We start from the raw sequence: 144,179 nt of genomic DNA on the forward strand, positions 1-144,179 counted from the left end.
AAATAACAAAAATGTAATCAATAAGAGATAAAAAATGTTTTGCAAAAATAATGAATCAATATAGGAACAAGGAATATAGGAAGTCAAATTAGTTTTAAATTCAAATTGGCAATAGTGAGATCAATAAACCGGATGTTTATTATATTAATTTTATTTTCAGAGAAAAGTGACTCCATTATCGACGTTCCCGAAAATGAAATAATACGTAAGTTTTATAATGATTTTTTTTATTAAATTCTTACCAAGAGTAAAAATAATGTACCCGTCAGTAAAATAGTTTACAAAAATAAAAATTGAAAGCCTGCTACCCTTACGAATCCGTTTTAAAGGCCTTGTGGCGTCTTTTCAGATCCGCACATTGTAAAAACAAATTTTTAACTTTGATGATCGTATAATAATCGAAGATAAGATGAATTGAATGTCCTTATATAGTTATACAATAATTTATGCACACGCTTGCACGATGGGTTATTAATAGATGAATCATTTTACAATTGCATTTATATTTTTAGAAGTTCTTAAAAATATAAATATTGTATAAAAATACATTTATGTTTGTACAAATTTCTTCATCATGTATTAAAATATAATTTCCATAATAATTATCTAAAGATATAAAACCATAAAGCTTCATTAATTATTTTACAATTCATACATGTATGACATGTATGTCAATAAATACTTACTTTGTTATAAATGTTTCCGAAATAAATATAATATAAATAAATAAATATCTTCATTCCCCATTACCTATTATAAACACTCAGCTTCGCCCTTTACTCAATAGTTAAAACCAATGTTTTTCCCACAATTATGATAAATGTACATGCTATACTTAATAAGACTTTTTTACTTAAGTACCTTAAATTGTATAACCATATAAGGACATTCAATAAGGTATTATCACTCGGGAGAAATATCGGATTTAACCTACTCTACAAATAAAAGATTTTTTAAGGATTCTCTTAGTGTTTATATTAACCCTTATAATGAATATTTTCACTCATTATTTTCGTTTCGAAAGTAAAGTCTTTCGAAAACGATCGTTTTTCAAGTTGGTATTAAATTTTGTCACAGAAGTTCACGAGTAATGCATTTATTTTAATGTTGGTAATGCCACAGGCCACAGATAGAAATATAAGGAGATTTTTCTATGCATATTATCTTAAGCCCCCCCCCTTATCCACTCCACACTCCAGTTCCAGGCCCTGACAGATGAAAGTGAAAACGGATTACATCTTACATCTCGAATTTCTTTTATTATTTTATGGTTTTCAACTTCTTCTAAATATTAATTTATTATGATAATGATAAATTAAATTCCCAATTTATCATGAAATTATAAATCACAACTCGTAGCGTTTGATAAGTGACAGGACGCCGAAAATGTAAACAAACGACACATAGAAAAAGCAAGCTATCTACAATACCCTATAAAATCCATAGACATTGATGAAAACAATCTGATGACGTCACAAAACATCCGAAGACGTCATACTTGATGACGTCACGAATTGTTGTTTTTGGCACCATTCAAATTACTAGAATTTTATCCTTTATATCTCCCTTATTTCTTAACAGATTTTAATAAGAATAGTACCGATTGGCTTGTAATTTTTTGGATTAATTTATTAGCTAATTAAAAAATCTATGATAATTGCCCATTCATCTAATCTTCACATTTGTGATCGTTTGAAAATGCCCTAACAAGGCGAAACAATTGCCAAGACATTTTGCTTTTTATATTTGTAAAATAAAATAAAGTGTTAAGTCTACAGTCTACTCTAATCAGTGTTTAATTTCTTATATTATAATGTTAAATAAATAAATAACTGTAAATGCGACCGGTTTATTAATTTTTTGGTAATTTCGTTTCAGGAGACATTTGTTTTATCTGGAGAGCAAAGCAGTTTCCATTTTGGGCTTCAAAGCAATATCGAACGCACCTAAAAGCTCGCGGAAGACAATTTTTATTCAATAACGGCACCAAGTTATCAACCAAAGACATTGACCAAAAGTGTAGAATATATCCCAATGTATTATTGAATCCAGATGAAAACACGATACACTGTAAGTCACCGTTACATATATTTTTGGTTGGAACAATTTCAGTTTTACTGGAGCTGATTATCAAATCAATATTTTGAAGGTCCATCTATAAAATCTCTTTTGATAAGATATTTATTACCAAAAGAAGTTGTAATGCAGTTTGCATGTAAGAAGAATATATAAATGACAAGATGATTTTTAGTATTTTGGATAATTTATTTAACAATTGTTTTGCTTCTAAGATGTTGCGGTTTGTAATACATAATTCTAAACATTTTGCAGAATTGACTACCATCAAACGTTTGTATACAACTTTAGAGCGTACCATTTTGGAAAGTGGTAGGGTGGTATGCAGGCCTGAAAAAGCCATTTACTAATAGTGGAGAGAATACAGAAGATATTTCATCGTTACCTGTACATGAATACTACACATTGCAGTATCCATCATTGTTATTTTTAGGTATGCTTGGTATAATAAGTTCGCAGGCCAGAAGGAGCACTGCATTGCTAATGATGGCCTTTAAACTTCTGAATGGATTAATGTATAATTCTAACATTTTGGCTCCCATAAAATTGTATGTACCAAGCAACTACTAAAGAGTTAGGGAACATGGACCATTTGTTTTTCCTGGCAATACATGAAACACTTATGGTTGATTATGCCTATGGGGAGGATGATTGGTTTGTTGAACAGCCTACCGAGAGAGGTAGATTTTTCGCATGTTGGGATTACGAGTTTGAGAATCTTCCTCTCTAACTATGTATCATAATGCATATTAGTGACTGAGTTGTCATTATTTACTATTGTTTTCATAGACTAAAAGTTGTACCTCAATAATCTTGTAGTTTTTGTAACTACCAAGTAATATAATATGTACATTGAAATCGGTAGTTGTATTGTGAATTTTAATAAAGACCGAAAAAATATTGAAAGGAGGGTGAGTGCCGGGAACAGGGTGAACGGTGCACTGAAATCTACTTTGGCAAACAAATGTTTATCGCAGGAGGCTAAACTATTAGTTCACAATGGAGTTCTAGTGCCAACTCTAATGTATGGAAGCAAAGCGTGGAATTAGAAAAATGATGATGAAAGTAGGCTGAATGCTGTTGAAGTGCGATAAATCAGGCGAATGTGTGGTAAATCGATGTATGATAGGTGCACAGATGTCGAGATCCGTGAACTGTGTAAGGCTGAGACATGCATTATCGACAGAATCAAGAAAGGGGTGCTACGTTGATTTGGACATGTAGAGCGAATGAACAGCGAAAGAACGGCTAAAAGGATCTACGATGCGAATGTTGATGGATGCAGAAAACGGGGAAGACTGAAAAAGACATGGCACAATCAAGTCCATCAAATACTTGAAGATGGACATGTCAAGAGTAGGAATAATCGGCATGCGTGCATGAGAAGATGAATAATGTAGAGGAAGCGAGGTCCGTATGCAATGATAGAGTGATATGGCGTTCCATCTTCTCTGCCTATCCCTACGGGCAAGGCGTGATAGTTTGTTTGTAATAAAAATAGTTTTATTTTTTAATAAATGATAAGCTAAATTCGCGTTAAAACTGTGTTCAAATTTTTACTGTCTTTATAATGGTCACGCCTTATTTTTTCAGTCGAAGTGTGTTTCTACGCCAAATTTGGTTTTTGGCATACAAGATGTATCGACGAAAGTGAAGCAGACGAAAGAATCAGGCTAATGAAGAAATACGTGACAGCGCGGGAAAAAAGAATATCGCAACGACACATTAAAGTTTTGTGTATAAACTATGAAGACATGATTTGTCCAATTTGTCCTATCAAAAAAGGTATATTGTAATTATTTCATCAAATTTTATTATTTTAGGAACAATCCTCAATGAAATAAACATATTTTAATAGTTGGTTAGGGAAATGTGCGGCATACATCATCGAGCCTTTTATAATTTCACTGAAATTATTGCTAAAGATCATATTACGATGCCCTCCACCAAATTTGCCAGAACAGTTGTTCCATTGCATCAACTGCTGGATGAGACTATTTTACCTGGAAGAAGAATTAACACAATTCTGTTAGAAAATAAAGAGAAGTCTCAGCAAATTTTTTGTCCGAGATTCTCCAAAGATAAAGACAAAACCCACATGACCTTTGCTCAGAAGCATTTCTCCTTTATCGCACCGAGGGTATTTCATATTTTGAAAGAGTGTATTATAATAATAATAATATTTGGCTGATTTATATAGCGCCAATTTTGTAAAAAATCACCTCAAGGGCGCTTTACTATTGTATACCTAAACTTACATTCTAACTAAACTTAAGTGATATATTATATTTCTAGATTTAAAATTGAGGGTATGATATTCTGAAAAAGTGGGATTTTAGTTGGGATCTGAACTGACTGGGACTGTCGATAATTCGTAAGTTTGAAGGCAATTGGTTCCGGGCAGAGGGGCCGGCGGCGGCAAAAGCACGATCTCCAAATCTAGTGTTTGGGGAGCGCCGGATTTCAACAAGTTTTCCTCTTCCTGAATCAAATGCTGACCTAAGAGTAGATTTTCTTTGACATGTATTTTCCCAAATACAAAGGTCCGATAGGTATTTTGGAGCCATTTCATGAAGGGATTTGAATACTGTCCAGCACAGCTGTATTTTATTCTCTCTGGGCTTTTTAACCAGTGCAAATCTCGAAGATGTTGTGAGATGTGAGAATATTTTTTTACTCCCGTAATAAGCCTTGATGCTGCATTGAAAACAGATTGAAGTTTAATAGTTTGATATTTTGGGAGATTTGCGTATATTCCATTACAGTAATCTAGACGCGAAAATTAAGCTCTTTAAGACAAGCCAATTTTGAATAAAGGGATTAAGAATTGAATTCTCTTTGGGGTACTTGAGTTGGTTGTTTTTCGTAAATAAATTGTTGGTGTTTTGTTGATATGCTATTTTATGTTGATATGCTATGTGATATTTTCAAATGATGCTCTTGTTTCGCATAATATTATTTTGTTTCTTACCTTGTAACCTTTGTATATTATTTGTCCCAACTTAGCACATGACTTCAGTCCTATGGAGTTGGGACTTATGGCTCAACAAGGTTAATATAATTCAAATGATTCGTGAATAAATAATTGATTACTCTTTCAGATGAAATGTGCTTCTTTGCTGTAAATGGGTTCTGGAAAAACGGTGTACCAAAAAAGAGTTTACAAGCCAAATTTTTCTTTACCGGAAGGCATATGATATATTGGAAAGAAATTTGGAATAAATGTTATCATCATTTTGAAAACGAAATATTTTCTAACAGACGAGTTCATTATCCTAACTGGGAAGATATTTCGGTTGTTTATTCCGAAAATCAGAACTCAGATTTGCAAACTAATAACCCCTTGACTGTTAAGCCATCAACTGTTGTAACTGTAACACCATCGTACAACGTTTCATCAATTTTTGGTGTTGCAAACATAACGCTTCGTGATTCATCATCTACTGCTTTTTCCACTGAGTATCCAAGTTCATTTCTTAGTATATCAACCAGGAGAGTATTAGCTGAATCTGAAATTAAGCCTCCCAGAAATTATTCCGCTATTCAGTCTGAATTTTCAAGAACCGCTGCCAAAAACACGAAATCTCAAAACATTTACAACACGGATCATTTAAAGATTACTAAACATCGTTCAACTGTGAAACCTACAGTTTCTACATTATTAGTACCAACTACTGCAGATGTCTCAAAATCAAATGATTTGTTTATTTCGTCAAATAGAACTGGTTTTGTTCCATCATCATCCAACGTATCTTTGTTAGATGTAGGAAACTTGACAATACTCAAGAACGATGGAAAATTTAGTCAATGTAGTAATATAACCATACACAACCATTTTTATATTAATGTTGGTGATAATTATGCAAAATTGAAAGAGTTCTTCCTTTCTCTGTTAAAAGGTGATAAAAGTGATTCAAGTAATATCCCTGATGGCGAATAAATTTTGTATCGTATTTTTGTTGATTTTATAAATCCGATAAGCAAATTGTAATTTTATTTCCTTTTTTTTGGTAAAGAAGAAACTGACAATATTATAATACAATAATGTACAAATTTTCACCCCTTGGCTCGATGTTTATGTTAACAGGGATGAATAACGTTTTTAAGAACGGAACCTTTATCTTAGTTGAAGGTATTTTCTATTTAAATTTATTTCAACAGTGAAGAAAAACATTTTTGAAAAGGGAATATGAAAGTCTAGGCTTATGACTTGTCATTGGCTGGTTTAAGTGACCACTTTACACACTGTGTAACACTCACCATTCTGCCCATGTTTGAACATCCACATTTTCTCAACTCTTCCATCTGTTGACTTTTGTGAAGTAAAATAGCTGTGTAAAATAGTGAACACATTTATTATTTTCTTTTTTGGTTTACTTATTTATTTCCTACTCGCGGGTGGAAATTTTGCTCAAATAAATCGAGTAGACATTAGTTGGCCTCGTGGTGTACTGTTTCGTGTGCTGACTTGCCTATTTATAAATGAAATAGTTAAAAAAATAAATATTAATAAATCCGCCCTACGTTATTTTATGGTGCCGTGCTATGTTGAACGATCGACTTAATTAACGGATAGGAATTTGATCTCTTTCCTTAAGGTAAATCAAACTCATTTTCAAAGCTTATTCGGTATAGCACCGTCTAAACTTTGTGTATTATTTTTATTACTATGGCTAACTTATACAGCGCCATTTTTGTAATAAAATACCTCAAAGGCGCTTTACAAAGTGATTATATAAAGATATAAATTTAATTTTAACTTTTTAATTTAAGGAAAATAATGTACTTTGTCACCACATGGATTTATTCAAATGATTTAAAGAACAAGTGGGTTTTAAGTTTCTTCCAAACCATCACTTTACTATCACAGTTTCGGACCTCTGCTGAAAGAGCCTTACCGAAAATAATGAATTCTGCTCGATATAATCAACGAGCCTATGTGAAACTATTTTTCTAATATTTTTGATACGATGGGAAGATTTGAAATAGGGCAAAAATTGGAAACATCTTCCAGATCTAATTGTGATTTTTTTTAAAGTGGAGTTACATTCGCTTCCTTTATGGTTCTTGGAAAAATGCTGTGCTCTTTGTAAGTATTGAATAAGTCTGTTTAAAATAGAGCTAATGCGTTAATGCATTTTTTCAATAGCCATGTTGGAATCGGATCTAATATACATTCTTTGTTGGGTAATGCCGCAACAAACCTTTTTACCTCATTTATAGATGTTGGTTCAAATTTACTTAATTTTTGGGAGACGTTAGCTGAAAAAACCGGTTTTTTCCATGAAATGCCATTCTGATTTTTTCGAAATTATTTGTAAAAAAGTTGGCAAAATTAGTAGCAGTAGCGCCTGTATTCGGTGTCTCAGTTATGCAGTCACCACGGACAGATTGAAGGCTTCGTCTGAGTTGTTTTGGAGACTTTCTCTGTTCAGTGATTTTCGTGCACTCTGGTGCACGAAAATCGTTTAAAAAAATGGTGGCGTTTCTGAACTTGATTTTATTTCTTTTATAAATGTCCTGTTAGAGGCTTGCATTTCTAACCATATCGATCGGTTTGAAGTTGACAGTGTATTTCTGTATTTACGTTAAAGACGTCTTAAATCTTTTTTTTTTCGTCGACAATTTTCGTCAAACTTCGCGACTTCTGGTTTCATTACAATATTTGAGTTTGACAAAAGACTGGATTAAACCCACTCGGTAGTCAAACCAACTGGTCCAAGAAGAAGTTTAAAAATTTGAAAATTGTTTTATAGCGTTGCCTAGTATGTGAAGTAATTCAGTCAGATGAATCTCTTCACAACAATAAAGGTTTCAGCTCTTTAACTTCACTAAAATCAACAAATGAAAGAATTGAAGAATTATGGATGTTCAAACATAGGTAAAATGGTGAATGTTACACAGTAAGTGGCCACTTAAACAAGCCAATGACAGGTCATAAGCCCTGTTAATGCCTTGACTTCCATATTCCCTTATTTAAGGTATTTTCCATCCCTGATGTAATTTGTTAATCTTAATGACCCCCGAGGGGGTAAAATCCAGTCTTTATTCTACTAACATTTGGACAAACTCAAATATCAAATTATTAGTAAAAAGTTAGTGTAAATACCGCTTTTTCGCTATTTTGATCAAATGTATTTGATGTTCAAACGTGTAATCTTGGTAAATATTAGTCTAAAAAATATATAGTAAATATAACTTTTTTTATTAAAAAAAGTGAAAAAGTACATATTGAATGACCTTGAACGTCCCATACTTATAATAAATTTCGACAACTACCCGATTGATCTAAACCTGGTTTTCGCAATCATGTCAAGTGTTCTAAAACAAAGCTACTCGTATTTGTAATATCTTTGAAAAATAAAAATTGATACGTCGAATTCGTTTCTTACCGAAAAATACAGTATTTTACCAAAATCTGGTGAAATTCCTGTAAATACCGCAGTAATTTTACCGCCTTGCATCTCTAGTTTTTATGAAGTACCACCGATCTGATGTCGCATAGGTCGTCGCCCAAATTTCTACATCGCGCCTCTAGCTTTTGCGTTATAGGAGACTGTTGGGTCCTTAGAATATATACAGCAGCTTGTTCATATACCGCACACCGAATCTGAGGACATAAGTCTTCTTGGCGGTGCCCACATACACGGAAAATTTGCTCATTGTCAAACGAGAAAAGCTGCCCGAAGAAGCTCTCTGAAATCTGGTGGCCTTAGCATCTTTGTGCTGAAAGAAGGTAATCCAGACGTACATAATATGTACTTCATTGGATTGAGAAAAGAGCTAAGTGAAATTTTTACTGACTGCGATTAAATTGACTGGAGATGATCAATTCGCCGAAATGAATACAAAACTTTTTAAAAGCCTAGGAATTATTTTTGGAAGCCACCAGATCTGTATATCCGACAGGATCTATAACAGGGCCACGGACAGTAGCAAGAAGCTCCATTCGGTAAACATAGAGAAGGAGAAAGGGACAAGACCACAGGATGTGTTCAGAACATTGGTTAGGAAATCCGCAGCAGCACGAAGGGGAGTCAACAATAGTAAAAACAAATATTTTTTGATTAAATTTACCATGACCTGATAAAAACTTTGTAGTCCAGTGATCGGGGTTAACCCAAGAAGATTCTAAGCGCTGACGGATTGAAGGAAGAAAAATAACTGAAGGGGAAGATTCCCATCGCGATTGCCAAGCATCAAGAAGAGCATTTAAAGTCATTTTTTTATATTCGATTGAGACATTGAGATTCGATTGAGATTGATTTATTTTATTACAGTTAAGTGTGTTTATATATTCTAATACTGTTTTATATTGGGGAAAATAAAACACGAGTGATACTTTAATCCACCAATTTGGAATATCCAGTGACCGGTTTCATCGCTTTCGCGACATCTTCGAGACTGGTCTTTTTATTGAGGAATTAGATGTTATATACAAAACAGAGGTAAGGATAGAAAATTCAAAATTATATGAGAGTAAAATAAATGAAATTATTTTTGTCTTAAGGATCATTTACATAGTGTTTCAGGCTAACTAATGATTTGATGTAATGATATTTCTAATGAGTTTAAGTATTGTATAAATATTATTTTTAATTGTCCCATCCTTCGTGAGTATGATTTCTGTCAATTATGATTTCTTCGTTATTATGATACTATTTTCCTTAGTTATTATGGTACTATTATGATACTGAGCATAGAATTAAGAATAGTCCAGAAGGAGCGTAGAATCATATTTGAATACATGAGACTGTCTCCAAATATTCCTCCCCTTAGACACACTTTCGCCGCGCGCATACTTGAAGTAACCGGGTAATATTGCCAGATCGCGAAGAATATAACCATAACACAAATGTAAGGTAAAAAAAAAACAATCTGTTAATTTCTCTAAAATTTTATTGTGCGCGTAATTGCGAGTAATTGAATTAATGAACTTACAAACTTAAAATATAAAACAAATTTTATTTGACATGAAACGGATATTTTTATATCATGTCAAATAATATTTGATGTTTTGAAGATAATGTCGGTAAAACGTCCACCACAGAGATGTTTAATTCGAGATTCAACAACAACAACAACAAACCATCACGCCGTTTCCCCGTAATGTGTCTTCTTTTTCCATGTCTTTCTCGGTCTTCCTCTATTTCTGCATCCATCAACATTCGCGTTGTAAATATTCTTAGCCGTTCTCTCGCTGTCCATTCGTTCTACATGTCCAAACCAGCGCAGAGCTCCTTTCTTGATTTTGTCGATAATTCGAGATTCAATTTTCAATAATTCTCTCATTAGATGAGCAAATAAGGGTAAACAAATTTACTACCCTGGCAACATTGTTTTTTAGACAATCTGACAGATGGAAGAATAATTTAATTTTTACGTAATGCATTTATTATTTACACATTCATTTGCTAATTACACATGAAATGTGATTGCATCCGGTTTCTTTAAGATCCTAGCAGTATTTTTTCACTTAAAAAGAACACAACACGGAATAGTTGAATTCAAATAAGGAGTTGCGTACGGAGCGACGTCAACAAAGAAACTAATGGGTCAAAACGTAAACCTACTCATTCATGAGTAGTTGAGTCACCTTCTGTTTGATGTGCGTATGCGGTTTCCGGACTATTCTTAATTCTATGATACTGTGTTTGAAACATTCGATCTCGGAGGTATGTACATAGTATATCAGACTAAAGTTTAGTGATGTAGGTTTAATTTTGTTATTTTACTCTTTCAATATTTTTACACTTCTTTCACATGTTTTAGGTACACAAGTTGTGATGCCATAGCATGACACAACAAAAATAAACAGGTTTCATCAAAAAAATATTTATTACACATTACAAAATACAAAAAATACAATTCACATTTATTTGGTTTAACAATTTAATTTCCTATTTATATAAATATTTTAATCCATAAATAATAAGTACTCATATACGTATATTATATAATATAAATAGTTCCCGCCACGAATGTACCGTCAAAAATGGCAACTTTGCCACCATAAGAGGTCACATTGACACCATAAGAGGTCACATTGACACCATAAGAGGTCACATTGACACCATAAGAGGTCACATTGACACCATAAGAGGTCACATTGACACCATAAGAGGTCACATTGACACCATAAGAGGTCACATTGACATGGTTGATTTTTTGTACAGAAGAACGTTAAATTAAAATTTACTCAGAATTTAACAGATTATTTATACATATTATTTACAGATTTAACAGATTAAAGTTGATTTAATAATAAATGAGTAACTAATCGTTTTTTATCTAGGGATAATATTATATCAATATGTTTATATTAACTATGTTTAACATATCACAACAGAGATGAAAAACATTTTAGAGACGGTAATATAGAAGTCTAGGCATCTACAGGGCTTATGACCTGTCATTGGCTGCTTTAAGTGGCCACTTTCCATACTGTGTAACATTTACCTTCTGCCCATATTTGAACATCTATATTCCTTCAATTCTTTTATCTGTTGATGTTTGTGAAGTTAAATAGCTAAAACCTTTATTTACGCGGGTGAGATTCATCTAATTGAATTATTTCACCTACATACTAGGCAACGGTGTATGTACGTGTGTCTGTATGAACATGTGTATATAAGTGTGTATATATATATAATATATATGTGTAAATATGAGTATCTGTGTATGTATATGTATCAAAATGTGTATACGAGTAAGTTTGTATTATATTAGTCTGTGCTCTCTATTAATTTGTTAACTGTTATCATATATAAGAATGTAATTGCCTAGCTTGGAACGGAGTATGTACCCTTGTTAGCTGGGCAAAGTGAACGTCAAATTGTATTTTTGATAAAAGGTGTAAATAAATACAAAAAAAAAAATAATATAAAAAAAACGCTTGAAAATTGTAATTTTTTAATTTTTATACTTCTTCATGGTAAACCACCAATAAACCAGCCAATGACAGGTCATAAGCCCTGTAGATGCCTAGACTCCAATTATTATCTTCCCTAGAATGTTCTTCATCTCTGTTGTAATATATATTAGGTGTCTTTTCACCACCTTGGTGGATGAATGAAAAGAATGTCTTGACATTTAAAAAGTTTTACACCATCTTAAAAGAAAATCAACAGCAGCCTTATTCTTAAGAAAAAAACGCTTAAAAAATATTCCAGATCTGTAAATAAGATTTTTCGAAGACAACCTCTTAACATCTTAATATTGTGGCACTGACGTATTATAAATAGACCCGTTATTTCTATACTAGCCATATCTCAAACTTATAATATTCTAAATGATTACTATGAGTGTCACCTGCACGAGATGTATCAATTAAATCCCAGCAAAACAATAACATATTTTGATCCTACCTAAGTATAAGCAATCCATTTTAATAATTCATAGTTTATTTTAGTAACATGAAAAGTTCATGATAATTGTTAGCTTTCTTTTAACAGAGTTTAATTTCATGTCATAAAATTATATTAGTTAAGTTAAACTCAACTTTATAATTTAGTATACAGTCCAAATGCCTTCATAATTATTTTTTTTTAATATTAAAAATAAGTATATAACCTCAATTTTATTTATAAAAAAATATTAGTTTAACATGGAATATAATATATTAAAGGCACATAAAATTACATAAATAAATTGCTACAAAAGTGCAAATTTTTCCATTAAAAATACGACCTTTTGTATTTAATTTGTTAGTTAACATAGTTATAATTTTGATAGCTAAATCAGTCATCATTTTTAGTAAATATAATTAATTAATACTAATGGTAAATAATAACAATTGATATTTTATGTTACAGCACTTTTTACAGATTAAGTATGAGTGGCCACTTCAGAATAAATCCATAAAATTAAATAAATTTTATTATATTTTCAATTATCAGTTATCTGTTGATACAAACAGATTCAATGTATTTTGGATCCATTTCATCCATTTCTCTTCCCTTCGTTTCTGGGACAAAAACAACCACAAAACACAGACCACAAATGGAAACACCACTATACAGCCAGAATGCTCCGTAAAGACCCAAGGCTTCTTGAAAGTCGACGAAGGTTTTAACACTCACAAATGCACAGAGATAACTAAAAGTGGTAGCTAAAGCACTCCCAAGACTTCTGAATTCAAGCGGAAACAACTCTCCAATCAAGAGCCAAGATATTGGACTAATACCTAGACTAAATGCGATCGTAAAAACGAGAACGCATGTTAAAGGTACCCAATCGTATTCCCCGTGCAAGCTTGACGTGGCGGTTATCAAAGTATGTCTATAAACTTCTTCGTAATATATGTAAGACCCGAAGCACGCCAGAGCTAACGACATAAGCACACCACTTGAAATCAATAATGGTAACCGACCGACCGTGTCTATCAATAGCCCAGAAACGCAAGAAGCCAAAATCTGGACGGCACTCATAGCGATTGCTCCCGAATGGGGACTTATTCCTCCGAATGTTCTTCTGAAGACAGACACGGCGTAGAAACTAAATGCGTGAGCGCCGCTGAATCTTTGAAAAAGCATCAATCCGCAAGTTATCAGCACAGGGCCAGTTAACCTCGATGAGAACATGCTCTTACTAAAATACTGTCTTGTGTCTGATATTCTCTTGCTCGCTAAGATATTTGTCCTTATTGTAGCTAGTTCTTGTCTCACGTCTGCTTGTGGTCCTCGCAACCACTGAAGGGACTTTGCAGCATCTTCGTCTTTCCCCCTCAGCAGCAGAAAGCTGGGCGTTTCTGGCAGATAGATGATGGAGAGGAATAGAGCGATCGGAGCGCAAGCCACCACCAAGGCCAATTGTTGCCAGTCTAGATATGCCCCAGCGGTAAAGCTTATCATAATACCGATCTGGTTAAGGATCTTCAAAAGGGATGACAGGCAACCTCTGACGTCAGGGCCAGCTATTTCGCTGATATAAACCTGAAACAAAGAGATTGAACAATGATAACGTGGGACTATTCATACGGTGCCATTTTCATTATGAAACTTTCAAGATAGCCTTACAATTGGTAATTGTAATTATTATAAGATGTAACATAATTTCTAAATAGTAGATTAAGATATTACATGCATAATATAAATCGAATTGTTTAGTTCTTATTTATTGTGTATGCAGACAATTGGTAGAATTCCATATTTAATTTGGTAATGTATCCAAAATTAAACAAGTTTATTGGATTATAATTCTACTTTATTTTTTATAAGATATACAAAGGGTATATTGTGACGCGTTTCGTCTTGTTAGGACATTTTCAAACAAACTAACTTAAATATTTACAAAGTTTCCTTATATACTAAAAATAATTGCTATTTTATGTTTGTGGATTTCTAAACTTGTTTTATTTTGGATATATTACCAAATTGTTTAGTTCTTTGTCATAATATATCATCCCCTATCAAATCTTAAGGGTACATAGCGTACTAAACTGGTAAATTAATTGAAGGGAACACCCTTCAATTCAATTGGAAACATCGATCGTTTACTAGATTATTATCTGCATAAAATATTTAAATGAATAATTATAGTATTAATAATATTTAAAACATTAATTTTGTGGTCAAACATTAAGAATAATTATAGGTTTATGCTTTTTAGCCACCAATATTTTCTTCTCTGAAATATATCAATTCAAAAATATTTTGAGTATAACCAAACGTCTGTAGACAGGTTGGATTTCCTCTCTAGAAAGTTATTTCGATCTAAATTTGATCCACTTGAACCTACCTATGATAGATCATACTACTACTACCATAACGCCATTTCTCTGTAGGGGTAGGCAGAGAGAATGGACCGCCACACACGTCCATCCTGGCATACATTCCTAGCTTATTCCACATTCATTCATCTTGTCATACATGCCCTTCGGTTCTGTCTGCTTTTGACATGACCAGACTTAAGATTTTGGTTCATCTGATCATGCCACGTCTTCCTTGGTCGTTCTCGTCTCACGTTACCGTTCATTTTCGCCATATATACTTGTTTTACCATTCGTTCGTCGTCCATTCGTTTTACGAGACCAAACCATCTCAGAGACCCTTTTTTAATCTTATCAATTATACTGGACTCAGATTTACACTCTCGCCTGATTTCATCATAAGCCCGGTAAATGCTTAGACTTCCATATACCCATCTCGAAAATGCTTCGAAAATGTTGAAAATTTACATCAATTCATGTCGAAATTTACTGCTACTACATTAATATCACCTTGAAATAAATACCTTGACTTCAGTATTATAAAGTGCTTTATCTCTATTGAATAAAAAAACATTACTTGATGTTAATCCCGTCGGGGAGAGGTTTAGACAAACCCCAAATTGTTAGTGTAGTTAGATAGCGTCGCAGTTGGTTTGAATGGTACAAATCTGTAGTGGGGTATACCTGTGACACCATGGACAAAATGGCACATAAGAAGCCAGCTACCAGCGACGTGGCAAACAGCATCTTCACGGAGTCAGCGCACATCGTCAGAAGCCAGCACATGGACAGGGGAAGGGAGATGACCAGCAGCGCCCTACGTCGGCCGTGGCGCATGGCCGCCCCCCCCAAAGCACCACCAAACAGAGCCCCTGGAAGTATACAACAATAAATATTAGGTTCAGTTCCTCTACTGGGACCTGATTCGTACGAATTGTTGATTCATTTGTGAGTGAATAAGAAAAAAAATAGGAGGGATTTTTGTGGGACGGGTGAGATTCATATGATTTAATTATTTCACCCACATGCTGGGAAACGCCTGGAAATATTTTTCAATGTTTGTACTTTTTCTTGGACCAGGTGGATTTATCAACAACATATTTTCAGGCGTTGCCTAGTATGTGGGATCATATGATTCTCACCCGCAACAATAAAGGTTTCATCTCTTTGACTTTGCAAACGTCAACAAATGTAAGAAACAAAGGGATATAGATGTTCAAATGAAGGAAGAATGTTGAATGTTGCACTGTTTGTAAAGTGGCCACTTAAACCAGCGAATGACAGGCCATAGGCCCGGTGGATGCCTAGACTTCTACTAGATAAATACGTTTGTAGTGTCTAGAGTCGATTATTGTAATGGTATCTATGCAGGTCTACCAATAAACAAAACTCGCCTACAGTCTGTATTGAATGCTGCAGCGAGACTTGTTTTCGGAATCTCTAATTTCACATATCACTTCACTACTTCGGGAATTACACTGGCTACGTTTTCCACAGAGGGTCAAATACAAACTCTGTTGGTTTATGTATAAATCCCCGCACAACTCTGCTCCGGAATATCTAAGGGAACTATGCATTCCAGATGAACTAGCTGACAGGCGTATTACGCTTAGATCAGCCACTTCTACGGCGAGAGAAAAACTTATTTTACCTCTACGCAAACAGCGCACTACATTCAGTGAACGCCCATTTGCGGTCGCATGCCCTATGGCATGGAATGCTCTTCCAGAAGAGGTGCGAGGCTGTGAAAGTGAAGTGATGTTTTGGAAAAAACTTAAAGCCCACTTATTCTCTAAATTATTTGAATAAATCCGTAGCATATGACAACAAAATAAAAAAAATAAAAATATTTATATATATAAAAAGCTTCAATTTAATTCATTTATCTATAGAATCTCTATGTTAAGCACCCTTGAGGTATTATATTACAAAAATTGCGCTATATAAGTTATCCATAATAATAATAATAATTCCCTTCCCTAAAATCTTCTTCATCTCTGTTGTAATTATTTGCAATAGTTAAATAAATAATGTCAAAAGCTTTTGATTTCTAAATTGCTTATGTTTAGCTGTTTGACTGCCTTTCCTATCGGCATAACCAGAGGCTGGTTGGATATGGAACCCGGGAGGTAAAACAGTATATCGACGTTGTCGGAGATATCCATTAGAAACATAAAAATGATACTCTCCAAAATGGCCGATTTCTCGACATCACCTCTTCTCGGCCTGAAATAAAGGGCCTACCGTGAATGTTAAATCCCTTAAAAATATATATGCTCGGGTACTTGGATTGATTGTCTGAACTGGACTCTTGTCAGTCTTTGTTGTTGTTGTCTGAATGTTCTGTCTGTTGAAAACTTACGAAACTAAATAGCAGACTAACTCAAAGAGGACCGCATGCTGACTTTGCTCTAGGACCCGCTCCGTCTGCTTAAAGCTCTAGGAGGTTTCCAGAGACAAATGGTGTCAGACCGGTTAAGATTTTTACACAATATTGCAACTACTAAATTAGGGCCATCGGTTTGTACAGACAACGTTTTAATGACGTCATTCACCGCCATATGACGGTGCCTTGATGACAGCACCACTCTCTTAAGCTAGGGTTTCCTAGGACAGCGGTGCCCGTATCTTAACGGCCGTAGTGAACGGTGATGCGGTGGACAGCCGTCGTAGTGGTGACTAGAAAGTGGTTTTATTTTTTAACGGTGTTATCAACACCATTTTTATAGGAAACCACTCTCTAGTCACCGTTACGACGGCTGTCAACCGCATTAATGTTCACTACGGCCGTTAAAATACGGGCACCGCTGTCCTAGGAAACCCGAGCTTTATGAAAACATATTCATATTCATATGGCCGTGGCACAGTTGGTTAGACATCTAAACTGGCGTCGCGGGTTCGATTCCCGCCAGTTGCAAGAAAAAACCCAAGAAATATTTTTTTCTCAATTGGTCGGGATGTTGTGGTGTGGAAAAATTATGTGACCTCACTGGGATTTCACGTGCCAAAGACACTTAAAAATATACTTTTCAACAATATTTTTACAAATAATATTTTTACAAATTACAACAGGGATTAAGATTTCCATATTCCCTTATTTAAGGTATTCTCCATCCCTGTTGTAATTTGTTAATCTTAATGACTCCCGAGGGGGTGAAATCCAGTCTTTTGTCTACGAACATTTAGACAAACTCAAATATTGTAATATTTTTAAATTTGAGAATAAACAAAGAAGACTAACTCAATAAACAGAGATAATTAACAGAATGTTCAGACATTTTTAAACATAACGTATTTATGTTTATAATTCATTTATGTACATCTATATTATTTATATTAGAAAACGAACAATGAAAGAACAAAAACCTAACATAAGCTATACACTTGAGGAGCAGTTGATTCAATATTGGTTTGAGCGAATGAAACAATCCATTTTACTTCTATCTAACTCCACTATCCATTTTATTATAGCCCTTTTTAATATTTTCTGGTTACTAATTGTTTTAATAGACAGTGGAGGTACGTTATAGATTTTAATTGAATAATACTCATAATCTCATTGTCCATATATAGTTGGATAATTTATGTAGCGCCATTTTTGTGAAAATCACCTCAAGGGCGCTGTACAATTAATAAATATCCCAGTACGTCTTGCAGCTACAGAGCGCATGGACGGTTGGGATTCTAGTTCCTCGTTTTCAATTAAGATCAATAAAAAATTATAACAGATAGGAGCTAGATTACAGGACGTCTTGCAGCTACAGAGCGCATAGACAGTTAGAAATTTAGCCCCCATTTACACATTTTAAAAATTGACAAATAAATTTAGTATATTAATGATACTAAAAAAAATAAAAAATAATATGAATATGAATAATAAAAATGAGTAAGATTACAAAACGTCTTGCAGCTACTGAGCGCATAGACGATTGGAATTCTAGACCCCATTTATAAAATTTAGGTATTTTTAAGTTGGTATATGAAAGCTAGATAACCAATCATCGTGCAGCTACAAAGCGCATGGACGAGTGGAATTTTAGCAAAGTTAGAATGATATCAATAAATTTATAAAAAATAGAGCATAGTAGTAAGTTTGTCAAGTGTTCATGCCAAGAACTAAGCAATAAAAAACTAATAACATAGCTGTAGAGAATAAAGAAAAGTAGCTTCTTCACGGTTAAAAAGCTTATGCCATACTCCATATTTTATTACATTAAGTCTAAAACAGAAATAAGACATTTCCGTATCACATTTCGGTTCCATCAGTAAAAGTGAAGTATGTTTGTTAATTTAGGCACTAAAGATTATTAATATATTTAACTATCGGTCGGGTAGCCATTAATTTCTCGTGTCTGCTGTAAGATTAGGTGCCTATTTTAGACTTTAGTGATGCTTACATTGAGTTACGAATGATAACCGAAAAATAAAAAATATAATGAAAATATATTTTACAAATAAAAGACGAGTGATACTTTAATCCACAAATTTTGAATATCCACTGACCGGTTTTATCGCTTTTGCGACATCTTCGAGACTGGTATCTTTATTAACTCTTGTGTGGCTGTGATGTCACACTAGTTGACATAGGACACAAGACTTGATAAATCTCTCTTATCTTTTAAAATGATGAATTCGTATTTTTTGAAATCTTCAAATGGACATTTTTACACCCAATTTGGAAAGTAAAATTTTTATAACTTTGCAAAATGTTGATACGAAAAATAATTATCCTTGCTACGCGAAGAATAAATGTCCGCTAATTCAGCGACACATCTATACAGATACCCTATACAAAAGAGAGCACTAAGATATAAGTCAAAACAAGGAAGACAAAGACGCTGTTCTGCTGCGGGTGTCGTCTAAAACACATTTAGTCTTCAGTCAGTTGATGACAATGATTGGGGACGCACGCGCTTAACATAAGCGGCGTATTAGTGATTTTTGATTTATTTTGCTATAACAGGGTCAAATTATATGTTTATTTGCATAAATTATGGAAAAGGAATTATTAAGCAGTATGTCTCCATGTTTTTAATTTTTTTTAATGTCTGAATTTATGAATATTGCGTCTTTTACTAGTGGTAACACGACGTTACATCACCGCGCGCAAAGGGATTATTTACCACAGTCTTTTAAGAGTTAAGGAGTTCAATGTATTTATACAAAACAGAGAAAAATTCTTAATTTTGATTACAAACTAAACAATAATGTACTAATGAGAAAGCACGAAATTAAAGATCTTGGGATTGTTTTAGACTCAAAACTACTTTTTGAATCGCATATCAATAAAATTACCTCTAAAGCATTGAGCATGTTAGGTTTCATAATTCGAATGAGTAAACACTTTGATAATCCAAAGGCCCTTATTTCATTATATTATACATTTTTCAGAAGCCATTTGGAATACGCCTCTCAGATATGGAATCCCCAGTATGCCATATATATAAGTAGAATAGAAAATATTCAACACAAATTTATAAAGTACCTTAAATACAAAACCGGTATTTCTTATGTATCTACTCTCACTGCCTCCACCTTCCATGGAATCATTTCTCTACCATACCGCAGAGTGTGTGCGGACCAACTACTGCTTTACAAAATTACGACAGGGATGGTTGACTGTACAGAGCTGCTTGGTTTAATAACAATACATGTGCCAGCCAGGATTTGTAGACAGTACCACCTGTTTCATGTACCAATAAGTAAAACATCGTATGTTAAAAATGTTTTTTTTCGTAGGACTTTTTCAATGTACAATACAAAATTTAAAAATATAGATTACACAAACATCACTCTGTCAGATTTAAAATTTACACTAAAAATGTATTATGTAACTTAGTAGACATTATAATAATAAATATGTACATCTCCCCTCCCCTCCTTATCCTCTCTTCAAGCATGTTTGTCCTTATCCCGTCCAATTTACAGTAACTTAATATTCTTAAAATAAATATTTAAAAAATCTTTGATTATTGAGTACATAAAAATAACATTTTTATATGTATAAATTGTATGTATTTATTTGATATGTAATATACTTTCTTTACTAACTTTGTATACTATGTGGAAATCTGTTATTAGTTCTGAGTTTATACACTATATCTGTTTGTTTACTAAAAATATGTATGTAGAACTGTTGATTTCCCAATAAAATAAAATATCTAATATCTAGAGGTAAGAATAGATAATTCAAAGTTATTTGAAAGTAAATTAAATAAAGTTACTTTTATCTTACGGATCATTATCAAAATTTTCATTATCAAAATCATCATTATAAAAAGTATCACTCGTCTTTTATTTATATAATAAATTACAGAGAACATCCATCAAGAATTTTCACTTACAAACTTAAATGTTTTAGAATCAAAATACAAAAAAAAACATATTTAAAAAAATTATTGATCATAATGTTCATATTTTTGTAGAAAAACTATGCAGAAGGGGTAAAGTGGGTTTTGCATATTGGTTTCATGTTGGTTTAGTGTCCTGATGAAGAAACGGTAGACAAAGAAAAGTCGTTAAGTGAAGTAAAATATTTAATAACATTTAGTTAAAATTCTAACGATTTTTTGTTATCATCATCATTTCCCTTTACGCACCTAATGGTGCATAGGGCGCTGCATCGGTACACCAACCGTAGCGTATATTGATCATTTTTGTTACATGAAGGTAAGATGATCAGTCTTACGCTCCAGGTACCAGTCCTAGGACTATGAAATATTCTAGTGGGAACACTTTACAAATTTATTGATAATTTTAAGTTGCTAGAATTTCACTCGTCCGTGCACTTTGTAGCTGCAAGACGATAAGTAATCTTGATTCAATAGTTAAATGTTATCAACTGTCAAATATTTAAACTTAGTAAAAGGGGTCTTGAATTCCAACCGTCCATGCGCTCAGCAGCTGCAAGACTTGTTGTAATCTTACATTAATTTTTATAAATTTGTTTTTATTTTGTTTTTTAAAATATCACATAAACTCTTAACATCATTGTCAAATAAAATAAAATAAAAATATATAAATAGGGGCTAGATTTCGTATTGTCCATGTGCTTTGTAGCTATAAGACGTGCTGTAATCTAGCTCCTATATATCATAATTCTATTATACTTTAATTGGAGACGAGGTACTAGAATCCCAACCGTAAATGCGCTCTGTAGCCGCAAGACGTGGTGGGATATTTATTTATTGTACAGCGCCCTTGAGGTGATTTTCACAAAAAAAAAATTTAAATAAATATTTTAATTTTATTATAATATATTATAATAAATATATTTTATCATAATTTGAATTTTTCTGCTTTTGTAAATAATATTATTGTTTAAAATATAAAAACGTCTTTAAATAAATATTGTTATCTGTATGTCCCTAAATGAGTTTTTTTTAAAACTCCTTGGGAATATTGTATATAATTATGTATAATATGTTTTCAATTTAATAAAAAAAAAATTAAAAATATCAACCATGTCGGGAATCGAGCCCGAGACCTTTTACGTGGTAGGCTTTTTTGCTTTTTATTTCGTTTTTAAAATATCACTTAAACTCTAAACTTTATTCAATTGAAAATAAAAATATAAATAGGGGCTAGATTTCTAAATGTCGCTGCAAGACGTTTTGTTATCTACCTCATATATATCATAATTATAATATATCATAATTGGAGACGAGGAACTAGAATCCCAACCGTCCATGCGCTCTGTAGCAGCAAGACGTGTTGGGATATTTATTTATTGTACAGCGCCCTTGAGGTGATTTTCACAAAAATGGCGCTATATAAATTATCCAAACATTATTATTATTATTAGGCAAACGCTCTGATCATAACACCACGAGGCCGACGTTTTGTTAAACCTGTAAATAATCGAATATATGGTTTGGAACGGTTATTGCTTATTCTGGTAAAAGTGCGTCACTACTGTAGAATCTTAAGTGGTAGTAACGCTAGTACCTACTGTTATGGGTCGAGTGGGACCAATCATATTCTGAGAAAGTTCCATTGATGTGCGCGTGTTCAAATCATCTTAGTCATGCGCAGAACGTTTGCGCACTAACCAGAACTACAGAAGAGTAGATAAAACGAAAGATTCCATTATATTTGGATATTTGGATAATTTATCTGGCGCCGTTTTTGTTAAGCTTTTTTCAATTCTTCAATTCAATTATTATTCAACTTTCCAAAACAGACTGGACCATTTTCAATACCTAAGGATAATACAGAATTATCTTTTTGTCACATTTATGACATAATTTTTAAATAAACAGATAAACTTGTAATAATAATAATAATGTTTGGATAATTTATAAAGCGCCATTTCTGTGAAAATCACCTCAAAGGAGCTGTACAATAAATAAATATCCCACCACGTCTTGCGGCTAGAGCGCATGTACGGCTGGGATTCTTGTTCCACGTCTCCAATTATGATATATAGGAGCTAGATTACAGCACGTCTTGCAGCTACAGAGCGCATAGACAATAAGAAATCTAGCCCCTATTTACATTTTTTATTTGACAATAAAGTTTAGAGACTTAGTGATATTTAAAAAAAATTAATAAAAAACAAATTTATAAATAAGTTAGATAACAACAACCCTTGCAGCTACTGAGCGCATGGACGGTTGGAATTCTAGACCTGATTGACTAAATTTGGATATTTCATCGTTGATAACATTTACCTATTGAAGCTAGATTACTAATTGTCTTGCAGCTACAAAATGCATGGACGAGTGAAATTCTGGCTACTTAAAATTATCAATAAATTTACTAAAACAAACATTGAGCTTAATAATAAATTTGTAAAGTGTTCGTGCTAAAAAGTAAACAGATAAAGCACTTCAACACTATGGATAACATAACAGATAACAATATCCGAAGGGTAGCTTTCGTAGTCACTAGTCACTGTCGCAGTATCGCACATGTGCAAACACATGTTTTTGCTAAATTTCTAGATGGTTCGGTCCACGTGTAGTTGCCGGAGGGGGAAAGAAGCCAAGAAGAAGAAAGATTATTATGGATAACTTATATAGCGCCATTTTCGTAATATAATACCCCAAGGGGGCTTTACATCGTGATTTTATGAATAAATATATTTAATTGAAGCTTTTAAATTTGTAATTTAATTAAAACAATTTATTTTGTAGTCACACGCTACGGATTTACAGAACATGTGTGTTTTTTAAGTTTTTTCCGAAAAATCACTTCACTTTCACAGCCTCGCACCTCTGCTGGGAGAGTATTCCATGCCATAGGGCCTGCGACCGCAAATGCGCGTTCATTTTATTTAGTGCGCTGTTTGCGTAGAGGCATAATAACTTTTCCTCTCGCCGTAGACGTAGCTGATCTAAGCGTGAGACGCCTGTCAGCTGTTCATCTGGAATGCATAGTTCCCTTAGATATTCCGGAGCAGAGTTTGTATTCGACATAAGCCAACAGAGTTTGTATTCGACCCCCTGTGGAAAACGTAGCCAGTGTAGTTCCCGAAGTAGTGGAGTGATATGACTGAACTTAGAGATTCCGAAAATAAGTCTCGCTGCGGCATTCAATACAGATTGTAGGCGAGTCATTTTGTTCATTGGGATGTACAAAACTATAAAATAACTAACGCGAACTTATGAATACAATCCTCTTTTTTTCGTTTCTTGTTTTTGACATATAATTGTTATAGACCTCTCGGACTGATTCGTCTTGTAATTCCATTCGATTGTAGGTAGTACGCATGTTATGAATGGCCGGCACCATGCCGACTGGGTTCAGATTTTGGGCCACATCACATGCGCAGCTAAATAACGTCTGTTTACTTTTAAGATAGGTCTTATAAATAAACGAACGAACGCATTTGTAATTTGTATGATTTAACAAAGTTTGGTTTCCATGCGGCTTACCCATCACATATGGGATAACATAGATACTATCCAAGGACAGAATCTCACTAGCCCTTATACTAATAATGAAGAACTTCAGCCCTACGGGAAATTGTATACAAAAATGTTTTCTTACGCCCGGTAAAACTTAGAGCAATAAATTTTACAACTAAGTTTCTTGTCTGCCTTGTGGTGTAGTGGTCAGCGCGTTTACCTACCATCCAAGAGATCTCGGGTTCGATTCCCGTCATGGTTGACATGAAATATTTATTTAAACAGGCGTTTTTTCACTTGAATATTTCATAGTCCCTGGACTGGCACCTGAGGCGTAAGAGTGATTATCAAAATGATCAAGATTCGCTGCGGTTGGAGTCCCAAAGCAGTGCCCTATGCACCATGCGGAAAGGGAATGATGATGATGATAAAGTTTCTTGAAAATGTACAAAAAAAAAATTCAAAAATATTTAGATAAAAACGAAGTACTTTGAACAATGTCACTTGTTCATATGAATCAACCAATGATAAGAGGGTTGTTGAAGATTTCCTGTTTACTAACCGACAATGAAGTTTTGTAATTTTTAATTACTCCGCGCGTGACGTCACTAGTTTTCTTCGTGAGTTAATAATAATACTAATAATATTTGACTGATTTATATACCGTCATTTTTTCAAAAAATCACCTCAAGGGCGCTTTCCAATTGTATACGTAAACTTACATTTTAATTAAGTAAAAGTGACACGGTTTATTTTCTGATTTGAATTTGAGGGTATGATAGTCTAGAGAAGTGAGATTTTGTTTGGGATCTGAACTGACTGGGACTGTCGATGATTCGCAAGTTTGAAGGTAATTGGTTCCAGGCAGAGGGGCCGACACTGGCAAAAGCACGATGTCAGAATCTAGTGTTTGGGGAGCCAAGTAATCACTGAAATAAAAATTAATCCAAACCTTAACTCATAATAAGAAATTTGATCAGGAAATGAAGGTGTGTTAGAGCCCTTGTGTCTGTACAACACTTACTACTACACGTATAAAGTTTTCGTAGTAATAAATTCCCATTTACATCATGTATACACATAATATAGTTTATCTACATATATAATATACCAAATAATTACACGCAAACAACGTTTTTGTAAATTTCTATAGACTGCTAATTAGATAGTACAAGCGTAATTTCTAGTGAAAACGACACGTGTAAAACTGGGTGCGTGCCGTCATTATTTATTTAACAATTTGTTCGTAGCGTGACAGCTTTTGTATGTCATAATGTAATCAACACATTTTGATCCAATCCGAAATCTAACGGCAAAACAACCAATCAAAAAACTGTGCCAGGTGAAAGATCGCACATGCATTTTTTTTTTAATTGATTTATTAACCCTTACGGATTATTACATTCATTTTACAAAAATAATATTTCACTTTTTATTTATACTCTGTCGATAATTATTTTTTTTACGCCTTTTGAAAAGTTTGTAAAGATGAACTAGCTGACAGACGTCTTACGCTTAGATCAGCTATATCTACGTCGAAAGGAAAAGTTATTATACCTCTACGCAAATTCGGCGAATGTGCATTTGCGGTCGCAGGCTCTACGGCATGGAATGCTCTCCCAGCAGAAATCGGAAACTGTGAGAGTGAAGTGATGTTTGGGAAGAAACTTAAAACCCACTTGTTCTCTCAATCATTTGAATAAATTCTTAGCATGTGGTGGAAAAGTAGTATGAAAAAGTACATTATTTTTCTTAAATTAAAAAGTTAAAAGTTAAAATTAAATTTAAATCTTTATTGAATCACTCTGTAAAGCGCCCTTGAGTTATTATATTACGAAAATGCCGCTATATAGGTTATCCATAGTTATTATTATTATTATTTTTATTTGTCCTAAGTCTTTTGTTTAGTTTTGTCTGGTAGTTTATTGTATAATTTTAGTCCCTGATTCATTAATCTCGATTGTCCTTGTCTTGTTTTGGAATGTTGTATGTGGTATTGTTCTAATATTCTTGTATGATGACCATGTTCATAACAATTTTTTTCAAATTTTATTTCTTTTTCTACAATAATATCAGTGGCTAACTTTTAATTAAATTTTAAAGATTCTAGTGGAAAAAGTTGTTTTACATTTAATTGTTTAGTTTTTTTAAAGATTATTTACGCATTTCTTTAGTTGGTGTTAGATAAAAGAGGTCATATATTAGCTTCAATATTTTATTTTGCTGTGGTTGTAGTCTTAAAGTATTTGTTGGATTTTGTCTTGGATTTTTGACGAGTAACATTTTAAATCGGATGTTTTAGGCTAATTCAATGGGCCTTACTTATTAACTTGGTATGAAGATACGCCTTGACAAACAAAACAAACAAACAAAACATCACGCCGTTTTTCAGCAGGGTAGATAGAGAGGATAGAACGTAACATCACTATATCTTTGCATACAGATCTCGCATCCTCTACATTCGTACATCTTCTTATGCTCGCGCGCCAATTATTTCAACTTTTGACATGTCCATCTTAAAGTATTTGTTGGATTTTGTCATGCTATGTTTTTCTCGGTATTCATCTATTTCTGCGTCCATCAACATTCGCATTGTATTTTTTTTTAGCTGTCCATCCGCTCTACATGTCCAAACCAACGTAGAGCTCCTTTCTTGATTTTGTCGATAGTGCTTACCTCAGCCTTACATAATGTACAGATCTCAACATTTGTGCATCTATCGTACATAGTAGTAAATTTAGTAAATATGTTCTAGAATTTCAACCGTCTATGCGCTTAGTAGCTGCAAGACTTGTTGTTATCTAACTTCTATTTTTATAAATTTTCTTTTTATTTCGTTTTTTAAAATATCACTTAAACTCTAAACTTCATTGTCAAATATTCTTTTTAAAAATAAAAATGTAAATAGGGGCTAGATTTATTTTTGTCCATAAGCTTTGTAGCTGCAAGACGTGCTGTTATTTAGCTCCTATATATTATTATTATTATTATGGATAACTTATAAAGCGCCATATTCGTAATAAAATACCTCAAGGGCGCTTTACATAGTGATTCTATTGTTAAATTAATTTAATTGAAGCTTTTTCATAATCATAATTGTTATATATCATAATTGGAGACGAGGAACTAGAATCCTAACCGTCCATGCGCTCTGTAGCTGCAAGACGTGCTGGGATATTTATTTATTGTATAGCGCCCTTGAGGTGATTTTCACAAAAATGGCGCTATATAAATTATCCAAACATTATTATAGTTTTACCACACATTCGCCTGATAGATCGTATTTCGACAGCATTCCGCCTACTTTCATCCCTGTTTTTCCAAGTCCATACATACGCCTAGGCAGGTGGTAAAATAAGGATGGGTATACCATCCTTATTCTACCACTATGCAAAGGCGTAACTTTATACCAGGTTTATAAGTAAGGTCCAACGTAAAATACCAAAAGTTTTGTGGAATCAGGGGGATCTAGAATGCTTAAACGAGAAAAAAACCGGAACAAATATATGTATAATGTCTTCAAATATTTATATGTAAAAGATCCGTATATTATGTAAGGCTGAGGTAAGCACTATCGACAAAATCAAGAAAGGAGCTCTAAGTTAGTTTGGACATGTAGAGCGAATGGACAGCTAAAAAAATGACAATGCGAATGTTGATGGATGCAGAAATAGACGAAGACCGAGAAAAACATAGCATAACAAAATCCAACAAATACTTTAAGATGGACATGTCAAAAGTTGAAATAATTAGCGCGCGTGCATAATATGTACGAATGTAGAGGATGCGAGATCTGTATGCAAAGATTTGGCGTTCTATCCTCTCTATCTACCCTGCTGAAAGACGGCGTGATGTTTTGTTTGTTTGTTTTGTTTGTCAAGGCGTATCTTTATACCAAGTTAATAAGTAAGGCCCATTGAATTAGCCTTAAACATCCGATATAAAATGTTACGTCTAATTGTATCCCCTTATATGGGATGCGTGTGTGTTACATAGCCCATTGAATTCTACACAATCTCGTAATAATGTGACTAACGATGGCTTTCAACCACCCGACATTTAATACGGTGTCGGAAACCATCGGAAGACGTATCTATGCATGTTCCTAATAGTCAACGAATGGCCTTAATAAAGTTACGCCTTGGCATAGGGTAGAATATCGATGCAAATACCATCTATGTTATAGTGGTAGAATAAGGATGGTATACCCTTATTTTACCACTGTGCCTAGACGTAACTTTATATCAAATTTATAAGTAAGGCCCATTGAATTAGCATAAAACATCTGATTTAAAATGTTACGTCTTATTGTATACCACTTATTTATTTATTTTTTGAATTTATTTATTTAATTTTACACTACGCCCAAAGGGCATTTACAAAAAATATACAGGTAAGTACAAACATAGTAAGTAATAATTTTTAAAATATACAACGCTTTTTTTGTATACATGTAGAAACAATAAAAAGCATACTGCTGTGCAAAATAAAAAGTAAAACTTTACATTTTAAAAAAGAAAAAAATATGGATATAAGAAAAGTGATTGAATTAAAAAACAAATTGTAAATAACTTGTAAAGAATTTTACCAAAAAAAATAAAATATACATGTATATATATATATATATATATATATATATACGTATAAAAAAATGGTATTAACAAATGAATGTTAAAAACAAATAATAAAAATTAGTTTTCAGAAAGTATATTTAAAATAATAATATAATATATGGTACACAAAAATATTTGATACATTAATTTCAGAAAAAGATAGGATAATAAAAATACACATCAAAAACAGAGAAAAAATTGGATGAAAAAGAAAGTTTAATTACGACATTAATAATTCATTTTAAACAGTGCATATGTGGGATTAGAGTAGTGAAAATACCGTAGTCTACCGAATCGCTCAGTAGAATACCGGTAGTCTACCGTTTCCTACCGTAGTTTTGGTAGTATTTATTATGGATAACTTATATAGCGCCATTTTCGTAATAAAATATTCTACCGTTTCCTATCGTAGATTTGGTAGTTTATTTTTTTGGTAAAGAATATGAAATATTTTGATACTATTTTATTATTATTGTTTTATTTTGAGCCTTTTGCCGTCTGTTAAGTAGTTTAACGATAAATAATTTCATGTTTCGTGACAGTTCGGCTTCTTTACGGAAAACTTACGTGAAAAAGGCGAAAAAAAATAACTAAATGAGTGCCCTATGGACTTAAATAAGGCAGTGTGCTATGGACGAAAATAATGAAAAACATACCATATATATTATATATACTTATTTGGATAATTTATATAGCGCCGTTTTTGTGAAAATCACCTCAAGGGCGCTGTACAGTAAATAAATATCCCAGCACGTCTCAGCTACAGAGCGCATGGACGGTTGGGATTATAGTTCCTCGTCTCCAATTATGATATATAGGAGTTAGATTACAGCACCTCTTGAAGCTACAGAGCGCATAGACAATAATAAATCTAGCCCCTATTAACATTTTTTGTTTTTTTATTTGATAATGAAGTTTAGAATTTCAGTGATATTTTAAAAAATTCAATAAAAAGACAAATTTATAAAAATAGAATCTAGATTACAAGTCTTGCAGTTACTGAGCGCATGGACGGTTGGAATTCTAGACTCCATTTACTTAATTTGGAAATTTAATAGTTAATAACATTTATCTATTGAAGCTAGATTACTGTTCGTCTTGCAGCTACAAAGTGCATGGACGAGTAAATTCTAGCAACTTAAATTTAAACCAATAATTATACAATCAATTTACATAAATAAACATTGAGCATAATAGTTAATTTGTTAAGTGTCATTCTTAAAAAAATAAGGCACCGTTTTGACACTTTTACTAATCAAGTGATTACTACTACTACTACCATCACGCCATTTCCCCGTAGGGGTAGGCAGAGAGAATGGACTGCCACATACGTCTATCCTGGCATACATTCCTAGCTTCTTCCACATTCATGCATCTTGTCATACATGCCCTTCGGTTTTGTCTGCTTTTGACATGACCAGACTTAAGTAATTGAACGGCCATTTAAAAAATAAAATGTTTTCTATGAAAACTACAGAAAAATACCGTATTCTAAAATATTATGCGGTTTCTTACATAGATAAAGTTTCTTACAATAAAATATCAATGGGATAATACAGGCCTTATAATCAAATATTACTAATCAAGTGATTATACAGACATTTTATTAAGAAAAACGTTTTCTACGAAAACTACCGATTTATTTTTTTATATATTTTTTTACGATAATATACATAAGAGGTAAAACAGAGTTTTTTTTAAAAAAAGGATAATTACATAGCAATGAAATACATATGAACAGTAAAAAAAGTAAACGAAAAAATCCCACAAAGGCATTTAAAATTGATTTGTTTTTTTTATTTTTCACCACAACAAGCCAGGAGGCCTAGTTACAGTGGTAAATTACATCACAGAACACCCAGGCTTAAAAAAAATCAACATTAAACCAACACGCCGTTTCTTCGTAAGGGTAGGCAGAGAGGATAGAACGCCACATCACTCTATCTTTGCATACAGATCTCGCTTCCTCTACATTCATACATCTTCTCATGCACATTTTAATTTTTGTGTTCCCGCCGGGAATCGGACCCGGAACCTTCCGTGTGTGAGTCAAGCGTCATGACCACTACGCCACGGAGGCATGGCCTGTTCGTGGGTATACAAGAAATGTTTATGGATTTTTGTCCTATAATAAACAGACAGGAATCATGCTTTTCTTTTTTCCTCAATGTTCACGTTTCCACTCCATACAATGCGATTGAGAAAACTGGATACCTAAATAAGGCAGGGACCCTTCGAGTTTGAGTGGCGTGTATCATCGTGTTAACCTTAATTATAAGTTAAGGAATGCTATCTTTGATTAGTTTTTTATCGTTTACTTTTTGTGCTGTTACATGTTCACTTAATTGCCATACTTACTAGTTCTTTGCTCAATGTATTATTATTGTGTTGTTAATTTTTTAAAATCATTCTTATGTTGTTGAAATTCCACTTGTTAATGCGTTTTGAAGATACAAGACTTTGTGATGTCAGCTATCATATTATATTTACTACATTTTGTAAGTGTTATCAACTATCAAATATCTAAATTTAGTAAATGGGGTCTAGAATTTCAACCGTCCATGCGCTCAGTAGCTGCAAGACTTGTTGTTATCTTACTTCTATAATTATAAATTTGCTTTTTATTTCGTTTTTAAAATATCAAAATGCTTTACAAAATTATGACAGGAATGGTTGACTGTACAGAGCTGCTTGGTTTAATAACAATACATGTGCCAGCCAGGATTTGTAGACGGTACCACCTGTTTCATGTACCAATAAGTAAAACATCGTATGTTAAAAATGCTTTTTTTTTGTAGGACTTTTTCAATGTACAATACAAAATTTAAAAATATAGATTACACAAACATCACTCTGTCAGATTTAAAATTTACACTAAAAATGTATTATGTAACTGAGTAGACATTATAATAATAAATATGTACATCTCCCCTCCCCTCCTTATCCTCTCTTCAAGCATTCTTGTCTAAGGACAATTCCCGCAAATCCCGCCCAATTTACAGTAACTTAATGTTCTTAAAATAAATATTTAAAAAATCTTTGATTATTGAGTACATGAAAATAACATTTTTATATGTATAAATTGTATGTATTTATTTGATATGTAATATATTTTCTTTACTAACTTTGTATACTATGTGGAAATTTGTTATTAGTTCTGAGTTTATACACTATACCTGTTTGTTGACTAAAAATATGTATGTAGAACTGTTGATTTCCCAAATAAAATAAAATATCAATATGTTTGTCAATGCTTCTTTTTTTTAAATGTTTTAAACTATTATTTTATTGCAATATTTAAACCTAATAAATTGTATACACGGACAATGTCCGTTAATAAATAAATAAATATCACTTAAACCTTAAACTTCTGTGTTAAAAAAAATTAATAATAATAACAATGTATATAGGGGCTAGATTATTGTCCATGCGCTCTGTAGCTGCAAGACGTGTTGTTATCTTGCTCCTATATATCATAATTGTTATATATCATAATTAGAGACGAGGAACTAGAATCCCAACCGTGCATGCGCTCTGTAGCTGCAAGACGTGCTGGGATATTTATTTACTGTACAGCGCCCCTGAGGTGATTTTCACAAAATGGCGCTCTATAAATTATCCAAACATATATACATAATGAATAAAAGGTGGTTGATCTCTGGAGTACTGGGTGCGCCAGGTCGGCAGGTGCCTCTGATTGCTTTCACTAGGCGCGAGTACTACATACCGGTCCAAAACCATAACCCGTGCCTAGTTACCGGGAACCAGCAACCAGAAACCACCCAGTACGCGGAACACATTTTATCTATAGACCGGTCCATTACACACATATCCTCGAAATCCACACGGCTCGGTAGGATTGGGGTGTATTGACATTTATTAAAACATTCTTCATTTATTATAAATTTATTTAGCTGACTCACAGGTGAAAATTCTGCAGAAAGGAAATCGTGTGAAGAAACACAACAGAAAAACCATCACGCAAAGAGAATATAACGCGGTAAATAAATTCTTACGGTATATAAATTTTAAACTTAGAATCAGTCATGAATTTTTAAATTACGATTTTTTACTAAAAACATTAAATTTGTCAAAACTTAACGATAGAAGAAAAATTAAAGACCTTTTTATTCAAAATTCAATATGTGATTGCCCTGAACTATTATCTCCCATCAACTTTAGGGTGCCTGAAAGAATGACCAGACAGGTGCCACCGTTTTGTAGCAACAATTCACGGACAGTGTATACTTGTAATGCCGTATTAAACAGATTTCATGAACTCGGCAATAGTTATTCCCACGTATCCGATATATTCAGTGTAGGGTTTTGTTCCTATAGAACAAACCTTTTGAACTTTTTCAAAGATGGTGAATGTGAATTATATTTATTTATTCATGCATTTCATAATAAACACAGTTTATTGTTCACTTTGCCCAGCTGTATGAAAGAGTACTTTTTTTTATTATTTTATTTATTTTTCAAAAATATTTACAAAATAGTCTTAAATTAAAGTCCTGCTGAGTTGCATACATACAACTCGTCAACAGGTTCTTATAAATTACAAAGATTATTTACACTTAACCTACATTAACAATAATTTTACTTGAAAAACAATTACAGATTACATTATGAAAAATTAAAAACTATCACTAATACGAAAAACTTTTTTCTAATAACCACAATTTGAGCAAACGTCGCACTCCTGTATTTAACTCAGTATTTTTAATATTGTTTGGTAACATGTTAAATATTTTAGGTATACTGTATTGCAGTGTCCTTTTGCCATATTTATTGCATCTAGGAACAGCTAGCCCTTCCATACTAGTAAACCTGGTGTTGTAATCATGTACCAACTTGAGTTTATACTCGGAGTGCGATGCATGCTGACAAATTAATTTGTACCAAAGTAGAGCCCTAACAGATTATGATTTTCTTGTTGTATTACTGTAGAATGTTTTTTTATTTAAACTTTCTACTGTATAATATTGGTACTTTTTAAACTTAAAAAAAAAAAAAGGTTATTATGTTTTGAAACATAACAGAATCGGTGGACATAGGATTCTTAATAAAATCTAAGGTTTGTGACCTTGAACGACACCGCTCATGCCGCGATTTTGAAAAAATGGTGCCTAAAATTATTTTTTTGTGTATACGAGTAATTACGTCCCTGTAGATTTTAAAGAAAAAAAATATACAGTCTGAGAAAATAAAACTTACTGAAAAATCTTAATAATTTTTTGTTCTTTGGACCAATATTTTCCAAGATACACGTTTGAACTGTATTTATTTACGAGGAAAATAACAAATAAACCAAACGTTGACTGAGAAATTACACACGCGTTGACTTATGACTGCAATAACTTAAGCATGTTCAATATTGTTCATTGTGATCGCTCAAATGCTTAGCATGTTTTTAAGCACGTCAGTAGTCATTTGTGATTGCGCTGTTAGGGTATTTCAGGCTTGGAAACAGTATTTTATATATAGAACTGTATTTTTCATTTAGTCCGGATGAGGAAATTACGATGATTCCTTTGATTGAAAAAGTGACTTTTATTATGTCAAAATATGACACATTGCGCTTGTTTCTAATTGAATTAGTCCATTTTCTTTCGAGGCCAGCGCAGACCAAACAGATTCGTTTCATTGGGCGATAAAATATCATCATTTGACACGCGAATTGTTCTGTGTGACAGGCAGACATATAATTAGGTCATCGGACCCGCATTGCTATCGGCCCGCTTACCGACACTTGGCTCCTGAATTAATAGTCCCAGTCCCAGAGGCAGAAACGACAGGAGGCAGGGTCCAGGGTCCTTCACTCCGACCGTTATTGAAATTTAAGTGAGTCTCGAAACAGCATGGCGATAATTATTATGGGGAATAACGGAATATTTCAATACTGTCTCTTTTCATAATGCCAATTGTTTAGAAGGGCATTAAACCTTTATCAGACACATATAACAAAGTGGTACTGGTAATATAGGGTGAATAGAAACAAAATTTACATTTAAATGTCTATTTTTTTTGTTTTGTAAAACAATATCACATCGAAATCTTAGGACCGATTTGGTTTGAAGTTACCATTCACCATGTCGCTCTCACATGAGTCTTTCTTAAGGCTGTAGTCTGGTAAAACAAACACGAAATTAGGAAATCATAGGATTTTGCCATTTTAAAACGAATGTTTTTTTTTAATCGCGCAATAATAAAAAAAAACATAAATTAGATGAAAAAAATATTTTTTAAAGGTTTTTCTGTTAAAAAATATACTCAAAAGCTTTATGTTACTAAAATATAATTACTTTTAGACCGGCATATTACGCCATTTCAAATTTAGACTGAACTTAGGTATCTGGGATTTCAAAAAATACTGAGTATTGAAGTAATTTTTGTTATTATCATTTAAAAGTAATAAATTGTACATGAAAGTGGCTGGAGCCATATTTATTCTTTTTTGATTTAAAAAAAAAATACAAGCATTTTAAATCACATACGTTTTTGTGACATTTTCCTTTATTTCTACATAAAATTATGCGTTCGGTAATACTTAAAAAATATGTAATTTGTTGAAATATTTTAGTTAAAACCTTACTTTATAGAATTGTATTTTCTTTTTTTTTTAAAGAAGATATATCTGGTTGTAATATTTAATTTAAAACAACATCTTATTTACGTTTTTATGACCAACATACAGGCCCTTACCGAAAACGGAAAAGGCGGGTTTTTCTTATTTAATTAATAATCTAAAAAGTATAAAATAATATAAAAAATTAAAATAAAATGGGAGTTCTATTGTTAACGCGGAAATTTATAATTTTAAAGTAAATGAGGATCTTCAGCCCTACGGGAAATTGGATACAGTAAATATTTTCTCGCTCGCGGTAAAAATTAAAGCATTTCATTGTAATGCAAAATTTCTTGAAAATTTTCAATTATTTTAATAAAAACGAATTACTTTAAGCGACGTCACTGGTTCATATAAATCAACCAATGATAAGAGAGCTGTGAAAGATATCCGGTTTGCTTACCGTAAACAGACTAATTGGCAGAACTGACAGAGAATAGGCGGAAGAGAACCTATGACGTCACACGCGGAGTTTTTTCAGAAAATCAAAATTTTTAAAATTATAGCGCTAATCATCCGGTAAATACAAATTGATAAAAGAAAATTGGCTTAGTTTAAGTCTATTTCCTACTTCCTTAGTGAAGATAACTCTCTTACCTTCCCATTGTAATACGGCTCATGTTTTGTAATTTTTATACAAGTTAATAACTAAGTAGTAGTTTGAAAATAAAGAAACATAAACACTCTATACCTACTAGGGGCGAATCAACCAAATAAGGGATTATGCACAGCTTACCATTATATTTGACATTCAATAATATTTTTTTATAGTTACTATGTTTATGGAAAAATTGTTGTTTATAATATATCACCACCACCGTTTATAAATATATATATATAACACTATCACCATGTAAAGCGCCCTTGAGGTATTTTATTACGAAAATGGCGCTTTATAAGTTATCCATAATTAATTAATTATATCTTCCTACAAAAAAATATTAAGTGTGCCCAGCGCCCAGTATATTTCAATAAACTTTTGTACAAGTATTGTATTAAAATAGTGTAAAATAAAGCTACGCATATCGCATATCGCATTGTTGATAATAATTGTTGTTTGAGTTGATTTTCACATAACCACAGAAAAAACAGTCATTTATAATTATATTTTTATATTTATAATTTCTCTGTACGTGTGATGTCATCGAACTCCTTCTCAACGGCTTAACCGATTTACGTGCGGTTTTCAGAGAAATAAAGACCTTTGCGCTGTGCGTGTTCGTAGATATTAAAATCTTTAATTGAATATGTAAAAAAGAAGTTAGGAGCATAAATGTTTTATTCATTGATCCACCAGGGTTGCATTCGAGAAGAATGCATTAGCAAAAAAATGGAAAGACGTTGTTTTTTTGTGTATAAAAAAAGATTGTTTTTTAATGTTTACAAACAACGTTTGTATTTTGCCGATTTTAATTATATTATTTCCTTAAATTCCTAATAATTTCTACCCGTTCATTTCTTTTTACTGTATTTTTGGTAATACTAAAATAATATTAAATTCAATTCATTTTTTAGCACGAAGTTTGACGTTTGCAAAAATAATGCATATGAGAAAAAATATTTTATGTTTTGGAAGTCAACCATTAACAAGTACCTAGGTACCTACTTAAATTCAATATTTGAATATTAACAGTTTTTAGTTTTGAAATGTAATCAGAAACATGTACTTAGGTACCTACTTATCAATAAAAAGTCGGTTGCCAACGTTCGGGCCGGACAACGTCTGTCGAATCCGCTAGTTATGTATCAAATTACGCAGTTATTAAAAAATGTTGCAAAAATGCAAATAAAATAGTTGAATTTAAATACAAAAAAAGCTGAAAATCGGACTCAATCCAGTTCCTTGAGCAAAGCAGTGTTTGTGTTATTGCATAATTAATGCCTATTAAATTAATGTCGCATGTTGCAAGTCGCTATAGCATACATACGTTTTAGTTTGCGAGCAGTAAGCATCAGACGGTACCAAACAGAGCATTTGACCCACTAGGTCAACGCATCGGGTCGCGGGACTTGAATTTATAATAATAAGAGTCAACTGACTGCTGACAAGCGCTCCATTACTCCGATGCGCATTACTCATCCATCAATGTGTATAAACAAGAACGCGAACAGCTGTAGGATTGATGCAATAAAGGAGATTGCCATCATAGCGGATATTTAACTTGGAATTTGGACAGAATATAATGTTAGGTTTCCCAGAGATATGTACGATAGAGTTGGCCGATGATGTATGAGGTTTTTTTTATTTTTTTAGACATCAAAGTGAAAGGGGTCTAAAAAGTTGCATTTTAAATCACATTGAACGTAAAAATTATTTAAAAAAATATTCCATACTTCTTTTGACCCTCAACCGAGGTTTGAAGTTTATCACTGTCTGAACATTTTGTTAATTATCTATTTTGATAAAATTATTTTGTGTCAGTAAATAAATAACTTAATTATATTACAAATTCGAACACGCTTTAAAACTACCGAAATGCAAAAAGTTTACACTCCGCGGAACTGATTCCGTCGAGCGCCTGACTAATTGACGAAAACAATGGCCCATTAAAACAATGCTACCCATTTATTACGAAACCAAGTGCAACTCACGCCCTAAGATGCTTATTTAATAAGATTTAATGCACATTATAAAATTTAATTGGACTGATTTACTTACTCAAATTCGAAATGACAGCCGGCTTAGAGCAAAAAATCGACTTTTTCGAAAACTTCAAGCTCTGGTTGAGGGCCAAAAGTAGTATCAAATATTTAAAAAAATATTTTTTGCATTCTGAGTAATCTAAAAGTCATCTTTTTAGACCCCTTTCATTTCTAAATTCGAAAAAAAATCATTATCGGCCCACCCTAATGTACAATTACAGAAATCGATCAACGATAGGTTAAAATAAATTCAAATCTAGTGCAGATATAATAAAAAAGACGAAGTGACGATATGTAACATGGTTTCTAAGATGTATTAGCTATTTTAAATGAATAATTGATTGTGCCAGTTTGCTAGCTGAAATCAATTAAAATATTCCCCTTTGTCGCACTAGACACATTACGTTACTGAACAACAACGAATGTAGCACCAGAGAAGCTCAGAATTCTCTATTAGGATTAGAAATTAGTAATTTTTCAAAATTTGTGAGGATGAACTATCTTGACTTATTTAACGACTTAGCTCTGTTTCACCGCAAACGGAAGCTGAGTCTTATTTATAACAATAATATTTAGCCTCTTTTAGTAATATTTAACCTCTTATAGAAAAAAAATGATATAAAATAAACAACACATTTTACACAAATCACTTCGTGAACCATACTCCTTATTCAAAACTTTGGAGATACCGACACAAATGGAACCACGTGTTATGCATATTCTCGTTACATTTTGTTGTCCTGTTCAGAAAATGTAATATATATTGTGTTGTGTACGTAATTTTTGCTGTTAGGTTTATGTATTTTAAGTAATAATATTACTTTATTTTACCAATATAGCACTGTGTGCACAACTTTAAACTTAAATGAATAATGAATTGATGTACGTGAATGGAAACGTAGGTAGAAAGTAATAAAAAAAGACGAGGCATAATTATTATCATTGCTAACTTACACATAGAGCGTATAAAGCAGTAGCAAGCCGTGATTTATTTTATAGGTAATCTACAAAAAATGTTCATGAATTTGTACTTACATATAAGTACATAATATATAAGTAACTAGCTGACCTAACAGACGTTGTCCTGCCCGAACATTAGCTTGCCTGCTATTAGCTTGGAAAAAGTATTTTTTTTATAAGTAGGTACCTAGGTACTTGTTTGTGATTAAATTCCAAAACTAAAAACTGTTAATATTGAATTTTAGTAGGTACCTAGGTACTTGTTTATGGTTGAATTCCAAAACATAAAATAAATATTTTTTCAAATATGGCATTCTTTTTGCAAACGTCAAACTTCGGTCTTCTCACCAACAGAGTGGTGTACTTATGTAGGAATACGATTTTAAAAAATGTATTGTATTTAATATTATTTTAGTATTACCAAACATCCTGTAAAAATAAATAAATTCGAAGAAATTATAAGGAATTTAAGAAAAAAATCTGATTGGAATCCATAAAAAGCAAATTTTGTTTATAAACATTTAAAAACAAACTTTTTTATACACAAAAAAACAACGTCTTTCCATTTTTTTGCTAATGCATTCTCCTCGAATGCAACCCTGGTAGATCAATGAATAAATGCTCCTAACTTCTTTTTTACATATTCGATTAAAGATTTTAATATTTACGAATGCGCACAGCGCAAAGATCTATATTTATCTGAAAACCGCACGTAAATCGGTTAAGCCGTTGAGAAGGAGTTCGGTGACATCACACGTACAGAGAAATTATACATATGTATAAAAATGTAATTATAAATGACTGTTTTTTCTGTGGTTATGTGAAAATCAACTCAAACAACAATTATTATCAACAATGCGATATGCGTAGCTTTATTTTACACTATTTTAACACAATACTTGTACAAAAGTTTATTGAAAAATACTGGGCGCTGGGCACACTTAATATTTTTTTTGTAGGAAGATATAAACGCTGGTGGTGATATATTATAAGCAACAATTTTTCCATAAACATAGTAACTATAGAAAAATATTATTGAATGTCAAATATAATGGCAAGCTGTGCATAATCCCTTATTTGGTTGATTCGCCCCTAGTAGGTATAGAGCTATATTTGAAATGTAATTTGACCTGAAATAAAAAAGTAAAACATTTTGGTGAAACAGAGTATTTTGTCATCACATGCTACGGATTTAATCAAATGACACCTTTTGGGAAAGTATTCCATACCATAAGACATGCGACCACAATGCGCACACCGGAGTGGTGCGCTGGTTAGGTACTGGTATTATGACTTTATCTTTTGCTGTAGATGTAGCTGATCTAAACGAAATAAATCTGTCAGCTAGTCATCTGGAATGTATAATTCTTTAAGATACTTTTATTATTCTTGCCGATGAGGCTCAGTGCTAAATAAGCTCCTGACGTTCCTGCGACCGGTGTAGATCTAATGTGATGGGTCGCCGTAAATTAATTCTAGCCTTAGACTTGAATAGCTGAAGAGCGCTCTCACATCCTCAGGTCAAATGATCCCTCAGTGATTCTCGCGAACCATCGGATCAAAAATGCGGCTTCTTTTGTGATGAAAATCATGAAATTTACATAAAATTAATGTAGTTATGAAACGTGAAACTGAGATAATAGCACATTTGTGAAAAAGGTGAATAATCGAATCTACACAACAGTTGGAATGTTTTTGACTTTAACAAACTATAAACGATGAATACACTTGTTGTTTTTAATTACAAATAAGAATTTAATTATGTATTTGACCAGTTTTAATGATTTTTAAAAGACCGTAAGATTTTCTAGTTCTGTGGGTGTTTTCTGCAAATTGAGAAATGCATTTTTTGTGATCGACACCATTTTCAGAAGGTGATTAATACAGTTTTTCGTACGACGGCGGTCTGGCTGTTTTTAGCAGAACATAGAATTGACCCAACTGCACCCATAACATCAATATCCCATTTTTTTAAATTATGGACTGGCAGCTTTCTGCATAACTACGTTCAAATGTGCATAGTTTTATCATCCGCACTGCAGAACCTACATCTAGATGTTTCAGAGAGATTCATTCAGCAAGGTGTTTATTCAAGTCAACCCTTGTTTTCCAAATCTTTCGAGCGCTTTCATATACACTTCTACGGAGAAGCTTTGGCATATAATTAAAAAATAAAATGATCTTTAGTCGTTATTTATACCTTTCCTTTATTGAAAAAAATCAATATTTTACGCTGTTTTTTTTATATTTTTAAACATCCTGTATTTGCCGGTCGTTTGAATTTTCTATTATGTCTCGGAATATTTTTTCGCCATTTTTCATAATCAGTACTGGCGCATAAAAGTTCGGAGATTGGGAAAGGCAATTTCCCCTTCGCGTTTCAATTTCCCCGCCCCATTGTTGCCAGCCATTGAAATGTTGCCACGTCATACGTGCTATAACGTGAACAAATATACGGCCCGATTTTCGGTTGATTTTTGGACAAAAGACTAATTCCGCGAATTTGCAGCCTGAAATTATACGGATTGTTTGAAATTGAAGGCAAATGAACCGAATTTAATACGTTTTCAAAACCATTTGGAATATTCGTAAGTTTTCATCCGGCGCAAAATTAAGGCGCGCGAAGGAAATAAATATTTTTCATAATAAACAGGATGTTCTTTAAGCCCTGTCACCAGTGGCGGCTGAAGGGACTAAAAATGGAGGGGGGGGGGGGTAATTTTTTTGACTAAATAGGTACATGTATATTTCACAATAAAAATACAGGTACATTAATATGGAGGCAGTCACAATATGATACACAAATGCACAAAATATTAATTTTTATTTATAATTTTGAAAAACCCGTTAGGGTTAAATAAGAAACATTATAAGATCTAGTTCCACTCGTCCATGGGCTTTGTAGCTGCACGATGATTGGTTATCTAGCTTTCATATACCAACTTTAAAATACCTAAATTTTATAAATGGGGTCTAGAATTCCAATCGTCTATGCGCTTAGTAGCTGCAAGACGTGTTGTAATCTTACTCCTTTTTATTATTCATATATTTTATTTTTTTTTTGTATCATTAATACACTAAATTTATTTGTCAATTTTTAAAATGTGTAAATGGGGGCTAAATTTCTAACTGTCTATGCGCTCTGTAGCTGCAAGACGTCCTGTAATCTAGCTCCTATCTGTTATATTTTTTTATTGATCTTAATTGAAAACGAGGAACTAGAATCCCAACCGTCCATGCACTCTGTAGCTGCAAGACGTACTGGGATATTTATTAATTGTACAGCGCCCTTGAGGTGATTTTCACAAAAATGGCGCTATATAAATTATCCAACTATATATATATATATAGTCATATTTTTACTCGTCTGGTTAGTGTATTTATTTAACGGAAATTGACATTTGATTATAAAGCTTTTCTAAGCTAAAGGGATAAAAAATGAGGAATTTATACGATTTAGCCATTTAAAAACACTTTTTCTTTTAAATCTTGCTCTTAATATAAATTAAATAAACATTGGACAAAAACAATTATTTTTTACAGTATGTTTGGTAAAAAATATACTAAATAATTTTACGTATTTCCAATATCGACCAGCAGATTACGCCGATTAGTATTTGTATTTATTACCAAATATACCGTACAAATTTTATTTTTATTTTCACTGTTTTGTATTAGATACTCACTATTTTGCAAATGCCATATATTGTATTATTTTTTTATAGTAAACACCAATTTTTCGCCGATGAACTGTATTTATTTACGAGGAAAACGAAAAACAAACCGACAAGAGCGTTGACTTAGAGATTACGTACGCGTTGACTGCGATAACTTAACCATGTTCATTATTGTTCATTGTGATCGCTCAAATGGTTAGCATGTTTTTAAGCACGTCGATAGTTATTTGTGATTGAGCTATAGAAGAAACCGATTGAAGATTAGTCGACCTTATTTCGCTGGCGTGTTTCATCATCATCGTTGGTTCTACAGTCCGCTGAAGGCCTTGCCCTCACCCAACATTCCTCGCCATCATTTATAATAGGATTCAACCACGTGTCTTCTAAAATATAAATAGTAAAGACGTTTTTTGAAAATTATATTTGATTGTCAAAATTCCTACCTAGGAGACTCAAGCTGGCCACCCACGAGGCCTGCTGGTCCGTGATGGTGAGCTGCGCCCCCCTGGCTGACAGGGCCCCGTTGGTCGTATTGCCCTGAAGGGAGTCCATGGCGGGGGACATGTAGCCCTTGCCGAGCCCCGCGGCGAAGGGGCCCAGAGAGACCGCCAAGGCTGCGAGCACCTGGAACAGAAGTAATATTAAAATATCAGTTAGTAAAAAACGTGCGTGCTAAACGCATGCACGCAGAAGATGTATGAATCTAGAGGAAGCTAGATCTGTATGCAAAGATAGTGATTTAAACAAAAAATATACATATTCTGAAAACATACAGTCAAACATAACAAGTATTTAAAAGCAACGATTTTCTAACATAAAAAGACCAACAACAACAAACCATCACGCCGTTTTCCCGTAGGGGTAGGCAGAGAGGATAGAACGCCATAACACTCTATCTTGGCATACAGACCTCGCTTCCTCTACATTCATACATCTTCTCATGCACGCACGCCGATTATTCCTACTTTTGACATGTCCATCTTCAAGTATTTGATCGACTTGATCGTGCCATGTCTTTCTCGGTCTTCCTCGTTTTCTGCATCCATCAACATTTGCATCGTAGATCCTTTTAGCCGTTCTTTCGCTGTCCATTCGCTCTACATGTCCAAACCAACGCAGCACACCTTTCTTGATTCTGTCAATAATGCATGTCTCAGCCTTACACACTTCACGGATCTCGACATTTGTGCACCTATCATACATCGTTTTATCACACATTCGCCTGAGGGATCGCATTTCGACAGCATTCAACCTACTTTCATCATTATTTTTCCAATTCCAAAAGACCAATTAAGTTTTTATAAATTATGCAAAAGATTTAAACACTAAATGTTACAAAAAAATCAAATTAATAAGAAACTTAAGTAAGAAAAGAATGATTGTTACCATTTGCGTTTTCCATGGAGGTTGTCATAGGTAATAAAAAAAATACCGAATGCACACCCCGAGCTATCCACGCACACACTCATGAACGCACATATAAAACATACATAAACATACATTACATGTGGCACATATACATAACACAAACCACTCAAGATGTACATTCAGCAACTATCCTCAACTCCATGAAGAAATTTTATGTACAAATGCAACGTGCAGTTAAAAATGCCTACATCAATACTGAGTCCATTATTATTTCTACAGGTACGTCTAATGAATGAATTTGTGATATAACTGTTTTTACAAGTTGCCATATAAAAAAGGGAATTTAATCTGGTATAGCGAAGAGGACAAAGGAAACCAATATTTTGTAAGAGGTATGACGAATCAACCATATTAATAAGAATTTTGAAAATAAAAATTAAATCACATGTTAGACGCCTTTTTTGTAGTGATTCTATATTAAAATTAATCAAAGATGCGCTGTAATCATTTTCAATGTTACCAAAACGATATTCCAGGCTCCTTATAAATTTATTTTGAACGTTCTCGATTTGATTAATATATACATTTTACTGAGGGGACCATACTAATGAAGCGAATTCGAGTTGACTACGCACATAAGTATAGTAAAGAAGTTTGAGTGTATCTGGTGATGAGAATATCTTGGAGATTCGTAAGATAAACCCCAGAAGTCCAGACGCCTTATTCAGTGATGTGGCGTTCTATCCTCTCTGGCTTCCCTTACTGGGAAACTATACAGTATTTCATAGACCCTCATTAATTTAAAATTGAAAAAAAAAGTGATATTTCAATATTTTCCCTTTTAAAAGTTATCTGTAGAATCCACCCTGTTCCATCCACTATCAAAGATCTACTGTATATCTGTTTGAATTACGCCCGAAGAAGCATCTCCTTCCTCTTCCTTAATCTCTCCTATTTTCCTATCTCTATTCCTTTTTCCAATTGAGGACTAGTATAGATCTTAATCAATTTATCTATTTTATTTTTTATAGCATACGTTCCGAAAGTATAGTTACATAAATAATCATTATCATGGTTTATTAACAAAAAATACAATTTCTATATCTAATACATACATACTTAGGTAATAGATTTCTCTGGATGATGTCTAGTCTGCTTAACTAGGTACAACCTGTTTTAAGGTAGACATTTTTATGCAAACATAAACAATCACGTCACTACCTACCTACAAGTAAATTTATTATTTATTTATTTATACTTTTACATTGTTTGTATTCTTTTTTTATACATATTAATGTTCCCTCGCTGGGGTGTCCCGTGCCGAGGCAAACATTTTACAAAATGTGAAACATGCCTAAGATTAACTATTTAACAAAGTTAACATACATAATAATAACAATAAAAAAACGTAATTCATCGAATTAACCTAATTATCATTAACATAATAAACAATAAAAAACTAAAATAATCTAAAATAAAACTAAAATAATAAGAACTTACTAATTGTCCTTATGGATAATAGTAGATTGTACACTTTAACCGAGTAGTTGGCCAATCCTCTTTGACCGAAGGTTGTATTTATTTTTATATTTTTTTGCAGCATCAGAGTGGAGTATCTAGTAACTCTTTGTATTTTAAACAGAAGGTAGAGAATAATGTCTACGTGCGTATAGTAACAAAGCTTTGACATAAAGTTGTTTTATAGATTTTACATTAAGATTTTCAAATATACCGAGGGAGCTAGTTCTGATTGGGACTCTTAAGATAATTTTTATTTAAGCTTTTTGTGCAATTATTATTTGCTTGATCAGTGTGTTATTTGCACATCCCCATCCAATTATCCCATATTCCAAAACTGATTGAGTTATTGCGTAATGTACTTTTACTGGTTCTTTTAAGCTTATTATATTTCTTATAGTTTTAAAAAAGTGAATTTGCTTTTTTCAATTTGATTAGTCCATCTTAAATTCCCATCTATATAAATTGCCAAAAATTTAATTGAATCTACTCTGTCCAACAATTTAAAAATACATTTAATATTCGGAATTCGGTTATTATAATTACAGCTGTGAATAGTTAAGGAAAGATTTAGATTAAATATAGTTTTATTATTAATTTTAAATGTTATGTATTTTGTTTTCGAGTGATTTAGTGTTACATAATTTGAGTCTAACCATTTTTTTATTAATTTTAAGTCATTTTCAGCTTTTCCACATACAATATCCCATGAGCGTCCTTGAGATAATAGCACAGTATCATCAGCAAAGATAATTATAGAGTCTTTTAAATATAAATAAGAAACAAAATTAGTCCAAGTATGCTTCCTTCAGGGACGCCAAATGAAATTTCCGTTACGTCGCTATATTTATTAATAATCTTTACTATTTGCTTTCTGTTTATCATGTAACTTTGGAACAGTTCCAATTCCTGATTGAGGATTCCTATATTCCTAAGTTTTTCAAAAAGTGTCATGTTTAATAGTATTATAGAGTTAAACAGTATTAAAATATACCATTTATAATTTTAGAATGTTTTTGAGTAAGTTTTCCGATAGAATAAATTCTTTTATTTTATGTTTGGAAGATGTTGACATTTAAAATTGAAATATTTATTTATTTATTTATTCACACTCTTTATCAAAATACAATTCCATATTCACTTTGCCCAGCTTACAAGGGTACGTACCCCGTTCCAAGCTAGGCAATTACATTTTTATATATTATAATAGTTAACAAATTAATATAGAGCACAGACAAACAAAATATAAACTTATTCGGATACACATTTTGATTCATATACATACAGACATACACATATATACACACATGTATATATAAATATACACATGTACATACACACACACGTACATACACCCATGCGCATACACATACATACATTCATAAAAACATAGACAATTTATTTATGCGAAACTTCATGGTTGTCATCTATAAATATATATTTTTTTAATTATTCCTTATTTTTTATTTTTGACATCCAGTAAGGTTCTCCAATCCGTGGCATGCATCAACTTTTCTGACTCCCTACGACCGATGTCATGAAAGAGCGAGGTCAACACCTTCCGTAACTTGACAACACTCCCGTCTTTCCACGATTCTGGCAAAAGGTTATGGACCTTTTTGCCTACGTTATAGTGTTGTCTCGATGCCAGAACAGTGTTGACCCCTTCACTTAGTATCAGATCCCTATTAGAGTATCTTGTATTATGGTTGTGGTTGACGCTTGGGTAAATGTCTCTCTTTATGTGTGTAACCACTACCGTTCTCAATATATACTGTTGAATAATATTCAGTACTCTGAATATATAATTATGTAGGTATCTGCGATTTATATGTAAAAGATTTTTATTCATAATAATTACTTGTTCATACATAATCAAAAACCATTATACCACAAAATATCTCTCTAAATTATGTGCAGTAAACAAATTCCTTCACCCCACGAATTGAGCAATAAATTATTTTAACGGCACATTCCTGTGTTTCGCAATTTGTGAAAATTAGCCGACGTCGACGTTTCTAAACTGAGTAAAATGTATCACTTGTAAACAAAATACCATGTGCGCATTGCCACAAGCGTCCAAAGTGTCGTTTGCACTCTACATACGTTTCGGATCGCATTTAGAGATGCAAGGCCGGTAGTATACCATTGGTAGTTTATTGTAAGAAACGTATTCTACCGTATAATACGGTATAGTACGGTATAATATGGTAGTTTTGGTAGAAAACGTTTTTCTTAATAAAATGGCTGTATAATAACATGATTATTTATTTATTTATGCTTTATTAAGTGAGTTCATAACATCTTAAGAACTAATATAAAATATAAATAACTATCTTCTATCACTTCTTCACAATATTTTAATTAATCCTACTTCGCCTGTTTATCTGAGAGAGCTCATCCAACCTCTTTCACAACACGGACTATCTCTTCGTTCTAGTAACGAGAGAGCCCTTTTAATACCCTGTCATCGCTCTAATTGTCTTGCCTCCTCTTTCACAGTAGTAGCCGCTCGATTGTGGAATAATCTACCCACTAATATTAGAGACGCCCCTTCTTTATTTACATTTAAGTCAAGATTGAAATGTCACTATCTAAATATTTAAATTGTTTCTTTATCCTTCTTTTTTCCTTCCCACCCCCTCTCCTCTCTTCATAGTATAGTGTTATTTTTTTTTATAAATATATTTATTTTTGTTAATCTTTGCTTTTAATTTTTGTATAAAATTGTAAGATTCAATATGTCCATGTATTTATAATTTTCTCAAACTGAACGGTTTGGGTAGGTAGGAAGAAATTGCCTTAAAGCAATATGCCCGCCCTTGTATGTATATTTATATAAAGTGTCAAATAAATAAATGAATGAATAAATAAATAAATAACATTTTTTTATAAAAATTTCCTAATAACATATTTTTTTAAATTAATTTGAAATATTTCGATCTTTTCTATCTCCATTATTTCTTTGGGTAACTCATTGTACAGCTTCAATCTTTTGTACAATGAGTTGAGATTCTGTTTTTCTCCTCATTGGTAATTTTTTTTTTTACCCCTTGTTTCATATGTATGACATTGTTGGTTAAATTTTATTTTTGTTTTTATTTTATTCATCCCCTTAATTATTTTATGTAAAAAAATGCCACATTATATTTAATTTGCTGCTTCACTGTGAGCAAGCCAATTTCTTTGTGCATTCTTTCTACGTTAGAATAGATATTTCTTTAAGGTATAATCCACATCGCCTTATTTTGAAGAATTTGTTTATTTTTAATTATTTAATACATAAAAAAAAAATGGAAGAACAGTTATTTATGTGTGGACATATTATTGTTTTATATATGAGAATACTACTTTTTAAATCTATTACATTTCGTAATCTTCCCATAAATGAAATTTTTTTTGTAACCTATTGGAGTATGTTTTTTAAAATTTACAATTTACATATGTCCATTTTACAAGACTTTTTTTTCTCTTTTTTATTAAATAAATCTCATATTAATATTTTCTAATGTGTTGAGAATTAATTGGATACTCTGTAATGTTCTCAATGTAACTAAAAATAAATACATATATTAAATGAAAATGAAATTGTATCATTCTGATAAGAGGTTATATTGAGAACTCGGTTATTTTGATGATCCGGATGGATGTCTTCGGCAGCGTCAGCACAGACCTTTTCAGGCAGGTTTCCAGAACCAACCTGCCTCTGGTCATGTCTGGTCTTGGTCATGATAGGAAGAGCAGTCAGGCAGCTGAACATGATCATTTTAAAGATCATCTTTCACATCAGTGAAACTGTACTGCTTTTGAAGAGTATTGTGCCTTTATAATTTCGGGCCATTTCACAATGGTTTTTGGCATGAAAATATGTTATTATAAAAATGAAACACTACTACAGTTTTGGGAGAGCACTCCTCCCATCGATGGGGTGATATAAAACAAATACCTAAAGTTAACAAAGAATATTATTCACAAGGTCATAGAATTTAAACAAATAATAAACTAATTATTCAGTGAATCTAAAAGCAAGGGGGTTATTTTCCACTTATCTAAGGTGTTAGCCCGAGGCGGCTTCTTAGTATGTGCATAAGTGCAGTGCACTGCCAAGTAAAAGTTTGTGTAAATAAATTAGTAAATTTATTGATAGTAAAAATATGTTATTGGTAGGTACAAAGAAACAGGGATTCGTTGCAATATTATACTCGTAAACATCATAATATTCAATACTAGCGCCAAAAGATCTAGCGAAATCGACTCTAGCGGACGATTTTCTCATCTTGTCCGCGCATGCGCAATCGTTCCAGTGCATATTCTGTTTTGCACAATCCTTTGCCCTGAATTTGTATAAAATATACCACATATCTCCTAAAATCGTCATTTGAGAGAGACAGACAATGCTTCATACCGATGAATTGTGCGTCAGAGGGAGAAGATAATATACATATTTCGGGCATTGCCAATGCATTCGCAGATTCGAAATTCGTTTGTAATATCACTCTGAACATGCATAATGACATGATATTAGTACGAATTTAGTTACCTATAACGTTTGTAAAATGTTGGGCGTTTCTGGTTCCGATGCGCGGGCTGTCATACTATTGCTCGTTTATCGCGTCAGACCTATCATATTATTATAATATTATAAAACCTAATATACAAGTTGACAAAATGTAAGGAATGCTATCTTTGTTTGGTTTTTTATATTTTACTTTTTATGCTGTTACATGTTCATTTAATTGCCATACTTACTAGTTCTTTGCTAAATGTATTATTATTGTGTTTTTTATGATTATTTTTTATTGTTAACTTTTCAAAATCATTCTTATGTTGTTGAAATTCCATTCGTCGATGCGTTCTGTAGCTGCAAGACTTTTTATGATGTTAACTATCGCATTATATTTATCATATTATGTAAATGTTATCAACTATCAAATATCTAAATTTAGTTAATGGTGTATAGAATTTCAACCTTCTATGCGCTCAGTAGCTGCAAGACTTGTTGTTATCGAACTTCTATTTTTATAAATTTGCTTTTTATCTCGTTTTTTGAAATGTCACTTAAACTCTAAACTTCATTGTCAAATAAAAATTTTAAAAATAAAAATGTAAATAGGGGCTAGATTTCTTATTGTCAATGCGCTCTGTAGCTGCAAGACGTGGCGGCCTCCGTGGTGTAGTGGTCAAGACGCTTGACTCACGCACGGAAGGTTCCGGGTTCGATTCCCGGTGAGAACACAAAAATTAAAATGTGATTTTTCTCAAGCCTGGGTGCTCTGTGATGTAATTCACCACTGTAATTAGGCCTCCTGGCCTGTTGTGGTGCAAAAAAAAAAAATGTTAATGTTAAAATGTTAAATGTTAAATGTAATCTAGCTCCTATATATCATAATTGTAGACGAGGAACTAGAATCACAACCGTCCATGCGTTCTGTAGCTGCATGTCGTGCTGGGATATTTATTTATTTTACAGCGCTCTTGAGGTGATTTTCACAAAAATAGCGCTATACAAATTATCCAAACATTGTTATTATTAGGTCTAAAAAAAAAGATTTTCTAGTACTTACTTGAGTTCCATACCGCTTATGCGGTTCCAGCGAAGTTGTCGTTTCACCCTGCGCCATTTTAACTATTTTTACACCCTTTGGGGTTAAAGTATTATCACTTTAAGCACAATTCACACTGTAAACATGTTTCACTTCACATTCAATTAAGTTTTATCGTTTCGAGTCTGTATCGTTTTTAGGGTCATCACTGTTTATATAATAGCCACTTTAGGAACTGTCAAATGTTCTAGAAATTTCGTTTCTGTCCATAGTGAGATACGCAGATCGCATGTCGAGGAATTTCTGAAACAAAAAAATAACAGGTCATAAAATTAGTAACATAAATAGAGGGAAAGTAAATATGCAGAAGTTTTTAGTATGTTTGTGTTGATTAAATTAGAGTTTTATATGCATTAGTTTTGTTTGGTTTATCTTCAAGGAAATGAGGTCTTTAGAATCGAATTCCTGATTGTTGAGTAAGTTGAGTAATTGTAGTTTATTTGATTTAATAGCATAATTATACATTTTTACAATTTAAAAAAATTTCACTTGTTATATTTTTACTAAAACTAAAATCCCACCAAGCCACTTTTTGTAGCTTGTTGGTGAAGATTATATTTATACTGACTTAATAATATTATTTACATTTATACTGACTTAATAATATTATTTACATTTATAAAAACAATGAATAACATATCAAAATTAACAGCCGGAAAGATCAGAATAAACATGTTTATACAAATAATAATATATACATTAATTTTTTAAATACAAGAATATATATATGAAAAAATAAAATATTTACACCTAAGCTACTATTCATATATAAACTCTTGATCGAGTAGCCACTCTCTTATTTTGCTCTTGTTACAATGTGAGTTAAATTTAAGTTCTTTTGGTAATAAATTAAAAATTCTATTGGGTAAAGTGTTGAGACTGTTGAGTGACATTTAGAGATATTATATGTAGGCATCATAATAATAATATAACTATAACTAATATGAAAATATAACTAAATGTGAGATCAGCGTGAACGGAGATATTCTGAATCAGGTGGAAGAATTCGTGTACCTGGGAAGTATGTTTACTAGGGACGGAAAGGCCGATAAAGATATTGAAAGGAGGGTGAGTGCCGGGAACAGGGTGAACGGTGCACTAAAATCTACTTTGGCAAACAAATGTTTATCGCAGGAGGCTAAACTAGCAGTCCACAACGGAGTTCTAGTTCCAACTCTAATGTATGGGAGAGAAGTATGGAATTGGAAAAATAATTATGAAAGTAGGTTGAATGCTGTCGAAATGCGGTCCCTCAGGCGAATGTGTGGTAAAACGATGATAGGTGCACAAATGTCGAGATCCGTGAAGTGTGTAAGGCTGAGACATGCATTATTGCCAGAATCAAGAAAGGGGTGCTGCGTTGGTTTGGACATGTAGAGCGAATGGACAGCGAAAGAACGGCTAAAAGGATCTACGATGCAAATGTTGATGGATGCAGAAAACGAGAAAGACCGAGAAAGACATGGCACGATCAAATACTTGAAGATGGACATGTCAAAAGTAGGAATAATCGGCGTGCGTGCATGAGAAGATGTATGAATGTAGAGGAAGCAAGGTCTGTATGCCAAGTTAGTGTTATGGCGTTCTATCCTCTCTGCCTACCCCTACGGGGAAACGGCGTGATGGTTTGTTTTTGTTTTTGTTATATATCCGGGCAGACAAATAAAAAATTTATTTATTCAATACGTTTATCTACATACTAAATATGTATTTCAAGGTATACGTAACACGAAAAAAAATCTTGAAATAAAAATACAATACTAAACGGTCTTTCATTAAAATTGACACAATTTAATAATTAAAAAAAAACACTTAAATAATTCAGTGAAACACAATTTTTTTATTTTGTTTGAAAGGTTACATTATGCCATTAAGAATGAAAAATAATATTTAATTATTTTTGCACCACAACAGGCCAGGAGGCCCAATTACAGTGGTGAATTACATCACAGAAAACCCAGGCTTGAGAAAAATCTTTTTTTTTTTTTTTTTTTCATCTTAAAGGAATAACCCGCTAAGCCTCTATTTTGAGGGTTGTCAGCAGGTGGGATAGAGGGAATATGGGAGGAGGTATTAAAAAATACACCACAACACCCAGACCAATTGAGAGAAAAATCTTTCTTGGATTATTTTCTTGCAACTGGCGGGAATTGAACCCGCGACGCCAGTTTCACAGTTGGCCGTCTTACCAACTGCGCCACGACGCCTGTTCTCACCGGGAATCGAACACGGAACCTTTCGCGTGTGAGTCAAGCGTCTTGACCACTACACCACGGAGGCCGCCGTTCATGTGAGTACCACGACTTTTCTGTACATACCGCATTCTGTCAACCCAATTTCCCATCACTCTTTCACGTAAATTTGGTGTTATTTCACCAATAACACGTTTCTCCGAATTCTACAAATTCTAAAATTCTGTTTGCTTAAATAACCGTTTAACCAAAAATGAGCTTCATCACTTAACATCAATGCATTGATTTGTGCTTAAGCAAAATCAGCAAATAAACGACGTTGGTGGTGGTCTGCTGGCTTTAATTTTTGAACCAATTGAATTTTGTAAGGGTGTAAACTCAAATCTTTTCCTAAAATTCTCCATGTTGTTGTTTGAGAAAGATTTAATTCTTGGGAACGACGTTCAATTGATAAATTTTGATTATCTCTTACACTTGCTGCTACTGCATCAATATTCTCTTGTGTACGTGCATTTTTTTGTCGTACTGGTATCGTACTTGCATCGTGTCAAAAAAAAATCATTTTCAAATTTGTCTGCAATACGATGAAAAGTGGGTCGATTAACTGAATAATGTCGTCCATGAATTATTTTTAAATTTCTTTCAGTATTCACACATGAACACTGATTTTGATAAAACAATTTAATAACTTCGAAACTTTGTTGAAGCGTGAAGGAATGATAAAAAAAATAAGTGTTGAGATTATACCCATTTAAAATTGTATCATCCCTATTGGAAGACTCTTTATTATTTATATCTATTTGAGAAGTTTATATATATTTGATATGTTTTTTATTTATTTATTTATTTTATTATATTAATATACTCGTTCACGGCCTCGTTGTGTAGTTATTCGGATATATTCCTTGGTACCTACACTCTACACTACGCACACAGATGCGTTTCTACTTTCATCTCCCAGGGAACAGCCAAATGTAAGCCGAGTGTTTTTACAGTTATTTACTAGGAAAAAGACAATAGATCATGTTTACTGCATACCAAAATAAAATAGGGACGAGTTTGAGTTTGGGTATCGTCTATTGTCTTGTTAACCTTAATAATAAGTTAAGGAATGCTATCTTTAAAAGTAGTTAGTTTATTATATTTTACTTTTTGTGCTGTTACATGTTCACTTAATTGCCATACTTACTAGTTCTTTGCTTAATGTATATATTATAAATATATATATTATTTTTTATCATTAACTTTTTAAAATCATTCTTATGTTGTTGAAATTCCATTTGTCGGTGCGTTTTGAAGCTGCAAGACTTTTTATGATGTTAGCTATCATGTTAGGTAAATGTTATCAACTATCAAATATCTAAATTTAGTAAATGGGTTCTAGAATTTCAACCGTCCATGCGCTCAGTAGCTGCAAGACTCGTTGTTATCTAAATTCTAATTTTATAAATTTACTTTTTATTTCGTTTTTAAAATATCACTTAAACTCTAAGCTTCGTTGTCAAATAAAAAAATAAAAAATAAAAATGTGAATAGGGGCTAGATTTCTTATCGTCCATGCGCTCTGTAGCTGCAAGACGTTCTGTTATCTAGCTCATATATATCATAATTGAATTATATCATAATTGGAGACGAGGAACTAGAATCCCAACCATCCATGCGCTTTGTAGCTGCAAGAGGTGTTGGGATATTTATTTATTGTACAGCGCCCTTGAGGTGATTTTCACGAAAATGGCGCTATATAAATTATCCATACATTATTATTATTATTCTTAGCGCGTTTGCCTACCATGCAAGAGGTATAGGGTTTGATTCCCGGCACGGTTGATATTAAATATTTAGTTTAAAATGTGCTATTACACTACAGAATCAAGAAAGGGGTCCTGCGTTGGTTTGGACATGTGGAGCGAATGGACGACGAAAGAACGGCTAAAAGGATTTACGATGCGAATGTTGATGGATGCAGAAAACGAGGAAAAGACATGACACGAGCAAGTCCATCAAATACTTGAAGATGGACATGTCAAAAGTAAGAATAATCGGCGTGCGTGCATAAGAAGATGTGTGAATGTAGAGGAAGCGAGGTTTTAATTAGTATGAGTGTTTACATAGCGAAATTAAAGGTACCGTCCACCATCTTTGAAATGATTATACAAAGTTGATTTATGTGAACTTAGTGTTGAAAAAAAAAAAGAATTTGAGATGAATAAGTCAGTCAGATACCAACATAATATAAAGATTCTTAAATTTCACACAAGTCATGGTCAAAATTGCTTTGTCTACAAAGGTGTAAAAAATTATAATAATCTTCCCAATGAACTTAAAACCATTAAAAATAATACACCAATAAATAAATTTAAAGTAAATCTAAAGAAATTTTTTGAACACGTGTAAAAACTACATTAAATTTTAATTAGTATGAATGTTTTATTGTTTTGTTTTTTCTTTCTATATCCTTGGTTTTTTTTTTCTTATGTACTCGTTTTTATAATTATATGAATTCTTGTAATAAACAATAAACAAATACTACAGTGTAAGTCACTCTCCAAGCACAAGAGTTACTCGTAGTCTCTTTTTTGGAGAGTTACAGTAATAACATTTACTAGATGTGTAAAAGTAGAAATGTATAGAATTTAAAAAAAAACATGTGCCTTTTGTGAAATTTATTAATAAAAAAAATAATAAAAAATACTTTTTTTTTTAAATGTCCGTTTCCTTATTATTTCATTTACAATTTAAATTCCTTTACACCTGAAGATAAGTATGATGAATGACTTGAGTAGTTATTGGGCTTACTAATAACTAAAGCTCGTAAGGTAAGCTATTTCAAAAGTTCAAGTTTCATAGGAACTTTCAACGCGTGGGAGGTTGCCTTGAAACCCAATCGTATAAAGGAGTTATTCATTATGTAATGAATCGAGACAGGTGTAATTTATTATTATTATTGATAACTTACATCATTCTACTCGTCCATGTGCTTTGTAGCTGCAAGACGTTTGGTAATGAAGTTTCCAAAATGTTTTCTGTGTACGGGCGGATTAAGAATACAGTTCTGTGTAGAACCAGAATTCTGGACGAGAGTTTTTGACTCTATGATAGTAATAATAATGTTTGGATAATTTATATAGCGCCATTTTTGTGAAAATCACCTCAAGGGCGCTGTACAATAAATAAAAATCCCAACACGTCTTGCAGCTACAGAGCGCATGGATAGTTGGGATTCTAGTTCCTCGTCTCCAATTATGATATATTACAAATATGATATATATGAGCTAGATAACAGAACGTCTTGCAGCTACAGAGCGCATGGACAATAAGAAATTTAGCCCCTATTAACATTTTTATTTTAAATTTTTTTATTTGACATGGCTGCTCTCAGATAAAAATTTTGTGTAAGGAAATTGAGCGTAAATAAGTCCACCTCGTAGTGTCGTGGTTTGCGCGTTCGTTTACCGTGCTTGAGGTCCCGGGTTCGATTCTAGGGAAGATCGACACGATACCCTAGTTCTATAGGGAAATAACTAAAAATAGCTCATTATGAGTCCTGCACATATTTTTTTGTATTTTATTTATTTGTTATTTACAATTATTTTTTTTATATGAATGACAGTGTTCCATAGTCAAATTTGACGGATCTTTTTTACTGAAATATGGAAAAGGAGTGTTTCTTTACCATCTAGCATCATTAACTCAAAATACGATTTTGAGTAATTTTCCTATAGAACTGGGAAGTATCAAAATATTGATTAAAATGGTTCTACATTGCAATATTTCATCTTCCTGGATTAGCACTTAGGGATGATCACCTTACCTTCATTTATGTTTTTTTTATTTATGACAAAATACAAGGTTTTTAAACTTTACATATTACATTACTTTATTTGTACGAAATATTCCCAATCAGCAAAAGTGCTGGTATGAGGGGATATTATATATAATAATAAAATATTTTAAATAAAAAGTCGATAAAATAACATCACATATCACTCGTCACACGGGCTGTAAGAACCGTTTTATTTAGGTTTTTTTTATCTGGAACGCATGGTTTCCTTAGATATTCCAGAGCAGAGTTGTACAATGACTTATATAATATATAAGCCAACAAAGTTTGTAGAAACAAGTGTGATTCCTTATAACACTTGTCTATAAACATTTGGACAAACTTATAAGATATCGATGGCCTTATTTATAAACTTGGTATAAAGTCATGCCTATACGTATGTATTTCTTAGAATTGCACGCATGTAATATATTTTTCTTAGTAACATTAAAGTAGGATTCTAAAATAATGCATGATCCGTTGAAGTAATGTGAAGTTATGACTCGTTAGTCTGTACATTTAGCACTCAGTACTTGGTACTCAAAAGTGTCAAATCCCATGAAACAAGCCATAAACTTCGTGTTAATCGTTCTACGAACAGATCAAACGATAATATTATTCGTTACTAAAATAATGCGAATGTATGGGTGTATTTTATATTTGTACCTTTTTGCTATTTTTCCACATTCGCACCTAAGTGAAGCATCAGGGTTGAGATTAAGAAGATACACTAACGAACCCTCCCTCACCCTTCAAGTTTAGGTACATCGATATGTAACAAGGGGACGCGTACGCAACGATAGAATATTAATTCTCCTGAGCTTTTATTTTTTATTTATTTTATACATTTATTGCTTAAAATTAGTATACATATTTAATAACAGGGAATCTTTATAAAACTAATGAATAGAAAATAAAAACGGAGTGTTCTCTGTTTATGATAGTCTCCATCTAACATGGCTCAGCCTGTTCTAAGATCGAGGGTTTTTTATCTTTTAGATTATAAGTAGTCATATACTAATATAACAACAAAAAAACTAAAACTGCTTAATTATAAATGCCTAGCTAATAAAATGTAGGAAATTAAAAATCGTTATTATACAAATATAAAGTATATATGTATATGTGACTAGTATACATGTTACTTAAACATATACAATAAAAACAAATATAAAGTAATGAAATACATAAAAATATAAAAATATAAATAATATGTGTACCAATTATATAAAGTACTACGTTTTTTGATCTACAAATATTTTTCAAAAAAATCTCTCGCTAAACTATTTATATGTGCAGTTATTTTTATTTTACATTTTGAGTCTTTTATATTTGGCAATAAATCATTAAATATTTTTAGAGCTTATATTATTGTTATCAAAAACATTTTTCACTTTCTTTCATACAATATTTTATGATATAAATAGCAACGCGTGTAATTATAAGTTAGTTAAACCCCTGACGATGAGGTAGTAACCTCGAAACTGGTCAAAGTGTAATTGAAAAAAGTGGTTTATACAAATTTATAAACAAATAAGTGCAATTACATTATATTGCTTTTTACCAAAGGCGGTTGATACCAATGGGACAATACAGTCAATTTGTGTTGCTGAACGAGTGTTTATATTTTGTTGGCTTCTTTTGACCTCACTTGATTTAACATAAAATTTAAGTAAACAAACAATTGTCTTACATCCAATATCTTTAACTCAGAGAATAGATCTTCCGTTGGATACCTCGAGGGTTTTTTAGAATGATCTTCATGATCCATTTTTGTGCTATTTTCACTGATTCAAGGATTGAACGAGAGCAATCTCCCCAAGCTAAATTACAATACGATAGTTTGCTTTGGAAAAAAGCAAAGTAAATTTATCTCATATGTTGAGCATTCTAGATATTTCTTAGGCTTTTATAAATGTATGCTGATTTCCGTATTTGCTTGGATATTTCTATAATTTGATCTTTCCAGCTTAGTTTAGAATCTATTATGACCCTTAAATATTTTATTGAATTTATTTCTTGTAAATTTTCACATTTGCATAAAGTATTAGGTATGCACGAATGGATCTTAAGTGAAAAAATTTCAGGTTCTGTTTTTTTGTGATATTACGAAGATACACTACCGACCCACATTAAAATCATAAAATATTAGTACTGTCCCTATGAATTTGGCAACCCACTGTATGTGTTGGAACCACGTTGGAACGAAGATGATTCTTGGTCTATCATAAACATTAAATAATCTTTAAATATATTACATTTATACATTTCCAGTTGAAACAGTACGTAAGCGTAAACATCATAAAATTGTCTGTCCACCACAAATTACAAGACTTTCTCGGAAAACGAATTAAACTGCCCTCAGATGTATTTATTTACAAACGTAACAGAATAAACAGAAATAGAATCCGTGTCGCTGTGAATACGGGAATAAGTAAGCTAGAACGGCCCTTCGGGTCAATTTCCTGGCCTTTCAAGCCAACTTGTTTTTTTTATTTTTTTTATTTATTTCTTAAGTTAGCTTATATTAAAACTAATATAAACTATTATGTACATTTACATCATCTATATATATTTACATTTCCTTACAGTAACTTATACATTTATTTTTAAATTCTTTCAGACACTTTTCATTTTTCATACATTCAGGCATCTCATCATACATTTTTAAACCCTTATACATCAAACAATTTTGCGACTCAGCTCTTTTCAATAATGGTAGTCTTATTTTATCCTTTTGTCTAGAGGCATATTCATGACAATTTTTGTTTAAGACAACTTTATCCAACAATTCGTCCATACAGTGAAATCATTCCTTCTGCATACTCTAAAACCGTTTTACAGACTGTGGTATTTATAAATAATATAATACAAAGAACAATTCAAATGAAGGACCCTTTACAGGATATTCACCTGAAAGTTTTTTTTTTTATTTTTAATAAAAGAGTTGCCTATTTTTTGCCTTGCTTATTATGTACAAGGCTTATTTTAATTGCAAAAGGTATGTTCCTTCTAACTTTTCTGACTATAGTGTGAGGATCTGGTGATGAAAACTCATACAGGAGATGCCGGACTATTGACAGGCGTCAACAGACCTTCCGTTCCACGTTCAGAGCGTTCGGCATTTTGTGTCCTATTTTTATTTATTTCAGCAATCACATTAACTATTTTTACCATGTATGATACCTCATGCGATAAGTCCTTTTGACTTATTACTGCTACGATATATTATAGATCCTCATTCAGACTTCTACATAGCGCCTCTAGCTGCATTCGCTCTAAGCTGAAAATGGGACAATGCATAAACAAACGAGGGACATCTTGGGGTGTCTCGTCATCACATGGACAGCTTTTGATTTCTGAGAGCTTAAAACGGTGAAGATAGCTCATAAAACCTCCGTGGCCTGTGAGGATTTGAGTCAGTTTTCACCTGAAAGTTGCCATGAAATTAAAAACAGTCGTCAAGCGTTGTGATTTTGTTTTACACACAGAACTTTTTACTTATTCGCCTGGACACGGACAAAATTCATCCACCAACATTTATATCGTAAATTTATGAACCGTTTGTCTGCAGTCAATTCTCTTTGTATATAAAGTACAAACCATCATAGCACTTACATTATGGAATATCAGTCTCGTAAGTATGGTGATTTAGTTTAACGTGTTGTAATGGACACTCCAATGCATTTCGACCATATGCGCTGCACATTTTAATTCAATTTATGTTTGATTGAAATTGATAGCATTCGATGCGATGGCACATACGACGTACATATCCAAATAATTCCCACAATATTTCATATGTACTGTACGTACATTATTTTTTTCCGAATTTCGAAATGAAAGGGGTCTAAAAAGTTGCCTTTTGGATTACTTTGAATGCAAAAATTTCAAAAAAAATATTCGATACTACTTTTGACCCTCAACCAGAGCTTGAAGTTTTCGAAAAAGGCGTATTTTTGCGCTAAACCGGCTGTCATTTCGTATTTGGGTAACAAAATCGGTACAATTCAATTTTATAATGTGCATTAAAACTTATTAAATAAGCATCTAAGGGCGTGAGTTGCACTTTGTTTTGTGATAAATGGGTAGCATTGTTTTAATGAGCCATTGTTTTCGTCTATATTAGACAGGCGCTCAACGGAATTAGTTCCGTGGAGTGTAAACTTTTTGCATTTCGGTAGTTGTAAAACGTGTTTTTGTAATGAGATTAAGTTATATCTTTACTAACAAAAAAATTATTTTATCAATATAGATAAATTACAAAATGTTCAGACACTGATAAACTTCAAACCTCGGTTGAGGGCCAAAAGAAGTATGAAATATTTTTTTAAATAATTTTTACGTTCAATGTGATTCAAAATGCAACTTTTTAAACCCCTTTCTCTTTCGTGTCTAAAAAAATAAAAAACTTCATACATCATCAGCCCACTCTAACGTACATACATTAGAAGTGCTTTTAAGTACATATTCATATTTTTATTTATTTATGCATACATTCTTACAATTTACCCAAATATTTGATTTCAAGGGCTATTTACAATGAGTTGTAAATAACTCACTATTAGAAAATGGGAATCAAGTTAGGGTAGAGTGGGATTTAAACCATGGACCTTTGAGTCGTGAGTCCGAAACACTAGCCACGGGACCACAACCCGATTCGATTTACAATTTCAAACTAACAAACCATCACGCCGTTTCCCCGTAAGGGCAGGCAGAGACGATAGAACAACACATCACTCTATCTTTGCATACAGATCGCGCTTGCTCTACATTCATACATCTTCTAATGCACGCGCGCCGATTATTCCGATATTTAACATGTCCTTCAAATATTTGTTGGATTTGGTCATGCCATGTATTTCTCGGTCTTTTTCTATTTCTGCATCCATCAACATTCGCAACATTAATATTTTAGCCGTTCTTTCGCTGTCCATTCGCTCTACATGTCCAAACTAACGCAGAGCTTCTTGAGCTTTTCTTGATTTTGTCGATACATAATGTACGGATCTCATTTTACAATCTGCTTTTCAATTTTTCTTATTTACTTTATATACCCACTGTTCAAAAAAATAATATTTTCAACACAAATTTTTATACCTATTAATGTTACATTAAATCAATATTTTTATTTTTTTACTACTCAAAGTTTTACTTTAGATTTTGCATTGCAGTTTTCTTAAAAAGGGTTGTTGTTTATTTTTTTAATTATAACTATGTTTGTACTTACCTGTATTATTTTTGTTAATGCCCTTGGGGATATTGTAGAATTAAATAAGTTAGCCAGAGTATTAAAATAATTAAATAAAAACGTTAATTATTGTAAAAAAAACACAAATTAATATTTTCACAGCGGATGATGTTAGTTATGAATTAATTACGGTCTAATACATACCCAGAAATAAAATACAATAAATTGAAAATCAAGGAATTGCTAATAAACAATATTTAAAAATACGTTTACATGTAATAAATATATATATATTTTTTTTAAAGTTATCAAAAATGTAAAAAGTACAAAACGTAATAATAAACATATTTACTGGCATACATAAATATGTTTAGTAGAGATGAAAAGACTGAGAAAGATATTTAAAAGAGGGTGAGTGCCGGGAACAGGGAACAGTATGTTTACTAGGGACAGAAAGGCCGAGAAAGATTTTGAAAGGAGGGTGAGTGCCGGGATCAGGGCGAACGGTGCACTGAAATCTACTTTGACAAACAAATGTTTATCGTAGGAGGCAAAACTAGCAGTTCACAGTGGAGTTCTAGTGCCAACTCTAATGTATGGGAGCGAAGCGTAGAATAAAAAAAATAATTATGAAAGTTAGTTAAATGCTGTCGAAATGCGATGCGTTTTTCGCGGGAATTCAAAATTACAAATTTAAAAATATTTTTTGTACTACTAAGTAACAAAAAAAAAATATTTTATTGGACAGTATTTCATAGACCTTTATAACTTTAAAAATATTTTTAAAAAAGGTGATATTTTACTTTTGGTCTAGTTATCTGCTACACGTTTGCACATTTAGTTAATTTTCGTTTTACTGTGTATGTAATAAATAAAGCAAACGTTTATGATGATCTCAATAATTCTTAGAATTGCTAAAATAATATTGACACATTTTGCTTTGAACCACTGTAAAACAGTCCACGCTCTGAATCATACGAATTTGGAAGCATTATATCACATTCATATTTCACACACGTGGCTGTATAATGCAAATGAATACAATTTGAATAAGAAAATACCTATACTATTTATATTTGAATCATTAACCTTGTGGTCTAACATTTTACTAAATGTTCATTAAATATTTGCATATAACCACTAACCGATTTTTCTATATCTACCGGTTTCGAAACGTACCCGTCTCTTCTTCAGAACACCAATTAAACCAACATGCAAAACCCACTATTCACCTTCTTCGTAGTTGTTGCACATAAATATAAAACCAACACGATATGGCATAAGTAATAAGTTGTCTTTGTCCGCGTCCTCCTCTCCGTTGCTCTCTATCCCTGAACAAATATTAGTTTTATAGTGAGAAGATCTTTTAATATAATTATGTATCCCCGTACTGCGGGCCAACTGTTTGTGACACCTGATTTTTATAATCCGAATCATTTCTATTAAACTTATATGTTATTCTTATTTTTATATTATGTAGGTGCATATAATATGCATTTGTGTGTTCGTTTTGAATCAACGTTCGCGTATTGTCAAACCTTATTTTATTGTTGTCATTATTTCGTATTTACTGCATTTTGTGGTTACCTACTGTATTGTATAGGACTCGTCGCACATTATTCATTCGATGTGTATCAGTTGTAAAATGCTTTTTTTTTCAGAATTTTCAGAATTTTCAGATTTTTTTTTCAGAATGTTCAGGTTTTGAAATTTAACATACTTAAAAAAAAAAAAAAACAATTTATATCATTTCGTCATTTGAATTTTAACAAAAAGGTTTCTAACTTTTTACTAAGCTCTTTATTGTACCATTTTTAATACAATTTACAAGTTTTAAGCAAATATATTATTTTCATACTTCGGCACCCACACACACGCACCCTCTCACTCATTCATTCCCACACGCACATGTATCCTCTCCCTCATTCGTTCACGCATACACACATTCACATACACATAAATACAAACGTCACACAAATACAATTACTAAACTTCTTTTCTTATATATTATGTGTCATTATATTTACAGTGAATTTTTTTAATTGGCTTTAGTATTGTTAAGATTTTTCTAGTTATTTTGTTTATGTAATAGCTGTAAAAATCCCAAATAAAATAAAATAAATAAATAAATATGCATTTTGATAAGCAACCCTTGCATGCACTGATTAGCTTAAGAAAATATTTTATGCTGTGGGAGAAATAGTTGAAAAAAAGATGGAAGGGATGAAAGGAGAGGCGTGAGTTTAATTTGTAAAGGGTGACCATTACAATGGAAAATCGTAAAATGGGCTATATTATAAGGTTGATTTATGATTGATCATTATTTTTTGCTTTCCTAATTTGATAAATATTTTTATTTTATTTACTTTAAGCCCTTTATTATTTTATGTAAGATTTAAACTCCTGTATCTTTATTAAAGACATGATTGAACTTGATTTGCGAATTCAGAGAAATCGTTATTGTGACAACACCCTAAAATGTTCTTTAACACGAATATCTTAATTTTTTTATGTTCTTCCAACGTAAACTAAAGGACAATAATAGTATTTTATTTTTCATTGTAATGGTCACCCCATGACTATTAAGCTCACGCTCCTCCCTTTTTTAAAACTATTTCTCCCACAGCATAAAATATTTTCATAACCTAATCAGTGTATGTAAGGGTTGCTTATCAAAATGCATGTCGTGTTGGTTTTATATTTTGGTGCGACAAGGTGGAGGTGTAAAGTGTATAGTGGGTTTTGCATGTTGGTTAAATTGGTGTCCTGACAAAGAGACTGGTCTCGAAACTCGATAATATACTGTTTGATACAAAAATCCTCTATAAACACAAACAGAGTTTGTGCATGTAAAAAACAATATTTATTTATTCCTTAATATTAATATTTATTATTATAAGGAAATCATACAGTCTTTTTATGAATACAAGGTACAAAAGAATAATTCAAAAAAGTAAGACCAATCACAGATTTCATAATATTTTTTTATGTTTGCAGGAGAAGAGGGGAAATAATAATTTAATTCTTAAAGAAATATTTAAAAATATAAAAATTGATTAAAAATAACATAACAGGGAGAAGACATTGTATTGCTCCAACTCTACTTTCCTCCCCTCTCTCTCTGCTTTCATGAACATTTATATTTCTTATTAAAAATTCACAACCAACAATAATTAATTAGATGCAGGTAGTAGATGTACATATGAAAAAGTAAAAATAAGTTGATATTAAAAGTTGAAATTAAAGGTTACGCATGAAGCCGATCATAAATCCGCGCCTAATATCAGCAAGATAGTAACTGTCATAATTATTTAGCTACAATTGTTTTGTAGCTGGGGACAAAATTCGCATACACTTGACAAAATAGGTCAAGGTACAGCGTAGTGCAAAAATAGGGTACCTACCGTCAAATTGATTTCAATTATTTATTTTTATTAAACTTATGGGTTTTTATATTAAGACAAAATCCTCTGTTTTACACAGACAATGCGTCCACAAACTATCTACAATACCTAGAATATGCGAGCAATAATATAATCACTAGATCTTCAACACAAAGACAACTTAAACAAATACAAACTAATACCACTTTCGGACAAAGGGATTTTAAGTATTATTTAATTAAAAGCTATAACCTACTTCCACTATCTGTTAAAACAATTAGTAACGAGAAAATGTTTAAAAAGGCTAAAAAAATGGATAGTGATGTTAGGTTTTTGTTATTTTCATTGTGCGTTTTGTAATATAAACAATATAGATGTACTTATACACCTAGTTTTTAAAACTGTGAATATTTTGTTAATTATTTCTGTTTATTAAGTAAGTCTTCTTTGTTTATTCTCAAATGTAAAAACATTTCAAAAAAGTATATTGTTAAGTGTCTTCGGCACGGGTATCCTCAGTGAGGTCAAATTATTTTTATTATTAATTATAGTTTGTAAGAGAAAAATATGAATAAATAAATAAATAGAACAATAGATTTCCCGAGGATGATATTTTTTGTGACAGTGTAAAAAATCATTGAAATATTGAGAAAAGCAGATTTATAATTATTTTTATAATTATATATATATTTTTTCATTTCTTATCTTTTAAATTTGTTATTTTTAACATAATTTCACTTATTGTCTTAAGTGTACACAATTTTTTATCAAGTCTTAAAATAGTATAAACAAAATATATGAATATCCCAATATTAACGTCTATCTAATTATTACTGAAATATATACGAATTATTAACATTTCTAAAGTATATTACATTTCACTGTTTGGTCCGCGCGCTTCTCTTTGCTTTTTCGACTAAATGTTAGGCACGCCTTTTTGAATTGACAAAAGAGTTTCGCTATTTTCGCAGTGAAAGTTATTAAAACTTCGCCTAAACTCGCACAACGCCGCAAACATTTCATCCCCCATCGCCGTTCACCATCATTCGCCAACTCCAGACAAAATTTTTGTGCCTGCAGTAAATTCCCCTAATTGCCTGAGCTGATTGCCAAGAAGAAGGAAGCCTCAACACCAGGTTAGTCAGTGTTATTACATGTTGATTTTCTCTGGTCCGAGTATATCTTCAGTAAATTGTTGGCTGCATAATCCACTAGATTACAATGCAAGCTTGAAGAAATTTATTTAATTGTCAGCTATCATAAATATATTTTTTTTAAATGCAAAGGTGAATTTATTTACACGATGCATGAGTGTCCCACACTAATATATAAAGAAATTATGAATATTTCTGTACACACTGTTTATTTACCCAATAAAACAAATAAATATATTTAAAAAAAGAAAAAAAAGAGTTGGTTTAAACTTGAAAACTGCAAGGTAATAAACTATAAAGAAAACTTTAGACATCTATGTTTTTTTTAACATTTTACAACAGAGATGAAGAACATTCAAGAGAAGGTAATATAGAAGTCTAGGCATCTACAGGGCTTATGACCTGTCAATGGCTGGTTTAAGTGGCCACTTTACACGCTGTGTAACATTCACCATTCTGCCTATATTTGGACATCTATATTCCTTCAATTCTTTCATCTGTTGATGTTTGTGAAGTTAAAAAGCTGAAACCTTTATTTATGCGGGTGAGATTTATCTAATTGAATTATTTCACCTACATACTAAGCAACGCCTAAAAATATTATTTGCTCAATTTCTATACCTCTTCATGGACCAGGTAATTTAGCCTGTAGCCCTGTAGATGCCTAGACTTCTTTATTACCTTCTCTTGAATGTTCTTCATCTCTGTTGTAAAATGTTAATAAAAACAGCTCCCCAGGGAGTTGAATCCAGTCCTTGTCTACAAAAATTTGGACAAACTCTAAATATTGTTGATCTATGTTTATTTTATTTTGGTAATGTATCCAAAATAAAACAAGTTTATTGGATTATAATTCTACTTTATTTTTTATAAAATATACAAAGGGTATATTGTGACGCGTTTCGTCTTGTTAGGACATTTTCAAACAAACTAACTTAAATATTTACAAAGTTTCCTTATATACGAAAAATATAAATTCTATCAAATTTAAATAGATACAAAATTGTCTAATAAATGTCGCTATGTCGTTATATTATTTATTTATTTTTACATAAACGGCCTAAATTGCCTTTAACATATATTGAACATAAATATGAAAGAAAATACATACATAAATACATATTATGCCGTTATTCTTGTAATAATGAACAGACTTTAGTCATTTTATTTTTATTGTTATATGCATTTGCATATACATACATATTTGTAGCTTTAGAACAAGTATTTTTGTATCTAGTGAAGCTGCTGGGAATATTTTTTTAGCAGTTTTTACATGTAAAATAGTAATTCTAATTTTATTTTTGAATTGTAACTATGCACTTTTTTTGCCAATAAACGCCGTATTTTGGTACTGAACTGAAAAAATACAATCGGTGACCAAATTCGCGGACGCTTAGCAAAATCGGTCAAGGTACACTGTCGCGTAAAATTGTGATCACTATCGTGCAAATGCTACGCTACTGACTATTGGCTACTGGCTACTGGCACGTTCCCTAATCACACCAACAGATGGCACTCTAGTTCCGAAGTGTATGACTCATGTTGGCGTCCTCCCAATAAAGCAGACCGGAGTCCGTCAGGTAGTGTGCGGAGTGTCCGATGATCGAATTCCGAACAAGAACAAAACTGGTTTGTCTCACTAATCGAGATTAAACTTCGACTCAGAAATACCAAATCATCCTTTTTCGAGCCACCAAGCTTTTTCCCTTTTTTCAATGTTTTATTTATTTATTAATAAAACATACATTATTATTTACCAGGACCACGATTACAAACGCTGTCCTCATTGGTACGTATCGAGACTATTTGAATTGTTTTCTTAATTTATATAACTTAATTTTGCAATATTCTTTGTAATGGAAAAAAAACATGCTGACAAACCGGTTTCCCGTTTTAGCGAGTCCTTTTCTTTTTCTTTTATTAAAGTGTATCCATTCTAATAAATTAAAATTTATTTTTAAAAAAGACAAAAACAATAAGTTAGCAGTACTTTATTTTCATAAATCAAGTAGTAATTGCATACAGCCAGCAACTACATACGCATTAGAAACCACGGCCCTTACAAAAAGACATGCAGAAAAGCAATGCACACAGCGATCCATGGAAAGATCCATGCTGGCCAAGAGACAGAATAAGAATGAGGAAATTTTGAACGGAACTGGAATGGCGGATATAATGGATCGCGTAGCAAGACTGAAGTGGCAATAGGCAGGACATGTTGCGAGACAAGACCCCGCAAGATGGACCCCTAAAATTTTAAGATGGAGACCTTGGGAGAATAAGAGAGGCGTCAGAATACGTAAAAAAAAGGTGGTCCGATGATTTAGCTGCCGTAGGAGGTAAAACACAAAAATAATTCAAAAAAGTAGCCAGAAATTAAAATGCACGCAACAATCCATGGAAAGAGATGCTTGGTGTATGTCTAAGAGACAGAATAAGCAATGAAGAAATAAGGCGCCAAACCGGAGTCATGGATATCATGGATCGTGCAGCGAAATTGAAATGGCAGTAGGCAGGGCACTTGGCGAGACAAAATGATGGCAGGTGGACACCCAGAATAATAAATTAGAGACCATGGGCAAACAAATAAGTGTTGGAAGGCCACAGAAAAGATGGGTCGACGACATTGCCTCTATTGCCGGTAAAACGTGGATGATGAAAGCGGGTAATAGGAAGGAGTAGAGACGTTTGGAAGAGGCCTTTATCTAGCAGTGGAGAGATTAAGGCTACAGAAAAAGAAGAAGAAGAAGGGTGTAAAAATTGGCCGCAAGTAGCAACCGACCGAGAAAAATGGAAGAATATGGAAGAGGCCTATATCCAGCAGTGGAGGACAGAAGGCTAAAGAAGAAGAAGTAATTTTATTACAATATTCACTCGCTTATTTTTAAAAAAACGTAAAAGCCGCTGAGAGCATACAAAATACATAAAATAAAATAAGATATTTTTAAGCTATGCGCTCTGTAAGACGTGATGTAATGTTCCCATGGGTTGTTAAAATCTATAATAATAGAAAACGAGGAAATAGAATCCTAACCGCCCATGCGCTCTGTAGCTGCAAGCGTGTTGGGATATTTATTTAACAGCGCCCTTGAGGTTATTATCCTAACGCAAATGGCGATTTAAAATTTGTTTTGAATTTCAATGATCGTTTTAGAAGGTTGGGATATTGGCGCCGCAGTAAAAATCTTAAATTAGACTTTGTGATGAAATCGCTGTATTTATTTTAAAGGAATCAACATCGTTTATTTTCTTTATTAACAAAATAAAATATTTATCTTTGATTTTGCGGTGGTGAATGTAGGAAGTATCGGCTGGTTAGTAGAGTTTAATTAACGGAAATCAATTAAAAGGACGTCTTGTGGCCGTTTACGTAATCACTCGAAAATCAATTAAAGAATTGATTATATTTACATTTATTTTTTTTACATTTGTAAAATCACTTAAATTTATAATTATTTTGATAAAATAATAAATAAAGTTATCAATGAAACTTCTTGGTTTAGTTTTACTTTTTTTATTATTTTGACCAACGAGCGCTTTCGTCTAATTAGGCATCTTCAAGACTGTACTCTGTTGTATTTTGCAATGTGTTGTTTTCCCATTTTTTAAATAATAAATGCGTAATCCCAATTTCGGTCCAAAAACTCCCAAAAATGAACTGTTTGGCAAACCAGTTGTAAATATTCATGTTTTCTGTCCCCTGTTAAAATACTTATTTGATCTTCTTATCTCCAAAATATGTTAAGAAAACTATAAAAGCTGTAAACGTTGTAAACAATTCACCAGCCTTGAAGATGCATGCTTAGGTGAAAGCGCTCGTTGGTCAAAATAATAAAAAAGTCAAACTAAACAAAGAAGTTTCGATGATAACTTTATTTATAAGTTTATCAAAATCACTAACTATGCAGTTTTATTAAGAAATATAAAAAAAACATCAATATTACTTAAATTCGTATTAAAAAAATCTTTGTGCCAAACTTTAATTGAAAATGAAGATCAGGTAAACAAATTAAACAAAAAAGTTATACATGATTGGTCATGTAATTGTCCTGGTTCGTTCACATAAATATTATACATGCGAAAGTGGGTTTGTTTCGGGTTTAGGTTCAGTGTGTAAATACGGCGTTTATTGGCAAAAAACAAAAGTAAATACATGCAATACAAAATAAAACAAAATAAGTACAAATACTCAAACATTGTGTCAAAACATTGAATTGAATTGCAAGAAAATAATCATAGCAGCTTCACTAGATACAAAAATACGTGTTCTAAAGCTATATTCATAATATATTTACAAATACTAATGATATATTATAATTATATTAATAGGACCACATTGTTATAAAAAAAAATAAAAAAATATTTAAAACATTTATGAAATCAAGTTAAAAAATTAAAAACAAGGATAAAAATAAAGTAAAATAAAAAATATATTTTTCAAATTGGCAACTAACAGACAAAATTCCAAAAACTAAAAACTAAAGACAGAAAAAAACCAAAAACACAAAAAAAATAAAAAACTTAAATAAAGAAAATAACAGATATAAAATTAATGTATAAATCAAATTAATAAAAAATGGACATTGAATATTAAAGATTGAAGGCACCATTAAATTCTTATGCTTGTTTGCGTTTTCTTTACGTCTCAACGGAGCCACCGATTGACATATTTTTTTGCACAGGGATAGCCGGAGAGGTGAGAAGTAAAATAGGAGCCTTACTTTTTACCCAGAATCTATAGACGCAAAGATTGAGCGACGTGGAGTTCTACCTTCTCTGCCTACCCTTACGAGGAAACGGCGAGGCGGTATGTTTGTTTGACATTTCTACAATCGACTTGGTTTATTTACAATTAGTTTGGTTTGCTTTTCGTTTCGGACATGCTTAGGGACAACATCAGAAAATAAATTGCCGAAATAGCACCAGGAGTTATTTATTTATTTTACTGTCCTAAAAGCACTGAAATCTCTCGAGATCAACTCTAAATTAAGCTTGGAGTGCCTGAACACGACACAGAAATCAACGGCAACGAGGCAGCTGATGAATTGGCAAGGCTGGGAACTGAGACAGCCCCAATAGGCCTTGAACCCTACTGTGGGTTGCCTAAATGTGCTTCTCGTAATGAGCTTATGTCATGGGCCAGGAAACAGAGTGTAAAGCTCTGGCAAAAAGAACCTAGTCAGCACCAAAGAGTACTCGCAAAATTTTGCTTTTGACCTAATAAAGCTCAACCAAAAACAAGAGGTTATCACTAAAGCCCTTACAGGGTACAGCAGATTCAACAAACAACTTTCTAGAATAAACTTTTCCGAAACTTCTAGATGTAGGTTTTGCAGTGCAGATAAGGAAACACCTAGACACATTCTATGTGAATGTGACGCTTCACATCATCAAAGGAGCCTTATTTTCTGGAAACCACTGGTTAAACTTGAGGACGCTAAAGACTTCGCCCCCTACTTAATAACCCAATACTTTACGGATCTGGGCTTGGAAGGGGAGATTTAGCATAATGTAAACTCTCGCCTTCCACACAGCCAGGCTCTTTATAGACCTGGGCTTGGAGGGCGAGAACTATTCGCGGAGACCCGTCACAATAGATCTTTACAGGTCGTAGTGTCGTCAGGAGCTTGCATAGCACTGACCCCCACCATTAAGAACAAGAATAACACCAGAAATCAGCAAAAATGACACTTATGTCAAAATGTGCTTGAAAAAGTTAGCATTTGCGTCACGGAAAGACGCGGCTCTTCACCGGAATCATATTTCACATAACATATTGTGGAAAACTATATGATTAATCAATAAAAAAATGAATAAGGAACTTGTCTGTCATTGAAAAGTTATTAAAAAAACATCGGCCTGGAACATGAAACCTACTCTGCAGCCCGCAGCTAGTGATTACATTGAGTAATCAACCAAATAATTACAAAATTTGAGTTTGTCCAAATGTTCGAAGACAAAAGACTGGATTTCACCCCCTCGGGAGTCATAAAAATGAACAAATTACAACAGGGATGGAGAATTTTGGACAAACTCAAATATTGTAATGAAACCAACTGGTCCAAAAAGAAGTTTAAAAATTGAAAAATTGTTTTCAGGCGTTGCCTAGTATGTGAAATAATTCCGTCAGATGAATCTCTTCACAACAATAAAGGTTTCAGCTCTTAAACTTCACTAAAATCAACAAATGGAAGAATTGAAGAAATATGGATGTTCAAACATAGGCAAAATGGTGAATGTTACACAGTGTGTAAAGTAGCCACTTAAACCAGCCAATGACAGGTCATAAGCCCTGTAGATTAGCCCTTAAATTTTTAGATTACAGAATACCGGGAATGAATATGCATCATATAAAATAGCCTGTAAATTAGCCCTTAAATTTTCAGATTACTGAATACCGGGAATGAATATGCATCATAATTTTATATATTTAGTTTATCTCTGCCTTACTTAAAAAATAAAGTAACCAACATATTTTTATCAAAAATAGTAAATTAACTTCAGGAGATTGGGTTGGAATAGTTATAATTTGATTGATTAATGTCTTTTGTTATTGTATAATTTCTTTAAATATATGTATTTCAAGTAATTTATAATGTGTAAAGTACGAGTATATTTATACCACATATATGTAAATGGCAGAAATGCCGTATATAAATAAATAAATAAATTCCTAGACTTCCATATTCCCTTATTTAAGGTATTCTACATCTCTGTTGTAATTTGTAAAATAAATTGATAAATTACTAAATACGAATATATTCGTCTATTCAGTGACACTATTCAAACCTTCAATGCTTGATGTGTACTCGTCCTATGTCCTGTGTTCCTTTAAAAACATTATACCATAAATGTTACTAAGACGGCCATTAATTCTAGTTTCTATGGTACACCATGAGGTTGACAAATGAGATAAGGTACAAGTAGTCATATGTCAAAGTGACACCAATTAACCCCTTAGGTGCAAAGTACCGTTACATTTGAATAATGGACGAATTACAAATTCGACTGCGGTATGAAATAGGTTAAATTCTAATCAAGCTTGTTCCTCTTTTAAACTTTTTCTTCGAGCCGGAGGGGCGTATTATGGAGTGTAAGGCAGGGGTTTTCAAGATTTTAATTGTTGTTTTATGTTTATTTATTTTAATTATATTATTGAAAATGAGTATCTAAAAAAAGCAAAATACTAAAGGTTATGCGTCATTCAAAAGAAAATTTTTCGTTTTACAAGATGTTCTGTTTGTGTCTACGTTACATATATTATTTTATTTTATTACAAGCCTTTAAATAGAAAAAAAAAAAAATTTAATTTATGCATTCAATTATTTGAATCTCACCCGCATAAATAAAGCTTTCAGCCCTTTAACTTCACAAACATCAACAGATGAAAGAATTGAAAGAATATAGATGTTCAAATATGGGCAGAATGGTGAATGTTACACAGTGTGTAAAGTGGCCACTTAAACCAGCCAATGACAGGTCATAAGCCCTGTAGATGCCTAGACGTCTATATTCCCTTCTCCAAAATGTTCTTCATCTCTGTTGTAATATGTTTAAAAATAATGTTAAGTAGGCGAAAAAGAGCGTTTTCGACACATCCTTCTGTTTGCGTTCGATCGAGGGAATAAGCTGCCAAAGCTGCTTGCTATATTTGCGCAGCGTACGGTGAAGACGCTTTGTATTGACGTATTTCTTGTAAAATAATGAAGGAGAATACATTATTTACTAATTTGTTGCATTTTTTTTGTTGTTTAATCTTGTTCTCTTCATTTGGAAAAATAAATTCAATCAACATTTTAGTGCGAGTAAAAAAATTAATGGAGATACCGCGGAAGATAAAGTGAGATATAGCGTATTCTTTTTTTGATTGCACCCTTTTGCATTCCTTAATTTTTGGTAAAATAAAAATTTATTTCAACAAAGTCATGGTCAAAATAACCTTGCTTTCGAAGGTGTCAAGAGTTACAATAATCTCCCCAATGAACTGAAAACTATTAAAACTAGTATATCAATAAATAAATTCAAAGTAAATTTACAGAAATTGAATTGAATTGAAGTGTAAAAACCGATTAAAATTTTAATTAGTATGAATGTATTATTATTTTATGTTTTCCTTTTATATGTTTTACGTTTTTTTTTTCATGTACTCGTATATTTAAAATTATATAAATTTTAATAAATAAATAACTATAACAGTGTAAGTCACTCTCCAAGCACAAGAGTTAGTCTCTTGTTTTGGAGAGTTACAGTTATTACATTAATTAGATGTATAAACTTATATTTGTATGGAATAAAAAAAAAGTACCATTTATGAAATATATTAATTAATAAAAAAAAGGATAAAAATGGGAAAACATTTTTGTGTTGCGGGGAAATAAAAAAAAACGGTATGTTCCCCGTTAAAGGGGAAAATTCTGATTAGTCAAATAAATAAGTGGAAGTGCAACAAGTGTTTTAAATTTACAACTTATATTAAATGTCAAGTTATTTGAATACCCCTGGAGTTAGGAAAGTGTGAGAGATCTCATCTTAATCCAGGATTCCTAACAAAATACTTAAAGTATTCAGTTACACGGGACCATATTTGTCAGCAAACAATTTTCTCTTAGCTAGCTTAACCAATGTACATAATAAATCTGTTTCAGAAAAAGAAAGCTGATAATTTAACGTGCAAACATTCATATGTACATTATACACATGAAGTGTACAGGATAAAAAGGATGGATGTCCATTTTTATGTGTTTAAAACTAATAACGGCATCTAACGGCATTTAACGGCATCTAACGGCATCTGACGGCAGTTCAAATGATCTTTTTAAAAAAATATATTATACACATATATTTGGATAATTTATGCAGCGCTATTTTTGTGAAAATCACCTCAAAGGCGCTGTACTTGATATTCTCAATCCCTTTAGTAATTTGTTAGTATTTTAAAACGTTTAAATGGACCTATTTTCTGTATTTTTTTATTGTCATAAAATGGGATTAATCTGGCGAGCTTCTACGACCATATCGCGTTATAAGTCAATCAAAGTCTTTGCTACTGTTGATACAGTTATCCTGGATGAGCAAAGGTCAAGACATGTTTGTGATACATTTGAAGACTGATAGGTTGTATATTTTTTATTATTTTTTCCTATTGTAAATGAACAAAATAAATATTTTATTTACTACTCACATACTTTCCTTGCGAAGAGGAGCGCGGTCTGACTTCAAACAAATGTATTGCCATATTTTCTCCAGAATTCCCATCAACAATTCCTCTTTCTTCTCTAACTCATATACTCGTAGTGTCCATGCGGCTTAGCTGCGGAATCATCTCCCATCCACCATCAAAGATGTTACTACCATCACGCCCTTTCCCCGTAGAGGTAGGCAGAGAGAATTGACCGCCACATATATCCCCTTTGGTTCTGTCTGCTTTTGCTATGACTAGACTAAAGATTTTGGTTTATCTGATCATGCCACGTCTTCTTTGGTCATCCTCGTCTCATGTTACCGTTTATTTTCGCCATATGTACTTGTTTTACCATTCTTTCCATGTCTATTCGCTCTACGTGACTAAACCATCTCAGAGACCCTTTCTTAATCTTATAAATTATACTCGACTCAGATTTACGCTCTCGCCTGATTTCATCATTCGCAACCCTGTCATATATTAATTTCCTACACATTCGTCTAAGAGATCGTATTTCAACCGCGTTCACTCGGCTTTCATCCTTCCTCTGCCAGTTCCATGTCTCACTTCCATACATAAGTGGTGAGACTAAAACTCGTACGTTGTGTACTGCCAGTTTAGCTTTGATTGACATATTTTTATTAGCAATTACTACAGTTTATCTGTTAAAATCACGTCTGAAGAAACATCTCTTTTCTCGTCCATAATCTCTCCTCCTTTCCTCTTTTCTTTTTCTGGGGTTTTACAATGCTTTTTAGTTTTTTTTAATGTTCTATAGTCGAAACATAATAAACATAACATTTCAGATCAGTTAAAAACTAACCCTTGAATATTAAACATGTCTACTAACAAGGGAAAGTGTCCCTCAATTCCTGAAAAAGTAGCAATTAATTGTGAAATAGAAAGTGGCACGAAAAATCTTGAGGTGTGTGCAAATTCTTCTTATCCACAGTGGAAATATTGTGGAAAAATAAGAATATTTATTTATTTGCACTTTAAATTTCAAGAGTAATATGTTTAATAAGCATTTATTATAATTTTCCTTAATTGTTTAATTTTTTTAATTATCTGTAAGAACTAAACGTACATTTATTTGTTTACTTAGTGACAATATGCAATGGTGATTGGATTTTGAAAAAAACATTTATCTGGCATATCTTCAAATTCAGGAATCCAGTCGGTCCCATCTTCCTCGTAATAACCAAGTAGGACTGTATATACGTTTGATTATTTTATCATGAAGTTGGGAACAGTATAGACGTAAGCCGAATCATGATACTATCCGGATGGAAATATAATCAACCAGCGTGTTTATCTTAAAATCTGGACCAGATGGACAAATATTTTATTGAAAGTAAATAAGGTCTCGGCTTATGTTGGCCAATAGCCCTGGAGAATACGCTTTGAGACTTCCGAACGGATGTCTGAGTGCCGAAAATAAAATGGCGAAGACCTTGCCTAAAGCATCAAATAAAAACAGCCGCACAGTTATATTCTTCATTTTGGTTTGGTGTATTTAATTGTTGTTTGTGTGCATCTTTACTTCTCGGAAATTTGCTCTGAGGATGTCAAGGGAACTCATTTAAAAGAACCATGCCCAGGTTCTTAGAATTGATTTCGATTGACTTCTTAACATTTACATCCTTACTTTTAACCACGGCTTCGCTCACGTGGAATTTTTATTTACAAACCAACTAACATTCACCTACTATTACATTCTAACTTATTTGCATACTAAGTTTACACGCTATTTTATTTACATCCTAACTTTTACCCACGGCTCCGCTCACGTGGAATTTTTATTTGCATACTAACTAACATTCACCTACTATTACATACTAACTTATTTGCATACTAAGTTTACACACTGTTTTATTTACATACTAACTTTTACCCTCGGCTTCCCTCACGTGGAATTTTTATTTACATACTTACTAACATTCACCCACTATTACATACTACTCGTAACTTATTTGCATACTAAGTTTACACGCTATTTTATTTACATCCTAACTTTTACCCACGGCTCCGCTCACGTGGAATTTTTATTTACATACTTACTAACATTCACCCACTCTTACATACTAACTTATTTGAATACTAAGTTTACACACTATTTTATTTACATACTAACTTTTACCCTCGGCTTCCCTCACGTGGAATTTTTATTTACATACTTACTAACATTCACCCACTATTACATACTAACTTATTTGAATACTAAGTTTACACACTATTTTATTTACATACTAACTTTTACCCTCGGCTTCCCTCACGTGGAATTTTTATTTACATACTTACTAACATTCACCCACTATTACATACTAACTTATTTGCATACTAAGTTTACACACTGTTTTATTTACATACTAACTTTTACCCTCGGCTTCCTTCACGTGGAATTTTTATTTACATACTTACTAACATTCACCCACTATTACATACTAACTTATTTGCATACTAAGTTTACACACTATTTTATTTACATACTAACTTTTACCCTCGGCTTCGCTCACGTGGAATTTTTATTTACATACTAACTTTTACCCACTATTTTATTTACATACGTACTTTTTAAATACTAATTTATTTTTTATTTACATACTTAAAAGCTTATGTATTGCCAGTGTTGCTGTATGGAGTGGAGGGTTGGACCCTTAAAGTTTCGACGATGAACAAAATTGAGGCCTTCGAACTTTGGCTGTGCAGAAGAATGCTTCGAGTCTCATGGACTGATCGTGTCTCCAATGAAGCGGTTTTAAGCATTATGCACAAAGAGAGGGAGTTACTGACCACTGTCAAAAGAAGAAAAGCCTCATACTTTGGTCACATATTCCTCAGTGAGAAGTATGCCCGTCTTCAACTTCTTATGGATGGAGAGATAGAGGGCAGGCGGGGTATGGGACGGAAGAGAGCATCATGGCTCAGAAATCTCGGACAGTGGTTCGGTGTCCAGATCCCACAAAACCTCAGGAATATTACATTGGACCTTATTTATAAACCTCGTATAAAGTTACGCCTTGGCATAGTAGTAGAATAAGGATGGAAACACCATCCATATTATAGAAGTAGAATAAGAATGGTACACGGTATACCCATCCTTATTTTACCACTGTTCCTAGGCGTATGTATGGACTTGGAAAACCATGAATTAAAGTAGGCTGAATGCTGTCGAAATACGATCTCTCGGGCGAATGTGTGGTAAAACTATGTACGATAGATGCACAAATGTTGAGTTCCGTACATTATGTAATACTTGGCATTATCGACAAAATCAAGAAAGGAGCTCTGCGCTGGTTTGGACATGTAGAACGAATGGACTCCGAAAGAACGGCTGAGAATATTTACAATGCGAATGTTGATGGATGCAGAAATAGAGGAAGACCGAGAAAGACATCCAACAAACACTTGAAGATGGACATGTCAAAAGTCGGAATAATCGGCGCGCGTGCGTGAAAAGAAGTATGAATGTAGAGGAAGCGAGATATGTATGCAAAAATAGAGTGATGTGGCGTTCTATCCTCTCTGCTTACTCTTACGGCGTGATGGTTTGTGTGTGTGCAACTTTAATTTAATATTTTTGCTCTACATCTATTTTTTTTTGGTCTCTTTCATTCCTATGTGGGATTTTTTTATTTTTATAAATAAATAATAACAAAACTAACTATTATGTAATATAAAACGTAACAAATGTAAACAAAAAAAATAAAAATAAATAAATATGAATTTTGATAAATAAAATGATTAGAAAACAATAACAATAATAATGAAATGTGACCTATGTAGATTGACATAGTGGTAAATGTTAATACATTATGATTAACTGTGGGTACACCATTATATATAAATAATGTGACGTATTTGTCATCTTTTGAACTGCGCAAAAAACAATGAAACCAGATTATTAATATAAAAATACGCTTTTAATCAGAGTTATGTCAAAATGTCTAACCGCATAATATAATTTATTTTCTTGTTAACAATTACGTGTTGGCAAAAAAATTACCACAAACATAATCAATAATATAATAATTAATTAAAATTCATAAATGTAAGAATATAAACTAATATTCTACATAAATATTAATACCATCAAAACTCTTTTCTGCTCCCTAGTTCGACTCCATCTAGAATATATGCTTCTCCAATTTTCTCCATAATATAGGACTCATATTGACCATATCGAATCTGCCAACACCATTTTCTAGGAAAAGTGGCATGGTTTCTCGGATTGCGAAGGGGTGGGTAATTATTCCTATTTTGAAATAGGGAAATCTCTTAGAACTGAGATGGACCTTATACAGGGTGTTCATTAAACCCTGTCACATCCGAAACCACGATGATCAGTATGCGCAAGAAGACATATTGGCACATTAAAATACATTTTTATAACGAATAACTTTAAAAAAATATATGTATCAAAAAAAGCAAATGGTTCCTTACTTCTGCAGGGGAGAAACGAGGAGGGGGAGGGGGGAGTCTGATACACCACCAACCGCGCGGCAACGCCCCCCTCGCTTCTCCCCTGCAGAAGTAAGCAACTATTTGTTTTTTTGAATATTTTATTTAAATAAAGTCTTTGTTCTAAATATTTTTTTAAATATGCTATTATGTCTTCTTACCCATACTGATCATCGTGGTTTCGGATGTGACAGGGTTAAATGAACACCTTGTATATATTTTTAAAATACTAAATAGTGATGTCCCATATATTTAGCAATTAATTTCTTTTCACGTTAACGCTAACCATGTCATCAGAGGTCAACATCTGCTGTTTATTAAATTAACAATATTTTGAGTTTGTCCAAATTTTAAAAGACAAGGACTGGATTCAACTCCCTGGGGAGCTGATAACATTAACATATTACAACAGAGATGAAGAATCTTTCAAAAAAGGTAATATGGAAGTCTAGGCGTCTACGGGGCTTATGACCTGTCATTGGCTGGTTTAAGTGGCCGTTTAAGAATGCATCAGTTTTTGACGCGAAAGTACCTAAATTTTGCTATTTAGAACACTACACCCATAATTAAAAAATTACAACAGTGCTACTAAAAGTGAACTGACATTTATTGATAAATACATAATATTTCAAATATCTGCCTTCTAATAATATACAAAATTATAAATCAAACCGCTCATACACGCGTGGGTGTAATATTCATGTAAAGAAGTGAATTTGAACAGGAATGTTGCGTCTCATAAAACGAAATAATACGGACCAAAATGGACACCAACTCATTGGAACAAAAGGCATAATAGTACTACACACGTGCGTTTCCAGAAACTATCTACTAGCCAGCGGGCCACATGGCGACGATATCTACCTACTGTCTACAAAAGCTTCTCTTCGGACATCTATCTCCCTTTGTTAACCATGGAGTTGAAACAGTGTTTGATTTATTTAGTTTTTTATTGCTTACTTCTTGGTATGAACACTTGACCAGTTTACTACTATACTCTATTTTTTATAAATTTATTGATATTGTTTTAACTTTGCTGGAATTCCTCTCATCCATGCGCTTTGTAGCTGCACGATGATTGGTTATCTAGCTTTAATATATCAACTTTAAAATACCTTAATATAAAAAACGGGGTCTAGAATTCCAATCGTCTATGCGCTTAGTAGCAGCAAGGCGTGTTGTAATCTTACTCCTTTTTACTATTCATATTATTATTATATTGTAATACACTAAATTTATTTGTCAATTTTTAAAATGTGTAAATGGGGGCTAAATTTCTAACTGTCGATGCGCTCTGTAGCTGCAAGACGTCCTGTAATCTAGCTCCTATCTATTATAATTTTTGATTGATCTTAATTGGAAACGAGGAACTAGAATCCCAACCGTCTATGCGCTCTGTAGCTGCAAGACGTACTGGGATATTTATTAATTGTACAGCGCCCTTGAGGTGATTTTCACAAAAATGGCGCTTTATTAATTATCCAACAATATATATTCTACCCGTATTTTAACATCTATATTCCCTCAATTCTTTCATCTGTTGATGTTTGTGAAGTTAAAGATCTGAAACCTTTATTTATGCGGGAGAGATTCGTGTTATTGAATTATTTCAGCTGCATACTAGGCAACGCCTGAAAATTTTATTTTTTCAATTTCTATACTTCTTCATGGACCAGGTGAATTTATCAACAATATTTTGAGTTTGTCGAAATTTCTGTAGACAAGGACTGGATTTAACTCCCTGAGGAGATGAAGAACATTTCAGAAAAGGTATTACAGAAGTCTAGGCATCTACAGGGCTTATGACCCGCATAAATAAAGGTTTCAGCTCTTTTACTTCACAAACATCAACGGATGAAAGAATTGAGGGAATATAGATATAATATATATATATAGAATATAGGATAAATGTATGAAAGAATTGAAAAGTATGGATGTGGGAGCGAAAATGAGTAATCTAACTGTCAGTTGCCTTCTGTACGCCGATGACGCAGTCCTCCTAGCTGACAGCGAAGAGGAACTGCAATCCTTGGTTACAAAGGTTTACGAAGTGTGCAAGGAGAGTGATTTGCTAATGAATGTGCAAAAGTCGAACGTCATGGTCTTTGAAAGAAATGTAACTATGACTGAATGTAAGATTGTAGTAAATGGAGATAGTTTGAAACAGGTCGAAGAATTTGTATATCTGGGTAGTATGTTTACTAGAGATGGAAATATGGACAAGGATATTGAAAGGAGGGTTAGTGCCGGTAAAAGAGTTAATGGTGCCTTAAAGTCTGTCGTAGCAAATAAGTGTCTATCGCAAGAGGCTAAATTAGCAGTTCATATTGGAGTTCTGGTACCAACCCTAATGTATGGAAGCGAAGCATGGAGTTGGAAGAAAAGGGACGAAAGTAGACTGAATGCTGTTGAAATGCGATCCCTCAGGCGAATGTGCGGAAAAACAATGTATGATAGGTGCCCTAATGTCGAAATTAGAGCAGAATGCAAGGCTGAGTTAAGCATTATCGACAAAATTAAGAAAGGTCTTTTGCGATGGTTCGGTCATGTGGAGCGAATGAATGATGAAAGAACGGCTAAAAAGATTTATGATGCGAATGTGTCTGGTTGTAGAAGTCGAGGAAGGCCGAGAAAGACATGGCATGATCAAGTACAACAAATTCTTGAAAGTGGTCATGTGAAAAGTCGGAATAATCGACGTGCGTGCATGAGAAGATGTATGAATGTGAAGGAAGCAAAGGAAGTGTGCCAGGACAGAGTGGTGTGGCGTTCTATCCTCTCTGCCTACCCCTCTGGGGAAATGGCGTGATGGTTAGTTAGTTAGTTAAATATGGGTAGAATGGTGAATGTTACACATGGTGTAAAGTGGCCACTTAAACCAGCCAATGACAGGTCATGAGCCTTGTAGATGACAAGACTTCTATATTACCTTTTCTGAAATGTTCTTCATCTCTATTGTAATATGTTAATTTATTGAATATTCTAAGAGCAACTTTTGTTTTATGCCCCTTGCCCAATGTCCAGAATGTATAGATTAGTGAGATGCAATGCAAAAGAGCTTAATGGCTTCTCTAGCGAACTATTACTCTGAGGTTTTGATTAAATACAGAACTTTATTTTACTAAGGTTAAAGGATTACATTCAGCTCTAAAAACATTTATATTTACATGTTGACTGTTGTTGATAAATAAATATGACGACTCATTTAATCCTTATCTACTATCCTAACCGGTTCCATTTTCTTATCTGCTATCTACTAACTGCTAACAAACAATTCGTTATCAATCTTTTCATTATCTCATAAATCAGGCCCGGGCAAACTGCGACCCGCGGGGCGCATGCGGTCCGATTCGCATTTTTGTGCGGCCTGGAGCTATAATAGCATATCTGAAAATGTAGCGTTTTTTTCTTAAGAAAAATATTATATATTTAAGAATTTATTGAGTTGTGAACACATAGATCTACATGTGTTCTTTAAACCCTGTCACATCCGAAACCATGATGATCAGTATGGGCAAGAAGACATAAAAGCATATCAAAAAAAATATTTAGAACAAAGATTTAAAAAAAAAAAAAAAAATGGTTGTTTACTTCTGCAAGGGAGAAGTGAGAGGTGCGCGGCGCAGTACCGCGCAAGTTTTGTAAAGCAGGATCTGATCGAAGATATCTTTTCTGTGTGTTAATAAATCAAGGTTATGAAATTTTAAAGAAGCTAGGTATTTAATTTGGAAAATACAAATGAAATTTGCATGTATATTTATATATATACATGATCCCGTAACTTCGAATCGACATTCGAATATCAGAATTGATACTTTAGAAATGAAATCGTTCCGGAGTTCCCATCCCCTTCTCACTCACACAAATACAATTCTACTGACTATGCGATGTCGCATGGATACGCGCTACACATGTGAAATGGGCCAACCTCCCGTATCCTTGTTACTCTCCTGCAGAAGTAAGCAACCATTTGCTTTTATTGATATTTTGTTCGTTCTAAAAAAACATTTAAATGTGCCAGTATGTCTTCTTGCTGATACTGATCATCGTGGTTTCGGATGTGACAGGGTTTAATGAACACCTGTACATAGGGAGTGGTCACAGGGAGAAGAGAATTTGATACTAGAGAAAAAGAGCACAATGAATAACATTTTATAACACTTTTAACTTGGACAAAATCACCCGACTCTAGTTTTTGCTTGTTAAGTATTTGTTTAAGTTATGTAATATCACACCTTTAGGACGAATACGACTTCTAAAAAAAAGCTTAAAACTAATAAGGATCATAAAACGACTTCAATGAATATTATCCATCTTTCTGCATTTTAAAAAAACGCAACATTCGGGTGGGAATATTACACTGGGTACGTTTTCCACAGAGGGTGGAATACAAACTTTGTGGCTCATGTGTAAGTCACTATCTAAGGGAACTCTGCATTCCAGATGAACTAGCTGACAGACGTCTTACACTTAGATCAGCAACATCTACGTCGAGAGGAACAGTTATTATACCTCTACGCAAACAGCGCAAGGCGAATTTGCGGTCGCAGGCCCTACGGCATGGAATGCTCTCCTAGAAGAGGTGCAAAACTCTGAGAGAGAAGTGATTTTTGGAAAAAACTTAAAACCCACTTGTTCTCTAAATCATTTGAATAAATCCTTAGCATGTGATGACAAAGTACATTGTTTTTCTTAACCCTTACCGGTCCAATGTCGAATCTCATTCGACATATCATACTTAGGAATATTATAGAAACTATTTTTTTCATTTAAAAAAAATAAAACTGATCTGTAGTAAAAACGAGATTTATTTTTGAAATGTTCATAATAATGGCCTTATTATGTATATTTTATAATTTTCCAAAGTGTGACATTTAGAAAAAATCGAAGTCGAATGAGTCTACATTGGACCGGTAAGGGTTACATTACAAATTAAAAAAGTTAAAATTTAATTTATTTCTTTATATCATCACTTTGTAATTAAAAATTTAGAACGCTTTTGTTCTATGCAATATGAGTGATAGGGTATTTCTATAAGCGGGTGGCGAATTATTACACAGACACCAGCACAGCTCATGCGAGCATGTAACTCGCTTAGTAGCTCAATCACAAATAACTATTAAATTTACTAAATTTATTAAATTACTTTAACAATAGAATCACTATGTAAAGCGCCCTTAAGGTATTTTATTACGAAAATGGCGCTATATAAATTATCCATAATAATAATAATAATAATAACTATCGACTTGCTTAAAAAAATTCTAAGTATTTGAGCGATCACAATGAACATGCTTAAGTTATCGCAGTCAGAAGTATTCTCCTTTCCTCTTTTCTCTTTTTTCCCATTGAGTAATAGTTTTGATTTAAGGTAATTTATAAACAAATAAGTTTATTTCTATTTTCATATGTCTTTATTTATTTATTTTTATTTGGATAATTTATATAGCGCCGTTTTTGTGAAAATCACCTCAAGGGCGCTGTACAATAAATATCCCACTACGTCTTGCAGCTACTGAGCGCATGGACGGTTGGGATTCTTGTTCCTCATCTCCAATTATGATATACAGGAGCTAGATTACAGCACGTCTTGCAGCTACAGAGCGCATAGACAATAAGAAATCTAGCCCCTTTTTACATTTTTTATTTGACAATAAAATTTAGAGATTAAGTGATATTTAAAAAAAAAAAAAACAATTTATAAAAATATAAGTTAGATTACAACAAGTCTTGCAGCTACTGAGCGCATGGACGGTTAGAATTCTAGACCTCATTTACTAAATTAGGATATTTGATAGCTTTCTTTGGCTTTTTAATCTTTTTTTTCCATTGAATATGTTCTGTAACTTGAATTATAAAAATAAAACTATTGTTTTATTGGTTGGTTGGAAGAAATCGCCATTTGGCAATAAGCCCTTTTCATTTTTTTCCTTCTCTTTTTTATACTTTCATAATTAACCTTACATTTAATTGATTTTTAATATGGAAACTTCACTGGTCCATTAGAATTAAGTCCAATTGTGTAAAATATTAAACTTTGTAACTGTACTGTATGTTTCCTGAATAAAAGAAAATAAAAAATAAATAAATAAAAGCCCGCCAATGTAAAAAAAGTTAAATAAACAAAATAAATTTTAATAAAAATAATAAAATTATGTTTTACTCTGTAGTAAACTCGATTTAGTACTAAGAATTACACATCTGATATTTCTTGGAATTCAATGCTGTAGACGTGTAGGCAACGTAAATACCCAGATTACAAAGTTTCCGATAAATTAGAAAATTTCACTGTAAAATTTATTTTCGTACGGGCTACGAATGAATCATGAGTTGCATAAATTAAAAAATCTAGTTGGTCAGACATCTTGTTTCTGGCTTAAAAATATTGGCCATGAATTACTAGTATAAATATTATGAATCATGGATAAAATTTATATTCAAGTATTTACATTCTAACACCTTGGAAAACTTAAAAATAAAAACATAATCTACCTACAATATTTGAGTTTGGATGGAGAATACCTTATATAGGGGAATATGGAAGTCAAGGCATTTACATTGGCTTATGACGTTTATTGAATGCCGCATCGAGACTTATTTTCGGAATCTCTAAGTTCAGTCATATCACTCCACTACTTCGGGAACTACACTGGCTACGTTTTCATTCATTTTTCAATTTTTTCAATAATTCATTTTTATCACATGCAACTAATTTATTAAAATGATTAAGATAACAGGTGGGTTTAAAAATTTTTCGAAACATCTCTTTACCCTCACGGTTTCGCACTTCTGCTGGGGGAGCATTCCATGCCATAGGGCTTGCAACCGCAAATGCGCATTCACCGAATTTAGTGCTTTGGTTTTGTAAAGGTGTAACGAATTTTCCTATCGCCGTGCATTTAGCTGATTTAAGCGCACGTAGGTAAATGACTTTTATACATAAGCCATAAGTATTTTTTTTTTTTTTATTTATTAAAATAAATCAACAGCCATTGTAACAAAAAAAGCAATATTTACAAGTAAACCTAAATTAAAGGAAAATTATAGTTTTCTATATGCATATAAATAAATACAATGCAAAAAAAAGAAAAAAAACGTCCGTAAAGCCACTCCGTATAATTCCACCTGTAAAAAAATAAAATATCAATTGTGTTTTATTGAATAATGAAAAATAACTTTATGTAAAAATTATCTCTAGATTTCTAACTGTCCCCATGCACTCTGTAGCTACAGAAGATGTTCTTATCAAGTTTCTGTCTGTAAACGTATTTTTATACTGTTTTTTTTTTTATTAACATTTTTTTTGAAGAATGTAAATGGGGCATAGATTGTAACCGTTCATGCGCTCTGTATCTGCAGGACATGATTTTAACCTAGTTTCTATGCATTTTATATAAAATATATATATCTAAAGGAGAGTGAATGCGGGCCAACCGTAGCTTATAATCTTATGATAAATTTAAAAATAAGTTGTTATATGTTAGAAAACAATGAGTTAATGTTTATAAGTCGTTAGTGTGTAGTAGTGTAGTCATGTTTTTCACAGTGGAAAAAAGAAGACTATTTATTTAATAGCATTGTTTTATACTTTATTCTTAACAAAATATGTGACAAATAGTGAACAATGGAAACTTTCAAAAAATAGTGCGCCTGTAACCTTTAAATCATAAAATGTTATGTGAATCATTAAAACCGTTTAAGAATCCATCAGCTTTTGACGCGAAAGTACCTAAATTTTGCTATTTGGAGCACTACACCCATAATTAATAAATTACAACAGTGCTATTAAAAGTGAACTGACGTTTATTGATAAATACATAAAATTTCAAATATCTGCCTTCTAATAACATACAAAATGATAAATCGAATTTCTATAACTAACTTATACATAAAAATATTCATTTAAAAAGGGGAATTGAACAGGAATGTTGCGTCTCGTGAAATGAAATAATACGGACCAAAATGGACACCAAGTCGTTGGAACAATAGGCATAATCCCCCAGTCTACACACGTGCGTTTCCAGAAATTCTCCAGCAGCCTAGTGGACCACATGGTGACGATATCTACCTACTGTCTACAAAAGATTCTCTTCAGACATCTATCTCCCTTTGTTAACCATGGAGTTGATACAGTGCTTTATTTATTTAGTTTTTTATTGCTTAGTTCTTGGCATGAACACTTGACAAACTTACTACTATGCTCTATTTTTTATAAATTTATTGATATCATTCTAACTTTGCTGGAATTCCACTCGTTCATGCGCTTTGTAGCTGCACGATGAATGGTTATCTAGCTTTCATATACCAACTTAAAAATACCAAAATTTTATAAATGGGGTCTAGAATTCCAATCGTCTATGCGCTTAGTAGCTGCAAGACGTGTTGTAATCTTACTCCTTTTTATTATTCATATTATTATTTTTTTTTTTTAGTATCATTAATACACTAAATTTATTTGTCAATTTTTAAAATGTGTAAATGGGGGCTAAATTTCTAACTATCTATGCGCTCTGTAGCTGCAAGACGTCCTGTAATCTAGCTCCTATCTGTTATAATTTTTAATTGATCTTAATTGAAAACGAGGAACTAGAATCCCAACCGTCCATGCGCTCTGTAGCTGCAAGACGTACTGGGATATTTATTAATTGTACAGCGTCCTTGAGGTGATTTTCACAAAAATGGCGCTATATAAATTATCCAACTATATATAACAAAATTAACGGCGCACCATGCACAGTAATTTCTAATAAAAATATGTCAATCGAAGCTAAACTATCAGTGCACAAAGAAGTTTTAGTCCCATCAATAATGTATGGAAGTGAAACATGGAACTGGCAGAGGAAGGATGAATGCCAAGTGAACGCGGTCGTAATGCGATATCTTAGACGAATGTGTGGTAAATCAATGTATGACAAGGTTACGAACGATGAAATCAGGCGAGAGTGTAAATCTGAGTCAAGTATAATTGATAAGATTAAAAAAGGGTCTCTGAGATGGTTTGGTCTCAGGATGGCCAAGGAAGACGTGGCATGATCAGATAAACCAAAATTTTAAGTCCAGTCATGTCAAAAGCAGGCAGAACCGAAGGGCATGTATGACAAGATGTATGAAAGTGGAAGCTAGAAATGTACGCCAGGATGAAAGTGTGTGGCGGTTTATTCTCTCCACCTACCCCTGCGGGGAAATGGCGTGATGGTAGTAGAAGTAGTGTATTATATTAAAAGGAGGGTGAGTGCAGGGAACAGAGTGAATGGTGCACATAAATCAACCAAGACAAATAAATTTTTGTCGTAACAGGCAAAAGTAGCAGTTCACAAAAGAGTCCAGGTCGCGACTCTGACGTATGGGAGCAAAGTATGGACTTTGAAAAACAGGGATGAAAGAAAGATGAATGCTGTCGAAATGCGATCTCTCGGGCGAATGTGTGGTAAAACTGTGTACGATAGATGCACAGACGTTAAGATCCGAACGTTATTTATGGCTGAGATAAGCACTATCGACAAAATCAAAAAAGGAGCCCTGCGTTCGTTTGGACATGCAGAGCGAATGGACAGCGAAATAACGGCTAAAAATATTTACAATGCAATTGTTAACGGGTGCAGAAATAAAGGAAGACCGAGAAAGACATGGCATGACCAAATCCAACAAATAATTGAAGATGGACATGTCAAAAGTCGGAATAATCGGCGCGCGTTCATGAGAAGATGTATGAATGTAGAGGAAGCTAGATCTGCATGAAAAGATAGAGCAATGTAGCGTTCTTTTGTCTCTGCCTACCCTTACGGAGAAACGGCGTGATGGTTTATTTTTTTGGATAAGAGGAACTAAAATCTCAACCGCTTATGCGCTCTGTAGCCGCAGGACGTGTTGGCATGTTTATTGTACAGCGCCCTTGAGATGAGTTTCCACAAAAATGGCGCTATGAAAATTATCCGAAATAAATAAATAAACAAAATACATATATTTTTCTTCATTTTTCTACTTTAATTTGAATTTTTAAACAACTTCTATTTATGTTTTTTTTTCCTTCTATTTTTTGTACTTAATTAATAACCTTTCATATAATTACTTTATAATATGGAAACTTCACTGGTCCATTAGAGATAAGTCTAACTGTGTAAAATATGAAACTATGTAACTGTACTGTATGTTTCCTAAATAAAAGAAAATAAAATATAATAAAAGTCAATTATTCTGAAATAAGTCATTTCACTGCAGTGCCCTATGCACCATTGGGTGCGAAAAGGGAAATGATGTTAATGATGAATAAAAAAATACATTCACTTACCAGGAAAATCTTTTTACACAATTATAAATTTGATGTGTAATTATTACAAACACAGATTTTTCAAATCACCATCAAAATCCGATGACAAACACAATAAACGTTTTATTATTAGAAAACAATAAAATGTACACACAATTGAATAATGCACCTTTAATATAAAAATCACGCACGATATTCAATTGTTTTCATTTCAATGCGTTCGAAATTTGAATAGTTGGCGCTCTGAGCGACGCATGCGCACTTCGCAACGACCGGATAAATACTGAATTTAAAAGCATTCTCTATTCACATTATTTGATGCTGCTTCTCTTCCGAACAACTCACTATCAGACGAAACAAACAAAACCACACACTTAATAAAAAAATACATATCAAGTATGAAGCGCAAATGAATTAATTCTACTGTTAAATAATATTTTTTACTCTTGTTGAAATTTCTCCAGCGTTTACTGAAATACCAGATGTGCGGAAGCTCGAACGCCTCAGAATGCATTTTTCCGTAAATACAAAAGTTGTGAATCATTTGCATTGAAAGTTTTTGGATCCTATGAATTCATTAGGTTCTTATTACATAGGCACTGATTATTTTTTTGCTTCGGAATACGAATGAATAAGTGCATTTGAAAATCGTATTATAATGCAATTAAATACATAAATATACATAATACAATAATGTTCTAAATTAAAATTAAAATATTGATTGAATTTTTCAAGATCCTCATGATTTTTTATTATGTTTTTAATATGTTTTGTTTACAATACATGTTTTCTTTTAACAAGGTATTTTGCTATGTTTTTTGATAAACACATATAGAAGGATAAATTAAAGAAAAGCTTCTTGACATAATTAACATTAACTGTAATTTAAAAAAAAAGAGATGTATGTTTGATATGTGCCCGTGTTTACAAATTTTGAGGTGATTTTCACAAAAACGGCGCTATATAAATTATCCAAATATAATAATAATAATAAGGTTTTAGATTTCTCTTTCGAGACTTGGAGAGATAAGAAGCATCCAGCTTGTATATTGCAAAGAAAAAACGACTCTAATAACGGTTATCATAAAGTTTGAAGTAGCGCATTATTGACACTTGGCCCAAATTTATGAACGATTGTCTCGGGTCTTGTTTTAGGTGTTTTGATGTTTATATGGTTATCTCCTTTTCACACCTGCGGGGACCGTCCTGGAAGACCATTGATGGCGATCTTTCAGCTTTGTTCGGCGGAACGGGACGCGGAATTGACGTTGCAGGAGGCGTGAGTGCTGGCTAACGATGAGGTCTCCCGGAAGAGTCTGGTGATGTCCACATGCTTCACTTAGGAGTGGAAAAAGAAGAAGAAAACAAGAAAATTCACAGCTTCACCTCTAGACGCGCCTGTGCTCCGTCAATTTATTGATTGTCAACTATTAATTCTTTTTTTTTTTATTTGAAAATTTATTTATAAACCCTTACGGATTATTACATAAAATAATATATACATTTTTCATTTATACTCTGTTGTTCAAAATAATATTTTTTACATCTTTCGAAAAGTTTGTCTGAGTCTTTTGTTTAGTTTTGTCTGGTAGTTTATTGTATAATTTCAGTCCCTGGTTCATTAGTCTTGATTGTCCTTGTCTTGTTTTAGAAAGTTGTATATGGTATTTGTCTGATATTCTCGTATTATGTCCATGTTGACTACAATTTTTTACAAGTTTTAGTTCTTCGTCTACAATTACATTAGTGGCTAATTTATGGATTAATTTTAATGATTCTAGTTGAAAGAGTTCAGTTATATTTAATTGCTTAGTTTGTTTAAAAAGTTCTCTAGTTGCAGTTAAATAGGGAAGGTCATATACTAACTTTAATATTTTATTTTGTTGTCTTTGTAGTCTGTTTATGTCATTTTGATATCCTGCTCCCCATAGTAGTTGCGTATAACATATTTTAGTTTTTACATAGGCTTCATACATTAGAATTTTTTCCGTTTTTGGAACAAAGTTTTTGATTTTTAAAAAAAGACTCGATAATGTCGCCACTTCGCTAATTAAATTGTTGATATGAATTGTCCATGTTAATTGTCTGTCTATTGTTAGTCCTAAGTATTTAACATGTTCAATTTCAGTTTCTTATTACTCTAATAGACAACTTATATAGCTTATTAAATAATTCAGAATAAACCTGCTAAAATAAGGAACATGATAGTTTTTTGTCAGCATCCTTACTGATAAAAGTAACTCCAAGCGCCTGGTAGGCCTAGGTATTGCATGACACGTCATAAGCCCTGTAAATGCCATAAAACGTTCGTCATCTCTGTATTCGTGTTATTTCGAGTCACGGTGGTTTAGGAATTGCGCGGCGAGCGGGACCAATTTGAAAATATTATTTATGTGCCCTTAGGATACCTGTAGCTTCTAATTTGGACGCGGCATAAATCGGGGTTCTTAAAACAAATTGAATGATCAATTCCTGGAAGGTATGTTCCAATTTGTGGAATCAAATTGGTTCAATTTCCGATAAAAAGAGAAATAAAATCATGTTCTTACGGGGACCGGCAAGAAAGTAACAAGTAGGAGTTGAGGCGATTTTCACAAAATGGCGCCCTATATATTATCAAGCTATAATAATAATAATAGGAGTAGTAGGTAACATTTAAAACTTTACTTAATCAAATCTACTCTACTAGACATCTACTGAAGAAATATTCCATAAATCACAACTTATGACACCAAAACAATTATACGCTAAAACAATACTCACTTATAGATTCAAAAACTATTTTTACTCAAATGAAAGACATAACCCCCACAATACATCACATACAAATAATATAATCACTAGATTCTCGCAGATCACAACGGAGTTCTAGTTCCAACTCTAATGTATGGAAGCGAAGTATGGAATTGGAAAAATAATGATGAAAGTAGGTTGAATGCTGTCGAAATGCGATCCCTCAGGCGAATGTGTGGTAAAACGATGTATGATAGGTGCACAAATGTCGAGATCCGTGAAGTGTGTAAGGCTGAGACATGCATTATTGACAGAATCAAGAAAGGGGTGCTGCGTTGGTTTGGACATGTAGAGCGAATGGACAGCGAAAGAACGACTAAAAGGATCTACGATGCAAATGTTGATGGATGCAGAAAACGAGGAAGACCGAGAAAGACATGGCACGATCAAGTCCATCAAATACTTGAAGATGGACATGTCAAAAGTAGGAATAATCGGCGTGCGTGCATGAGAAGATGTATGAATGTAGAGGAAGCGAGGTCTGTATGCCAAGATATAGTGTTATGGCGTTCTATCCTCTCTGCCTACCCCTACGGGGAAACGGCGTGATGGTTTGTTGTTGTTGTTGTTGTTAGATTCTCAACACATAGACAACTTAAACAAATACAAACTAATACCACTTTCGGACAAAGGGATTTTGAGTATCATTCAATTAAAATCTATAACCTACTTCCACTATCTATTAAAGCAATTAGTAATGAGAAAATGTTTAAAAAGGCTCTAAAAAAATGGATAGTGGAGCTAGGTAGAAGTAAAATGGATTGTCTCATTCGCCCATACCAATACTGAATTGACTGCTCCACAACTGTTTAGCTTATGTTAGGTTTTTGTTATTTTCATTGTGTGTTTTGTAATATAAATAATATAAATGTACATAAATACCTTGTTTTTAAAACTGTCTGAATATTTGTTAAATATGTTTATTTTTTAAGTAAGTCTTCTTTGTTTATTCTCAAATGTAATTTAAAAAAGCTAAATTGTTAAGTGTCCTCGGCACGGGAAACCCCAGTGAGGTCACATTATTTTTATTTTTAATTATAGGTTGTAAGCGAAAAACATGAATAAATAAATAAATAAAATAAATATTGAATATATATTGTACATTCACTGCTATGCAGATGATACACAGATTTATTTTTATAGCAAACCAGGCAAGAGAAGTGTGCTTGTTTATGCTTGGATGCATTGAGAAAATAGGAAACTGGATGGCTGAAAACAGACTAACATTAAACCCATCAAAAACGGAACAACTATAATAATAATAATAATAATATTTGGCTGATTTATATAGCGCCATTTTTGTAAAAAAAATATCTCAAGGGCGCTTTACAATTGTATACCTAAACTTACATTCTAACAAAATTTAGGTGATATATTATATTTCCAGATTTAAAGTTGAGGGTATGATAGTCTAAAGAAGTGGGATTTTAGTTGGGATCTGAACTGACTAGGACTGTCGATGATTCGTAAGTTTGAAGGCAATTGGTTCCAGGCAGAGGGGCCGGCGGCGGCAAAAGCACGATCTCCAAATCTAGTGTTTGGAAAGCGCCGGATTTCGACAAGTTTTCCTCTTTCTGATTCAAATGATGACCGAAGAGTAGATTTTCTTTGACATGTATTTTCCCTAATACAAAGGTCCGATGGGTATTTTGGAGCCATTTCATGAAGGGATTTGAATACTGTCCAGCACAGCTTGTATTTTATTCTCTCTGGGCTTTTTAACCACTGCAAATCTCGAAGATGTTGTGAGAATATTTTTTTACTCCTGTAATAAGCCTTGCTGCTGCATTGAAAACAGATTGAAGTTTTTAGTTTGATATTTTGAGAGATTTGCGTATATTCTATTACAGTAATCTTCAGCCAGACGACAGAATTTAATTCACGATACGGCACTACCCGATGTAGGGAGTACCGCTTTACCCACCGTTTAAATACAATGAGTTTTACTTAATTCTGACCTTTCTCTTAACGCTCAAATTAGTATAAGAGATAAGTTCATGCTTCTACCAGCTGAGACAAATTAAATGCATACCCGTAAAAAATTGCCGGTTGATGCCGCTCGTCAATAAATAAATGATAAATGCAATTGTAGTGTCTAGAGTCGATTACTGTAATGGTATATATGCAGGTGTACTAATGAACAAAATGACTCGCCTACAGTCTGTATTAAATGCTGCAGCGAGAGTTATTTTCAAAATCTCTAAGTTAAGTTATATCACTCCACTACTTCGGGAATTACACCGGCTACGTTTTCCACAGAGGGTGGAATTCAAACTCTGTTGTCTTATGTATAAATCATTGCACAACTCTGCTCCGAAATATCTGGGGAAACTATGCATTCCAGATGAACTAGCTGACAGGCGTCTTACGCTTAGATCAGCTACGTCTACGGCGAGAGAAAAAGTTATTATACCTTTACGCTAACAGCGCACTAAATTCAGTTGCAGCGCATTTGCGGTCGCAGGCCCTATAATAATAATGTTTGGATAATTTTTAAAGTGACATTTTTGTGAAAACCACCTAAAGGGCGCTTTACAATAAATAAAAATCCCAGCACGTCTTGCAGCTACAGAGCGCATGAACAATAAGAAATCTAGCCCCTATTTACATATTTATTTTTTAAAATTTTATTTGACAATGAAGTTTTGAGTTTAAGTGATATTTTAAGAAAAGAAATAGAAGTAAATTTATAAAAATTGAAGTTAGATCACAAGTCTTGCAGCTACTGAGCGCATGGACGGTTGAAATTCTAGACCTTATTTACTAAATTTAGATATTTGATAGTTATTATCATTTACATAATATAATAGTTAACATCACAAAAAGTCTTGTTACTACAAAACGCATCGACGAATGGAATTTCAACGACATAATAATGATTTGAAAAGGGTAACAATAAAAAATTAATTTTAAAAAACACAATAGTAATACATTGAGCAAAGAAGTAGTAAGTATGGCAATTAAGTGAACATGTAACAGCACAAAAAGTAAAATATAATAAACTAACTACTTTTAAAGATAGCATTCCTTAACTTATTATTAAGGTTAACAAGATGATAGACGATACTCGAACTCGAAGGGTCCCTGTTTTATTTTGGTAGGCAGTTTACAGAATGCTCTTCCAGCAGAGGTGCAAGGCTGTTAAAGTGAAGTGATGTTTCAGAAAAAACTTAAAACCCACTTGTTCTCTAACTCGTTTGAGTAAATCCGTAGCATGTCTGTTTTAATTAAACTACAAATTTAAAAGCTTCAAATTAATTTATTTATCTATGGAATCACTATGTAAAGCGCCCTTGAGGTATTATATTACGAAAATGGCGCTATGTAAGTTATCCATAATAATAATAATAAAGACTGTAAAGCGCATTTGAGGTATTGTAGTACGAACGAGGCGCTATATCTATATAAGCTGTCTAATAAAAATAAAAATAAAAATAACAGATTAGAGTTAAGCGCACTTTAGTTTAAGGCTAAAGATAGGAATATTATTTGTAGATAAACAAAATACATGGGCAAATAAACAATTAAAAATGGTTTATGAGGGTTTGCGTTAAGTTAAGGGCGGGGGTCGGATTGGGTGCATTAATTTATTAGGGTTCTGGGTTCGGAATCCTAAGCCAATATTGTCATTAGTTTCAGCTTTACGCATATTTCTTTAAGAAATAAATAAATACGTCATCAAAAGCTGTAACACGTTTGGTATATAGAAGAGTCCGACTCGATTATACTGCACATCAAGTTTTTTTAGCAAACAAACCATCACGGCGTTTCCCCGTCGAGGTATTTTTTTTGTATTTTAAAATGGGGGTTGCTTATTTCTTGCTATGCTTGTGTACTGTACAAGTCACAGTTTGGACTGTATTCCACAATTCTGAAGCTATTTAGTACCCCGGTATCGCTAAAGTCAGACCCGAAAGTGGAATAATCACTCTTTATTGTAGGTCTAACATTTAGCCGACAGATACCGAGGGCCCCAACTATATCGTTTGCATTTTATTTTATAAATCACTTTTTTTTTAAACCGCCCGTTACATTATGTATAAGGCTTATTTTTATTTATTTTATTAAATTTATTAAAAGAAAACTACATCCATTTTAACAAAAAAAATATTTACAAAAAACCAAAATTATAGGCCAACTACAGTTTTATATACATTACTAAATACAAGTTAAAAAAAAAAAGAAGAAAAAAAGAGTAACTTTCAAAAGCCACTCCGCATCATTTCACATTCCTTATCTTTACTCCAAATCTTTTTTATTTATTTTTATTTTATTTATTTATTCACAACAGATTCATTTGACATTTATTGAAACACAAATCCCAACTCCACGGAACCAAAGTCCTGTATTGAGTTGGGATGAATATATGTATAATAGTTTTACAGTCAATATCACCATATTTTTTACTTGATATAACAAAAACATTATTAAAATATACATGGCAAATCAAATATAAGAAAGAACATGCAATAAACAAAAAACATTTAAAATACATGAAAAATAAAATTGAAATAAATCTAACTCAAATATTTGAAAGACCATCAAGAAGTTTCTCACTTAAATCCCCCTAAGAATGATGAAGTCCTGAAAATCTTTAAAAAATATATATTTTGTCCTTTAAGCTAAATTATTATTATTATGGATAGTTTATACAACGTCATTTTCATAATATAATATACCTCAAGGGTACTTTCAAAAGTCATTCTATCATCATCATCATTCCCTTTCCGCACCCAATGGTGTATAGGGCACTGCAGTGGTACACCAATTGCAGCGTATATTAATCATTTTTGTTAAATGAAGGTAAAATGATCAGTCTTACGCTTCAGAAACCAGTCCAGGGACGATAAAATATTCTGGTGGGAAAAAACCCTTTTGAATTCATACTTCTTATCAACAATGTCGGCAATCGAACCCGAAACCTCTCACATGGTAGGCAAACGCGCTAACCATTACACTACGAGGCCAAGTGATTCTATAGATAAATAAATTTTATTGAATACTTTAAATTTGTTATTTTCAAATAATTTTTACTTAATGTTATTAAATATTTGTATATAACCATTTACCGACTTTTCTATGTTTACCGGTTTCGAAACGTACCCGTCCCTTCGTCAGGACACGAGTTAAACCAACATGCGAACCAACATGCAAAACCCACTATACCCCTTCACCATAGTTGTAGCACAAAAATATACAACCAACACAACATGCATTTTAATAAGCACATGCACTGATTAGGACAAACATGCACTAATTAAATTATGAACATATTCTATGTTGTTTGAGAAATAGGGGAAAATTTTTAAAATTCATGTCGTGTTGGTTTTATATTTTTGTACACTGTATTAAATGATTCATAAAAAAATATTTAAATAATATTAAACTACTGGGATTTTTTTGTGTAGTAAGTTAATTATACTTACAATTTTTTGCCAACAAACGCCGTATTTTGGCACTTAACCTAAACGAAAAAAAATGAAAGAACGAAATGAAAGGTTATCCCAAAAACTCGTCAAATCTGAGTTATTTATAACTTAGTCGACCTACACATAGTTTTTGGCTCGTTTTATGCATTACTCGTGTGAGAAACTAAACAAATAACATTTAAAAATCTGTTACTACGTAGTGGTTCAGTAGTATACAAAAAACAATTCAAACAAAGAAAATTATGTTCTGAGGCCAATAAAAAAAAAATCTGAGCCTTTCAAAAAACATGTTACCTAAGTGTGTTAATAACGGATAAAAATACTGAGAATTTTTTTTATTTTTAACGATATATATATAGTTGGATAATTTATAAAGCGCTATTTTTGTAAAAATCACCTCAAGGGCGCTGTGCAATCAATAAATATCTTAGCACGTCTTGCAGCTATAGTGCGCATGGACGGTTGGGATTCTAGTTCCTCGTTTTCAATTAAGATCCGCAAAATAATCCTTCTAAAATAGGCAAAAACGTACCGTTACTGTGAATGGTGAGAACTATCGTGCCATGCTGAATGATTTTTGGTTTCCCCAAATTGAAGACATTGATAAGGACAATATTCGTTTTCAACAAGACGGCGCGGCGCACCTTGCCACACAGCAAGCGTTACGATGGATTTATTGCCTGAAAATTTTGTTCAATCGGTTATTTCAATTATAGGTCCTTACAACTGACCACCAAGATCTTCTTCCACCAAGAGATTCTCTTCGGACATCTATCTCCCTTTGTTAACCATGGAGTTGATACAGTGCTTTATTTATTTAGTTTTTTATTGCTTAGTTCTTGGCATGAACACTTGACAAACTTACTACTATGCTCTATTTTTATAAATTTATTGATATCATTCTAACTTTGCTAGAATTCCACTCGTCCATGCGCTTTGTAGCTGCACGATGATTGGTTATCTAGCTTTCATATATCAACTTAAAAATACCTAAATTTTATAAATGGAGTCTAGAATTCCAATCGTCTATGCGCTTAGTAGCTGCAAGACGTGTTGTAATCTTACTCATTTTTATTATTTATATTATTTTTTTATTTTTTTTTAGTATCAATAATACACTAAATTTATTTGTCAATTTTTAAAATGTGTAAATGGGGGCTAAATTTCTAACTGTCTATGCGCTCTGTAGCTGCAAGACGTCCTGTAATCTAGCTCTTATCTGTTATAATTTTTTATTGATCTTAATTGAAAACGAGGAACTAGAATCCCAACCGTCCATGCGCTCTGTAGCTGCAAGACGTACTGGGATACATAGATGGCGCTCCAACACGCTAGTGAATGGTTTCTCAGTTAATAACATATATACAAAAATCAAAAAAATATTACCTGTGTCGATATTCGCTAATAAGCGGAATGGGAAATGTTGTAAAACGTAAAGTGGCCACTTAACCCAGCCAATGACAGGTCATAAGCCCTGTAAACGCTCGAATATCCATAATCCTGAATTTGAAAAAATTCTACCTCATCTCTGTAGGGATATTAATAAAAAACGTACTGGGATATTTATTATTGTACAGCGCCCTTGAGGTGATTTTCACAAAAATGGCGCTATATAAATTATCCAACTATATATATCTTGGAATTTAACACTTCTAGACTATTTTCTGTGGGGTCACGTTTAATCACCGGTTTACACCAACAAACCCAGTACTCTTAATGAGCTCGAAGCCAACATTCGCAGCACCATAGTCGCCATACCGTCCAAAATGCTGCACAGAGTCATCGAAAATTGGCTTCAACGGGTCAATCAGTGCAAGAGAAGCTGTGGTGGTTATTTTAACGGTATTTTGTTTAAATCATAAATGCCATACACGCTCTATATAATTAAACCATTCCGCAACTTTTTCAATGTACTTTACTGTGTTTTATTTCAATTTGAAATCCTATCAGTACTAATTGGTAAACCCTATATATTACTGAATCGCAAACCAGTGGTAGTTACAGAAAATGTGTGTATTTTTAGGGATTGATTTTTAAAAATATTAGATGGATTTATGAAGATTTATTACTTTTTAAGGTCCCCGGCTCCATAGATAGCTTGAAATTAATTTGTCTGCAGATGTTTGTTCAACGCAATACTCAATGTTGTACATAATATGTTCATAATTCTTGCCCTTGTCTTGAAAGCTTAGTGGGTATTTTTTATGACCAGCTGAGGGTGTAAGATTCGACAGCAGAAATACTGAACTGTGAGAGTGAAGAGGGGTTTCGGAAAAAACTTAAAACCCACCTGTTTTCTAAATTTTTATTTAAAATATAAGATTATGACATAAGTTGTGCCGTGTTTTTTTTAAATAAAAAAATGATCACCAAAAGTTAAAAAAATGGTAAAGGTAATACGAAAGTTCGCTTTTACGTTAGATATATTCTTTTGCTGGATAAAAGTGTTAAAATTAAAAGTCAAGAAGACAAAAGTGAGCATTTTCGACAAGTCTTTCTGTTCGCGTACATTCGAAGGAATAAACCTTCAAAAGCTGTTCGCGATATTTGCGCAGTATACGGTGAAGATGCGATGACTAATTCTCATTTTTTTCTTGAAAAATTTAGAATACATTTTTAACTAATTTCTTGTCATTTTATTTTGTTGTGTCCACTTGCATTCTTAATTTGGACAAAATACGGACACAATTTATTCAATTATACAAACACTCGTGTAATAAATAAACGTGTAAATGGTTTTTATAGTAAAATTGCCTACCTTGGAACGGATTACGTAGCCTTGTAACCTGGGCAATTTTTTTATTAATAAATGATAAAATAAATTAATTAAATAAAAATCAACGAATATGATAACAAAAAATACGTCAAATTAAAAACAGTATTTTTATTTTCATTACATAGATTTTATTATTTTATTCAAGACGAGTGTTTTTGAATCGATGACTCTCAGGTAAAATACCGGAATAAAGATTTCGAGTGAAGATACGACCACCTCGAGCTGTAGTGGTTGGCTTGTGGTCCCAGTTTCGATTCCTGTACCTCGATTATGAACGCTATCTTCATCTGTATATATCGAGACGGTATACTTAACTTCTGTACTATCTGTATCTTACCTCGGTATGTTCTACCTACTTGTCATATCGACATCATACGATCGAAACAAGCCAATGGAATGACCGCAAACAATTAGTCCGCGTTCCTTACGTCATTAACATTTTAAATAGTTCTTATTTATATTTTGAATAGGCTTCTTAAATAAAAAGTGCTAACTTCAAAGCGATTATAATCTCCAATAAATCTCAATTCAAGCACAAAATGCTTGCTTGAACATGCATTTTGCATGACTTTTGGAAATCACCTTGACGGTACGCTTAGCGATCGTCTGTATATATCTACTGATCTGTACTGATCGACTACAAAGCCGGCTCCTATAACGTCTCGATACATACACTCGGGAAGATATTAAAACAGATGTAAAAAATATAATAAAATACAATAACTTAATTATTTTGATCAGGTGTATATATATATATATAGTTGGATAATTTATATAGCGCCATTTTTGCGAAAATCCCCTCAAGGGCGCTGTACAATTAGTAATCATCCCAGTACGTCTTGCAGCTACAGAGCGCATGGACGGTTGGGATTCTAGTTCCTCGTTTTCAATTAAGATCAATCAAAATTATAACAGATAGGGGCTAGATTACAGGACGTCTTGCAGCTACAGAGCGCATAGGCAGCTATAAATTTAGCCCCCATTTACACATTTTAAAAATTGACAAATAAATTTAGTGTATTAATGATACTAAAAAAAAATAAAAAATAATATGAATAATGAAAAGGAGTAAGATTGCAACACGTCTTGCAGCTACTAAGCGCATAGACGATTGGAATTCTAGACCCCATTTACAAAATTAAGGTATTTGTGGTGCCTACCTTCTACGATTCTGCTGAAAACCTCGTCATCAGTCATATGATCTTTCCAGGAAATTCCTAACATTTTCTGTAGCAACACGCCTCAAAGACCTCTAGTCTAAAAAAAGGCTAGATTAATTATGTCATTCATTTCAAATTCATAACTTTTATTAACTTTTTATAGCTTTTCATGCTGTGCCCGTGATAAAGTAAATTAAATAAATAATAACGTAATATTACACAACAATAACAAAAAAAATAACATATAATATATAAAGAGAATAGAACTAATATAATATTCCTCGCTTCCTCTATATTTATCCATTTCCAGTGTTTTTTAACTTTTTTGAATACGCGACTCCTTTACAATAAAACAAATTTATCCGGTGACCCCCGAGACTCTGATTTTACTATACTGCCTACCCGGGACGAATCGTTCATACAAGCCATTATGCGCAGCTTACCACTATATTTAACTTCCATAATAATGTTTTACAGTAACTTTATTTACTGAAAAACTATCAAATAATTATTATTTATTATAAATCATTGCCACCGTTTGTATTTTTCTCCAAATATTAATAAAACTAGTTCAGCGCCAGCAGTGACTCGGGAAACTAGTGAAATATCTAAACTTTTCTTCTGAAAAGATAAAGTGTAAAACATAAAATGTAAACAGGGTTATAGTCCCATGGTAGTTTTCTGGACTCACCGACCAAAGATCCTAGACTCAATTCCCACTCTCCCATAACTCGAATTCCAGTTTTCCAGCACAAATTATGTACGATTTTTAAGAAATAGTCGGAAAATACTCTTTCTAGATTTCTAGTATTTGTCTATCTTAAAAAAATACAAATAAAATAAATATAACTGGTTATAGCAAAAAAATCAAATTTATTATAAAAGTTGGAGCTATTATTGTTCCAGTTTTTTGTGATAAGCTCAAAATAATTAAATATGGATTTTGCCTGGTAGGCAAATAATACCCTTAATCACACAAATTGTTATAAAATAATCAAGTACAGACTGCTCACTAAAATTATCGTATTTTTATTGTAGTCTATGGCCCAGAATACTTGCTATTATGTTTTTCTTTGCTCGAGATCGCAACCCTTAAGCATAGCTTCGCCACCCACAGTTTGGAAGACACTGTTCTATAGGAGAGCCTTTTTCTTTTTTTTTATTTGATTGAAAAGGGGATCACCGGTGCTTCAACTTCGACGGAAATATTTACGTTCCTAACTTTTTACTGAGATAGGTAATAGAAAGTATTATGTACTAGATTTTAAGACTCAAAAATATTTTTTCTTTCTGCTGAAATTTAGAAAAGAAAGTATTTTAATTGGTAATTTAATCATTTACTAGCTTAATGATGATGCCACTTAAGTCCGTTTTACGTACAGTTCTGTCCATTGAGGTTCCGTTTGGGAAAAATAATCAGAATCCTGGACAAGTATGTTCGGCTCGATGGCTCCTCGAAAGTAAAATTACTGAATCTAAAAGAGATAATTTCGTTGTTTATTTATTTATTCATTTTATAAGGTATCAGTATGTACACATATATTGCCAATTTCTTTGTATATTAGTGTAAGAAACTCATGCACACACCAAAAAAATTGGTTACACTTTATACAATAATTTAAATTATGTTCAATATAATTAATGTAAAAGAAACGAAATGAAAAAATATGTATATAATAATAATAATAAAGTTAAAAATCTGCTTCTCTCAAAATTTCTATAATTTTTGACCTAAATTTACATACATTGTCACAAAAAATATCAGCCTCGGTAAATATATTGTTATATTGGTCGCAGATTCTAGGTATTGTAGATTGTTTAAAATAGTTTGTTGACGCGTTTTCAGTGTAAAACTGAAGATTTTGTCTTGTAGGTCTAGATGGCACACGGAATGGAAGTCTTTCAAGTAGGTTCAGAGAATCAATTTTATTATTTATTAATTTGAATAAAAATAACTGGTCTAACATTATTCTTCGATTTTTAAGAGAGTTTATTCCATGGTACTGCATACATTCAGCATGATTAGAAAAGTTAATGTTTCACCGGTAGTCGACCTGCTTAAAAAAAATTGTTGGACCCTTTCTAGTCTATTAATACTTGCATTATAGTAAGGTGAACAAATAGGAGTACAGCTGGGGACGAACAAATGTTTTGTAGAGTTTTTCATATGTCTATGCTAGTTTTAATGGTTTCAATACTCGCATAATAAGTCCGACCATTTTATATGTTTTTTTCAGGACTGATTCAATGTGAATATCAAACATTAGTTTCGTATCAATAATAACACCTCAGTCGCAAATTTGACAATCTGTTATAGAGATCGGGGTATTATTGAAAGGGGAAAGCTGATCGTCATTTGTTTGCGCGAAATACAGAATGAATGACATTTACTAATATTTAATTCCAGTAAATTTTTATTACAATACTGAAAAAGTCTGTCGAGATCTTCTTGCATTTTTGCGCAGTCAGTGTGAGATTTAATGCAGGCGTAAATTTTCATGTCATCAGCAAAATGAATGAATTTACGATATTTAAAACATTTGTTCAGGTCATAAGTATACGCATTAAATAGTAGAGGGCCTAGGTGAGAAACCTGTGGTACACCAGAAGGTATGGTTACAAAGTTGTGTAGTTGTTGTCGCATTCGCCTACCATTCTTGAGGTCCTGGGTTCGATGTGAAATATTAACTTGTAAAGTTTTTTACAGGTCGACAAGACAAATCAATTAAAATAAAGTTTAAAATTTATTTTTATTGCGTAGAAATACAAGACACTACCACTTGGTTTTTTATACAAAAGTCCTCCTATAAGGCATTAGACCAGATAAACGAAAATAAAGGTAATATATCAATATTAGTGATAGCGTTCTCGGACCCGCATTACAAAGAGACGACAAGCCAGGTATGATGTTTATCGATAATGCATTCACGGACCCGAATCACAATGGGCCCGGCCGGTACGAGCTGTATTGATATTGATGGTATCGATAAACCATTCTTAGACCTGCATTACAATGCGACGATAAGAGATATTGTGATTATTATTTATATGGTAATCTTCAGTTTTATAATACCTTTATCAAATTAGCCATTTTGTCTACGTTTGAATGTTAATATTTCTTCAATTCTCCCATCTTGTGAATTTTATGACACGATAGAGCTGAAATCTTTATTGATTCGGGTGCGATTTATCTAAATGAATTTTACCTACAAAACATCAACCCCTGAAAATATTTTTACAGTTTTGTATTTTTTGGTTCAGTTTGTTCTATAAACATTGTTTTTTGTGAATAATTAATTTCTAGTGCGTGAAAACCAGTTCTTGTTTATGAACATTTGGACTGTGGATTACTGCAAATTATATATAAATGTATATTGTGTTTTAACATCTCAAAACGCAGTCGGTATATTTTCCTTCCTGAGTTCTCTCGCAGATTAAAGATATCATTTGGCAATTCTCGACCTGAGTATGGCCCCTTGTTTTGCTGCAAACTGTAGCTAACTTAATACCCAATAGTCATAGAATGGTTTTCCTACGTTTGGGCTCCTCTCTAGGTTACGCATTATTACTCTGAGATTTCGAACATCATTTCATATTTATGGTTGACATATTTTTTTTAAAAATAAATATTTGCGTTCTTATGATTTACCCAAATATTTCATTTTGAGGGCCATTTTCAACAAGTACTAAATAACTCACTATTAGAAAATGGAATCCAGTTGGGATATAGTGGGATTCGAACCACGGATCTTTAGTCCATAAGTCCGAGACACTAGCCACAGGACCACAACCCGATTTAAATATGAAACCAGTTCTTTTGAAACGTTCAAATATGTCACCAGTTCTTTCGGCGTTCAGTCGAAAGTCACGTTGTGGTGGTTTTATATTTGTGTGCAACAATCATGGTGAAGGTGTATAGTGGGTTTTTCGTGTTGGTTTTATAGGTGTCCTGACGAAGAGACAGGTACGTCTCGAAACCGGTAGACATAGAAGGGTCGGTAAGAGGTTATATACAAACATTTAACATTATTAAGCTACATTATTCCATTTCATTACGAAACTGATATTCAATTCAATTAATTTATTTAAATATACCAAATAAATTACAAAAATACATTCAATACGTACATATTATAAAAAATAAAAAAAAATAAAAGAGACTCATGTCAAAGTAGTAGGAGAATCCTGCTCCGGAAAACCCCTTCGGATACATGGAACAGATCAATCAAGCCCTTCAAACGGCATAACCATCGGCAGGTTGGTCATGTATATCGGAATATGATACAATCTATGCTGACGCTGTCGTAGCTGTAGTTATCAGGAACATACAAACCAATGCTCATCATAATCTCAGGAGTATCGACCATACCGCGCAACAATCGATAAAAATGTGCAGTCAAATACACATTCCTTCCAGTCTCTAAACTGTTGAAGCCAAGCATACCCTGGAGAAACTCGGTTGGATAGAGCCGAGGATAATACCCGCGCTCTCATGAGAAGAGATATCTTAGAAACTTTTTTTGGATTTTCTCTATCATAAGAGAGTACTTCAGTTCACGTGGCTCCCAAATCATCGAGCTACTCTCGAGTCTACTTCGCACCGAGGAGTTGAAAAGAATTCTCAGTACGCATTTATTTTCAAAAACCCTAGCAGTACGCAGAACGAATCCTAACTTACTTGTTATTATCTTTTATATTTCAACTTATATATATAAGTTTATGTTTCAAAATTTTATATTTCAACTTATATATATATATATAAGAAATTAAGTAGGGTCATCCTCCTAACATGAGTACGTACTGATCACATCAAGTGCTTTGTTATTCTTGCACTGAAGTGTACATTTCCTTCTCAATCTTACATGGATTATTTATTTTACTAGATACTTCTGAGTCCAATAAGAAGGTTCAATTGCTTACATTCATTTAGAAAAAAAATATGGAATAGTATTGATTTTTCAAAGTTTTGTAATTTTGAAATTACTCCGCCTGCGACGTCACAAATTTCCTTCATTGAGTTCTGCTGATTAATGAGTTAGTTTACCTTAAACCGAAAATCTATCTCAGCACTCTATCAACGGTTGATTCATTAGAACTTGTGCCGTTGATCAAATTTTTTTTTATAATCATTTTTTAATTTTTTTCATTCATTTTTGAGAAACTTTGCGGTACAGTTAAACGTTTTTGTTTTTACCGCATGCAAGAAAACATTTTTTAGGAGTGCTCTCCCGAAACTATAGTTGTGTTCTTCTAAGATAATAAAACGTATAACGTTAATAACAATGTTTTTTTTTTTTTTTACATTTACATTTTTTTTTGCACCACAACAGGCCAGGAGGCCTTATTACAGTGGTGAATTACATCACAGAGCACCCAGGCTTGAGAAAAATCACATTTTAATTTTTGTGTTCTCACCGGGAATCGAACCCGGAACCCTCCGTGCGTGAATCAAGCGTCTTGACCACTACACTACGGAGGCCGCCATATTTATAATAATTTATAATAAAGAACCACGGATTGAATGTCAATTCAATTAATTATATTAAAAAGTGCTTGGCTGTCATTATTGAAAGCCAACATAAATGGAATAACTAAGAGTATATAGAAAAAAAAATTGGACAGACTAAGAAACTTAACTAACATAATATTCAAGCGCCTAGAAAAATTGTGTTGATAAAAAAAAAAAATGGTTTATCGTAGCAAAAAAACTTATTTTTCATAGCTCTTAAAAAGCACTGTTGATTAAAAAAATAATATTATGGTTTATTATAGCAAAAAAACATATTTTTCATAGCTCCTAAATAGCACTGGTGATTAAAAAAATACAGAATGGTTTATCATAGCAAAAAAACTCATTTTTATAGCTCCTAAATAGCACTGTAGATTTTAAAAAATATAGAATGGTTATTATAGCAAAAAAACTTATTTTTCATAGCTCCTAAATAGCACTGTTGATTTAAAAAAATACAGAGTCGTTTATCATAGCAAAAAAACTTATTTTTCATAGCTCCTAAATAGCACTGTTGATTTAAAAAATTACAGAATGGTTTATCATAGCAAAAAAACTTATTTTTCATAGCTCCTTAATAGCACTGTTGATTAAAAAAAATAAAAAAATAATGGTTTATCATAGCAAAAAAACTTATTTTTCATAGCTCCTAAATAGCACTGTTGATTTAAAAAATTACAGAATGGTTTATCATAGCAAAAAAACTTATTTTTCATAGCTCCTAAATAGAACTGTTGATTTAAAAAATTACAGAATGGTTTATCAAAGCAAAAAAAAAAATTTTTCATAGCTCCTTAATAGCACTGTTAATTAAAAAAAAAAAATGGTTTATCATGGCAAAAACACTTGTTTTTCATAGCTTCAAAACTGTTCAATGTATTTTGCCAGGACAATATGATGGAGATTAATTATTTAAATTTGTTTCGATTAAATTTTTTGCTGAAATTATGGATAAAAAAAGAAGTTTTAAATAGCTTCTTTTATTGATAATTTTCACACACTTTTATTGTAATTTTCTCATTTTTATCACAGAAAATAATGTGTTTTTATATTTTCACTTTTTTTTTATTTTCATATTTTTTATATTGTATTCTTCCAGTAGCCTTAATTTAAATTTAAAATAAAATGTATATCCACACACAGGCCATGCCTTTCTGGGTTATTTTTGTGTTTATGATTTCATAATATATTCTAGATTTTGTTTACCCACGCAAAGGCCATGCCTATGTGGAATTTATTTGTTTTAATAAATATACAGATATCTCACAAACATTACGTAACTTAAAGTGACCCAAAAAAATAATCCCCGCAATCCATAACAATTTATATTACAACTATATTTAAATAGTACAACAAAATAAATACTTCAGGTATATGTATCGACAATAGGCAACATTATGATAAATAAGTTAAATTAATCAAGTTCTGCCAGTTTCTACGTATTTTGCAAAATAATTAATTAATTATAATTTCATAAACGAATTTGAGACAAATAAGTCACTCAGATACCTAAATAATGTCAAAACACGGAAATACCATACAAGTCATGGTCAAAATAGATTTGTTTTCAAAGGAATAAAAAATCACAATAATCTCCTCGATCAACTAAAACCTGTTAAAACGAATATATCAGTAAATAAATTCAAAGAAATTTTTTTGAACCCGAGTAAAAACAGCATTCTATTTTAATTAGTATGACTGTTTTATGATTTTCTGTTTTTCTTTTTATCTCGTATCTTTAAAATTTTTGTCTCATTTAGGTATATTCAAAATTTTATAACTAAAAAAATAAACATAATTGTGTAAGTCACTCACACACACGTCACACTTTTGTCGGCCTTGTGGAGTAATGGTCAGCGCATTTGCCTACCATGCAAGAGGACTCGGGTTCGATTCCCGACATGGTTGATATGAAATATTATTTAAAAGCGTGTTTTTAGAAAATAATATTTATAGCCCCTATAACGGTACCCGAAGTGTAAGACTGATCACCTTACCTTCATGTAACAATGATTATCAAGATATGCTGCTATTGCTGTACCAATGCAGTGCCCTATGCACCATAAGGTGCGGAAAGGGAATGATGATGTGTAAGTTACTCTTCAAGCATAAGAGCTAGTTTCTTTTTTGAAAATTTATTAATATAACATAAAATAATAAATAATCAATTATTAACCAAAAAAAAAATAAGCTAAATACATTTTTTTAGATTTGGCTCCTTACAGGCAAAATCCATATATATTTTGATATTCAGTAGCTCAATCACAAACAACTATCGACGCGCTAATAAGCGACGTGATAACAATTTCTCACCATGGTTGTTTATCGTATTCGCGATCACAATAATCAATTATTAACCAAAAAAAAAATAAGCTAAATACATTTTTTTAGATTTGGCTCCGTACAGGCAAAATCCATATATATTTTGATATTCACTAGCTCAATCACAAACAACTATCGACGCGCTAATAAGCGACGTGATAACAATTTCTCACCATGGTTGTTTATCGTATTCGCGATCACAATACAACATCCGTGAACACCTAATATTAAATGTCAAAATATTTACGTTTCGCGACGTATAATCCTGCTGCGCAATCACATATTTGAATTTTACCAGTGTATATGGAAAATATTCCAAAATTCCAAAACTGCTGTTGTTATTTATTTATTATTTATCATGCTTTTTAATGTATTTAGCCGGCCGTGGCAAGCCAAATGTCAAGAAAAGCAGTCGCCATAGCATTAGATACTCCTTACTATTTTGCAAATGCAATATAATGCCGATTTTTCGCCGAACAGTATTTTTTACGAGGGAAACAAAAAACAAACCGACAAGAGCGTTGACTTAGAGATTACACACGTTGACTTATGACTGCGATAACTTAAGTATGTTCATTATTGTTCATTGTGATCGTTCAAATGCTTAGCATGTTTATAAGCAAGTCGATAGTTATTTGTGATTGAGCTACAGAAAAAGAAATATATATTTTACCGTAATATATCGGTTCCTTAAAACAAGCATTGCCTATATTTATAGGAACCGATAAATCCGTTCAAATATTTTTCTATACCACACCACTCCGTCTGTTTATCTATTCTCGCTATCACATGATGGCAAATAATTTTGTAAATTTATGTACATGTTTGTGTTTTTGAAATAAATAAACAAGTAACTGAAAATCGTACTCAAATGTAAACTAAAAAATGTTAAATAATTAAGAATATTTGAATGTAGAATAAGAGCATGTGCTTTATTTCGTTTAACGACAAATGCATTTCCTCTCTTGATGACACACTGCATCCTCGATTTGGCGAACTGGCAAAGTTCCCATTATGCAGCTCAAGTTGCTAGTCGGTAGCTGGTAGCTGGTACCTCACCGTCTGTATTATGTTATTAAGACTCAGAAGAACCCATTCATAAACAGAAATATCTCCAGACTGCTTGATCGATTAGAGCAACTTGCCAAATTGCTACTCTTACAAGACTAATAAATCCAAGGAGGAATTTATTTATAATGAATTTGTATGTATGTATATGCCACGGGTGTATAATTTAGAATATATTATTATTATGTTCAAAGCATTAACTTTGCGGTCAAACATTTTAATTAATTTTAACAGTTAACTACAAACATTTGGACAGACTCAAATATTGTAATAAAACCAACTGGTCCAAGAATAAGTTTACAAATTGAAAAATTGTTTTCAGGCGTTGCCTATTACGTGAAATAATTCAGACAGATGAATGTCTTCACAACAATAAAGGTTTCAGCTCTTCATTTATTTATTTATGAATTTATACTTTTACATTGCTTGCATTATTTTTTTTATATAGAATAATGTTCCTTCAATGTGTCCCGTGCCGAGGGAAACATTTTACAAAATGAGAAACATGCCTAAGATTAGCTATTTAACAAAGTTAACATAATAATGACATTAAAAAAAACGTAATTAATCCAATAAACCTAATTATCATTAACATAATAAACAATAAAAAACTAAAACAATCATAAAAAACAAAACCAATTTATACAGACCAATAGAACAAATTTCATAAACAGTACACACATTTTACCTATTTGGCTTGATCCACTCATCGACCCGTGCGCAACCCACCTCCACTATCCATTTCTTAATAGCAATTTTATATTGTGAGAACTTACTAATTGTCCTTACGGATAATGGAAGTAGATTGTACACTAAAATTAACTTCACTAAAATCAGCAAATGGAATAATTGAAGACATATGGATGTTCAAATATAGGCAAAGTGATGAATGCTACACATTGCGTAAAGTGGCCACTTAAACCAGCCAATGACTGGTCATAAGACCTGTAAATGCCTTGAATTTCATTTTCCCTTCTTTATGGTATTTTCCATCCCTGTTGCAATTTGTGAATATTAACATTGTCTTGAGTATGGCCAAATGTTTGCAGACTGGCTGAATTCCCTCCCCAGGGAGTTATTCAAATTTAAATTTGTCGCAACAAAGAGAGAAAATAATTTTGAGAAGGGAAAATGGAAGTCTAAGCATTTACAGGGCTTATGACCTGTCATTGGCTGGTTTAAGTGGACACTTTACACATAATTTTGGAATAAAAATTAGAAAATTGTTTGCAGGCGTTGCCTAGTAGGTGAATTTGTTCAGCCGGGTGAGTCTCACCCACGTGATAAAGGTTTCGGCTCGTTTACTTCACAAAAGTCAAAAGGTGGAAAATTTGATGCTGATTAGGCTAATGTATTTGGTTTTGGACTCGATAATTATAAAACGAGTCTGATTTTTTTTTGTCTCTAGCAATATAATTCTTAAACTTTTCTTTATGTTTAAAATTGCTTTTCTTCTTTGCTTTTTATATTTATGTATATATTTTGGCTACTTATGTATATTTACATACTTGTTACTATTGTTGTTGTTATCCAATTTTATCATTTTTTGTTATGTATTTATATATGTTTATACTATATGTAATTTTTTTTTCATATTTATGTTTAATATACACTGTTCAGGGCCAGACCGCGAAATTTTAAAGGAACATTCCTCTAGGTAAGCTTTAAAAAAAAATCTTTGAGTTTTCTTGCAAAAAAACATTTAAATTAAAATAAATATATATTATCTCAAAATGGAATAAATCTTTAATTTCTCGGACAAGAATCCCTTCCGCAAACCCTTTTACCCCTCCTCAACCCAAAAGAATTAAGCTCAAAACGTATTTGACCAACAAAACGATATGCAACAGACGCGGACAAGGGAAGCGCCTGGGTAGGAGAGTGGTAGGGGTTTGTGGAGTGACTGCTTGTCAGAGAAATTAAGGATTGACTGCATCTTGAGATCAAAGTTTATTTTTAAATTTTTTAAATGGCTTTTTGGAAAAAATATACAAAGATTTTTTTTAAAGCTTCTTCTTCTTTTCCATATTCTGAAGCTGACAGCAAATCGATCACTCACAATAATAAGTGGTTTTGAATTATTTAATGCATCTATTGTTTTACGCGATATAGTAATTAAAATTTACGCGATATAATGATTTAAAAATTAAAATTAAAAAATCGTTTTTAAAAAATATATAATACATGAACGAGATATTATACTCCCAGCGGTGTTATTCTGAACTGCTCTCGCGGCTGCAGAAAACACTTTTATCTCGCGTATTTACATACAAAAAAGTGTTTTCTACGGCTGCGAGAGCATTTAAAATATCACTTAAGGGCCTCGATTAACGAAGTTAACATTTATCATCAATTTTATCTACAAAGTAAAATGAAGTTTTCTGTATGAAAAGCAGAATATGCACACAGTTTTTTAATATCATCCGTTGGAAGATTTTTTGGTTTAATATAAGTGAATAACGGTCATTTAAAATTATAAAGTTCTGTTTCTTCTTTTTTCCACATCCGTTCTTAAGTGGAGCATGTGGACATCACAAGTTGCCTCCAGAAGACCCTATCGCCAGCCAGTATTTTGCGTGTTCCACGTTAACCCAGCGCCCCTTAATTCCGCCGCATAAAGTCTAAAGATCATTGACGGCGTTCCAGAAGGGCGTGAGCCCGCAGGTTTAAAGAAGAGGCAACATGGGCTTAGGTTCTCCTGGGGCATGCCTAGCACGTGTCCACTGTCGCATCCTTAAGACGCTCGTTATAGGAGGCTGCTGCACCCGTTTTCAGACTTCAATGTTAGTTATAAAATCGAACCATGAGGAATATACCTCTAAAGTTTCACGACCAAGCTCTAAAAAAATGTGTCTGTTTAAGGCAATTTATGCCGTTTATGTATAAATAAATTATTCAAATTTGTTGCAAGAGAGAGGGAAAGAATTTTTGAGAAGGAATATGTGAGTCTAGGCATTTACAGGGCTTATGACCTGTCATTGGCTGTTTTGAGTGGCCACTTTACACACTGTGTAACATTCATTTTTAAACATTTTCTCAACTCTTCCATCTGTGAATTTTGTGAAGTAAGCCTAGACCCCCATATTCCCTTCTCAAAAATGTTTTCCCTCTTTGTTGCAACAAATTTCAATAAAGAACAGCCATAATCTGCAAGCATTTGAACATACTCTCATACTCAAAACATTGTCTAATAAATGTTGAATAAATAAATAAAAGACGGCCTCCGTGGTGTAGTGGTCAAGACGCTTAACTCACGCACGGAAGGTTCCGTTTTCGATTCCGGTGAGAACACAAAAATTAAAATGTCATTTTTCTCAAGCAATAAAATAAAATAAATTATTCGCTTAGCGTTTATTTATTTAACTTCCGCTGCTCATTTTTAAATTTGTAAAGAAGCGGTTACAACTTTCAACACCTTATACTTAAATAATATTCATTTGACATGAAATGTTGGAATTTGTAACACAAGTGTAGCTTACTCCAAAATACAAAATAATTTTAAGTCTTCCATCCTAAGCTTGAAAAAATCCCCTGAAAATTCCCATCGGAGAATGCTATCCTTAAGTGAGTCTATTTTCAGTTCGACAAAATGAAAAGGACGACGACGGCTTAGTGAGGGTCAGACACATTTGCAGACAAAGTTTACGTTTTGGTTTATTTTCCTTTTAAAATCGCTCAATGTCTTTCATGAGAATTGGAAATTGGCTTTCGTTTTCATTATTTTTTTAGTAAAATATTTCTCTCTCGGCACGTACGCTTATTTAAAATATTTTGATATATTTTTATTCAACGTACATATATCGTGGTTACACAAGTAAAAGTGACCATTTGCAAAAATGGCGAAATTGAGATTATTGAGTTTTTGACATTGTATTAGCATAACGCTTGACTGGTAAAAATACCAAGTCAATCCGAAACTCAAAATAAATTAGTTTTGAAAATATGTGACCATTTGATAGAAGCTCAAAGATTTTTGACAAGTAAAACTGACCAACACGCATCGTCACTTCTATTAGTAAATTTAAGATCCAAAGAATTGACCAAGTAACATTTTACGTGTAGGTTGATGTCACCAGTAAAGAGTTAGTAGTAAGTATTTATTGTTATAGATAACTTATATAGCGCCATTTTTGTAATAAAATACCTCAAGGGCGCTTTACATGGTGATTCTATTGTTAAGTTAATTTAATTGAAGCTTTTAAATTTGTAATTTAATTAAAATAATTTATTTTGTTGTCACGTGCTACGGATTTATTCAAATGATTTAGAGATTTAGTAAGTTAGTACACGTTTTGTATTTGAGAGATAAGTTTTTTTTCATTAAAAGTTCATTAATAAAATTTATTCTTTAGATTATCATATAACACTTCTTAATTATATGTTCTTTTTCATTTATTTTGTATTTCTGTGTTTGATAAATATTTAAACATCCCAAAAACATTATTTATAGTTATAAAATAAAAGAAACTAAAATAATACCTCCCTCATGACACATTTTACAGGCAAATTGACTAAGTTTTTAAATTTTTTGTTTTATTTAAAAGTGATAATGTTTTTGAAATGCGTTTAAACTTTACATTAAAGTTGAAAGTACCGTTCATATAATGTACGATTATCAACCACCTACTTAAAAAATCTGATCTTTGAGAAGCAATTGAACTCTCGAAAAACACTAAAAGGGGACCCCTGAACGTATTTCAAAACCCAGTAAAACGCATCTTTCCTCTTTGCAGTCTCGATCCTGGGGATTGGTTTGCAGCAAAGTCCTGCATCTCGTCCTCCATTGGTCTCTATTTTCTGCAGCCCTCTTCAGCTCGACATAAGAGGCGCAGTTAAAATCTTCGCACACTTGCTCTAAATATTCCCGCATCATAACAGTAAAAATAAAATACATAGTAAAATTAAAATACATAGTGAGAAATATAGTAAAAGACATGGTTAAAAACATTTTTAAAAACCCAGTAAATACGTCGGAAAACAAAATAAATAGAAAGAAACATAGTAAAAGACCACAAAAAAGAAAAAAATATGTAAATGTATGGCAAAAAACACCAAAAAAAATACATAGTAAAAAGAAAAACAAAAAAAAACGCAGGAAAAATTGTGATAAATACAAAAATTCGCATACAATTCTATAGTATTTACAGTTTTATAATATATCTTAATTTTTATTCAGATTTTGTTAATATTATTATAGTTTAAAGATACGTCTGTATGTAAATATTTTTATCTGTTTGTTCCTAAATGCAAAAACTCCCAGTGAACATTTTATGAAATTAATTATATATATTAATTATTGAAATTAATTATTACTATTAATTATTTTTTGTTATTTAAATAATAAAAATATTTGTAGGTAAATATGTTAGCGGTTCGCCTAAAGACTAAAAAAGTAATAAATGCGTTCTTTTGATCAACTCAAATATTTAATTATGAGGGCCATTTTAAACGAGTTGTAGATAACACGGTATTAGAAAATGGGAATCAAGTTGGGGTAGAGTGGGATTCAAACTACGGATATTTGATCCGTGGGTCCGAGACCCTAGTCACTGGACCATAACCCGATTCCATATTCGAAGGCATTGTTTGCATTTTGAGTCATCAAATCAAGTGACACTTGGAGTAAAGTACTAACTGACTGCAGTCAGCAGAGCTGGGGAAGTTTGTGATGATCTCACAACTCTCTGATGATGGAACAATCACGAGATTAATCATTTATAAGGAAAATGCTGTCTGCTTAGTCTGTCAGAATGATATTTGACAATTTATTGTAGGGTTCTTTTCCAAAACTGACTATTTCCAAATTCGAAATTTTTTCAGCAATCGAACTTTTTTTATCGCACTGTTTAAAGTAAAAAAAAGATGAGTTATGTGTACAGTTAAGAAAGCATCATCATCATCATCATTCCTTTTCACACCTAATGGTGCATAGGGCACTGCATTGGTACATCAATCGCAACTTATCTTGATCATTTTAGTTACATGAAGGTAAGATGATCAGTCGTACGCTTCAGGTTAAGAAAGCAAGATGAGTATTTTATTTTTCTAAAAAAAAAACCGGTCCGCCAATACACGAAAAAACATTTAGATATTGTTATTTCTACACCAAACTCCATAATTAAGAGAAAACGTGGTATGACTTTCCTTGATGCACGCGTATTCCCGTATTTTCTCTTTGAATTACGGCATTCGAGCAATGATAAATCCAACGGATAATCTATTTGTATTATGATGTAATAACTTATATTTACATATAAGTTATTAATTTAAAAAATACCTGGTACACTTCCACTTATTTATTTTGACCATTTAGGCTTTCCCCCTCTAATGGGCATCTTCAGACTGGTGAATATTATACAGTGTAAGGGTAATTTATATAAAACTAAATATAATCTTAAGTGTAGGTACATTTAAAAAATAAGTTGAAAAAATACAATACAAAATATTTAAATGGAACAGAGTGAGACAAATTATTGAAACATGTGTTGGCGGTATACTTTTAAGAGAATATTCTATTATTTGAAAAAAAAAAGTTATAATAATTGTTCAATAAATAGTAAATTAGTTACATTATTTTGTCATCCATTCATTCTACATGACCAACGCAACTCAGTGTCCTTTCCTTAAACCTATTCATTATACTTGTTTCCGATGTGCACTTTCGCCTGATTTGATCATTTGTAACCCTGACATTCATTGATTTCCAGCACATTCGTCCAAGATATCGCATTTCGACCGCATTCACTCTTTTTTTATTTATTTTTTATTTGTTTATTTTTACATACACATATTTTTACAAAGAGATATAATTACAAAAATACACTTTAGAAAAATACATCTTAAAATTAAACTATAACATGCATTGGAAAAAATGCCCACAAAGACTTAAATGTCTGAGGGTGGGCCATTCCTTTTTTAATTATTAAAAGTGAATATCATACATAAATAGCATACACTCTGCTTTCAGCCTTCCTCTACCAGTTGTAAATTTCACTTCCAAACATAAGTTTTTCAAACTACAAATGCACACAAAATTTGTGAGTTTGGGCTAATTTGTAGTGCGTTCTTAAATCTATATGATGTGATATAAAATTCAATTATTTTTCGGAAATAGTCAACTTTGGAACAGAACCCTACAAATTACGAACTGTTTTTTTACTTTACATGTTTACTTAATGTATAAAATAATAAATTAGATGCTTAGTTACTACGCGTATGCGTATTCCTCTATTTTAGAATGACTATTATACGTGCCCACGTACAACGAATAAGACACAAGGTGTCACAGATAAATAATAATATGTAATATGTGAAAATATTTCTCTTAAAAACAAATAACAGATCAAGGTCTCTTCTGGCTTATTATTATTAATTTATTTGATTTATTAACTCTTAAAAGACTGATAAATGATTCCTTTGCGCGCAGTGATGTAACATCGTGTTACCACAAGCAAAATACGGAATATTCTAAAGGTCAGACATTTTAAGAAAAAAAAAACATGGAGACATACATTTCAGTAATTCATTTAAATGAACATTTAATTTAGCCCTGTTATAGCAAAAATTAATAAAACAAAAAAATCACTGATTACAATTCACGCGTGCATCCCCCATCACTGTCAGTAACCGACTAAATTTGTTTTATTTATTTATTTTATTTTATTCAGAAAACATACAGTCATACAAAATAAGTATTAAAAACAACATTTTTTTAACATAAAAAGACCAATTAAGTTTTCATAAATTAAAAAGATATAAACATTAAATGTGACAAAAAAATAAATAAGAATTTTAAGTGAGAAAAGAATAATTGTTGACATTTGCGTTTTCCATGGAGGTAATAAATTAAAATACCGAATGTACACTCCAAGCCATCCACGCACACACATGAACGCACATATAAAACATAAACAAACATATACATTACATGCGGCACATATACATAGCATAAACCACTCAAGATGCACATTCAGCAACTATCCCAAATAATCGATCCCATGAAGAAATTTTCCGTACAAATGCAACGTGCAGTTAAAAATGTCTACATCAATACTGAGTCCGTTATAATTTCTACAGGAACGTCTAATGAATGAATTCGAGGTTTGTTTCACACAATACCGGCTACGGCGGCCACAGAACAGCGTCTCTGTCTTCTTTGTTATGTGTTCTATCTTCGTGCTCCCTCTAATACAGATGTATTGCTGTATTTACGGACATAATTCTCTGGGTAGCAAGTTTAAATTGTTTGTATTTAAATTCAGCATAGTTATGTAAATTTTACTTTCCAAATCCAGTGTGGAAATGTTCATTTGAAGATTATAAAAAAATAATTTCAAAAAATAAGAGATATATATCAGGTCTTGTATCGTCGATTTTATGGACATATATTACTTAACAAATTACAACAGGGATGGAGAATACCTGAAAGAAGGGAATTTATTTATTTATTTATTTATTTATTTATTAACGGACATTGTCCATGTTTACAATTTATAAGGTTTAAATATTACAATAAAAGAGTAGTTTAAAACATTTAAAGAAAAAAGAAAGAAGCATTGACAAACATAAGGGACATCGAGACAAGATCTGGACTATTTATTTAGTGCTCGTTTAAATCGTTGTAAACTTAAACCAAAAAAGTCCAGATCCTGTCTTGAGTTAACAATACGACAAAGGCGGGTCATTGGAGAATTTAGGCCATAGTTTGTTCTATGCTGATCGATGAACAGTACTTCATTGTTTCTCAATCTACGAGTCGGAATATTGAATTTTACTTGTCCCAGTAATGATGGAACATCGATTATACCATTTAGTATGCCGAACATATATATGGAGTCAATATTAGTTCTACGTTTTTGTAGACTAGAAATATTTAACATCGACTCTATTTCAGCATAAGAATAATTATCTCTCTCTAGTCCAAGCATCCACGCTATTTTTCGAAGCAAGCGATGTTGGACTGATTCAATGTGATTTATGCGATTGACATAGAATGGAGACCAGACCACTGAGGCATATTCAAGAAGAGGGCGAACAGTTGAGCAATAAAGAGTTTTGATTGTACGGACATTAGTAAAATCAGAGGATATTCTGTTAATGAAGCCAAGTAATTTCAGTGATTTATTTACTGTTTTATCTATATGCTCGTTGTATGTCAGTTTATAGTCCAAAACAACTCCTAAATCTCTGATGGACTTAACTACATCAATTTTGGAGTTTTCTAATAGGTACTCGAAGGAAATTGGTTGTTTTGTTCTATGAAATGACATTATTTTGCATTTATGGAATATGGAAGTCTAGGCATTTACAGGGCTTATGACCTGTCAATGGCTGGTTTAAGTGGCCACTTTACACACTGTGTAACATTTACAATTTTGACTATGTTTGAACATCCATATTTCTTTAATGGAGTTCTGGTACCAACCCTAATGTATGGAAGCGAAGCATGGAGTTGGAAGAAAAGGGACGAAAGTAGACTGAATGCTGTTGAAATGCGATCCCTCAGGCGAATGTGCGGAAAAACAATGTATGATAGGTGCCCTAATGTCGAAATTAGAGCAGAATGCAAGGCTGAGTTAAGCATTATCGACAAAATTAAGAAAGGTCTTTTGCGATGGTTCGGTCATGTGGAGCGAATGAATGATGAAAGAACGGCTAAAAAGATTTATGATGCGAATGTGTCTGGTTGTAGAAGTCGAGGAAGGCCGAGAAAGACATGGCATGATCAAGTACAACAAATTCTTGAAAGTGGTCATGTGAAAAGTCGGAATAATCGACGTGCGTGCATGAGAAGATGTATGAATGTGAAGGAAGCAAAGGAAGTGTGCCAGGACAGAGTGGTGTGGCGTTCTATCCTCTCTGCCTACCCCTCCGGGGAAATGGCGTGATGGTTAGTTAGTTAGTTAGTTAGTTAGTTAGTTAGTTAGTTAAAGAACTGAAACATTTATTGTTGTGTAGAGATTCATTTTACCGAATTATTTCACATAATACGCAACACCTGAAAACAATTTTCCAATTGGAATATTGGATGATTTGGAAATACGGAAGTTCAAAGATAGGCAAAATGGTGAATGTTACACAGTGTGTAAAGTGGACACTTAAACCAGCTAATGACAGGTCATAAGCCCTGTGAATGCCTAGACTTCCATATTCATATAACTTATATTCAAACAACTTTCATTTATGTTTTTCTTTTTCCTTCTCTTTTTTATACTTTCATAATTAACCTTACATTTAATTGCTTTATAATATGGAAACTTCACTGGTCCATTAGAATTAAGTCTAATTGTGTAAAATATAAAACTTTGTAACTGTACTTTATGTTTCCTAAATAAAAGAAAATAAAAAAAAAATATATAAAAATTCACTTCTTTAAGGTATTCTCCATCCCTGTTGTAATTTGTTAATCTTAACGACTCCCGAGGGGGTGAAATCCAGTCTTTCAACGTGGTTCCAACACATACAGTGGGTTGCCAAATTCATAGGGACAGTACTAATATTTTATGATTTTAATGTGGGTCGGTAGTGTATCTTCGTAATATCACAAAAAACAGAACCTGAAAAATTTTTCACTTAAGATCTCCATTCGTGCATACCTAATACTTTATGCAAACGTGAAAATTTACAAGAAATAAATTCAATAAAATATTTAAGGGTCATAATAGATTCTAAACTAAGCTGGAAAGATCAAATTATAGAAATATCCAAGCAAATACGGAAATCAGCACACATTTATAAAAGCCTAAGAAATATCTTGAATGCTCAACATATGAGATAAATTTACTTTGCTTTTTGCCAAAGCAAACTATCATATTGCAATTTAGCTTGGGGAGGTTGCTCTCGTTCAATCCTTGAACCAGTGAAAATAGCACAAAAAGGGATCATGAAGATCATTCTCAAAACACCTTCGAGGTATCCTTCGGAAGATCTATTCGCTGAGTTAAAGATATTGGATGTAAGACAATTGTTTGTGAGGTGCCTACTACTTAAATTTTATGATAAATTAAGTGAGGTCAAAAGAACCTACCAAAATATAAACACTCGTTCAGCAATACAAATTAACTGTATTGTCCCATTTGTATCAACAGCCTTTGGTAAAAAGCAATACAATGTGATTGCTCCAAAAATATTTAATGATTTATTGCCAAATATAAAAGCCTCAAAACGTAAAAAAATAAATAAAAATAACTGCACATATAAATAGTGTAGCGAGAGATTTTTTTGAAAAATATATGTAAATCAAAACACGTAGTACTTTATATAATTGGTACACATATTATTTTTTATGTATTTCATTGCTTTATATTGTTTTTTATTATAATAATACTATATTATTTATGTTTAAGTAACATGAATTCTTGGCGCATATATTTACTTTATTTATTTATTTATTTATTTACGGACAAAGTCCATTATAAACATTACAATTAAAAGAAATTTTTACAAAGGAATAAAAAAATATAAGGAACAGAAATAAGCAGCAAAGACAGATGATAGATTTTTTAGATTAAGTAAAAAGCATAGGCTAACTATACAGATTCTTTAGCTGATTTGTAAAGAAAGACATCCTTACACCATAATAATCAAGATCTTGATGATCGTTCACCCGCCTGATCATTCTGGGCAAAGGCGACTGTGCACCATAATTGGTCCTGTAGTGACCGAGGAAAAGCATTTCATTATTTCTTAGTCTACGGGTGGGAACGTTAAAAAGAATCTTTTGCAAAATTTCAGGGGCATCAATGAGACAGTTCATAATTTTATACATGCAGATTATATCTGCAATGCATCTGCGTTTTTCAAGACTTGATATGCTTAAAAACCTCTCCATATCAGAATATGAATAGTCTCCTCTTTCCAATCCCATCTTCCATGCATTTTTTCTTATAAAACGATGTTGAACTGATTCAAGGCGCTTGATATGAACAGCATAATGAGGGGACCAGATTACAGATGCATATTCAAGAATAGGGCGAACTAAAGAGCAATAAAGTGTTTTAAGTGTAAGCATACTTTGGAAATCAGACGTAGTTCTATTAATAAAGCCTAAAATTTTTAAGGATCTGTTTACTATATTATCAAAGTGTTCCAGAAAAGTTAGTTTATTATCTAGGATATTTGTATAATAACGTTTTTTTAATTTCTTACATTAGCTAGGCATCTATAATTACGTAGTGTTAGTTTTTCTTTTTTATGTTATTGTTTTATTGGTATAAGACGACTTATTTATTTATTTATTTATTTAATTTTACAATACGCCCAAGGGACATTTACAAAAAATATACAGGTAAGTACAAACATAGTGCGTAAAAATTTGAAAGATAAACAATGCTTTTTTTGTATACATTTAGAAACAATAAGCATACTGCTATGCAAAATAAAAAGTGAAACTTTACATAGTAAAAAAGAAAAAAAAATAACAAATGGATATAATAAAAGTAATTGAATTAAAAAGCAAATTGTAAATAACTTGTAAAGAATTCAAACAAAAAAATAAATACATTTTCATATACTTATAAGTATAAAAAAAACGGTATCAACAAATTATTGTTAAAAACAAATAATGAAAATTAGTTAACAGTAAGTATATTTATGAAAATAATATAATATACATACTTATACTCTAAAGATAAAGAATCTCCATCTTAGAACGGGCTGAGCCATGTTAAATAGAGACTATCATAGAGACTAAACAGAGAATACTCCGTTTTCATTTTACATTAATTAGTTTTATATAGATTCCCTGTTATTAAGTATGTTTACAATTTTTTTGCAAAAAAAATATTTAAAAAAAATATATATCTAAAAAAATTGTTGTTTTACTCCCATTTATCAATATTCCCCTTGGCCAAGTTTATCATCTATTTTAAAACTGCTCGACAAGTTGACAATGTTGACATCATGGCCAGCGTAGATTTTGATTTGTTATTCCCGGTCGTTGTCAGAATCGTGAATAATCGCGTATGATCGGGAATTCTCGGAAGTCAACAAAAATTGAATAGAGCTGACGTCACAACACAGTTAACATTATTAATTTGGTAAAAAACCTGACTGCTGAGCGCAATTCAATATGCTGATGCTGACAGCGAATCGATCACTCACAATAATTAGTGTTCTTTAATTATTTAATGCATCTATTGTTTTACGCGATATTAAAATTAAAATTAAAAAAATCGTATCTAATATAAAGTTTATATTTAAAGCACTCACTTTGTGGTTATTCATAATAATACAATAAATAAAACAACTTGGTTTTTAACCACTAATTTTTATTTTCCACCGACCGGTTTCAAAGCAAACAAGCTTCTTCGTCAAGGTTTACGTAACTAATGAATTGATGCCTTTTTTACTTTTATAATACAATAAATCAAGTGGTTTTTTCCTTACACGGCTGGTAATTTAATATCTCTATTTTTGAAGTTAGACAAGAGAGGACTAAAAGAAATATTGTTTATTTGGTTATAAATTGTTTTCTTATAATGAAGCTTGTTTGCTTTAAATCCGGTCAATAGAAAATAAAAATTAGTGGGTAAAAACAAAGTTGTTTTATTTATTTTATTATAAAAAAATCGTTTTTAAAAAACATATAATACATGATCGAGATATTATACTCCCAGCGGTTTTATTCTGAACCGCTCTCGCGGCCGTAGAAAACACTTTTATCTCGCGTATTTACATACAAAAAAGTGTTTTCTAGAGCTTAGAATTTAAAATAAAAGTATGAAATACAAACGTTTTATTTTTGCTGTTAAGTTAGATTTTTTGTTATTGATTTATTTTTAGATTTTATTATCATATTATATACATTTAATTTACATTCATACAAAGTTGCTTTGAATGTCTAACTAGAGTTATTTGCCTCGTTCTAAGCCAGTAAAAAAAAAAAATTTAAAAATGAAATGAAATGAAATTTGATTACTGAATCAATACTAGTAAAAATTAAATAAAGGTAAAAGACATAGAACAAAAAATAGTAAAATACATAGTTAAAAAAACATACTTATAAATGTAGTAAACACATGGTAAAAATGTTGTTAAAAATATAGTTAAAAACGTTTTAAAAAACCCAGTAAAATAAATAGTAATAATAACATACACAGTAAATATAAAAAAAATAGTAAGAAACATTGTAAAAGAGATAGTAAAAAACGTATTTAAAAACCCAGTAAATGGGTCGTAAAAAAACAAAATAAATAGTAAGAAATATAGTAAAAGACAGCAAAAAAGAAAAAAATATTTGTATATATTATGTATAACAAAAAACACATTAAAAAACATTTAGTCAAAAAAAAAAAACATGGTAAAAGATGTGATGAAAAAAAAATTGTTTTACGCAATATAAAAATTTAAAATAAAATCTTTAAAAAAAAACATGAAATACATGATCGAGATATTATACTCCCAGCAGTGTTATTCTGAACCACCCTCGCGGCCGTAGAAAACACTTATATAAAAAAAAACGTGTTTTCTACGGCCGCGAGAGCGTTTGGAATATTACTCCAGGGCCTCGATTAATGAAGTTAACATTTATCATCAATTTTATCTACAAAGTAAAATTGAGTTTTCTGTATGAAAAGTAGAATATGCATACAACTTTTTCTATTTATCTCAACTTATCAATATAAATCTTTAATATCATCCTTTGGAAGATTTTTCGGTTTGATATTATTGAATAACAGTCATTTAAAATTATAAAGTTCTGCTTCTTCTTCTTTTCCACATCCGCTCTTAAATGGAGCATGTGGACATCACCAGTTGCCTCCAGAAGACCCTATTGCCAGCCAGCACTATCGCTCTCCCACGTCAATCCGTGCCTCTTAGTTCCACCGAATAAAGTCGAAAGATCATCATCGATGGCCTTCCAGGACGGCGCGAGCCCGCAGGTTTAAAGAAGAGGCAACTTGAGTCTAGGCTCTTCTGAGCCATGCGCAGCATGTGTCCAAGCCAGGTCCACCGCCGCATCCTTAAGACGCTCGTTATAGGAGGCTGCTGCGTCCGTTCTCGAACTTCAATGTTAGTTATAAAATCAAACCACCTTATACCTAATATTCTCCTCAAGCACTCATTCCCAAAACTACGATTGTTAAATGATGAAGATTTGTTTCAACAATGATTGTTGGTCTCGTGGTGTAATGGTCAGCGCGTTTGCCTACCATGCAAGAGGTCTCGGGATTGATTCCCGACATGGTTGATATGAAATATTTATTTAACATAGTGTTTTCACACTAAAATATTTCGTAGTGCCTGGACTGGTACCCGAAGCGAAAGACTGTTCATCTTACCTTCATGCAACAAAAATGATCAAGATACGCTGCGATTGATTAACAGTGCAGTGCCCTATGCACCATTAGGTGCGGAAAGGGAATGATGATGAGTAAGCAATGGTAAAAATAATTTCTAATCAAGAGTTTGAGATATAAACTGATATGTATTCAACATTATTTTGGTACGTGTATTTGTACACAAATCTGGATTTCTCCCAAGTGGGAGTAGGTATATATTTTTTTTATTTTTATCCCTACAGAGATGAGGTAGAATTTTTTCAAATTCAGGATTATGGATATTCGAGCGTTTACAGGGCTTATGACCTGTCATTGGCTGGGTTAAGTGGCCACTTTAAGTACTGTATTCGTTGGGAGGCTATTGGCGTAGAAAAGAGAGTGATCTGTCTTAAATTCTTTGTTTTATGTTTATGTTAAGTTTTGACAGCGCTCTCTGTTGGCCGGACTTACATTTCGTGCGATGTTGATGCACATTTCTTCTCTTCTAACATAGCAAGGCTGCCTGTTACTATGGTCAGTTGAATCCAAAATTACTAATACGAATATCCACATAACATTCAGAACTAAAACTTTGTAAAAAATTCATAGCCTTGTCAGTCCAAGTGAAATATAATAGTTTGAAAAAACGTTTGAAATCAATATTTCGCTTCCATTCTGCCAGTAATCAAACCCCGAACCTCAATAATGGTAGGCGAACGCCTCAACCACTATACAAAGAGGCGGACTTATCTCCCCTAGATTTCCTTATTCAGGATTTTTACCTGATTAACTCGATAGCACTCGTCTACAATCTGGTTCAATTTCACACTCAAAACTTTCGCTTCCTTAATATATTTCTTCTTTCCCCTTTATTCCATTTTCCCATTGAGTAATAGTATTGATTATGGGTAGTTTATTTATTTTTTCAACATAAACGGCAAATCTGCCTTTTACAAACATTTATAATACTAATATATTTGGCTGAATATATTCATATATTTTTTAAAAACATAAATTTCCTTATACCCACGACTTATAAAAACAAATTAAACTTAAAAATCAAACAAGATTTTTATTTAAAAAATTAACCCAAAAATTACACAGCATATTTAGTAGAAAGTTTAAATAATAAAACATTTTACAGTAATACAAAAAGAAAATCATTTGTACTTTTTTATACAGCTGGGCAAAGTGAACAAAAAACTGTATATATTATAAAATGCATGAATAAATAAATATAATTACCATTCACCATCTTTGAAAAAGTTCAAACGGTTTGTTCTATGGGAACATTACCCTACACTAAATATATCAGATACGTGGGAATAACTATTGCCGAGTTCATGAAGTCTATTTAATACGGCATGACAAATATACACTGTCCGTGAATTGTTGCTACAAAACAGTGGCACCTGTCTAGTCATTTTTCCAGGCGCCCTGAAGTTGATGAGAGATAATAGTTCAGGGTAACCCCATATTGAATTATCAATTTTGAATAAATTGAAAAGGTGTTTAATTTTTCTTCTATCGTTAAGTTTTAACATGTATTTATAATTTTCTCAAACTGAACAGTTTGGGTAGGTAGGAAGAAATTGCCTTAAGGCAATATGTCCGCCCTTATATGTATATTTATTGTATATGTATATAAAATGTCAAATAAATAAATAAAATATGTTCATCCAGGACATTGAACACTCTTGGGACCACGAAAGAAAAATTCCTCTGAGCAAACGCCGTACGTGTTTTCGGAATTCAAAAATTAAAATGACAGAAAAACCTCATATGACCATTCTGCTGGGATCTACTCTTGTAGCCGCATGATCAAAAATGTGTCAATGACTCTTTAAAAATGTGATGTGATTCCGATTCGCTGTTATATTTCAAAATCAATCAAACCGTGTACTCATTAATAGGGATAATTGATGTTTTACTGTATAAGCATTTAGGTAACCAATACATTAAACTAATATTTCACGTCAGCCCAGTTTGAAATCAAACCTCGGGATTTTTTCACGAATTTTAGCTCAGACTATCCAATGAGTCGGACACGCTCGTCAACTGTTCCGGTTCAATGTATTACACGACCAGTGGTCATATTTCAAACGCTCTCGCGGCCGTAGAAAACACTTTTATCTCGCGTATTTTGTAAATAAATATTCAAGATAAAAGTGTTTTCTACGGCCGCGATGGCGGTTCAGAATAGCACCGCAGAACATAATTGCGGCAAAATAAAAAAAATAGCGTAAATTTAACGCCGTTACCTGTATATCGATATTTTCATAAAGCACCACAAGCTGGCTGAAGATATTATATAATAACAGAAGACCGGGTTATAACTCATACGAAACCGTATTACCTTGTCCCCGAAGGCGTATGCAGATAGTATGCAGTAGAACAGAAATCGATTTAAACAATAATAAAATAAATTGCACAAAAAAAGAATTCGAAAATAATAAGATTCTTCAAAGGACTTGTATTTGACTAATGTTAGTAAATATGAGTATACAGGGTGTTCTTTAAACCCTGTCACATCCGAAACCACGATGATCAGTATGAGCAAGAAGACATATTGGCACATTAAAATAAATTTTTAGCACGACTAAAATCTTAAAAAATAAAATATTTAAAAAAACCAAATAATTGCTTACTTCTGCAGGGGAGAAACGAGAAGGGGAAGGGGGAGGGGGAGTCTGATACACCATCAACCGCGCGACCGCACCCTCCTCGCTTCTCTTCTGCAGAAGTTAGTGACCACTTGTTTTTTTAACATATATTTTTTTTAAATTTTCTTCGTTCTAAATATTTTTTATAAATATGCTAATATGTCTTCTTGCCCATACTAATCATCCTGGTTTCGGATGTGACAGGGTTTAAAGAACACCCTGTATAATCACTTACCGACTTTTCATGTCTACCGGTTTTGAGACGTACCCGTCTCTTAGTCAGGACACTCACTACACTAACATGCAAGTAGTAAAATACAATTTTATCTTTACTATCACCTTAGTATACACATTGCGATGTAATATTTAAAGATGACACTGCATACAAATCCGAGCTAAAAAGTCGTCCCCAAAGGAAAGGGAATGACCAGTGACCAGCGGAGGTAGCAAATATCGTCACGTCATATCACGTCGACTTTGACAAGTAAAAGAAGAAGTACAGTAAAAAGCACGGACCGTTTACATCGATCTACTAATAGTTCCATTCAGTATGTCGCTCCCTTCCGCATCCGCGTCAAAGAGTCATTTTTGTGGACTTTGACCTCAACGTTGCTGTTCAATAAATATCCCAGCACGTCCTGTAGCTACAAAGCGCATAGGCGGTTGGGATTTTAGTTGGGTTAGTCCATTTCCAAAAAATTAATAATACATAGGAGCTAGATAAAAACGTGTCTTGCAGCTACAGAGCGCACGGACGGTTAAAATCTAGGCACCATTTACATTTTACAAAAAAATACCCAGAAGTGTTTTTTTTTAAATTAACTATCATCATTCCCTTTTCGCACTGAATGGTGCATAGGGCCCTGCATTGGTGCACCAATCGCAGCGTATTTCGATCATTTTTGTTACATAAAGGTAAGATGATCAGTCTTACGCTTCAAGTGCCAGTTCAGAGATTATGAAATATTCTAGTTTAAAAACACCCTTCGAAATTTCACTGTACCGGAGATTCTAATAAGTCAACTGAGGCCCGAAGGGCCGATCAACTAAAGCCCACAGGGCCAATAATTCGAGGGACGAAGGGCTGAATTTCCTAGCATGTAACAGTCGGCGGCAGCCTACTAGTATTATATAACAGTTAAGCTAGGGTTTCCCAGGACAGCGGCGCCCGTATCTTAACGGCCGTAGTGAACGGTGATGCGGTGGACACCCGTCGTAACGGTGACTAGAGTGTGGCTTCTTAGGAAAACGATGTTGATAACACCGTTAAAAAATAAAACCACTCTCTAGTCGCCACTACGACGGCTGTCCACCGCATCACCGTTCACTACGGCCGTTAGGATACGGGCACCGCTGTCCTAGGAAACCCCAGCTTTAGTGTATTAGTATATTTTATCAACTAAGTGTTTCATAGTTTGTCATAGATTATTATTATGGAATGTGTATATTTATTGCAATATTATAAAACAAATCTACGTATTTTTATTTATTTATGTTTTATCAAGTTCTGTGCCTTAAAAAATTAACCACGAGAGTCAAATTTATTTATTTAATAAATTTATTGCATAAATAAGTATACATATTTAATACCAGGGAATATGTATAAAACAAGTGGATTAAAAATGAATACGGAGCGTCCTCTGGTTAGGTTAGTCTCCATCTAACATGGCTTAGCCTGTTCTAAGATGGAGTTTTTTTATGTTTTAAAGTATAAGTATTAATATACTAATATAACAATAACAAAAAAAAACTACAACTTCTTAATTATAAATGTATAACTAATCAAGTGTAAGAATGAAATATTCATTATTATATAAATATAAAGTAAATACATGTGCTCAGAATACATAATGTTATTGAAACATAATTTATGTAGTAAAATATAAAATAAAAAACAATTATAAAGTAATGTAAATACATAAGAATATAAAAAATACATGTGTACCAAAGTAATACGTTTATTAATCTACATATATTTTTCCAAAAAAATTCTCGCTACACTATTTATTTATAGAACGAAATGTTCAGAAAACCAGAATTAATTAAAAATATTATAAGGCTTTCCATTTATTTTATTTCTTTAGGTAACAACTCATTATACGATTTGATCCCTTGTATAATGAGTTTTAAGACTTTCTCATTTCTAAGGCCATAGTCTGATAAAAAGTAGAAAAAAAAACGTTCGATTTTGCCATTTTGAAATGCCTTTCTTTCAACATCGCGCTTTTGAAAAAACGTTTAAAATTTATGAACAGTAATTTCTTTGAATTCTTAAGATAAAAAATATACTTAAACATTTTATGTAATTTAAATAAGATTAATTTTTGACCGGAACTTTTTAAATTAGACTAAATTAAGGTAAATGTGTTTTTTTGTACCCGTAAAAACGAAATATTCGGGTAAAATTAGTTTTAATGACTTGAAGGTAATATTCGTCGATTTAATAAAAAAACGGTTTTTGCAAAACTTACGATTTTGTTTTTGAAAATAAATGCAAGCATATTAAATCACAAAAAAATTTTTTTTTTTTTTCAATTCTTGGTTAAATAATGCTTTCAATAATAAATAAAATGGTTGAATTAATTTAATTTAAAAACAATTTTTGAGAAGGGAATATGGAAGTCTAGGTATTAAAAGGGCTTATGATCTGTCATTGGCTGGTTAAAGTAGCCACTTTCCCACTGTGCAACATTTACCATTCTGCCCATGTTTCAACATCTACATTCACTCAACTCTTCCATCTGTCGACTTGTGTGAAGCAAAAGAGCTGAAACCTTTATCATGTGGGTGAGATTCATCTGGCTGAACCAATTCACCTTATAGCTGACGCCCTAACGGCGAGTTTAGCAAGTACACTAGGCAGTGGAAACAATCAAAGCTGAATTGACTTGTAGTCCTTGAAAGGCCTTTGGAATCCAGAAGAAAACGCCGCGGTAGGGATCCGTAGATTAAGAAGTCCAGTGGTCGAATCTAAAGGGCAGGCAAAGGTCTTGTAGAGTAGTCGGTCTCAGTGGAGGGTAGAGCAGAGAGATGATCGAAACACGAGTAGTAGAGTGAAAATGATTTATTATGAAGCCTTGCGGCCTATTTATACACAAAAAATATGCACGGCCTACACCGGCTGAGTTAGCCGACCTATCACGTCGCGAGAAGGATAGCGCGCTGTTCGCCTGTTCCGTCTTCTTGTTACATAACTCATTACTTTTTAGTTTGTTTTGGAAATATATCGGAACTATTCCTTTAATAATTTTGTTAATTTCATTGGCAACTATAGAATTAAGAATAGTCCAGAAACGCATACGCACATCAAACAGAAGGCGACTCAACTACTCATAAATGAGTAGGTTTACGTTTTGACCCATTGGTTTCTTTGTAGACGTCGCTCAGTGCGCAAATCCTGATTTGAATTCAACTATGACGTGTTGTGTCCTTTAAAAGTGAAGAAATACTGCTAGGATCTTAAAAAAACAGAATGCAATCACATTTCGTGTGTAATTAACTAATTAATGTTTATATAACAAATGCATTACATAAAAATTAAATTATTTTTCCATCTGTAAAGATTGTCGTCGTAAAAACAAAATGGAAATTTCGTTAATGTTGCCAGGGTAGAAAATTTTTTAACCCAACTTTGCTCACCTAATGAGAGAATTAATGAAAATTGAATCTCGAATTGAACAACTCTGTGGGGGACGTTTAACCGACACTATCTCCAAAACATCAAATATTATTTGATATGATTTAAAAACATCCGTTTCATGTCAAATAAAATTTGTTTTATATTTTAAGTTCAAAGATCATTAATTCAATTACTCTTATTAAATGACCCCATACTTATCTACTCTGTTGTGTCAATCAATGTTTCCGCGTGCACAATAACTTTTTAACAGATTGCTTTTTTTTAACCTTACATTTGTGTTATGGTTATTTTCTTCGCGATCTGGCAATATTACCCGGTGACTTCAAGTATGCGCGCGGCGAAAGTGTGTCTGAGTGGGGGAATTATTGGACACAGTCCGATGTATTTAAATATGATTCTACGCTCCTTCTGGACTATTCTTAATTCTATGTTGGCAACATTGAATTTGATTCTTTGATCATTTTCTTTACTTTCGCGCGTCTACCACATCTTAAGATTATTATTATAGCTTTGTTTTGTATTATTTGGAGTCACTTTGGATCTCCCACATTATTTAAATAAACTGGAGCAATGGTCGATGTGGGAACTATAATACTTTTTAAATATCAGCAGAAAGTTTTTGAAGTTTAACTTATTTCTTATCCTCCCTAATAGGGATACCTTTATTGCGTTTTTTTTACTAGCATAGCCTACGTATTTTGTTAAAGATAATTTTGAGTCAATCCAAACTTCTAGATATTTTATGCTTTCAACATTCTCAAGAACCTCTCCAACTAATTCATCGCTGTTGTAATATGTTAATATAAACAGCTCCCAAGGGAGTTGAATCCAGTTCTTGCCTACAAAAATTTAGACAAACTCAAACTATTGTTGATAAATCCACCTGATCCATGGAGAAGTATAGAAATTGAAAAAATAAAATTTTCAGGCGTTGCCTAGAATGTAGGTGAAAGAATTCAATTAGATTAATCTCACCCGCATAAATAAAGGTTTCAGCTATTTAACTTCACAAACATCAACAGATAAAAGAATTGAAGGAATATAGATGTTCAAATATGGGCAGAACGGTGAATGTCACACAGTGTGTAAAGTGGCCACTTAAACCAGCCATTGACAGGTCATAAACCCTGTAGATGCCTAGACTTATATAAAACCTTCTCTTGAATGTTCTTCATCGCTGTTGTAATATGTTAATATAAACAGCTCCCCAGGGAGTTTAATCCAGTCCTTGTCTACAAAAATTTGGACAAACTCAAACTATTGTTGATAAATCCACCTGGTTCATGAAGAAATAAAGAAATTGAAAAAATAACACTTTCAGGCGTTGCCTAGTATGTAGGTGAAATAATTCAATTAGACGAAACTCACCCGCATAAATAAAGGTTTCAGCTCTTTAACTTCACAAACATCAACAGATGAAAGAATTGAAGATATATGTATGTTCAAATATAGGCAGAATAGGGAATGTTATACAGTGTGTAAAGTGGCCACTTAAACCAGCCATTGACAGGTCATAAGCCCTGTAAATGCCTAGACTTCTATATTACCTTCTCTTGAATGTTCTATTAATACTGGAGCAATAATCGATGTGGGGAATTATAATACTTTTAAATATCAGCAGAGCGGCGTATCCTTCCTAATCGCCATATTATAATATCTGTACCTCAGAGGCAGACGGATGCCAATCCAAAAATTAAATGTTCAAAACAAGCTTAAATAATCCACTTACCTGTTTTACGATTGTCTTACTAGTAAAGTCTTCATTTTTGTAAAAGAAAATTTAGAGTCAATTCAAACCCCTAGATATTTTATGCTTTCAACATCCTCAAAATCCTCTCCAACTAATTCAATTAGAATAAATGCTCAGAAAACATTATGCTACTTCTCATCTGTTTTTTATTTTTTTATTTTTTATTTATTGGGGATATCAACAGTAATATATGTAACAAAAATACAACAAATAAAATATACAGAGAATAAAACCAATGACAGATATCCACAGAAATACATTAAATACACGTACAATACATACGATATAGTGTGTTTGTGTGAGTGTAAGTGAGTGAGAGGGTGGGTGAGTGGGTGTTATATTGGAATGAGAGTGGACATGTGTGTAAATATTGCACAAGTGTCAAGTATCGAAAATACAAATATATTAAAAATATTAAGAATTAGAGATAAAATATAATAAAATAAAATTAAATAAGATAAGATAAAATAAGACTTTATTATTGAAACTAAGTATAAGACAAAAAAGTATGTTTTAAGACGCGCATTTTAAATGTTATTTTTTTACAATCAAATGGATCAATAAGGGGAAAGTTCAAATTATATTCACTAGCAAAACGTATAAGTGGAGAGTTCTGGGCATAGTTCGTACGAACTGCTGGCACATGAAATAGAGAGCTCGACGTGTGACGGGTGCGGTAGCCGGGGACATTTAATGATAACTCCGACAAAAGAGCCGGACTATCAAGGCGTCCACTGAGTATGTCATGAAGCACCCCCATGTCCAACAGTAGACGGCGATCTTCTAAAGTAAGCAAGTGGTGTTTTTTGCAGGAAGACATATAATTGAGATCGGTATACCTGCATCTCCAGTTAAGATGTCTAAGAAATGTCCATTGAATTTTCTCAAACTTTTCTTTATGTGTGACATATTGTGGAGACCAAACAGAAGAGGCATACTCGAGCAAACTGCGAACATGAGCAAAGTAGACCATTTTTTTTTTAAAACTTATAATTAGAAATCAAACACTGATTTGAGTCTACTGAATACTTTATTTTATTTTTACAAATATAAACATATAAAAATAGAAACTTCGTGACAATTGTTTCGCCTTATTAGGGCATTTTCAAACGAATGTGAAGATTATTTGGATTGAATGTCCTTATATAGTTATATAATTGAAGGTACCTACTAAATAAAAATAATCTTATGAACTATAGCATGTACATTAATCATAATTGAGGGAAAAACCGATGGTTAAGGGTGAGGATAAGTGTTTAATAGGTAATGGGGAATTTAGGTATTTATATTTGAATTTCGGGGAAAATATAACAAAGTAAGTATTTATTGACATACAAGTATGTATTGTGAGATAATTAATGAAGCCTTATAGGTTTGTAAATTTAGATAATTGTTGTCGAAAAAAATATCACAATACATACTTCACATTCGTTTGAAAATGCCCTAATAAGGCGAAACAATTGTCACGAAGTTTTTATTTTTATATGTTTATATTTGTAAAAATAAAATAAAGTATTCAGTAGACTCAAATCAGTGTTTGATTTCTAATTATAAGTTTAAATATGGAGTTCTACAAAATAAACACCAAATCAATCAAAATTTTTTTTTTTTTACTGTACATTATTTTTTTAATGGCGCTATGTTAAGAGAACGCTGTTTTAAAATGGCAAGATCATATGATTTTCTTATTTTATGTCCGATTTCAGCCTTAAAGCGATGTTACACACGTAAATAAATATTGATCCACTCATTATCAACATAATTACGTGATTCTTGGAAGATATTAAATATGTATCGTCCTTTTTAGCGCACAGCAAAGTACGATCTTCATTATAAGCCCATAAATGGCTAACCGGTTATAGAATATGAAAATAATAACATAAAACTTATGTTTAAGTATTGAGTAGTGTCACCTCTACTTTCCAAATATATTTTTAAAATAAATATTTTTATTATTTATTTATTTAATTTTACAATACACCCAAGGGGCATTTACAAAAAATATACAGGTAAGTACAAACATAGTAAGTTATAATTTAAAAGATAAACCACGCTTTTTTGCATACGTGTAGAAACAATAGAAAGCATACTGCCATGAAAAATAAAAAGTGAAATTTTACATAGTAAAAAAGAAAAAAAAATATTGATAAAAGAAAAGTAATTGAATTAAAAATAAATTGTAAATAACTTGTAAAGAATTTAAACAAATATATATATATATATATTTACATATACTTATACGTGTAAAAAAAAATGGTATTAACAAATTATTGTTAAAAACAAATAATAAAAAATATTTAAATTTATTTCAACAGAGAGAGAAAAAAAAGTGAATATGAATGTCTAGGCATTTACAGGGCTTATGACCTGTCATTGGCTGGTTTAAGTGACCACTTTAAACACTGTGTAACATATTAAACATATTCAAACATGGGCAGAATGGTGAATGTTACACAGTGTGTAAAGTGGCCACTTAAACCAGCCAATGACAGGTCATAAGCCCTGTAAGTGCCTAGACTTCCATATTCCCTTCTCATTTTTTTTCCCTCTCTGTTGAAATAAATTTAAATATGAACAACTCCCTAGGGAGGAAATCCAGCCAGTCTGCAAGCATTTGGACATAATCAAACATTGATAATAAAAAATAGTTTACAGTAAGTATATATAAGATAATAACATAATATCTCGTACCCAAAAATATTTGATACATTAATTTCAGAAAAAGATATGCAGTAATTTAGATTTTATATATTATTATATCTGAAAAACTTTGATTTTAAAACTAGACGCACGTATGCACTATTTTTCTTCTGTTGTTTTTTTTAATAAAAATAAAATAATATATGTTTAATCAAATAAATACTAAGCAATATGGATGCAGAGGCCTGGGTGAAGATCTATGCGACATCCCATCGGTGATAGGTAATAAAGAACTCACACGAGAGGTAGTATCATACATGATAAATATAGCGCAGGAAATTGGTAAAATAAACCAAAGTAGGGAACAAAATACCGAACACTCCTCTAGTGGAACGGAAGGCCTGTTGACTACTGCCAACAGGCCGGCTTCTCCTGAAGAGTTATAAGTGGTTTCCTCTCCACGTGAGCAAATGCTGAGAAGTTCCTGATTAGCCCACATTAATATATCCCACCTGATCCCAATAGTTTAGATAAATTTTAAGATACTTAATAGCAGAAAAATCCACTTTTTGAAATATAAACCTTGTATATTATAAGCAAGGTAAATAATAAAGCAACTCCCATATATAAAAAAAAAAAAAAGCAATATGGTTTTTAACCACCTATTTTTAATTTTATTTACGGACTGGTTTCAAAGCTACACAAGCTTCTTTCTTTTTGCTGTGTCTTATCAGGTCCCCCCGACGTGACGATCACTAAAGCGAAAGCATCTCGGTTCTGCGCCACTTCAAAGTCAGGACAGTTGCTTGTTGGATGTACTCGCCATAGCGATTCCTGGGAAAAGATGATCAAAGAGGTTTCCCGTGCCTTCTGTGGTGGATTTTTCTGTCGGGGTTCACTTCCCTTAGCTGGTTGGTTCTGGTTTGGAGGCGCCAGAAACTCGCCTTTTATCCTCCCGCTATCGGCTGTGGTCATACTAACATGCAAAGTTCACTTACACTTTTATTATAGTTAACAAATTACAACAGGGATGGAGAATACCTTAAAGAAGGGTATATGAAAGTCTAGGCATTTACAGGGAGAATGACCTGTGAATGGCTGGTTTGAGTGTTCATTTTACACACTGTGTAATATTCATCATTTTGCCTATCTTTAAACTTTCATATTTCTTCAATTCTTAAATTTTAATGAAGTTAAAGAGCTGAAACCTTTAATTTGAAGAGATTCATCTGACTGAATTATTTCACATACTAGGCAACGCCTAAAAACAATTTTCCAATTTTAATACTTCTTGTTTTATTACAATATTTGAGTTTGTCCAAATGTTTGTGGACAAAAGACTGGACTTCACCCGCTTGGGAGTCGTTAGGATTAACAAATTACAACAGGGATGGAGAATACCTTAATAGAACCAACGTGCCGATTTGAAATCACATGCTTTAAGTAAGTAAAAAATAAAAACAAGGTAGGTAAATAGGTTAATCACATGCTTTAAATTATTACAACAAATTTTTGTTCAATATTGAGTTCAATATTTTTGTCTCTGTTGAGATCCCAGATACCTAAGTTTAGTCCAAATTTGAAATGGCGTAATCTGCCGGTCTAAAAGTAATTATATTTTAGTAACATAAAATTTTTAAGGATATTTTTTAACAGAAATACCTGTAAAACATATTGTTTATAGATATAAATTAGAAAATTGATGTTTTTTTGTTTCTTTATTATTGCCCGATTAAGAAAAAACATTCGTTTTAAAGTGGCAAAATCGGATGATTTCCTAATTTTGCGTTCGTTTTACCAGACTACAGCCTTTATGCACTAATTATAATTTATGTCATTTTTTTATGTTGTGGAATAAATAGCTAGAAAAAGACGGAGGAGATGAAAGGAGGGAGGTGGATATAATAGGTATAGGGTGACCATTACAGTGGAACATCGTATAATGAGTGTCCTGACGAAAAGACCGGTACGTTTTTCATCCGGTAGACATGGAAAAGTCAGTAAGTGGTTATATCATCATCATCATCATCATTTCCTTTCCTCATCTTATGATGCATAGGGCACTGCATCGGTACACTAATCGCAGCGTATCTTGATCATTTTTTGTTACATCTATGTAAGATGATCACTCTTGCAGTTCAGGTACCAGTCCAGGGACTTGAAATACGAGTATTCTAGTGTGAAAAAACCCTTTTTCATAAATATTTCATATGCCTTTCCCCTTCTGTATGATTACCGAATGGAGCTTCTCGCTACTATCCGTGGCCCTGTTATAAGTCCTGTCGGATATACAGATCTGGTGGCTTCTAAAAAGAATTTCAAGGCTTTTAAAAAGTTTTGTAATCATTTCGGCGAATTGATCATGTACAATCAATTTAATCCCAGTCAGTGAAGAATTCACTTCCCTCTCTTCTCAATCCAATGAAGCACATATTATGTACTTATGGATTACTTTCTTTCAGCACAAAGATGCTAAGGCTACCAGATTTCAGAGAGGTCCTTTGGGCAGCTTTTCTCGTTTGACAACGAGCAAATTTTCCGTGTATGTGGGCACCGCCAAGGAGACTTATGTCCTCAGATGCGGTGGGCGGTATGTGGTGGGTAAGCTGTACCTAATAAGTCTAGAAGCTTTTCGGTGTGGCACTATTTCAAAAAAATGTTTTTTACTCTCAAACAAATCAGGCGCGTGCGGTAAATATTATCAGTAGCGATGTTGACAAAAATAATATTATTAAATATTTGTATAATACCACTTATATACAAATATTATTCTTGTTGATTCCGTGGTGTAATGGTCAGTGTGTTTGCCTGCCATGCAAGAGGTCTGGGGTTCGATTCCCGACATTTTTTTTATAGCATGGAAGGGACAAGACCACAGGATGTGTTCAGAAGATTGGTTAGGATAACCGCAGCAGCACGAAGGGGAGTCAACAATATTAAAAACAAATAATTTATGATTAAATTTACCATGACCTGATAAAAACTGCGTAGTCCAGTGATCGGGGATAACCCAAGAAGATTCTAAGCGCTGACGGATTGAAGGAAAAAAAGAAAGGTAACCCTCCCTGAAGAGGAAGATTCCCATCGCGATTGCCAAGCATTAAGAAGAGCATTTATAGTCTTTTTTTATATTCGATTGAGACATTCCTTCAGTTGGGAATAGACGGACGCCACCAATAACAGAGAGAGAAACCATTTTTTTTAATACTTATTAGGTATAAAAAAATAAACAGTGTTACTAAATATAATAAATATTCTGCACCACTGAAAGTAAACACAAAACTGTATTCTTCATTCAACCAAAGTAAATTTTAAATCGACAGGCTATTTAAAAGGTTGTGAAATATTATTCAGTGATATTTACCTGTCAGTTTGACGTTTGAAATTAATTTGGCATTTCCGCAGTACGCCGGGTGTCAAATTATGAGTTGTACCTGTGAGTTCTTCTCATTCAGGAATATAATTATTTGACGGTTAGTACTTGTCAAATAATCTCCTAGTGGTTTCTAATATTAAACTGAGCATCGTTCCTCATCACTTTCCTTTCCGCACCCACTGGTGCATAGGGCGCGGCATTGGTAAACCAATTGCAGCGTATTTAAATATTTTTTTAACGAAAGGAAATGTGATCATTTTTACGCTTTAGCTTTGTGGCTAATAAGGGAGCAATAAAAAAATTGTAGTTTAAAAAACCAAAATCAGTGTTTCATGTCCATTATGCCATAAATCGAATCCATTACTTCAAGAATAATAGATAAACTTGCCAAACACTGCACAACGTGAAAGGCTTGTCACGACTTGATTAACTTATTAAGGATATTTATCTGAAAGCAGCTATGGGCACACCGCGTAAGGCACACCGGAACTGCTCGGCGTCGACACGATCAAAACCTAACAGAATATCCGTGTCCCGTGTCGGCTTCAGTTCAGTTAGCTTTTTGCCCTCTCTCTCTAAGAATTTCAAATACCCACATAATAAAAATTTGTGTCAGGGTTTATACATTTGGTGTTGTATTTGATTTAATCATTATTTGTATAATCTCGTATTCCTCATATTAATTAATTCTCAGAACAATGTAAGTGAATCCTTCATTAAATTTCACGCAACCTTACAACAAAACCACGGTAAGTCAAACTAACCATTTCGTAAATATTACAAATCTACAGTACCGTACCTAGTACCATCACGCCATTTCTTCTTAGGGGTAGGCAGAGAGAATGGACCGCCACACACGTCTATCCTGGCATACATTTCTAGCTTTTTCCACATCCATATATCTTGTCATACATGCCCTCTGGTTCTGCCTGCTTTTGACATGAGCAGACTTAAAGTTTTGGTTTATCTGATTATGCCACGTCTTCTTTGGTCATCCCCGTCTCACGTTACCGTTCATTTTCGCCATATACGAGTATACTTGTTTTATCATTCTTTAGTCGTCCATTTGTCCTACATGATCAAACTGTCTCAGATACCCTTTCTTATCTTATTAATTATACCTGACTCAGATTTATACTCTCGCCTGGTTTCATTATTTGTAACCCTGTCATATATTGATTTCTAAGAGATCTCAGATTTTGTATAAGAGATCGCATTTTGACAACGTTTACTCGGCTTCCATCCTTCCTCTGCCAGTTCCATGTTTCACTTCCATACATAAGTGTAAAGGCGTATTTTAAAATTGAATACATAAAAAAAATAATAAAAAAAACTATTGGTCAGGTTAGTCAGCCACTTCCACAGCTCAATCTATCTTGGTAATAGGTTTTTTTTTAATAGGCAAAATCTGAGTGTTTAAATAAGGGAAGAATTAAAAAAAAAATTAAGTATGCAAAGTGATCACTTAAACCAGCCAATATGAGTCCTGAAAGCCTAGTAAGCTAGACTAGACAGGTGCCACCGTTTTGTAGCAACAATCCACGGACAGTGTATACTTGTAATGCCGTATTAAATAGACTTCATGAACTCGGCAATAGTTATTCCCACGTATCTGATATATTTAGTGAAGGGTATTGTTCCTATAGAACAAACCTTTTAAACTTTTTCAAAGATGGTAAATGGTAATTATACTTTTATATTCATGCATTTCATAATATATATATATATATATATACAGTTTTTTGTTCACTTTGCCTAGCTGTGTGAAACAGTACTTATGATTTTCTTGTTGTTTTACTGTAGAATGTTTTATTATTTAAACTTTCTACTGAATATGCTGTATAATTTTTAGTTTAATTTTTTATTATTTATAAATATTGGGTATAAGGAAATTCATGTTCATTCAGCCAAATATGTTTATATTATAAATGTTTGTAAAAAGCAGATTTGCCGTTTATGTTAATAAAAAAAATTGAAAAAATAAATGTGTAAATTCATATCCTGGGAAGTAAAACCAAATATTTGTTAACACACATTTGAACATACTGAAAACTTTCATGATTTGCCCGATGAAGTTAAAAAGTCGATAATGTGTTTTACGGTATGCTTTTTACTGTAAGCTACAAGAAAGAACTATCAAATCTGATATCACCACGGTGCGTGGAAAGCCGCGGAGTAATTACTTCGTGACAAATTGATTACTGGGAAGATTATTAAGTCCTGGCTTGCTGAATGAGTGGACACTGAACTGTGTATAGTCTCTTTAGCTCAAAGGTTCTTAAACTTTTTTTGTTCACCTTCACAATTAGAATTTTTTTTAAGCAAATGAAAAATTTTATTGTTCAACCCAAGTCATCACAAGTTGTTGATTTATTTGTTTTTTTTTTGCATTATTTTAAGTAAAACCTAGAAGAAGAAGACCAGTGTTAAGGCGGACTAATACAAATATACAAACAAATACTCTACTATACTTAAAAGTTTTTAAAGAGTGGTTGGAT

General features: G+C 32.5%; 1 protein-coding gene across 1 annotated transcript; it reads right to left on the reverse strand.

Annotated features, from left to right (window-relative positions):
- Nucleotides 1–12,877: 12,877 nt before the first annotated feature.
- LOC148283366 (facilitated trehalose transporter Tret1-like) lies at nucleotides 12,878–91,580 on the reverse strand. The gene is made up of 5 exons (XM_088223648.1): nucleotides 91,317–91,580; nucleotides 51,608–51,889; nucleotides 43,601–43,781; nucleotides 15,470–15,657; nucleotides 12,878–14,009 (listed from the first exon to the last, which is right to left on the reverse strand). Exons 2-5 carry the CDS (start codon nucleotides 51,662–51,664, stop codon nucleotides 12,975–12,977), a joined length of 1,461 nt encoding a protein of 486 aa, XP_088079774.1. The 5' UTR covers nucleotides 51,665–51,889; nucleotides 91,317–91,580; the 3' UTR covers nucleotides 12,878–12,974.
- Nucleotides 91,581–144,179: the final 52,599 nt, after the last annotated feature.

The sequence above is a fragment of the Micrasema longulum genome, unplaced genomic scaffold (genome assembly GCF_059751315.1).
Source record: "Micrasema longulum isolate JH-2025_06_02 unplaced genomic scaffold, ASM5975131v1 h1tg000244l, whole genome shotgun sequence".
NCBI classification, from domain to species: Eukaryota; Metazoa; Arthropoda; class Insecta; order Trichoptera; family Brachycentridae; genus Micrasema; species Micrasema longulum.

Excerpts from the sequence above, each read along its gene's own strand:
- LOC148283366 (XM_088223648.1), bottom strand. The coding sequence starts at position 51,664 with ATGGCGCAGGGTGAAACGACAACTTCGCTGGAACCGCATAAGCGGTAT. Across the intron at positions 43,782-51,607 it reads ATAAGCGGTATGGAACTCAA|GTGCTCGCAGCCTTGGCGGT; the intron begins GTAAGTACTAGA and ends CTTCTGTTCCAG. Across the intron at positions 14,010-15,469 it reads TTTTGTCCATGGTGTCACAG|GTTTATATCAGCGAAATAGC; the intron begins GTATACCCCACT and ends TCTTTGTTTCAG.